At 46.3% G+C, this 143,667-nt stretch overlaps 1 protein-coding gene and 2 long non-coding RNA genes across 14 annotated transcripts; 1 reads left to right on the forward strand and 2 right to left on the reverse strand.

Annotated features, from left to right (window-relative positions):
- Positions 1–38,968: 38,968 nt before the first annotated feature.
- On the forward strand, positions 38,969–116,152 carry KCNJ15 (potassium inwardly rectifying channel subfamily J member 15). 12 transcript variants are annotated; one of them, XR_003971853.1, is made up of 9 exons: positions 38,969–39,283; positions 56,356–56,455; positions 71,429–71,621; positions 78,062–78,230; positions 86,235–89,045; positions 97,604–98,799; positions 101,176–102,054; positions 106,725–107,292; positions 108,119–109,056. XR_003971853.1 is itself a non-coding variant. In XM_030330100.1 (6 exons), exon 6 carries the CDS (start codon positions 112,303–112,305, stop codon positions 113,428–113,430), a length of 1,128 nt encoding a protein of 375 aa, XP_030185960.1. In that variant the 5' UTR covers positions 106,725–107,292; positions 108,119–109,324; positions 109,608–109,708; positions 111,796–111,903; positions 111,994–112,075; positions 112,283–112,302; the 3' UTR covers positions 113,431–116,152. The 12 variants fall into 12 exon arrangements, 10 of the variants coding, with proteins under 10 accessions (XP_032450678.1, XP_030185964.1, XP_030185967.1 ...); XR_003971856.1 differs by lacking the exons at positions 97,604–98,799; positions 101,176–102,054; positions 106,725–107,292; positions 108,119–109,056 and adding an exon at positions 89,640–90,572 and having other exon boundaries at positions 38,978–39,283; XM_030330100.1 differs by lacking the exons at positions 38,969–39,283; positions 56,356–56,455; positions 71,429–71,621; ... (2 more) ...; positions 97,604–98,799; positions 101,176–102,054 and adding exons at positions 109,608–109,708; positions 111,796–111,903; positions 111,994–112,075; positions 112,283–116,152 and having other exon boundaries at positions 108,119–109,324.
- On the reverse strand, positions 49,810–72,658 carry LOC115523848. The gene is made up of 3 exons (XR_003971857.1): positions 71,530–72,658; positions 52,808–52,817; positions 49,810–49,822 (listed from the first exon to the last, which is right to left on the reverse strand). It is a non-coding gene; the product is annotated as an uncharacterized LOC115523848 (long non-coding RNA).
- Positions 116,153–127,082: 10,930 nt separating the features above from the next.
- Positions 127,083–138,833, reverse strand: LOC115523855. Its single transcript, XR_003971860.1, has 3 exons — positions 138,790–138,833; positions 138,601–138,679; positions 127,083–129,669 (listed from the first exon to the last, which is right to left on the reverse strand). It is a non-coding gene; the product is annotated as an uncharacterized LOC115523855 (long non-coding RNA).
- Positions 138,834–143,667: the final 4,834 nt, after the last annotated feature.

Genomic DNA, 143,667 nt, shown 5'->3' on the forward strand with positions numbered 1-143,667 from the left:
CACGGGAAGTCTCGGCACCTTCCTGTCAATCTGTCCGGGCACCTTAAATTACTGTAAAAATAGTAACAACAACAATAAACCGGTGAGGTCATTTTTGGTTGTATTTTCTTTTATATATGCATTGCTCTGAACCCCCCAAACTTTAGAAGTATAAATGCTAAATGCAGATGATAAATCTTGACCCAGATTGGATTTTGGAAAAAAAAAAATTTAGGGAATTAAAACATCCTTCACAGAGGAGAACCAGCACACCTTGGCTTTTTTCCCTTCCTACAGATGTTCGGTATAAGCCGAAAGGAAAATAGAAGGACAGGAAAGATTTTTCCAGACAAAACAGAACAACAGGCAGAATTCCATGTAAAATGCCTGGTTGTTGCAGGCAGCCAAAATCCGCTTGTGAAAAAAATCCACAGACCTAACAAAAATAAGTGATGCTTCATACAGTGTTTGTCAAAGCCCTTGTGATGACTGTGTCCCCGAATGGCCATGCCGAGTGCATTTGATTACCTAGTTTCATACCTTATGCTTTCAGACCAACCTTCCTCAAGTCCTCACTCCAGGAGCATACCAACGGTCTGTTGTTTTGTTTTTCTCAAAGAGAAGCGAACTATTCCTCCTCTAGCTAATGATTTAGGCATTTCCTCTCGAGAAACAAATATGTAAACAAGTGACCGAGCGCTGCACTATTTTTTTGTTTGTAATATAAAAGACTTACCAAGAAGGTGAAGGTCGGTATTTGTAGGTAAATTCTTTTATTGCTAACTTGCTGTTCCTTTACAAGTTCTATTCCTTTTATTAATAGCTCCAGCCGTGTTGGCATCTTCTGCTCTATCTACGCATGATATTTTCCCCAAGAGGCAGTCAAGCACTTGAATATATGTAAGGTAAAGAGGGGTTAAAAGTTTCACAAATATTCATATCACAGAACCAAGCATCTGTTAGCTTCTACAGATACAAGTAAACACATGTACCCATGCAGACACAACTATATCCGGGTGTCTAACCCCTTTCTGGGTACACTTCATTTGTGAAGCGAGTGTGTGTGTGTGTGTGTGTGTGTGTGTGTGTGTATGAGTGTGATATCCTCAAATCAATGAAATGGGCAGTAGTTTTGTATTATGGCAAAACAACACTTTAGAATTACACATGCCCATGATGGATGTCAACGCTCCAGGATAATGGTTTCAAATTTTAACTTTGGAGATTTTAATATATCTGAGCATCCATTTTTCTTTGCAGAGGGAATAATAATTTGTATCTCATAAGGTTTCTAAAGGGATTACACGTGGCTTTCCCTGTCTGAAATTCTTTTTCCCTCCTGCTCGTCCTGCAAGGTTCCTTCCTGTCTTTCAAATGTCACCGTTTTATAAAGCTTGGCCTTCCCTAATTAGCATATAGTAGCCAAGAATGTTAAATTTTTTTATTTCAAATAGTAACTACTAATACTTTTATTCCCTTCTCGTGACATAATCTGGCAAGGACTTCTGTGTTGTCATTCAATTAGAGTTTGTAGATTATTGGCAGGAATTCATTCAAATAATGTTATGTTTCGTGTTTTAGAAAGTAACCATTTGTGATTTCATTAATCAATAAACCAGGAAATATAAATCAATACTTATATTTATTAAGGTAATATGACGAAATAAAATGACCAGCCTTAAACTTTAACGCAAAGACCGTGTGGCCCCTTAATTAAAAATTATAATCTCTTTGACAGACGGCTGAATCAAACAAACCATTAGAAAACTATCTTTAAGTTGTTTTGAATCCATCCCTGGATTTTTGTAGAGGCAAAGAAGTTGCCTGAAATTTTAAGTAAGGGCGATTTTTCTGATCTCAAACAACTATGAAATAATAGAGCAAAGTGCCTTCGGAAAATGAAAATGTGGGCAATAATTTTATTTCCATTGTCTCGAGGGGGTATAGTGTTCTTTCTCCCTCTGCAGCATAACTTAATCAAAAAAATCCTTTTGATGAAATTCCTCAAGTTACCTTAAGGAGGATTTTTTGTGAAATAGATTACAATTTGCAAAGTGAGGACAAGAATCACACTTTCAGCCAGGAATTGCCTTTGAATTGGCTAATCCAATGACGGGAATGTTGACGAGGAAATAGAACACCATTTTTGGCATTGCGATGGGACTATTTCTTATTCTTAGAGCCTCTTAAGTGTTCACTCTCCGACTGACAGCTCCATGTATAATCCCTAATGGTGAGACGGAGAGTTGTGGCCTTTGACAGTGGGGCAGCAGTGACCCCTGCCTTCCCCCGAGGGCTGTCACGAAGAGATCGATGGGGATTGGATTTAGCACTGACCCGGATAAAAGGACACCGTATCACAACAGCAGCCCCCTGGAGAGGGAGGAGACGCCGCGTTTACTGCTGCAGGTGCCAGCAAATGATCTTTCCTCGGTGTGTTCCTTTCTCCACAGTTACACCAAGTAGCTGGGCATATCTGAGCACGTACATTAACTACCTGCTTCCACTGTGGCATAATAAACAATCAGCCTCATCATGTGGGCATCGGTGCCTTTGACTCCTCGAAGGAAGGTGATGTAATAAAGAGAACAACAATGCTGTTCGATGAGGGCTTGCTGTGCTCTCTGCTGGTCACTCCACGTTCGTCAAGAAAATGAGGCTTGGAGAAGTTGGGTAACCTGGCTAGGAGCATGCTGGAATCGAGGGTGCCTGCCTGCCTGCGTGTGTGTGGTGGGGGGGGGAAGTGTGGTTTGTGTGGTGTGGGCCACGTGACCCAGCAGGAAAGCCTTTATCCTCAGAGACCTTGGGAGCTACACCATGCTTTTCCATTCCCCCGGCTTTCCTCCCAGTGCTGTCCCCCACCCAACCTCCAGCCTCTTATCTGAGATTTCTGGAAAGTAGAAGGTGACCAATTCAACAAACAATAGCGTAAAACAACTTGCAGCTGGAGACTCTCCCACAGTTGGAGCTTTCTCCCGGGCTACCCTTTGATCTGTCCCGCTGGCCACCTTCCTTCCCCCTCACCAGTTCTTTGGACACGGCAGGCACACCTGCCCACTACCCAGCCAGCTCCCAAACTGAGGTTCCCCTGCCGACTGACAAACATTTAAGAAGAATTGCGCTTAACTGACAGAGGGGTGCTAAGTTTAAGGCTGCAGTGAGCAGTAATGCACAAGAAGTTTGCTGTCTGATAAAAAGAAGTTGGCTGGCTAGAAAGGACCTGTTGAGGGCCAGAGGACCTATTGAGGGCTCTCTTGTCCTTCATGTGCCATAGGGACATGAGGGGGGCGTTGGAGTCTTCTAGGGTCCCAAGAAGGTCTTTCCGAAAACAGGAAACGTAAGGGGGAAAGCCTGAAATTCCATGAGGTGTGACAGGCGTTGAGCTGCAGCATCAGCAGAGGCAGGTCACCAGTGGGCTGGGGGACCTACCATGGAGCTCGGAGTTTGGACGGGAAGGAAAAGGGAGCTCCTGGCGGACTTGTCACGTTTCTCTCTCTCAGAATGATGGCTCCATAATGATCTCCGGTGGTAGAAACGGAGAGCGGAAACTTCTGAGAGCAGAAGCCACTGGGATCACGCTTCACACAAACTTCTGGAAGGTTGCTCAAGTGGAAGCATCACAAGGGGTTAGAAACTGGGGAGGACTTGGGAGCGTGGCCACCAGCCAGGAGGCGACTGCAATAGATTACGTGGCTAATGATTTAGGCCTGGTCTCAGCCACAGGAGTAAGGGAGTCGGGACAGATCGGAGGGCTGTGCCTGCACAAGGCAGAGCTGGATGGAGGCCCGAATGGAGGAGCAAAAGAAAGCTTACAGAACGGATGATGGCCCCTGGTGAGACTGACCAGGCTGCCCCTCTGGCAGGAAGAGCAGAAGAAGGGTTAAAACGACACATGTCAGGGTTATTTGCCTATGTCCTCCGGAGGCAGGGAGTGTGACTTAGGAAGGTTCAAGCTTTATCATCCAAGACTGGGATCCTGCCGATTTTACAGAGCCCCTGGGGGGCTGGGAATGCTTCAAGGAGGAGCCCCCTCCCCACCCCACCCCCAAGCTAAGTACTCAGTGAAGGTCTGTCATCCGGCTCATGAGCAAGGTCCCCACCCGTGGGTCATGCCAGGGTTATGCTCCACTGACCAACCACATCAGTGTACTCAGGGCTTGATTATTTCATCTCATTTAATCCTCTCCAAACTCTGGGAAAATGTGGCTACCCCATTTTACCGATAAGGATAAAGTCTACAAGAGAAGCAAAGCCATTTTACGTAGCCAGCTCTTAGTTTAGGCTGCTATAACAAATGACCATAGAGTGAGTGGTGTAAACAACAAATATTTATTTGTCATCATTCTGGAGGCTGAAAGTCTGAGACTAGGATGCTAACATAGTCGGATTCTGGGGGAGAACTCTCTTCCTGATTTATACGTGGGGCCTCCTCGCTATGCCGTCACGTGGTAGAGAGAGAGAAGAAGCGAGATCCGTGTTGTGTCTTTTTATAAGAACACTAATTCCATTCACAAGGGTTCCCCTCTCCTGACCTAATTGTCTCCCAAAGGTCCCATCTCCAAATGCCACCACATGCAGGATCAGGGTTGGTGCAGATCCGGGGTGCATAAGCTGAGACCAAATATGGTGCATGGATGGTCTTGGATGAATCAGTTGGCCTGTTTGAGGGCATTTTGACTCAGTACCTGTAAGCAGAATTCTGTAGATAATGTCTTATGACTTCACAAAATTAGACAGCTTTTCATTTACATATTAGGAGAAATTTTTTTCTTGCATAATGATGCATGATCAATGGAACAGCTGGATGTCTACATGCAAGAGAGTAAAGGTGGAACTTTCCCCGGTACTAAACACCAAAATTAGCTCAAAATGCATTCAAGACCTAAATGTAAGTTAAAATTGTAAAACTCTTAGAAAGAAATAAGCCAGTTTTGTAACTTTGAGTCAGGTAATAGTTTTTGAGACACAATACGAAAACACACACACACACACACACACACACACACACACATACACACACACACAGAGACAAGAGAAAAAAGAACAAAACAGATAAATTGGACTTCATCAAAATTAAATATTTTTGTGCTTCAAAGGGCAAAAGCAAGAAAGTGACAGATAACCCACAGAATGGAAGGAAATACTTGCAAATCATATATCTGATAAGAGACTTGCATCCAGAATATACAAAGAAAACTTCCAAGTCAACAGTAGAGCAACACATAGTTCAATTAAAAGTGGACAAAAGATTTGAATAGGCATTTCTGCAAAATAAAAAAAAAATATACAAATTGGAATAAACACCTGAAAACACACTAAGCCTCATTAGTCTTTCAGGAGATGCAAATCAAACCCACCATAAAGTAGTACTTCACATGAAATAGAAGACAGTGACAAGTGTTGACAAGGATATGGTGAAATAGTTAAAAAAAAACCAAATATTTTAAAGTTAAACAACATACTTCTAGAGAACCATGGGTCAGAGAAGAAATGACAAGGGAACTAAGAATATTTAGAACTAAGTAAAAAAATAAAATACACGTATTAAAAATTTCAGGATACAGTTTTTAAAAATCTGAACTACTACCTTAAGATGTTAGAAATGAAAAAAAAAAAAAAGAAACTAACCCCCCCCCAATGGAATAGTAAACATAAAAGAATCAATCAATGAAATAAAAAACTTGGAAAAAAGAAAAAGAATCCCACACCTGGTTGTTTCAGAGAAAAAAAAATCCATGAAATTGATAAACCTCTAATTAAACCCATCCAGAAAAAAGAGAAAACATATACCACACCAATAATGAAATAGAAGCATCATTACAGATCCCACAGCCATTAAAAGGATAAGAAACAGGGGGGCCTGGGGGCCTCAGTCGGTTAAGTGTCAACTTCAGTTCAGGTCATGATCTCATGGCTTGTGAGTTCTAGCCCCACATAAGGCTCTGTGCTGACAGCCTGCTTTAGATTCTGTGTCTCCCTCTCTCTCTCTGCCCCTCCCCGATTCATGTCTCTCTCTATCTCTCAAAAACGAATAAGTAGTAAAAAAAAGGATAAGAAGGAAACATTATGAGCAATTTTACTCCAGTTGCTTCAATAACTTAAATAAAATAAATTATTTGACATAATGTCACTTTGGTTGTATTAAAGAAGGTATTTATTGTTTTTTTTTTAATTTTAGTTACCCAACATGCAGTGTTATATTGATTTCAAGAGTAGAAGTGACTGATATATCACTTACACACAACACCCAGTGCTCATCAAAACAAGTGTCCTCCTTAATACCCATCACTCATCTAGATCATCTCTACCCCCACCCCCACCTCCCTCCATCAGCCCATAGTTTGTTTGCTATCATTAAGAGTCTCTTGTGGTTTGTTTCCCTCTCTTCTCTTCCCCCACCTTCTCATATATTCATTTGTTTTGTTTCTTAAATCCCACGTATGAGTGAAATCATATAGTATTTGTGTTTCTCTGATTGACTTATTTCATTTAGGATAATACATTCTAGCTCCATCCAAGTCATTGAAAATGGCAAGATTTCATTCATTTTTTTTGATGGCTGAGTAGTATTCCATTGTATACACATATTACATCTTCTTTATCCATTCACTAGTTTATGGACATTTGGGCTCTCTCCATAGGTACTGTTGATAATGTTGATGTTGCTGCAAACATTGGGGTGCATGTACCTCTTCCAATCTGTATTTTTGTATCTTTTGGGTAAATACCTAATAGTGCAGTTGCTGGATCATAAGGTAGTTCTATTTTTAGTTTTTTTAGGAACTTCCATACTGTTCTCCAGAGTGGTTGCACCAGTTTACATTCCCACCAACAGTGCAAAAGAGATCCCCTTTCTCCACATCCTCGCTGACACCTGTTTTTTCTTGTGTTGTTAATTGTAGCCATTCTGACAGGTGTGAGGTGGTATCTCCTCATGGTTTTGATTTGTATTTCCCTGATGATAAGTGGTGTCGAGCATCTTTTCATGTATTTATTAGCCATCTGGATGTCTTCTTTGGAAAAGTGTTTACAAAAATACAGCATCATTCTTTGCAAAAACCCTCAACAAAGTAGGGGTATGTGGGACATACCTCAACATCATAAAGTCCATATAGGAAAGACTCATAGGTAATATTATCCCCAATGAGGAAAAACTGAGACTTTCCCCCTATGATCAGTAACAAGACAAAGATGTCCACTGTTACCATTACTATTTAACAGAGCACTGGAAGTCAGCCTCAGCAATCAGACAACAAAAAGAAATAAAAGGCATCCAAATCAGCAAGGAAGGAAGAAGTCAAACTTTCACTATTTGCAGATGACACGATACTCGATGTAGAAAACCTGAAAGACTCCACCAAAAAATTGCTAGAACTGATACACAAATTCAGCAAAGTCACGGGATATAAAATCAATGTGCAGAAATCTGTTGCATTTCTATACACCAATTACAAAGGAGCAGAAAAAGAAATCAAGGAATATATCCCATTTACAACTGCACACAAACAATACGATACCTAGGAATAAAGCTAACTAAAGAAGTGAAAGATCTCTACTCTGGAACCTATAGAATATTTATGAAAGAAATTGGAGAAGACACAAAGAAATGAGAAAGCATTCCATGCTCATGGATAGGAAGAACAAACATTGTTGAAATGTCTATACTACCCAAAGCAATCTACACATTTAACGCAATCCCTATCAAAATATGACCAGAAATTTTCGCAGAACTAGAACAAACAATCCTAAAATTTGTACAGCACTACCAAAGACCCCGAATAGCCAAAGCAATCCTGAAAATTAAAAACATACTGGAGGCACCATGTTTCTGGATTTCAAGCTATATTACAAAGCTGTAGTCATCGAGACAGTATGGTACTAGCACAAAGATAGACACATAGATCAACGGAACAGAATAGGAAACCCAGAAATGGACCCACAACAATGTGGTCAGCCAATCTTTGACAAAGCAGGAAAGAATAGCCAATGGAAAAAAGACAGTCTCTTCAACAAATGGTGCTGGGAACACTGGATGGCAATGTGCAGAAGAATAAAACTGGACCACTTATTTACAGCATACACAAAAATAAATTCAAAATGGATGAGACCCCAAAATGTGAGACAGAAAACCATCAAAATCCTAGAGGACAGCACAGGGAGCAATCTCTTTGAACCTAGGCTGTAGCAACTTCTTATTAGACATGTCTCCAGAGGCAAGAGAAACAAAAGCAAAAATGAACTGTTGGGACCTCATCAAGATAAAAAGCTTCTACGCCACAAAGGAGACAATCAGCAAAACTAAAAGGCAGCCTAGTAATGGGAAAAGATATTTGTAAACAACATGTCTCATAAAGGGTTATGATCCAAAATCTATGAAGAACGTATCAAACTCAACACCCAAAAAACAAATAACCCAGTTAAAAAATGGGCAGAAGACATGCAAAATGTACTTGTTCGTAGGAGATACATGCAGAAATATTTAAGGTGCGACTCATTTTCAAATGGCTCAGCCAAATTTGGACAAGTGGTGAATCTAAGGGCAGGGAATATAAATATTCATTGTGTTCTTCCTTTACTTTTTCCTGTATATTTGAACATTTTCATAATACGAAGTTGGGAAACAGAAACAAGGCACAAAATCTTGTCAGCGGAGAGGCTCTCACTCCAGGTTCGTCATTTGAGACAGGCTGATGACAGGAAGGCCCATGTCATGACCTTTCACCCAGAGAGCAGTGTCACAACCCTCCCTCTGGGTCAGGATAAGGCTTCTCCGTGGTGCTGGAGCCTCCTACAAGATGGACACAGACAGGAAGGACCTAGGTCACTGGAGGCCAGGCTTGCCCTTCCATCAGTAGCAAGGGCCAACAAAAATAGTGAGTAGCTTTCTGTAGATGTGTAGCCACTAACAACAACCCGTAAATGGCCGGGCAGTCAGCATGGGCCTTGCTCTGTAAACAAAGGTCTGACCTACTTAATTCTTCCCAGAGGTCGGAAAAAGAGGCCTTGACTCCCACAGACACGAAACCGTGGCCTAACTGGATACTAATTACTCGTAAGAGCTTTGTTTACCCAAACTTCCCATAACCCAAGTTTGGTAGTTGAAAGGAGGGCATGCCTGAAGAAGCAGAACCAGTGCTAGGAAAATGGCACAGATCTATCCAGTCCTGAAAGTCCTTTTCCAGAAATGATGTCGCTACTTGCGCAAGAAGAAACAATACTCGGTTGATAAACCCCACATTCAGGGGCTGGGAACAGCTTTCTTATGTTCCTAAGGGGCTGTCTATTTGGAATCGGGTAACATTGAAAGTAAGAGTCGTTGGCCATCTCAGGCCAGGTTGGATGAGACCAGAAGTTCCCATATTTTGGAATAGCTCTTTGTGATGAGAGCATCCGTGAAGGACCCAGACTGGGGTGAGTGCCCAACGTTAGGAACCTACAAGAAGAGGCCTGATACCACGAGTCTCCTCTTGGCCTCAGGTCCTGCCTGCCGCTGCACATCCAGCCACCCTCTTCGTCTTGAGGGGACGCTTGAGAGGGAGCGATGGGTGGGATGAGACCCAAAATATCTCTGCAGGATCAATCCAGCTATGATGACCTGTGTGTTCAACAAACGGGGCACCTCAGTGGTTCTATGCTCTCACTGCTGCAGGTGCAGTGGAGAGAAAGACAAAATACACTGCAGCTTTTATGCAGCTCACATTATGGTGCATATGATAAAGTCAAAGTTATTTAAATAAAGACAAGATATGAGGAAGACTTTGGAAAATCTGGGCTCTCATGCCAGCTTTGCAGCTGGCTGGTTGGGGCCTGAGTGAGGAGTCCCCTGACCACTCCCAGGCCTCAAGGTCTCGTCCAGATTTCCAGGAGCAGCCCTTCCAGCCCCATCTTTGAATGAGGGCCGTTTTCCCCTCCATCCCTCTGTCAGCGGATGCCCAGCCTGTAACGCGTTTGGTTAACGATGGAAAGGGGGCCTCCCAGCTTCCCCACTCTGACCATCTTTGGCCTGAAGGACTGGAAACTTTCCTCCAAATGGAGAAAAGTCCCGGTGGCGTGTACATTCATTATCCACACAAGGTTACTGTTCCTTTTGGAAAATGTGTGCATTTTAACAAGTCAGGGCCATTTTTAAGGCAGCCTGTCCTGACATGACGAGTTGCCGCAAGAGGCACAGAGGGACACAGGGCTCTGGGTTTGTGTGGGACACTGTGTGCCACTCGGGTGATACGGCAGCGGACAGGTCTCCTGGGTACCTGTGTCAATAGGGAGGCTCCCTGCGACAACCATCATTTCATCCCTTAGGGGCCTCATGGTGGAAACATGAGTTTAGTTTGTGTATGCTGTAAGAAAGTGGTCGAGTTTCATTCTTTTGCATATTGCTGTCCCGTTTTTTTCAATACTATGTGTTGAAGATACCGTCTTTTCCCCATTGGATATTCTTTCCTGCTTTGTCGCAAATTAATCGACCATATAAATGTGTGTTTCTTTCTGGGCTCCCTGTTCTGTTCCATCGATCTATGTGTCTATTTTTGTACCAGCACCATGTTATTTTGATTACTACACTTTCTAGTTTATCTTGAAATCTGGGATTGTGATACCCCCAGTTTTGTTTTTCTTCTTCAGGATCACTTTGGCTAGTTGGATTTTTTTTTTTTTTTTGGTGGTTCCATACACATTTTTAGGATTCCTTCTTCTAGTTCTGTGAAAAATGCTGTTGGTATTTTGATAGGGATTGCCCTAAATCTGTAGATTGCTTTGGGTAATATGGACGTTTTAATATTTTTTCTCCCAATCCATGAGCGTGGAGTATTTTTCCATTTGCTGGTATCATCTTCAATTTCTTTCCGCAATATTTTATTGTTTTCAGAGTACAGGTCTTTCGCCTCCTTGGTTGAGGGTATTCTGAGGTATTTCATTCTTTTTTGGTGCAACTGTAAATGGGACTCTTTCTTAATTTATCTTTTGCAGAGTTAAGTTTTAACTAGAATTCAAGCTATCATACCTTTTAGGTTTTGCCATCAGAAAAAGTAAAATTTCAGAATGTAGCTGTGCATCGGTGCTAAAGTCCTCCATAGCAACCCGTTCTCTTCCCTCCCCATACCCTCTCCATACCCTCCCCTCCCCATTCCCTCCCTGTCCCTTTTCTCCAAAGTTGAGAGGACTAATGGGGGAGGGTCCCCTGACCCTTCAGCCTGATCTCTGATGGGGACATGTTTTTTTTTAATTTTTTTTTTTCAACATTTATTTATTTTTGGGACAGAGAGAGACAGAGCATGAACGGGGGAGGGGCAGAGAGAGAGGGAGACACAGAATCGGAAACAGGCTCCAGGCTCTGAGCCATCAGCCCAGAGCCCGACGCGGGGCTCGAACTCACGGACCGTGAGATCGTGACCTGGCTGAAGTCGGACGCTTAACCGACTGCGCCACCCAGGCGCCCCTAATGGGGACATGTTTTAAGGCACCTTCTGAGGGCACCAGGGGCCCGGGCAGACGCTTGCCCCATGGGCCAGTAACAATCAAGAGCCTTCTTCTTCACTCAAAGGGGAATGTGGCTGCGGTAACAGAACACAGCAGACCAAGGGGCTTCGAACTGCAGAACTGGATCCTCTCCCTGTTCTCCAGGCCGCAGGGGTGGGGTCAGGGTCCACCCGGGCTGGTCCCTTCTGGAGGCCCCAAGGGAGATCCGTTTGGTGCCTCTGTCCCGCTTCTGGGCTGCTGCTAAGCTGGGCGTTCCTGCAGTCCCTGCCGGTGGCTCGCCTGCCTTCCCCACTGCGGGTCTGGGTCTCCTTCCTGTGCCTGCAAGGACACCGGTCACGTCGGATCGGGGGTCTGCTCTGGCCCCTGTGACCTCATTTCAACTAACTACATCTGCAAAGACCCTATTTCCAAATAAGCTCACGTTCTGAGGTTCCAGGTGGACACGAATTTGGAGGGACACTAATCAAGCCAGCACGGGCACCAAGCACCAACAGGGTATGTCTGTCACCTCGCTCTGCATGTGGCAGCAAGACCCGCCCGTGACCACACGCTGGAGAACAGGACACACGTCTGGAAGGTGGGGAGGCCAAGGCTGGAGAGCAGGTTGCCACGGTGATTGTGTCTGGGGTCCATCACGGCTCCCTAGCTCCCGCCGGGTCCTGTCCCACCCCCCGGGTCTGTCGGTGCACCCTCCACACGGGGCCTGTGGGTGGCCGGCGGCCTTTCCTCCTCACCCGCGAGTCTGGGGTCCATGACGGAGCCTCGGAGCGGCCTCATGGCTCCGGGAGGAGGTAGGAGCGGCCCGTCCTTCTGCGGGGGTGTGCTGCCCGTGAGTCCCGGGCGAGGCAGCCCAGGACTTGTCACCCTACCAACGGACGGAGGACCCTTCAAAGCCTAACCCAGGGCAGTGATTCACACAGCTGCCCGGGGGTTGGCCTTTGGTGCAAAGACAAGAGTTCTGGGGGGTTTATGTCAGCCGGTGGCAGAGCCTTCGGGGGTCAGTACCCCCCCCCCCATCACGTCAGGAGGGTTCCGTGGGCTTTGGCTTTGAGAACCACACCCGGGGATCTCCTGGGCGTCCCCGGCAGGGGTGAGGCGGGAGCAGTCTGGGCCGCGTCTGGGAGCCGGGACACTCTTGCCCGTCTCAGATGCACAACTACTCGTCCCCGTGAGCTTTGTCTCCCTCGGAAAGTCAGCCCGTAGAGCCCGGCATCAGCTCTGCGGGGAGATCTGTCTCCGGCCTCGTCTTTACAAATCTTAACAGACGGGAGACGAGCGGCCTTTCCGTCTCACCCTTTCGGACCCACACGGGCGCCACGGCTCCACGGCTCCGCTGTATTCGGCTCCTCTCCTTCCGGCCTGGGTAGCATTTCGGGGGTCTGAGGACCCGGGCGCCAATCCGGACCTTCTTCCCTTTTCCCTCCAGGCTCCTTGGAGGCGCCCAGCGGAGGACAACTGGGCATGCGCGGTCTATCCGCCCCTTCGGCCGCTCAGGGCGGGCGTGGCCTCGGGTCCGGGTTTCCGAGGCCCCGGAGGAGCCGTCCGTCCGAAAGGCGGGGAGAGGCATTGCTGGGGACAGAATGGCCCGGGTCCTGCCCCTGAGGCCTCCCCCTTCCCCAGAGGCTGACCCAGGAGGGGGAGGGGGTGCCCCCCTGCGCACACAGGAGCTGGGAGCCCCCAGGCCCAGGCGCTGCTCCCAGGAGGAGCCCGCCGTGGGCGGGATGGGTCAGCGGCCAAGGCCGAGCCCTCAACTTGCCGTCCCTGCCGTGGCCCCTGAAGATGTTCGGACGCAGAGGAAAACCACGCCCCCCAGGACCCCCCAGGGAGGGGGCAACTGTAATGGACAGTGGGGGGGGGGGCAGAGGGAAGACGTCCTGCAATCTCAGCAACGGGGAAGCTTGTGACCGTCTTCGAACTTGTCAGGTGTGTGCCCGGGTGTGGCCACCTGAACTGCGAGCCGCCTCACCTTGTCTGTTCTGCTGGACTCTGACTCTGGACAGAGCAGTTCTACTTAAGACGGCATTTGCCGTCAGAATTATTACAAACAATAGGATTCTTTCACATGCAAGTGGCAGAAACTCATCTCAAACTGCTTAGGCCTCACAGGGGACTCAGCTCAGGTCCTTTATGAGACTAAGACAGAGGCTTCAGGAACAGCTGGATCAAGGGTCCAGGTGTCAGGACTCTGGCCCTCTCTGTCTTTTGGCTTCACCGCTTTCTCTGTGATAGCTTGGTTCTCAAACAGAGGATCTCCAAAAGGGACATGATGGCCATTGACACCCCTGGATTACAGGATTCGAGGTGCTTGTGACTTCAGGAAAGGAGTCCCCTAGGGGGACAAGATGGCCGTTGTAGGATAAGAGCCCCGGACAAGGTAAGGGGAACAGTGTATGTGTGCACAGAGTATGCATCCGTTCTGCCTCCTCCTCCTGCCCTCCCAGCTTTGAGCTTCCGGGCTCCGGAAAGCTAACTACACGACTGGCCTGGCTCACCCAGTCCAGGCTGTTTGGTGCCCTGTGTTTTCGCCTGTGCCCTGTCTTCTGCCGGAAACACCCCTCCCCCTTCACTTTTCCCCTCTCCTACCCCACACTCACCTAAAGGTCCTTGGCCCTCCGTGTCGGGTCCCGGCATCGAGAGCACATGGGGGGAGCGCAGGGTCTCAGCTCCCACCACCACCTGATGAGTCACAGCCTTCTGTGACAAGGTCTTCAAGTGATTCAGACGCCCCTTGAAGCACAGAAGCACCATCAGTGACTCCTGCTCATCCGTCAGTGTTCGGCTCAGAGGCCACCTCCTCCAGAGAGCCCTCCTGGCCTGCTCCCTGGCCCCAGCCTGCAACAGGGGCAGTTGGAGAGCCGGGGTGGCCCGGCAACGGGCGCGCAGGCCACCTTCTCCAGCACTTCGCGTCCCCGAGCGTCTGTCTTCTGTGCCCGTGACCCTGCGGAAGGACGCGTATCGTCTGTCGTGGTTCTGCCGGGGTCGGCGCTCCGGAGTCTGAGGGCCCGCTTGGGAATCCTCCCCCTGCACTCAGGCCCCTCCTGTAGCTGTGCTTGGGGTCCCTGTTGTGGGAGCCCCTGGGAGGGGAGACCACCTGCTCGCGAGGGCTTCGGGTGCGGTGGGAGCGTGGTGGGAACCCAGACCGACGTGCCTGCTGCGGACTCCCCTCCTCGGAAAGCTGGCTTCCTGCTGGAACGGTCCGCGCCCTCCTGAGTGTTCAGGGCTCCCCGTAGAGATTCTTCTAAGGGCTCCCCGGGGACATGCGGACAGCCCTCGGGGTTCTCAGGAAAGATGTGAGGCCTTCTTCCTGGCTCTCCTCTGAGCACCCCCAGCTGCTCAGACACAGCCCCAGTCTGTCCTCCCCCATCACCATGATGAGCACCCAGTGCTCCATGCGACCCGTGAGCCCCCTCCCCCTCCCCCACGCCACCTCCCCTGTCCTCACAGCCTCGGAGATCTGCGTAGGACACACATCACACACGTCCCCAGAGGCCACCCTCTCCCTCCAGGCCTACCCCTTCCCCTGGCATCACCCCCCCCACCCCCCGCACCACAGAGAGGTCTGTGCAGTCGCCCTGCCCCCCCATCCCCTTCCCTGTCACCTTTGCCCCAGTTCCCCTGCCCCAGAAGCACAGCCCTCAGGCCTTTATACTCTTGTTCTCTCTGCCTGGAACGTTCTGCCCCCTCCCCTCCCAGGCTACCTCCTGTTAGCTTTACTCTCAGCCTGAATGTCACCTCCGGGTGTGATCTCTGACCCTGGTTAGCCATCACCCTATTGGAACCGTCTACAGAGCAGAGATTACCATCCTTTGTCCCTTTGGTCTTTGTCACCTGGCCTTGCCCCTCCTACAACGTAAGCTCCGGGGTCCACGGGGTCCACGGGCTCACTGGGGTGTCCTTTCCATCACTGCCTCCCATGCACTGGAACACACATCATAGAAGCTGCACAGACATTTACTAAATAAACAGACGTGAACGAAGAAAGTAACACACACACACACACTATGCATCAAATAGAGTCAAGGGTGCTGGTCCTTCTCTGAATTGCGTGTGGACCCTGTCTGCCTGCTCTGTGCCCGAGGCTGACCCCTCTGCCTGCATTCCCAGCCCCCGGGGGGCCATCCCTCTCCAGCAGTCCAAGGGGGACCGGAGGACAGAGGGGACATTTCCCTGTTCCCTCGACAGCCCCCACTGGGCTCAGCTGAGGCCACATCCCTCTCCTCCCTCCGGACCGAGGTGGGACCAGGTTCCCCTGGTGCTGGTGGCTGGGAGCCCGCCTCCTAGGTCCTGCCCTCATCCGTGCTGGAGCTGGGGACTATCTCCTCGCCTCGTCGTCCTCTGCACCCTGGGGGAGAAGTGCTCCTGGCTGGGACCCTGGCTGATACACAGGGCACCTGCTTTCTGGGGATGAGATCAAGGGGTCTTTCCTCTGTTTACACATCGCACACACACGTTTTTGCTTTTCAGTTATTTATTTATCTAAAAACAATTTTTAAAATTTTCAATTCTATTTTTACATTTTCTGGTACTCAAGAAAGAACTAGAAGAGCCTAGATTCTACACATGTGCACGTGTGTGTGCCTGTGTGCATGTGTGTGTGTGTGCGTGCACGGGTGCATGGGAGTGTGTGTTTGCCATCGAGAGAAAACTTTTTTTGACTGCATAAAATTTATAAGTGTTCAACAACAGCATCTTAAAACCACAAAGATTAAGAAAAAAATGACAGAACAAGAAAGAAACAGTTGCAAATTCTTAAGTTTTCCCATCTATAAATTTAGGACTAAACTAATCCTATCAATTTAGGACGAAAATATAAATGTAGGGCTAAAATATAAACGTGGGACTACGCTAATAACAATTTTGTGCAAGTTTGAGTGGGATGTGGTTTACGTTTTTTTCTCGTTGTTTTTAAAACCAAGCAAATGTTATTCATGTAAGTATTAGGTGACTTCTGCAGATTTGTGACCCTAGTCCTAGGGCACAGAAGTGGTCTTGTTTTGGACATTTTTATGTCCGACCTTATTCTATGTCAACCTTAGAGAATGTTTGAAGGACAAGTGGTGTCAGTTTAAATCAAAACGCAATACTTCCATGTTTCTAAAGCGTCTGAGGGGGAAATCATGTATTCGTGAGAACATTCACGCAGCTATATTAATATGACGCCGCGGTAAAGCTATGCTGCTCCCCTAGGAAGACAAGTATAGCACGAGTGTAGTGACAGCAGCATAAGGAAAGCGAGGACGATCAGAGATTCGTCGCAGAAATGCGTGCGGGTGTGCGTGGGGGTGTGGGTGTTCAGGGCCCCGCTGCCCTGAGCTGAGTCAATCCCACAGGCGACCCCGGATCCCTGAGCCCTCACGGTGGGGACCCTGGTGACCCAGGGGACCCCCCTGACCCTTCCCGGCCTCTCTGGGCTGCGGGGGGAGCAACGGGAGCGAAAGGGCCCCTCGGGAAAGGCTGGCAGCTGGACTCCCGGCGGGCCAGCAGCTGCCTGATGTGGTCATTTTCTGCCCTTAGCGCCTCGAGCTTCCTCTTGTTGGACATAGCTGCCGCCCAGCTCTTCTGGGCTCTGTCCCGATGGGAGAGGACCTCCTGGTGACAGTAGCGGGAGTTTCTCTCCAGCTCTGGGCCCACGTCCCGGGCCATCTTCTCGTACAGGTTGCAGATCTCACATATGGAGCTGGTATTTCTGCACACACTGGGAGGTTTCTTCTTGATCTCTAAGCAGACAGAAACATAATAACTTAGAAGGTACCAGTCCACACCTTCCTAATCAAATGATACAAGTTAATAGAAATAATATCGGCACAGGCCAACGTCACTAGCCTCCTGATGTGATGCACTGAAGAGAACACAGCATTTCCTCTGTGGTTCCCCGGCCGGAAGTGCGTAACTGGAATCGGATTACGAAGAAATTCCAGACAGACCTGAGATAGGGGGCATTCGACGGAAGGAACTGGCCCGTATGCTTCAAACCTCTAAAGGTCGTTAAAACCAAGAAAGCCTGAGAAATTGTGTCATAGTCAAGGAAAACTCACCGGACAGGACCACTCAGTGCAGGACATGGTCCTGGGTTCGATCCTGGGCCACAGGAAAGAAACAGTTAGAGGCAATAGCATTTGAGAAGACGAAGAAAATGTGAATGCGAACAGTGGATTAGACAAGCACTGTGTCCAACGTTAGATGCCAGTATCGGTCATCGCACCATCGTGGGGGTGTACTAGGAGGTCTCGGGGAACAGGGGTTACGTGGCTTCAACTTTGTCAAAAGAAAGAGTCTCGTCTCTTCTTGATTCTAGATTTTACCTTCACATAGGGCTCTTTCTCCCCACCTACCTCTCAGAGGCTGCCCCCACCCAGGGAGACCCCACCCCCGCATTGCTGTTTCGGCTTCTTTGTTCTCTATTCCACAGATACGCCCGTCCCGCCCCTGGCTCCCATGGCCTTAGTGTGCCGAACATAGCGCCCGTCGTATGTACAGCTTCTACGCAGGATCCTGAGAAAAGAAAGGTTTGCGCTGCCCTGTTTGTGGGGGCTACGGGATGGCCATGCTGGGTACGTTGGGCAGCCGGCTCCCAGGCTCCCTGTTGCTCACGGAGGACTGTCGCCTGCCGAGTTATTCGGAATCACTGAATTTTTCTGTTCAACCTCATTCTAGCTATTTTGGGTCCAAGATAAGGAAAAGTTAATTACTTGCGTATTTGATCAACTGAGAAAAACGAAACCTCCAGACTGTGTATTTTGAGCCCTGATCCATTAGGACAACTTGCCCAGAGGAACCAAGTGAATGGTTTTCACTGTCAAGTCCACGTAGAAGAAATTCTGGCTGCCTTTCTCGCTGCACTTGTGCAAGGGCCAGAGTTTGTGAGAACAGCAGCGATGAAAACAGTAACTCGGGTGCTTGGTAAGCAGCGAATCGCTTCCAGGCTTGGTCTCGGGAGAGCTTTGCTCTGCGAGACATGGATGGGCAGCTTCCCGTACAGGTGAGGAAACACCCTGGTTGTTTTTCTTCTTGCTCTGGTCCTGTATGCACTTGGTTGGGCCACAGGTACGAATAAGTTGTTCATACCTTTGTTTAAAGCTCTTAACTGCCAGGGTCGCCTGGGTGGCACAGGCTTCAGCTCAGGTCATGATCTCGCGGTTCGTGGGTTCGAGCCCCGCGTCGGGCCCTGTGCTGACAGCTCGGAGCCTGGAGCCTGCTTTGATTCTGTGTCTCCCTCTCTCTCTGCCCCTCCCCTGCTCATGCTCTCTCTTTCAAAAATAAATAAAAATATTGAAAAGTTAAAAAAAAAAGAAAGCTCTTAACTTTCAAAGGACAAAGAAGAATCTTCAGAATTTAATCTTTACGTAAAAGAAAACCAACTCTCTTGCCCAGTTAGCTCCTCTCTTGCCTTGGTCCTTGACTGTTTCCTTTTATTTCTATTTATAAAGCAAATTAACAACAACAACAACAACAACAAGGTAGCAGGATATGTGGAGAATAGCCAGGCTCCAGAACAGCCCTAGGTTGAATCCCCTCTGTCACCTACAAACGTGACTTCAGGTTCTTCCTTTAGTCTCTCGAGCCTCAGTTGACTCACCTGTAATGTCAACTTCAAAGTCAGGTTGAGAAGACCGAAGAAATAATGTGCGTCGTGCAGCAGGCTTGCAGCCTCTCGTGGAGAAAGATGTACCTGGAGGTGGCAGGCTTCCTCTCCACTCTTGGGAGACTCTGCTCTTGAAACAGGGTTGGCCCCAGGCTGCAATGACAGGGCCGATGTTGCTGTGAACTTCAGGCCAGTGAGCAGGTGCTGTGCTCAGCCATCCTGGGGGGAGGTGGGGGCGCAACCCTATGAATCACCTGGGAAGAGAAGGGGTGGGCTGTGATCTAAGTGGTCAAGTCCGCCCAGAAACTCCCCTTCCTTTTTGTGCTTGGGCTCATCCCCTCCAAATGGAAGGGAATCATCTCTGTCAGCGTCCCGCTCTAAAGAATCATTGGAAACAGTCGTTCTAAAAAAGTTTGGAGATGAAAAAAGTTAAGTGGTGACTACCAAAGCATTAGTCACAAATACCAATGAGGAAGCCTGTTTTTGGTACCAAGATCCCTACCTAGGAGGGATTAAACAGCTCTTCCAAAAGTGTGCATTGTACGATTTCATCGCAAGCTGAACGCCAGCAAATCTCAGCATCCGGCCCCACACCAACATCTGAAACATCTTTTCCCTTCATCCCCATCCTCCAAGAATAAACACTCTTCATGGAAATCTCAAGAGGAGGCAAGAAAAGAAGTTGTTTTTCCAACCGATTTTAACCGTCTTTTCTAAAGTAGGAGGCTGTCCCTGGTGTACCTTCCTTATAACAAACGCCTCAGTCAAAGAGGGCCACTGCCGCTTCTTCTAGCAAGTTCCCTGGGTGCAGAGAGTCAGGACGTGGCACCTGGCATGACTAACAGGCACCAGAATCCGGAGGGTTCCCACTAACTCACCAGGCGAGGTCACGTTTTATACCTTGCCAAAGGGAGACGTGCCCTGAACTCTGCAGTCCCGTCCTCCGGTGGGAAACCTTAAAAGAGATCAAACACTGTTATTTTGAAACACCAGAGCAAGTATTTCCAAGATGGTCTCATCAAGTCCCATGGAATTAACATGGCTCACTCTACGACGAGAAAAGCCATGCGTACACGAACGTTCTGCTAGCTAGAGGAGTGTTTGCTGGGAATAATGCAAACAGAGCTGGGGAGCCAGATCGTCGGGGAGCAGGACAGCAGCTCTGGAGGCGGGAAATGATGGTGCCTGGCAATCCGTGTTGCTGCATCCTGAAAACCTCTGCTCCTGGTTTTACCAGGAGCTCATAACATCATGTAGAAAACAGATTTACAGAAGCAGTTAAATAGGAAACTGCATGGAAAATTTGTCAGGGAATTATTTGTTTTTCTGATTATGTAAGTAATATACATGTTCTTAGTGGAAAAGAGGAGAAATGAAAACATGGCATATAGAAGAAAATAAAATCACCCAAAGGACTCAATTCTCAATGACCATTTTCTGATATATATATGTATATATTTTTTTTCTTTTTCTACAAAATTGTGTTTTGCTCTCTATATATTTGTCTTATGCTTTTCCACTTAATTCGATTGTATTCTTATGTTGTACTATCCGAGGGGCTGAATGCCTAGGACACCCATCGCAAACATACTTCTTTGAGACTTAGAGTTTTTTTTCTAAAATATTTATATGAACTTTGCGGCCTACTCTGAAACATATGTATATTTGTTTTCATATAAAATATGCAGGACACAAATATAAAATGTAAGTTTTATTATAGGTAAATAAAATATAAAGTGCAATCTGTTTGGTAAAACATAAAATTATAAAACATATAATATGTAAAAGATATAAAAATGAAATATGCTTCGCTCTACATAAGTGGAAGTGCTGTTCCTTCATACTCTTTGACAGTTTATGTCATTTAAACACTGCTATGGCCCGCACCTCCAAGAAATTTTTTTTGCTTAATTTTAGGTAGCATCTTTAAAATTCTTTTTTAAGTTTAATTATTTATTTTGAGAGAGACAGTGCAAGTGGGGGAGGGGCAGAGACAGAGGGAGAGAGAGAATCCCAAGCAGGCTCTGAGCCATCAGCACAGAGCCCGATGTGAGGCTCGAACTCACGAGATCATAACTTCAGCCAAAGTTAGATGCTGGACTGACTAAGCCACCCAGGCACCCAGGGTAGCATCTTTAAAATACTCTAGGTTACTGGAAAAAACTCACTTGGTAATTTTTGTACATAACACCACCCACCGCACAACACACACACACACACACACACACACACACACACACACACGTGGAAAAATGAATATTCATTGATGGACTCCTTGGCCATAATTTCAAGGCTTGGAGGAAGGGGATTTCCTCAAGAAAAATGAATCTCCAACCCAATTCTAGAGTTGGTCTGAGGTGCCCCTTCGCTACACATAGACTGATCGATTTACAGAAAAAGAAATCAATGGGTCGCAACATTTTAATTAACATTTTTCTCTGCTGAATGTCATGCGGTTTGGGCTTTCACTACTTGCCTGTGAAGAAATGAGTCACCATATGGCAACAGATCAGCCACGAAGGCGTCACTCATGCTTAGCATGGCTGTTTGCTGTCTTCATATCCCCCAGATTGTTACATTATATTGCACATGATAAGGTTACATTCTCTGCAGACACAGGCATGGCTTTTCTACATGGAATTAAATATTTCAGTATTTCATGACTCATTGCACAGAGTGTCATCTCTCCCCACTGTGCCCCCTGATCTGGATGGACAGTCACCATTGTGGGGACCACCTCGTATATTTGGGCATCAGAAAAGCACACAGACTGAAAGATGCAAGAACAACTCCTACCCAGCAACTGACAAATGAGCCCAGCCCAGCAGAGGAACTATTTGAGATGTCCCCATCATCCAACTCACCAAAGCCCAGCGTTCCACAGTTAGACATTCATATCATTGGCTTCAGCCTATTGAGGTTGCATGGCTTACAAAAGTGCTGATGCCACGGAGGTAAAGCCATACACTTTCAGCAGTCATTGCAACAGTGTTTCTCCAGGAAGAGGGATCGAATTGTCTATAACAGTAACCTAGGTGAAGGGAGGGAGAGAAGGGAGCACGGTTAGAGATTTATAGGCTCACCCCCAGAGATGTGATTCTGGAGCTCTTTATATCCTGAAATGAATGCATTATGAATCCTTTCTTGAGAGCAGAGAAGATACTAAATGATCTCTGGGGGTGATTCAGTGACCATCACTAAGGGACAAAGGGGAGCCTGCACAGGGCACCGAACAAGCCCGATTTTTCCTGGAAGGTCATCTATTAAGTGCTTTCTCAGACCGGGTATAATAATGGTGTACCTTGGATAAATACACGATAAAATGACAAAAACAAATATGTGTGCCTTTGTGCCCCGCTCTGTTCATCTAGGAAGGAGTGTACGTGGCACAAATAAAGCACCCCCACTCCTCCCGAGGTTCCGTCCTTCATTCAGGCATGAGCCCCAGCACAGTGGCCGGGACACCAGCTGTTTGTAAGCGGACTCCCAGGGCACATCAGCGGACCTCACCTACTCTGGTGGGGGAGCTACTGGCCTCCGTAACAAAGTGCCCACAAACTGGGTCACTTGAACAGTAAGTTTGCCATCTGAAAGTTCCGGAAGTTAGAGATGAAGCATATCAGAGGGGTTCCTTCTGAGGGCCTCGAAGATCTGCTCCAGGCCTCTTCCCTGGCTTCTGATGGCCTCAGGCATTCCTTGTCCTTGTCCATCTTGTCCTTGCGTCTTCACATTGTCTTACGCTGTCTTCCCTCCTTGGGTCCTGGTCTCTGTGCCCAAATGTCCCCTTTTTATGAGGACATCAGTCGTATTGGATTAGGGACACCATAATGGCCTCATCTTAACTTCATCTTGTGCACCCAAATGACTCGGTGCCCAAGTAAGTTCACATTCATGGGTACTGAGGACCTCAACATCTTTTGGGGACACAATTCAGCCCATAACGCCTCCGTCTTTCTCCCTGGGTCTGTCTCAGCCGTGCCTCCCTGTGCCTTTGGTGGCTGGGGATGGCACCTGGTCCTGCACCTGTGTCTCCTCTTTGTCTTGAGTGGCTGAACAAGCAGTTCTCATCAGTGTCCCCACAGCCCCGTGAAGGATCCCCACAACTCCTTAGCGACTTATGGGGTTCCAGTAAAGGCAGCTTATCCCAACAGGGTCACAAAGAAACTGAAGCTCAACCCGGATGTTTGCAACAAACTAGGAAATCGACAGGCGAGCCCCGGATGGTCTTTCAGGGTCTGATTTCACCAGCTTTCTCCTTAGTGTGACTCTTATTAAATCATTACTTAATAATAATTATATTATTCTTGGGGCGCCTGGGTGGCTCAGTCGGTTGAGCGTCCGACTTTGGCTCAGGTCATGATCTCACGGTCTGTGAGTTCAAGCCCCGCATCGGGCTCTGTGCTGACAGCTCAGAGCCGGGAGCCTGCTTGGGATTCTGTGTCTCCCTCTCTCTCTGCCCCTCCCCCACTCATGCTCTGGCTCTCTCTCAAAAATAAATAAACATTAAAAAAATTTAAAAAAATAATTATATTATTCTTGTGTCTGAGCTTGGAAACAAATTATATCCCTATCTCTGGAGGGATATTTAGATCTTGCCTCTGGGTCTTGTCCGATAAAAGGTTAAAATTCAATTACCAAATGATCAAAGAGTTCACTTTCCCCATAGAACCATCTTAACCTAAGAATATGATACTAGTGACAACAGCAATCATACTTAAGAGGCCATGATTTAATTTTTCTTTTTTTTTTTTTTTCCTTTTTTAAAAACAGATTCAATCTTAGAGCTCTGAACCTCACTTTTCTTGACATCTTTCTCTTTCCCAAATGATTTTCCCCCTGATGATTTTTAGTTGCTAGTAAAGGGAATTTGAGAGTTGTCACTTCACACCCCCTTTTCTGTCTTTAAAGTTAAATTGTATATTGTTGCTGTTGTCATTATTATTGTCATTATTAGCATTCTTACTCATGCACTAAAATAATGGGCTTGATTCCAGCATACACATAATGACCAGTGAGTTTTAATTTAGAATAAGAAATACAAACTCACTGAAAGCAATACAGCTCATAGTTTGTACTCAAAACTAATACTGCTGGCAATGTTAGTCGTCATGTTCACAAGAGAACAATCAGGGGTAAAAATACTGTGCATGAACTCTATTCCTTTCCAAAGAACATTGTCTTTTATAAGCAAAAACGTACAATAACAATAACAGTAATAATAACACTTGTAAGAAATCAATATATCAATAAAGAATGATTGAGTGGGCAGTTTTGTAAAGCCAAAAGGCTACTTTCAGGGACAGAACCCACTGTGTACAGAGAAACTCGATGATAAGACTGTGTCAAAGATGAGGGAGTGATCAACTGGACAGTATCACTGCTAAGCCAGAATCATCATCTGAAAATTGGAGATCACTCTCATGTCTGTGGGTCGGGCAAGGCAGGAATGGGAAATATATAGGTTACATCAAAGTTAAATGGCTTCTTATTTCCTTATGATAGTCAAAACAGGTTTCAAATCCACTGAGAAAAACTGGGTCAGTTAGCACAGGGCGGTGGGGGGGGGGCGGTGGCTGATGGAGTTGAGAATCAAGAGAATCCAAATTTTTATATTTCATAGAATTTTAAATGTTTTTAAGATTTATTTGCTTTTGAGAGACAGAGCATGAGCAGGGGGCGGGCAGAGAGGGAGACACAGAATCCAAAGCAGGCTCCAGGTTCCGAACTGTCAGCACAGAGCCTGATGGGGCGCTCAAACTCACAAACCCCGAGATCATGACCTGAGCCGAAGTTAGAAGCTTAATCGACCGAGCCACCCTGGTGCCCCTTATATTTCATAGAATTTTAATTATTTCTTTAAATGATTTTCCCACATTTTACCATGAGATGTTTTATTTATTTTTTTTTTTATTTTTTTTTTAGGTGTTTGAATTACCATTTTTTTAATTTTTTTTTTATTTTTTTTTATGAAATTTATTGACAAATTGGTTTCCATACAACACCCAGTGCTCATCCCAAAAGGTGCCCTCCTCAATACCCATCACCCACCCTCCCCTCCCTCCCACCCCCCATCAACCCTCAGTTTGTTCTCAGTTTTTAACAGTCTCTTATGCTTTGGCTCTCTCCCACTCTAACCTCTTTTTTTTTTTTTTTCCTTCCCCTCCCCCATGGGTTCCTGTTAAGTTTCTCAGGATCCACATAAGAGTGAAACCATATGGTATCTGTCTTTCTCTGTATGGCTTATTTCACTTAGCATTACACTCTCCAGTTCCATCCACGTTGCTACAAAGGGCCATATTTCATTTTTTCTCATTGCCACATAGTATTCCATCGTGTATATAAACCACAATTTCTTTATCCATTCATCAGTTGATGGACATTTAGGCTCTTTCCATAATTTGGCTATTGTTGAGAGTGCTGCTATGAACATTGGGGTACAAGTGCCCCTATGCATCAGTACTCCTGTATCCCTTGGATAAATTCCTAGCAGTGCTATTGCTGGGTCATAGGGTAGGTCTATTTTTAATTTTCTGAGGAACCTCCACACTGCTTTCCAGAGCGGCTGCACCAATTTGCATTCCCACCAACAGTGCAAGAGGGTTCCCGTTTCTCCACATCCTCTCCAGCATCTATAGTCTCCTGATTTGTTCATTTTGGCCACTCTGCCTGGCGTGAGGTGATACCTGAGTGTGGTTTTGATTTGTATTTCCCTGATAAGGAGCGACGCTGAACATCTTTTCATGTGCCTGTTGGCCATCTGGATGTCTTCTTTAGAGAAGTGTCTATTCATGTTTTCTGCCCATTTCTTCACTGGGTTATTTGTTTTTCGGGTGTGGAGTTTGGTGAGCTCTTTATAGATTTTAGATACTAGCCCTTTGTCCGATATGTCATTTGCAAATATCTTTTCCCATTCCGTTGGTTGCCTTTTAGTTTTGTTGGTTGTTTCCTTTGCTGTGCAGAAGCTTTTTATCTTCATAAGGTCCCAGTAATTCACTTTTGCTTTTAATTCCCTTGCCTTTGGGGATGTGTCGCGTAAGAGATTGCTACGGCTGAGGTCAGAGAGGTCTTTTCCTGCTTTCTCCTCTAAGGTTTTGATGGTTTCCTGTCTCACATTTAGGTCCTTTATCCATTTTGAGTTTATTTTTGTAAATGGTGTGAGAAAGTGGTCTAGTTTCAACCTTCTGCATGTTGCTGTCCAGTTCTCCCAGCACCATTTGTTAAAGAGGCTGTCTTTTTTCCATTGGATGTTCTTTCCTGCTTTGTCAAAGATGAGTTGGCCATACGTTTGTGGGTCTAGTTCTGGGGTTTCTATTCTATTCCATTGGTCTGTGTGTCTGTTTTTGTGCCAATACCATGCTGTCTTGATGATTACAACTTTGTAGTAGAGGCTAAAGTCTGGGATTGTGATGCCTCCTGCTTTGGTCTTCTTCTTCAAAATTCCTTTGGCTATTCGGGGCCTTTTGTGGTTCCATATGAATTTTAGGATTGCTTGTTCTAATTTCGAGAAGAATGCTGGTGCAATTTTGATTGGGATTGCATTGAATGTGTAGATAGCTTTGGGTAGTATTGACATTTTGACAATATTTATTTTTCCAATCCATGAGCAGGGAATGTCTTTCCATTTCTTTAAGTCTTCTTCAATTACCTTCATAAGCTTTCTATAGTTTTCAGCATACAGATCCTTTACATCTTTGGTTAGATTTATTCCTAGGTATTTTATGCTTCTTGGTGCAATTGTGAATGGGATCATTTTCTTTATTTGTCTTTCTGTTGCTTCATTCTTAGTGTATAAGAATGCAACTGATTTCTGGACATTGATTTTGTATCCTGCAACTTTGCTGAATTCATGTATCAGTTCTAGCAGACTTTTGGTGGAGTCTATCGGATTTTCCATGTATAATATCATGTCATCTGCAAAAAGCGAAAGCTTGACTTCATCTTTGCCAATTTTGATGCCTTTGATTTCCTTTTGTTGTCTGATTGCTGATGCTAGAACTTCCAGCACTATGTTAAACAACAGCGGTGAGAGTGGGCATCCCTGTCGTGTTCCTGATCTCAGGGAAAAAGCTCTCAGTTTTTCCCCGTTGAGGATGATGTTAGCTGTGGGCTTTTCATAAATGGCTTTTATGATCTTTAAGTATGTTCCTTCTATCCCGACTTTCTCAAGGGTTTTTATTAAGAAAGGGTGCTGGATTTTGTCAAAGGCCTTTTCTGCATCGATTGACAGGATCATATGGTTCTTCTCTTTTTTTTTGTTAATGTGATGTATCACGTTGATTGATTTGCGAATGTTGAACCAGCCCTGCATCCCAGGAATAAATCCCACTTGATCATGGTGAATAATTCTTTTATATGCTGTTGAATTCGATTTGCTAGTATCTTATTGAGAATTTTTGCATCCATATTCATCAGGGATATTGGCCTGTAGTTCTCTTTTTTTACTGGGTCTCTGTCTGGTTTAGGAATCAAAGTAATACTGGCTTCATAGAATGAGTCTGGAAGTTTTCCTTCCCTTTCTATTTCTTGGAATAGCTTGAGAAGGATAGGTATTATCTCTGCTTTAAACGTCTGGTAGAACTCCCCTGGGAAGCCATCTGGTCCTGGACTCTTATTTGTTGGGAGATTTTTGATAACCGATTCAATTTCTTCGCTGGTTATGGGTCTGTTCAAGCTTTCTATTTCCTCCTGATTGAGTTTTGGAAGAGTGTGGGTGTTCAGGAATGTGTCCATTTCTTCCAGGTTGTCCAATTTGTTGGCATATAATTTTTCATAGTATTCCCTGATAATTGTTTGTATCTCTGAGGGATTGGTTGTAATAATTCCATTTTCATTCATGATGTTATCTACTTGGGCCATCTCCCTTTTCTTTTTGAGAAGCCTGGCTAGAGGTTTGTCAATTTTGTTTATTTTTTCAAAAAACCAACTCTTGGTTTCGTTGATCTGCTCTACAGTTTTTTTAGATTCTATATTGTTTATTTCTGCTCTGATCTTTATTATTTCTCTTCTTCTGCTGGGTTTAGGCTGCCTTTGCTGTTCTGCTTCTATTTCCTTTAGGTGTGCTGTTAGATTTTGTATTTTGGGATTTTTCTTGTTTCTTGAGATAGGCCTGGATTGCAATGTATTTTCCTCTCAGGACTGCCTTCGCTGCGTCCCAAAGCATTTGGATTGTTGTATTTTCATTTTCGTTTGTTTCCATATATTTTTTGATTTCTTCTCTAATTGCCTGGTTGACCCACTCATTTGTTAGTAGGGTGTTCTTTAACCTCCACGCTTTTGGAGGTTTTCCAGACTTTTTCCTGTGGTTGATTTCAAGCTTCATAGCATTGTGGTCTGAAAGTATGCATGGTATAATTTCAATTCTTGTAAACTTATGAAGGGCTGTTTTGTGACCCAGTATATGATCTATCTTGGAGAATGTTCCATGTGCACTCGAGAAGAAAGTATATTCTGTTGCTTTGGGATGCAGAGTTCTAAATATATCTGTCAAGTCCATCTGATCCAATGTCTCATTCAGGGCCCTTGTTTCTTTATTGACTGTGTGTCTAGATGATCTATCCATTTCTGTAAGTGGGGTGTTAAAGTCCCCTGCAATTACCACATTCTTATCAATAAGGTTGCTTCTGTTTATGAGTAATTGTTTTATATACTTGGGGGCTCCGGTATTCGGCGCATAGACATTTATAATTGTTAGCTCTTCCTGATGGATAGACCCTGTAACTATTATATAATGTCCTTCTTCATCTCTTGTTACAGCCTTTAATTTAAAGTCTAGTTTGTCTGATATAAGTATGGCTACTCCAGCTTTCTTTTGGCTTCCAGTAGCATGATAAATAGTTCTCCATCCCCTCACTCTGAATATAAAGGTGTCCTCAGGTCTAAAATGAGTCTCTTGTAGACAGCAAATAGATGGGTCTTGTTTTTTTATCCATTCTGATACCCTATGTCTTTTGGTTGGCGCATTTAATCCGTTTACATTCAGTGTTATTATAGAAAGATACGGGTTTAGAGTCATTGTGATGTCTGTATGTTTTATGCTTGTAGTGATGTCTCTGGTACTTTGTCTCACAGGGTCCCCCTTAGGATCTCTTGTAGGGCTGGTTTAGTGGTGACAAATTCCTTCAGTTTTTGTTTGTTTGGGAAGACCTTTATCTCTCCTTCTATTCTAAATGACAGACTTGCTGGATAAAGGATTCTCGGCTGCATATTTTTGCTGTCTAGCACCCTGAAAATCTCGTGCCAATTCTTTCTGGCCTGCCAAGTTTCAAAAGAGAGATCAGTCACGAGTCTTATAGGTCTCCCTTTATATGTGAGGGCACGTTTACCCCTTGCTGCTTTCAGGATTTTCTCTTTATCCTTGTATTTTGCCAGTTTCACTATGATATGTCGTGCAGAAGATCGATTCAAGTTACGTCTGAAGGGAGTTCTCTGTGCCTCTTGGATTTCAATGCCTTTTTCCTTCCCCAGTTCAGGGAAGTTCTCAGCTATTATTTCTTCAAGTACCCCTTCAGCACCTTTCCCTCTCTCTTCCTCCTCTGGAATACCAATTATGCGTATATTATTTCTTTTTAGTGTATCACTTAGTTCTCTAATTTTCCCCTCATACTCCTGGATTTTTTTATCTCTCTTTTTCTCAGCTTCCTCTTTTTCCATAACTTTATCTTCTAGTTCACCTATTCTCTCCTCTGCCTCTTCCATCCGAGCTGTGGTGGTTTGCATTTTGTTTTGCATTTCCTTTAAAGCGTTTTTCAGCTCCTCGTGACTGTTCCTTAGTCCCTTGATCTCTGTAGCAAGAGATTCTCTGCTGTCCTGTATACTGTTTTCCAGCCCAGCGATTAATTTTATGACTATTATTCTAAATTCACTTTCTGTTATATTATTTAAATCCTTTTTGATCAGCTCATTAGCTGTTGTTATTTCCTGGAGATTCTTCTGAGGGGAATTCTTCCGCTTGGTCATTTTGGATAGTCCCTGGTGTGGTGAGGACCTGCAGGGCACTTCCCCTGTGCTGTGGTGTATAACTGGAGTTGGTGGGCGGGGCCGCAGTCAGTCCTGATGTCTGCCCCCAGCCCACCGCTGGGGCCACAGTCAGACTGGTGTGTGCCTTCTCTTCCCCTCTCCTAGGGGCGGGATTCACTGTGGGGTGGCGTGGCCCGTCCCATGATTTAATTTTTCAAAACTTTGCCGATACCCACCCCCCAAAAAAGAGATCTCCTTGTCACCTCAGAGGAAGCCAAAAGAAATATCATTCTTAGCCCTCACTAGGAGGTGAAATTTCCCACCTATCATAAGGTACCTGATCTACTTCCGGTGACTGTCCCTCTTCACGCCCAGAGATACTGAGCACCCTTCATTCAAAGTTTTTCCCAATGTGACCAGTTGATGAAGCCATTGGCTCCTTCGGCCTCAGGTCAGTACTGGCACCATGATGGACCTCGCCTGGTCCTGCAAAACCACAGCTCAACTCCCGGTAGCCTGAGGAAGGGTGGGGTGTTCTCACTGCTCCAGGGCATTTCTGGAACAGATTTGGTAGCAAGCCATTAAAGCAACAGATATTAGGCTTGGGATTCTAACATGTGACTACGTGGTTACTGTTACCCAAATACTAGGAAACACTGCCCCAGATCAGGGGCGTTAGAGATTTTCTCAAGGGCGCACATTTCAATGTGATCCTCTCCACTCTGGGTGCCCTCTCTTCACTTGAAACACGGAGGTTTACTGGAAAGACTCATTCCCAAGAAGTCATGCCCATTTATTCTGCCTGCGGAGTAACACAGGGCTTCTTGTCCGGACTCCCCGTGTGTGTGTGTGTGTGTGTGTGTGTGTGTGTGTGCATGTGCACCTGTGTGCACATGCCCTGGGGAAGGGGACAGCCCTGGGCACCACCTAAATGTGCCTGCAAACAATGTTCACTTATTGTTCCTTCAGACTCTCTAAATCTTAGAAACAAGCCCCCTGGGCGGGCTTGGGGGAAGCTTGGGGAGAGGGGCCCGAGCTGGGCAGGCAGCCCGAAGGGACGAGGGGGTGAAGAGTCACTGTGTGTGCTGCCTGTGCCTAATGGCATGCTCAGAGTCAAAGCAGGAAGGCAAAATACGTCCTATAAATCCGGGCGCAAGTTGGGGGTCGGGAATGGGAATCTGCACGAAGCAGCATTAGAAGCCCATGATGTTGGAGCATAAAGTCGAGTGATGGTAGGGTGACAGACACCTGGAAGTTGCCATGAAGGGGCCTCAGGCCCACTTGGTTCAAGTTTCCCCTTGTCCTGAGGCAGCCCTCAGCCACCAGCAGTTAGGAAAGGAGGCGTTCCTGCAGGATTTAGGGCCCCGGGCGGGTCTGTGGGTGTTGGAAAGGGCTCCACCCCTGTATTTAGAGTTTCCAAGGTCACTCCCAGTTCTACCTAATCTTGAGATAACTACAGTCCTTTGCCGAGTTCCCTTTTCCTAATCTGAAACCCGGGAAAATAAAATCTCCCCCACGGGAGGGGAGTGGCTCCCTCCTGTCCAAGTTCCTTGCGCAGATGAAGCACATAATTCATTTTCCCTTGAGTTGAGCTTTTATTTGTTGAGCCTTGAGATGACTAGAAGGGTGTACCTTTAAAAAGCCAGGAAGGGGGTGGGGGCCCTGTGCATTTGTGCCTGATTTGAATGTTTCTTGACTTCATAACAGCCTGACAATTTCACATTTCATGCTTGTATACAGACCGTTTTCTGTTTTCACTGAAAATGAATACTTGCTTCTTCTTCTGTTTATGAAATAACATTATAGCAGAACTGGGAAAAGGCAGACATTTCTAAAGACACAGCCCCTGAACCACTTTGTAAAAATCACCGTTTGTGTTGAGATGTATTTCCTCTCAGCGTTATCTTTAATTTTTAAATTATTGATAAATAAATGAATTGATTGAGTGATTTCACAATTTCCTAAGGGGAACTTCCTGAGGAGATCAGATTCAAGATCGGTTTTAAGTTTTTGGGCTACCTGCTCACTTTCTCTTTAGAAATATTGTGCTGATTTGTGGCCCTGTGATCACCGAGGGAGAGTTCAAGTTTTACCACCTTTTTCCTTAACATGAAATAGGTTGTTTAAATCTTTGCTAATTTGGTGGGTAAAAATTGTAACGTAGCTTTTCTTACTTACACTTCTTTGAGTTTTTCGTAATGCTGAGCATATGTGTATTTTGGTGTAAATGCTTTCTTGGGTTCATTTCACAATGATATGATTCTGTTAGTTGTCTATTGCTTCATAACAAATTACCCCCCGAATAGGGACACGAATCGACAAACATTTATTATTTCACAAGTTCTGCGCGCCAGAAATTCCAGGGGCACCTGGGTGGCTCAGCCGGTTGAGCGTCCAACTCTTGATTTTGGCTCAGGTCATGATCTCACGGTTCGTGAGATCGAGCCCCGCATCAGGCTCTGTGCTGACAGTGCGGACAGCCTGCTTGGGCTCCTCTGTCTCTCTCTGTCTCTCTGTCTCTCAAAAATACATAAATAAACATTAAAACCAAAACAAATTCCGGAGAAGCTCGGCTGTTCGGTTCTAGTTCGGATCTTTGTGGAGCTGTGGTCAAGGTGCTGGCCGGCACAGAGGCAGCTGAAGGCACGAGGGGGGGCTGGGCAGTCTGTTCCCACATGCTTCACTCACTCAGCTGTTGGCACGAGGCCTCAGTTCGCTCCCATGTGGGCCTCTTCATACATCCGTTTGCTTGAGTGTCCTCATGATCCGACAGGTGCCTTCGCCCAGAGTGAGGGACCCGAAGTAAGTAAGAAGAAAGCCACAGAGGTGTCTTTCACGACTCACCGTAAGGAGGTCACAGTGTAGTATTTTTGTAAATAAGTTACCAAAATTGACTGAAGAGAAAATGTAAATAGACCCAGAACAATGAAAGAAATGCAATTGATTGTCTCTATGTGAGAAAGGCACATTATCACATGGTTCAGAAAGGGATACTCGTAGTCCATACCACTTTTCCAGAAGAGTAATGGATAGGGTAAGTCTGACCACCTACTCTATGAGGCAAGAACAAAAACAGAAACAAAAAAACACCTGGATAACAAAGCCAGAGAAGTACATGGAAGGAAACGAGAAGGCTCGGATAACTAATAGAAACAGGCGATATTACATATGAAAATCCAAATAAAGTTAGCAAACCAAATAGAACTTACATATAAATATATCATAGTGAAGTAGGATTTATCACAGGACTGTATCAGCGGTTTAGCTTTAGAAACTCTATTATCTCCGGGTGCCTGGGTGGCTCAGTGGGTTAAGCGTTCCACTTTGGCTCAGGTCATGATCTCACGGTTCATGGGTTCGAGCTCTGCTTAGGGCTCTGTGCTGACAACTCTGAGCCTGGAGCCTGCTTCCGACTCTGTGTCTCCCTCTCTCTCTGCCCCTCCACAACCCGCCCCCCCCCCCAGGCACTGCACTGCCTCTCTCTCTCTCTCAAATATAAATAAACATTAAAAAATTAAAAAAAAAAAGAAAATCTATTATCTATTCACCACATTATCAGATTTAGGAAGAAAAACATGATTATTTAATAGATGTAGAAAATTAATTCAACAAAAAATCTAGTGCTCCTTCATAAGAAAATCTACTAATGAAGTTGAAATGATAGGATGTATCTAACAGATATCTGATACTGATCATAAGCAAATATGATACTTCGTAGTGAAATTTCGTAGGCATTTCCTACAAAACCAGGAAGGGTTCTGACTCTTCTGTTCAATATTCCATGGAAGATTTTAGAGAAAATGTATCTCAGCAATCTTGCCGGGGAGAAGACTCCTACAAAAAAGTAAATTATGTCCCTTTACATAGAAAACAAAAATTACAAGAAATAATTAAAAGATTTCATTTATTATTATTATTTTTTTAATGTTTATGTATTTTTGAGAGAGAGACCGAGTGTGAGTGGGGGAGGAATAGAGAGAGAGGGAGACACAGAATCGGAAGCAGGCTCCAGGCTCTGAGCTGTCAACACAGAGCCTGATGCTGGGTTCGAACCCACGAACCATGAGATCATGACCTGAGCTGAAGTTGGACGCTTAACCCACTGAGCCACCCAGGTGCCCCTAAAAGATTTCATTTAAATGAATCAAAATATTCCTTTTACAAGACGGTAAGATTCCCCTGTTTTTTATTATATATATTTCAAATTGTACATATGTACGTCTTTAAGTATACTCCCACACACAGTTGTTCACAGTCCTCATGTCCTGCAAAATCACCATGAACACCAAATTAGCGCATCCTGAGCCATCGCTTCTAGAGAAATACAAGGTGAGTCCCGCAAGCCTCTGGTCGCAATGATGTCATCAGTAGGTGAATGCATAAACTTGTTTCATGTGCATTTCTGTTTAAAGATACATGATTTCATATTTGTTTAGCATATATCATTTCATTAAACATTGACTCATGGCCAACAGCGCCGTAACTCTTATCTGAACCAAGTTTATCTAACTCACATACCCTCCCTGTAAGGCACGTTATGGCCTTCTTGGGCGTAGGAACACCGCGGGCACTTCAGCACCATGCTGGGGGTGGGAGGTACTTTAAACAGTGACGTCGCCCACGAAAAGTACAAAAGTGTGGAAAATGTCACACTAAATAGACTGAAAGAGGGACACTTGTTTATAGTGCAAAAGCTGAGGCAAAAAGGCAGGGTGTTACCCCCCTTAACCTCCCCTGAGAAGATCAAAACCGGACGTCCCAAAATTTTCACCGATTTGTGCATGCGCGTCTGCAAATGACAAAGCATCACCAGTCTAGATTGGGGGTGACAAATACATTTTAGAAAGTAGGAAATTTTACAAATATGGCATCTGTGAATAATGAGGATCAATTCTGTATATATGCATATACATGTGCCTACATATACCTATACATACAAACACAGTATGTATAATATATGTATACGTATAGATAGAATATATGTATGCAGTAAAAGACATCGAAGCATGGAGGCCCTTGTGGAAAAAGTAAAAAACAAACAAGAAACTACCGAAGATGTACACAGGAGTTCTGGGTGGGGACACATGTCATGTTCACAAATGGCAAGACTTCATTTCTCAAAGGTGAGCATTCTCGTGTTGATCTATGAATTTAATCTAATTTCAGACAAAATCCAACCAGGCCTTCTTTTTTTTGTGGAAAATGGCAAGCTGGTCTCTATGTTCCTCTGGGAGAGATCAGGAATTATCAAGACCATTTTATAGAGGAAGGAGGAGAGCAAAAGAGCAGAGGCCAGAAGAGGGAGGGGCGTTAATATTCACTCCACCAGATGGTAAGTAAACAACCTCAACTCAACTAGAGGAGGAGAAATGTCAGAAAGTTACAGGTGAATCCCAGATGAGCAACTTGGAAACCTGAAAATGTAGGGAAAGTTTGTCTACCTTTCCAGATTGTTTAAAATGACAGCTTTGGGGCATCTGGGTGGCTCAGTCGGTTGAGAGTCTGATTTCGGCTCAGGTCATGATCTCACGGTTCGTGGGTTCGAGCCCTGTGCCGGGCTCTGTGCTGACAGCTCGGACCTTGGAACCAGCTTCAGATTCTGTGTCTCCCTCTCTCTCTGCCCCTCCCCTGATTGCACTCTCTCTGTCTCTCAAAAATAAATAAAATTTCAAAAAATTAAAAAATTAAAAAAAAAAATAAAATGACAGCTTTATTGAACTTTATTCACATACCATAAAATTCACCCTTTTAAAGCATATGCTTTTGTGGTTTTTATTACATTCACAGAGTTGTACAGCCATCTGTTGCACTATTTAATTTTAGGACATTTTCATCTCTCTCCCCAAAACTCTGACGCCATCAGCAGTCACTCCCCATCTTCCCCTCCCCTCACCCCCTAGAACAACACGAATCTGCTTTCTGTTCCTCTGGATTTGCCTATTCTGGACATTTCACACAAATGGAACCGTACGTTGTGTAGCTTTTTGTGATTGGCTTCTTCCACTTAGCGTAATGTTCTCCAAGTTCACCCACGTCATGTCATGTAGTGGTGCTGCGTCCGTTTTTAAGACTAAATAATATTCCGTTGCATGAGTAGACCACATTTTATTGATCCATTCATCAATACATCTGGGTTGGTTGGACATTTGGGTTGTTTCCACTTTGGGGCTTTTCTGAACTGGCAACCACCAGTTTGTTCTTTGTGTTTGATTCTGTTTGTGTTTGTGTGGTTGTTTGGTTGGATTCCGCAATAAGTGAAACCCTATGGTATTTGTCTTTCTCTTCTGCTTTAGAAAATTCTCGGTAATTATTTCCTCGAATTTTGCATCTTCCCTATTTTTTCTATTTTCTTTCTGGAACACCTGTAGAACATATGTTACAGTTATTTATCTTCTCACATTTTCCATTTCTTTATGTCTCTGCTGCATTGTTCGTAATTTTCTCATATCTGTCTTCCAGTTCACGAATATTTTCTTCAGCCATATCTCTTCTGTTGTGCTGCCTGCCAATTAAGATTTTAAATTCAGTAATTATATTTTATGTCTCAAAGATATAACTTGTTTTTTAAACGGTTTTTTTTCTGGGGTGTCTGGGGGGCTCAGTTGGTTAACTGTTTGACTGTGGCTCAGGTCATGATCTCATGGCTCATGGATTCAAGCCCCATGTGGAACTTCGTGCGGACAGCGTGGAGCCTACTTTGGATCCTCTGTCTCCCTCTCTCTCTGACCCTCCTGCATTTTTGCTCACTGGTACTCATGCTCTCTCTCTCTCTCTCTCTCTCTGTCTCCCTCCCTTCCTCCCTCTCAAAAATAATAAACATTAAATCTTTTTATTCCTTTTTACTAGCATTTTTAAACCTATATCTTTCATCATTCTAAACACACTCATTTTATATTCTCTTTCAATTGTTTTCTTATATCCCAGGTAATGGAATTCTAATTTCCTATTTACTATGTGCCTGCCGGCCCTCTTGTGGAGTGTATGATGTCCTTGTATATTTTAATTTTTTTTAATGGGAACTAATCTTCATTGGAGTTTGCTTTCTTTTTTCTTTTTTAAAAAAATTTTTTAAAGTTTATTTATTTTTGAGAGAGAGGGAGAGAGAGACAGAGCAGGATCAGGGGAGGGGCAGAGAGAGAGGGAGATACAGAATCCAGAGCAGGCTCCAGACTCTGAGCTGTCAGCACAGAGCCTGACACGGGGCTTGAATCCATGAACTGTGAGATCATGCCCTGAGCCGAAGTTGGATACTCAACCAACTCAGCCATCCAGGTGTCCCTGGAATTTCCTTTCTTTCTGTGTGGTCTGGGTTGTCAGAGTGTTTCTCAAAAGAGGTTTTGATCTTTGTTTATCTCCTAAGATTCCAGAGGGGCACACTGGTTTGGAACACGTTTTATGCTTATTTCTTGCCAGGGAATTCCTGGACAAAGTGGGGGGATGCAAATTGGAACCCTAACTTTGTGATAGGAAAGGGCTATGCTACTGGATTCTTAAGGGTATTTCTACCTTTACACCCAAATCCGGGTGGAAGGAGATAGTTGTAACCCTTGTTGTAACCCTGTACTAACGGGTAGGTGATTTTCTGGTCAGCTTTCAGGATCCGGCCCAATGGGGGGTAGTCTCAGTTCCCACTCTTGCTTTGTCTGGCTCCAGGACCTCAACGTCTATCCCTGTCTGGGTATTGAAACCTTAGCCTCCTACATTTCCAAAACTAAAATCCATTCTACGCCCAACTGCTTTAGCATCAGGTCACATGCTTCTCGTACCTCTACTCACGTCTTCTTCTTTCGTCTTAATGCTATGTAGTGTTTTTAAATATTTGTAGCCCAAGGCTTTTCCGGTTATCCAGACTGTCACAGTGCTGGCCACACACCCTGATATTTTAAGACCCAGATTTAAAAGCTGACCTACGTTATTATCCAAGCTGATCTCAGGGATGTTTCCTTTGATTCGACACTCAGAAGAACTAACATGTTAAAATACGGAACACATCCTCTTCTGAAAAAATACTTCTAAAAATCAAATTAACATCTCGGGGCGCCCAGGTGGTTCAGCCGGTTAAGCGTCGGACTCTTGGTTTCGGCTCAGGTCATGATCTCACAGTTTCATGAGCCCCAGCCCCACATCAGGCTCTGTGCTGACAGCACGGAACCTGCTTCGGATTCTCTCGGGCTCCCTTGCTCTCTGCCCCTCCCCCACTCACACTGTCTCTGTTTCTCTCAGAATAAATAAACTTAAAACAATGAACATCTCAGGTGTCCCTCTTGATGTTTTAAATGATGAATTACGTATTTGTGTCTCCTAAAGCGTTCATCATGGCCGAGACTTTTATTTTCTTGGAAGCTGTGGGTACAGAACCAGGATACTGTGCCCAGCAAATGCAGTTCCACCAACACCCAGTAGATGGCGTAAATACAACCAGGTTCCAGGGAATGGCCTGGTGTGGCACAGAATCAGAAGGAAGAGAAGAACCATTTATCATTAAAAGGAGAGTTTTGACAGAGAGGTGGGGCTGTCTCAAGTTTGAGACGGTCAGGGAAGCTGATACCTTAATCTCTCCCAAACGACATCGGAAAATGTCTGCCAACACGACTCTATTTAATTTTTGTTCAACTTTCTCAAAAGAAAAACAAGAAAAAAGAGAAAAGAAAAGTGATTGTCCAAACAAAAGAAAAGAGGACAAAGACAGGGAGATATCCAAAGTGGGGCAAAGCCTGCGTTTTATGGGACCTTTTCACCAGGTGGTTCTTTCTTTGATGGTAAAACCCTATTTTTTTTTTCTTTGCTCACTTGGGTTGATTAAAAGTGACCCTCCCTCTTTTCCCCCCCAAAATACAAAACATGAGAAACGAAAAACCATGTTCACTGGGTTTTGCCACAGCACGGACTTTCCTTTTCAGAAAAGGAACTTCAGGCCCTACTGAACTGGCAACCCAATGTTGAGGGAGAGAGAGTCCCGCCCTTGGATTGCCCAATGCGCTGGGTTGTGGTAAGACCAAGGCTTGTCCAATTCCTGTCAACTCCAAGGATGTGGAAGAAATTTCGTGTGAGACAAGTGAGTCTGCGGAGATGTTTAAAACCCAGGACCCTGGTGCCTTCACTTAGACGAATCTAAGTTCTCGTTCTACGTCACACTCCACACGTAGTGACAGAGAGCCACACGGCCAGGTGAAAGCGCACACACATCCAGCGTGCACACACACTCTCCGTGGAAGCCTTCCTCATCCTGTCCTTCCCTCAGCACTGGAGTCCGAGACTTCCCAGAGGAACAGAACAGGACCAGTTGGAGTGGTAAGTGTCCAAGCAGAAAAGGGTGCAGAATGGCTTTTCACAACAGGCAGCTTGGTGGCTGGATGCCTCCTGTTCTCCTAACACGTGGCCAAGATCGTCTGGAGTTTTGGAACTAGAGGCTCACAGCAGGAGAGACTGGGCAGAACTTGAAGGTGAGAAGCCCAGGGTAGGATTTAGTCACAGGAGAGGTTAAAAGGTGTTGCCAAATATTCAGATCAGACTGTGAGTGTCAAGGGAAGGACGGGAGCATGACTTTGGTGCTGTCCATTTCTTTGAACTGGTTAGACTGAAAGAAGTAAGCACAGGATAAGGCGAGAAATCCCTATGAAACAAACGAGCTGGGAAATCCTGGCTGTGCTCCCGGCTGATCTGGGGCAACGTGGAAAGGCGGAACGCAATTCTCAGACCACCTCCCACCCCACCCCCCATCTTAACGTCCTTTGTAGATGTTCCAGAGGACTCGGTGGTGGGGGCGGGGCGGGGGGAGGTCTTTCATTAGCATAGGGCTCAGTTATGGAAAGACTACGTGATTTTGCTGTGGAGGGAAAGTCAGCCAATGTGAGACCTCCGGTTTTCATAGCATAAAGTGAGTACATGACAATGGCATTGCTGCTCAGCGGCGAATAATGTGTTTATGAGGATGTGAGCATAAAACCCGGGACGTTTCCCCATCGCATTGGCTCACGGCTTTCCTTGTTTGCTTCTATTGCTGCAACTCTGTGAGAAAGTGACACGTTCCCTTTTCTTGGTGACTGATTCAACACCCTCTTGTCACATTCATCACACTTTTCTCATTTTTTTTTTTTTTTTCTCCAGGGCTCACAGTTCTGCTTCTGGCCTCTCCTGGGGTTTCAAGATAGTTATTTTTCTCATCCGTTCCTTTTTAGCTTTGTGTGAAGCAGCGGTAGAATCGATCACATGCCTTGTGGCGTCCCTTGGAAATCAACTTTCATGTTTTCCGATCACTGGGCTTTTGGTGGCACTCCTTGAATACCGATTGAGAGGTTCCCTTGGCTAAGTTACCAAAAGCAAGTAAATTCAAGTGAAACATTTTAAGTAAAATCTCCACGGAGTCCTGCTTGGTTTTTTTCTTACTCTGCATAGATAGCAATGATATTTATTCTATTACCAATAATAGCATAAAAACAAAGGCATTTCACTTCTCCAGATCTTTTCTTCTTTAAGAAGACTGTCTATTAAATAGGTAGCAAGCGAATTCAACACTTCATTAGACCCTGCTAAATTACAATACCAAGTTAAATAGAGGCACGGTGCGGGCACTAATCTGTGGCAAGTTATAATTTTGCACCTAGACCATTTTCCTACCTGGATGCCCCTGGAGCTCCAGGACAAAAGTTGAAAGTAGCAAAAACATTCTATTCCTTAGTTTTATTGTAAGAAATAAGGGGCAAGTATGTAAGCTTCTATCGGCCTAACGGATTAATAAAAGCTGAAGTGTTGATTTTGTACAATTACTGCTACTAAGCACTGTATACAGTGGTTCAACCGGGAGCTATTTTGCACCCCCAAGGGACATTGGCCAATGCCTGGAGATAGTTTCGGTTGTCGTAACGGGGGGGAAGGGATGCTGCTGTCTTCTAGTGCGTAGAGGCAAAAGATACCGCTAAACATCCTGGGACGCACAGGACAAAGGGACACTCCCCAACAACAAATAATGATTTAGCTCAAAATATCACAAGTGGAAACACTGAAAAACGCTACCATAATGAATGATTCCTCCAAGGAAACCAAAACTCATACTGCACGACTGATTTACATGGATTCGGCTTTTTAGCACCTTTATTGAGGTGTAATTCACATACCAAAAAAATGCACCTCTTTGGAGAGTGTAATTCAATGACTTCTAGTTTGTTCGGGCTTGTGCAATCACCACAATCAAGTTTACACTTTTCTCACCCTCCAAATGTCACATTTTAATCCACTTTAGTCATTTCGCCCCCACCGTCTCCGCCCCCCAAGCCCTCGACAGCCACAGATATGCCTGCTATCTGTATAGAATTGTCCTTACTGTGCGGCTTTCATATCCACGCAATTATACGAGAGGCCACCTTTTGTGCCTGGTTTCTTTCAGCATCATGTTACCAAGGTTCATACATGTTGTAGCATGTATCAATACTTCATCCCTTTTTAGTGACGAATGGTGTGGTGTGTAAATAAACTATATCTCCTTATGCATTCATCAGTAGATGGCATTCAGCTATTTTGAATAGTGTTGCTTGAACATTCACGTACAAGTTTTCGTGGGAACGTATGTTTTCGTTCTCTTGGGCACAGACCCAGGAGTAGAATTACTCGATCATCTACCTCCAAGTTTCCCGTTTCGGGGAACAGCCAAACTGTTTTCCTAGTGCAACCACTTTGCATCACTCCTAGTAATGTATGAGGTTCCAATTTCTCCCTTCCATGTCTTTTTCATTATAATTATCCTCATGGGTGGCAGGTAGCATCTTATTGTGGTTTTGATTTGCATTTCCCTAATGACTAATGACAGCGAGCATCTTTTCAATGTGCTGGTTGACCAGCTGCTTATCTTTGAAGAAATGTCCATTCAGATCAATCAGGAATTTTTTAAAAAAATTTTTTTATTATCAAGTTGTTAAAAAGACTTTATATAGACGCAAGTCCCTGATCAGGTGTATGATTTGCAAATGTTTTCTCCCGTTTTGTGGGTTGGCTTTTCACTCTGTTGCCAGTGTGGTTTACAACTTAAAAGTTTTCAATTTTGATTGGGCTCCAATTCATCTATTTTTTTTCCTTTTATTACTTGTGTTTTTAAAGTCATATCCGTGGCTTTGCCTAACCTTAGGTCTCAAAGGATTGCTTTCATGTTTCCTCTCAGGAGCTGTATAATTTTAGCTCCTACATTTAGCTCTATAGTCTATTGTGAGTTAATTTTTTTGTATAATGTAACGAAGGCATCCAACTTCGTTCTTCCGCAAGCGGGCATCCAGTTGTGCCGGCCTCACTTATTGAGAAGACTTTTCTGTCCCCATTGAATTGCCTTGGCACCCTTGTTGAAATTAATTGATCACAAATGTGAAAGTTTATTTGGGGCCTCAATTCTATTTTATCGATCTGTCTGTCCTTATGCCAGTTCTACATGCTCTTGTTTATTATAGTTTTGTGATAAGTTTGGAAATCAGGAAGCCTGAGCTTCTCAACTTTATTCTTTTTCAACCTTGGTTTAGCTATTTGGATCCTTTGGACTTTCATAGAAACTGACAATTTCTGAAAAACAGCTAGCTGAGCTTTTCTTTTTCATGTTTATTTTTGAGAGAGAGAGAGAGCGCATGAGCAGGGGAGGAGCAGAGAGAGAGGGAGACACAGAGTCGGAAGCAGGCTCCAGGCTCTGAGCTGTCAGCACAGACCCGGATGCGGGGCTCGAACCCATGGACCGCGAGATCATGACCTGAGCCCAAGTCGGACACTTAACTGACTGGGCCCCCCAGTCACCCCCCCAACTGAGATTTTAATAGACATTGCATTGAATCTGTAGATCAGTTTGAAGAATATTGCCATTTTAACAATATTAAGTCTTTCAGTCCACAAACATGAAATGCTTTCTCGTTTATTTTGCTTTCCTTTCATTCCTTTCGACAACTTTTTGTAGTTTTCAGTGTACCGGTCTTACATTACTTTTGTCAAGTTTACTCCCAAACATTTTTGGGATATCGTTATAAATGGAATTGTTTTCCTAATGTCATTTTCAGATTGTTCATTGCTAACATATAGCAAGATAATTGACTTTTTGTAAATTGGTCTCATATCCTGCAATCTTGCCGAACTTGTAATTTTTTAGTGGATTCGTTAGGGTTTCCTATAAATAAGACAATGCCATACGCAAATAGAGATAATTTTCCTTCTTCCTTTATAATCTAGATGGATTTACTTCCTTTTATTTCCCTAATTTCCCAGGCTAGACCTTCCAACATAGTGTTAAATACATGTATCAAGAATGGACATGTTTGGGGTGCCCGGGTGGCTCAGTCGGTTAAGCATCCGATTTCGACTCAGGTCATGATCTCACTGTCCGTGAGTTCAAGCCCCGCCTTGGGCTCTGTGCTGACAGCTCAGAGCCCGGAGCCTGCCTCGGATTCTGCGTCTCCCTCTCTCTCTGTCCATCCCCCACTCATGCTCTGATTCTCTCTCTCTCAAAAATAAATAAACATTTAAAAACATTTTTAAAAAAGAGTGGACATGTTTGTATTGTTCCCCATCTTAGGGAAGAAGCATTCAATCTTTCGTCGTTAAGTATAATGTTGTCTAGATATTTTTGTAGATGTCCTTTACCAGGTTGAAGAGAGTTTATTTTCTTCCTAGTTTGTTGAATATATTTTTTATCATGAATGGGTGTTAGATTTTGTCAAATGCCTTTTCTGTTCTTTTAAAATGATGTGTGGTTTTGTCCTTATTCTATTGATATGGTGTATTACATTAATTGATTGTTGGATGTTAAACCAGCCTTACATTTGGGGGATATATTCAACTTGGTCATAGTGAATAATCCTTTTTATATATTCCTGGATTCAGTTTGCTAGTATTTAGCTGAGGGATTTTTGGGTCTATATTCAGAAAAGATATTGGCCTGTAGTTTGGAGAGTTTTCTTACGATGTATTTGTTTGCTTTTCGTGTCTGTGTGATGTTGGCCTCATCGAATGACCTGAAAATTGTTCCTTCCTTTTCTATTCAAATGCTTTGTGAACAGTTGCTATTAATTTATGTTTAAATGTTTGGTCAAATGTAATCATTGAGTCATCTGGGCCTGGGTTTTTCTTTACAAGAAGTTTTTAAGTTAGTAATTTAATCTTTTTACTTATTACATGTCCTTTCCAATTTTGTTTCTTCTTGAGTCTGTTGTAGTAGTTCCTGTCCTTCTTTTAATTTTTTTTAAAATTTTTATTTGAGAGAGAGAGCGAGAGAGAGCATGGAGAGGGGCAAAGGGAAAGAGAGAGAGAGAGAATCTTAAGCAGACTCCATGCCCGGTACAGAGCCCTGTGTGGGGATTGATCCAATCACCCTGGGATCATGACCTGAGCTGAAATCAAGTCGGATGCTCAACTGATTGAGCCACCGAGGCACCCTCGCGATAGTTTGTGTCTTTCTAAGAACTTGTCCATGTAATGTGTGTCCGTGGCACAGGGCTGTTCATACTAGTCCCTTATTATTCTTTTTTTATTTCTATAGATTAGCAGTGATGACTGCTCTGGTCTTTTATTAATGATTTTAATAACTTGAGTTTCCGATTTTTTTCTTGGTCTAGCCAAAGCTTTGTCAATTTCGTTGATCTTTTCAAGGAATAAACTTTTGATTTAATTAATTTCTTCCATGGTCTTTCTGATCTCTGTTTCATTAATTTCTGCTGAAGTTTTTAATATTTACTCCCTACGATTACTTTAGCTTTAGTTTTCTCTTATTTTTCCAGTGTCTTAAGGTGGAAGTTTGGGTTATTGATTTGAGATCATTTTTCCTTTTTAATGTAGGTGTTTATGGATGTGCATTTCCTTAGAACCATTGCTTTACTTGTATCCTATATGTTTTGATATGTTGTGTTTAGTTGTTATTCATCTCAGAGTATTGCCTAATTTCCTTTGTGATGTATTCTTTGGTTATTTAGGAATGTACTGTGTATTTCCACATATTTGCTAATTTCCCAAACTACTTTTTATTATAGATGTCTAATGTCACTCCATTGTAGTTCAGAGACTATACTTTACATGATTTCAAACCTTTGAAGTTTACTAAGCCTAGCATATGGTCTATCTGGAGAAACGTTCCATGTACACTTGAGAAAAATATCTGTTCTATTGTTGAGTAGAGTGGCTTATAAATGTTTGTTCTTGTTTGTTTGTAGTGTTTTTCAAGTCTTATATCCTTTTAACCTACTTCCTAATTGTTCTATACATTACGGAAAGTGGGATATGGAAGTCTTCAGCTGTTATTGTTGAATTGTCTATTTCTTCTTCGATTCTGTCAGCTTTTTGCTTCATCTGTTTTGGGCCACTGTTGTTAGTTGCCTATATGTTTTCAACTATATTTTTCTGATCAGTTGATGCTTTTCATCATTATAAAATATCCTGTTTATCTCTAGTAACATTTTTTTTGTGGGGGGGGGGGTCTTAAAATCTACCTTGCCTGATATTAGTAGTCTCTTTTCTGGTTGCTGTTAGGATGGGATATCTTTTTCCAGCCTTCTGATTTTCAACCTATTTGTTTTGCCTTGTTTTGTTTTTAGAGAAAGAGAGAGAGGGAGAGAAAGCATGCGTGCATGCACGTGCGTGAGCTGGGGAGGAGCAGAGGGAGAGGGAGAATCTTAAGCAGGCTCCACACCCAGTGCCTGACAGGGGGCTCGATCTCACAACCGTAAGAACATGACCTGAGCCAAAATCAAGAGTCGGACGCTTAACTGACTCAACCACCCAGGCGCCCCATCAACCTATTTGTATCATTGAATCTAAAGTTCGCATCCCGTGGACAGCGTAGAGCTGAATCATGTTTTCTTCTCCGATCTAACAGTTTCTGCCTTTTGATTAGACTGTTTAATCCTTTCACATTTATTATTGTTATTGGTATGGTTGGATGTGTAGCTTCCATTGGACTTTTTGCTTTCTACATATCTCGTGTCACATTTCGTTCCTCTGTTTCTCTTCACTACTTTCCTTTGCATTAAATGCATATTTTTAGCGTAAGACTTTAATTTCTCCAGTGACTTTTTTCCTTTGTTTTTGAGTAATTTTCTTAGGCTTAGTGTAAGTTATTGTCTAGGGTTTATGGTACATGCCTTAACTTATTGAAATCGACTTTAGACATGCTAACTTAATACCAGTGAGATATAGTAACTTTTCTCTTACAAAGCTCCAACCTCTTCCCTTGTTTTGTAATATTATTGTTATACATATTATTTTCTGTATGTTATAAGCCCAACAGTAAATTGCTGTAATTTTGACTTTATATAATTTCATCTGTTTTAAGGAAGCTAAGATCAGAAAGGACAGAGACTATATATCTCAAGGCTTTGTTGTGATCGATTTTTTTTTATGTTTCATTTCTTGTTCGCTACATTTGTTCCTGTAGATTCCAGTTACCATCTGGGTAACCATAGCTTTGTTCCTTTCCACCTCCTTTATGCTATCATGGTCATATATATTACATTCATATACGTTATAAGCCCTGAACCATATTTTGACTAAAAGTTCTACACAATATGGTGTGAAGTGGTTAGTTATTGTAGTCCTGGGTTTCATGTAGACCAAAGAGAAATACGCAAATGAAACGACTTATTTTCAGCAAGATATAACAATGGCAAGCTTAAGGGACATCCTGACTTTGTGATCTCTTTGACAGACTGACTAAGGCTGGGTCTAAAGATCTCTAATTCATGAAAGAGTACTTCACAACTGGGAACTTGTTTTGAACTGGCCAGTGATGCTCTGAAACCCTCACAGCTGCTTCAATGTCTGATTTTCCTGTGGTTATACAGACCCAGCTTGAGTGGTGTCATATTATTATAGAGTTCCTTCTTGCCTATATAAACATTTCAATACATACGAGTTTATGCACAAGGACATCTGCTCTTTTGGAAAGCTGAGTAGTGAGGGACTTGTTTTTGCAATGTTCCATATTTCTGAATTTTAAAATTTGCTCAGCATCCCAAGTCTGACAAGTTCAAGAATGAAATGAAAGGCCAGGCTGGCAACAGAGGTGTTTTCTGACTCATGAATAAGCCATCCAGGTAGAGGCAATACCTGTCGGGCAGGTTGGGTGTGTTACTAGATCACTTTCTCCATGCTTCAGCGGAGGGTGATGTCCAGACACCCACAGAAAGTAGTTTCCTGCTAAAATCAAGAAATGCTGGGAGTTCAGCTGAGAACTTCGCTTTCCCAAAAAATCAATATGGTCAGTGAATGGTTTCAGTAGATTTAACAGGTTTTTGGACACGGAGACTCTAGTTGAGGTCTTGTCTGTCTTTCTTTCTTTCTTTCTTTCTTTCTTTCTTTCTTTCTCTCTTTCTTTCTTTCTTTCTCTTTCTTTCTTTCTTTCTTTCTTTGAATGTTTATTTATTTTTGAAGGAGAGAGAGAGAGAGTGTGTGTGCGAGTGGGGGAAGGGCAGAGAGAGAGGGAGACACAGAATCCGAAGCAGACTCCGGATTCTGAGTTGTCAGCACAGAGCCTGATGCGGGGCTCGAACTCATGAGCCGTGAGATCATAACCTGAGCTGAAACTGGACGCTTAACCAACTGAGCCACCCAGGTGCCCCTGGAGCTTTTCTTGAAGTAGATTAAGAAGTTTCCTCCCTTTTCCTTTTGCCTTTGCTTGTTAGAAAACCTGTCACCAAACTGCTTCAGGTTTTGACTAAACTCTCTCTTCTTTTGCCCAAAGAGATGAGCTGGAATTTGAGCATATTTGTTACTCCTCGAAAAGAAGGTGTAGACGCTCCCACTACAACCCCACACAGGGCTGTGATGGGAGCCCCGTGAGGGGGATTTTTCCTCCTTCTTCTCTCTGACTGTGTGCTCACTCAACAGCATGAATGTTTAGCATTTTGTCTTTGACGTATGGACTATTAAAAATACTAAGATACTGAGTACTTACAACTACTCTAAAAAACCGCTTCAAGTCAGCGTCTGTTGGTCTGTGAAGCCCTCTGGAAGTTGTCTGTTAACTTCTACCGACAACAAAGAGAAATGTGGAGGTAAAATGCTTGGATCTCTGATGAGCTCCAGTCAGAGATGATTTCTCTAGAATAAGTATGTAGTTTTTCTAAACATAGGCCATTTAGACTATGCTCTGTCTCTCTCTCCTCTCTCTCTCTCTCTTTCTCAAAAATAAACATTAAAAAAATTTTTAAATAAAAAATAAAACAAATACCATGTCGTTTCATCAAAGTGCTTGTATGGAAAGGCCACACCATCAGGGGGCCTGCTTCCAGCTCTCCCCACTTTCTACATTATCTTCCAGGTCAGGATGGGACCTCCTGTTCAGCTTACTGAGGGCAGTGATGAGGGTTTTAGCTTTGGTCAGTTGCCTGTACCTGGCTAACACGATTTCCTTCATCATCGCTTGCACTGGCTTCTAGTGTCAATTTATGCAAATAAAATTCTAATTATATTTGAAGAAGCCCGTTGTCATTCCCTTCATGACTTCTTAGCATCCTTGCGCTCACTCCTCCACCAGGTGTTAAGGGAAGGAAGCCTATATTCTCTTCTCTCTGCACATCTAGCACGTTACCAATGAAAGAATCGTGCTCAGTTAACAGTCCCCTTTCTTCCTGACGCGTCGGTTCTCTCAGGCACCTTCGCAGTATGACTTAGATATATGCGTGGCTCCCCACCCAGAACGCTTGGTTCTGAACCTCTCTCCAAATTCTACTGGAGACCAATCTCCAGACCATTTTCCAGCTGTGAAAGCAGGCTCTGTCTGGGAACTTATGTAGGCTCGCTTCTCCCCAAAGGAGTCTGGCCCAGAAAATATCCAGGGACTTCTCTTAGTTGCAGGGACACTGCACTGAGAGTGACTTAGTCCTAGGCGTGTCTCAAGTATTTTGATGTTCACCTGTTCACATCCTGGCACTAAATTCTACTTATGAGGTCAAGACACAACTCAGTCACAGTTCTATACTTGGAACTGTCTTGAGCTAGAAGCAGCGGAATAAATTCGGCTTGTTTTTCAAGCCTCGAGAGACCCAGAAACAGGTGGTGTAGGGATTGGGGGTGGGGGTAACTCACAACGTCGCAGGGACCCAGGTTCCCTCTTTCTTTCTACTCAGTACAGGGTTGAGTCTCCACACCGCAAGGGGGCCGGCTGTTATGCCACCAGCAGGAATAGGGAAAAGGTGAAGGGTGACATTGACACAGCCAGTTAAGTAAACTCTTGTGCTCTTGTGAAGATGTCTTCCAGAGGTGGGGGACCCCTTGCCCAAAATTGAGTTTAGGTGTTGATGCTGATAATACCATAATTGCATCCATCCAGAGGGCATGGAAAGGTTTGCTACCGATATAGTGAGGCTTTATGGGGTGAGCAGGGCGGATCATCCCAAGATGATCCCCAAATATCTTAAGACAGCAGAGAAAGGAGCCTGCCTTGTACTTTATTGAGAGTAGGAGAGGAGACCAGGGGGAGGGTTGCTACATATGGGTCGGAGCTTGTGGGGTCGAAACTTTCCACCACCGGCAAAGGAAGGAGCACCCAGGCTTGGTTCTCAGCTTCCTAGATGTGGGGCAAAAGAGGGAGGGAGGTGGGGCTTACAAGCAGAGATCAGAAATGGAGTCAGACTCAATCACACCGTCTTGTAGTCTCCTGCTTATCTCTCCTAAGCGGCTGAGAAGTGTAGGGTTTAACTGCCACCGAGGAGGCCTGACTGTTCGCGCAGAAAGAGTTCATGCTGGTGAGTTAGGCAAGTCCCAGCCTCTTCCTTCGTACTGTCCTCACTCAGCAACTATTGCAATAGTCCCTCCTGGTGTTCCTCATTTGGACGTGAAAAGTGATCTTGGCTGTCCATCAAGATCAGTGGCGTTCAGACGCTCTGCTCATTTTGGGCAGGTGACCGGGTCCAGCGAACTGTAGCAATGTGAGCTTTCCCAGGGCTCAGAGGATCAACAAGGCGACTCCGAGAAGGGGCTAGCAGCCACCCTTTGGGCCAGAGCAGGACCCACAGTGTGTGCTCGATATAAACACAAGCATGCGAATGCAGGCGTCTTAAAGCTCGATCACGGCGACACCTCTTGTTGTTAATCGCAAAGACAAAACGAACGCACATTATTTAAAAATCAGTCTAATTCTGACTTCCAGGTCGAAGGCTGTAATTCTTTAAACCTGAGGGAGAAGTCCTCTGAAAGATTATTCATAAAAGGAAGAAATTTTTCCCAGTGCAAGGACAAGAGGACAAAAATAGAATAATTAGATAAAAGTATTTTCCAATACTGTATTGTCCAGGGTTTGGCATGGAAAAACAAAAGTGTAGGAGAAGAACGTTTCTCCCTTGGGCTCTCTAAATCTCTTTACCTGTCCTTCCGTTACAAAGCATTTTTGGACTCAGAGCTCACTCCCTCGTTAAAGACAACCCTGCAATTGGAAGGCAGGTCCCTTGGGAAGGTCTGTAAGTTCAAATCCTACCAGTAGGTTGGCAGCCGTGACAATGGACATCTAGGGTGTTTCTGGATGGAGGTGAACTTGCAGAAATAAGCCATTTCCCACTGAACCATAGAAGCTATGGTGCCCGGCTTGCTGATACAAGAGGAAGAGAAGGTCTATCCACATGGCATGGATGGATGGAGAAGGATTCAGAACTCGTTTTTATTTACTTTTTTTTTTGCGCATTTTCAATACTTCAAGGAGCCAGATGTTCCTGGAGGCATGTTCACACTTGCCGCTAAGAATTCAACCAGAAATCTCTTTGATGTCACATTTACATTACAACTTTGATATTTGTAACCAATCCTCAGTTCCCACGAGATTGCTATCTGAACGGCCCAAGGTCACAGAGCCAAGCCAGAAAATACACCAAATTTAATAGCCACCTAGGGCACTTATCCTGCTTCCCCAGAGAACCCATGGGCAACTCACAGGACTCCCTTGTCAGGGAATCTGAACACAGTTCTGAAAAACCTCTTCTGGGTCCTGATTCATTTTAAAGTGCCCCCCGCCCCCCCCCAACCGGCCCCGCCTTTCTTCTTTTGAAGAGCTTCAAACAAAAATAATTTCCACTGTAGCTGGAAAAGTAGAAAAGGTACTTAACTCCAGCCACATTTTTTGGTACCCTATAAAAGCTAAATAAAAAATAGCAGTTCAACAATGGACGAGGTACTGCATAGATGTGCGAGATCTTGGCAGGCTCATGAGCAAACCAAAGATAGGGGAAAAAAAAAAAACCATCAGCTCCTCCAACTTTATCTCAAAATACAAATTAGAGTCACGAGGGAAAGACCAGCACCTCCGCCCAGGGCACAGGAGCATCCCCGGCTTCTCACCTCACCTTGAAATGGGAACAGCAAACATCCTGCGCATCTGCTTTGCTGTGATGGCCCGACAGCAGAAAAAGGACATTTTTGCCACGACTGTATCATTTCATGCAGGAGTTTGGCTCCCGTCTCCTGATCTTGTCAGCAAAATTGACACTGAAGCGTTAGAACAAGAGTCTCGGTTTACATATGCTTTCCTATGAGGTGCAAATTTGCACATACAGGCACCGATTTAACTGCCACCCCCTTGCGGGGCTTCGAGTTCTGGGGTCCATTCCCTAGTCTTTCTGCTCGTTATGAACAACTAGATGCAGCCCTCGGGTTTACTGGTCGTTTCTACCTCCCCTCACCCTTGTAGCTCCAGGGACCACTGTAGTAAAATACACTTTATCGCAGTGATGGCTGTTTCCCGCCCTCTTTTTTGACGACCATCAAGAAATGTAGACTCCCACCACGGCACTGCGGATGGTCAACCTCTTGTGGCCTCTAGACTTTCCAAAGTGGGCAACAAGTTAAAACAACGGGGAGTTCTCAAAGGTCATCGAGACGAGACCGTCTTCAGAGAGCCCGATGGCTGGACTGGAGGCACTCTGTCCAGTTTTCCCGATTGAAAACGGTTAAAAAGTCGCTAGGAAGTTCTGAAAAATCAACCGCGGTTATGATAACAAGTTAAGCATTAGCAAGGAAGTTTTTCTTGAGTGTGAGTCTTGATGCGTGGTCTGGGCTTTGCCAGTAATCTTACACCGGTTGTCTGTTTTCCTTTCAGAGGCGGGTGGGAAGTCGTTCCCCCAATGCATCTGGGTTGTTGAATATCCATTATGTTACAGGGGCCTATTCCTTCTTCCAAAACAATGCTAATTTTTATGGAGTCTAAGTGAAAACAGGAACATTTGCTTTCTTAGGGGTAAAGTTCTTGGAATATGACAAGGAGTGAGTACATTTCTTGACCAAATAGCACTTAACCAGACATTGCTTTCACAATTGACTTCTCTTAAAAGAAAAGAAAAAGATTTATTTTTTTTAATGTTTATTTATTTTTAGAGAAAGAGAGGAGAGAGAGAGAGAGAGAGAGACAGAATCCAAAGCAGGCTTTAGGCTCCAAGCTGTCAGCCCAGAGCCCGACTCGGGGCTCGAACTCACAAACCGTGAGATCATGACCTGAGCCGAAGTCAGACGCCCAACTGACTGAGCCACCCAGGCGCCCCTCCTGGGGCTTAGTTTCTAGAAAGGCCCACCTCCCATGAAAGGCTTCTGTGGTCAACAGGTGGTACCAGCCATCAGTGTATTACTCACAATAAAAGTGGCACGTGGGCATTATTATTGCTGTTGAATCGAATAAACACACCCCCAAATTGCTAATTTGTTCAAATCATTGAAAGACTCTCTGTGATTTACTGGATTCGATGAGGATGCAAATATAATAATAATAAAAAAAAAAAAAAAAGCCGGGAGAGACAGCATCATGGAACATATTGTACCTTATTGTAAAATAAAAATAGCCTTGGACAGCCCGTGGAATGTGTTCTAACAGCCTAATCAGTACTTTACTGTGGTTTTCCTGCCGGTCGGGGAGCCCTGCGTCAGAGACTGGATGCCAAGTGACTGGTTTGCGTTTTGGTGAGACATGTTTTTCTTGCTGAGAATTTTCAGGTCTGCAGTTTCCCTAAGCGCAAGGCAGCTAGGTCACCTTCCTGTGCGCTGGGGCACCGCCTTCGTGCCGGGTGTCTCATCGAAGGCTGGGGTACGGGAGCTCAGGTCACCGGTGGACCCCAGGAACCTACAGCCTCTGTGGCGAGGCCAGCCGGTCACCTCCCTGTCCCTGGCAAACGGCAAGGATGGGGGTGACCCACCGGCATTTCTAACATGTACAAAGGCACTCGCTCTCCAGATCCAGACTCTGTGCTACAAACAGCAAATTCATGACAATGTGGGCCGTTGAGGCAACTACCTAAGTCAATCTGGGCAAAGCGATATGAGATTTTCACCCTCCGTGGATTATCCTAGGGTTTTTTTAGCCTAAACTTTTCAAGAATGACTTGCTCTTTTCTTTCTTTCTTTTTTAATTAAAAAAAAATTTATTTCTTTATGAGAGAGAGAGAGAGAGAGAGAGAGAACAAGTGGGGGAGGGGCAGAGAGAGAGGGAGACCCAGAATCCCAAGCAGGCTCCAGGTTCCGAGCTGTCAGCGCAGAGCCCGACGCGGGGCTCGAGCTCACGGACTGTGAGATCATGACCTGAGCCGAAGTCGGACACTTAACTGAGCCCCCCAGGCACCCCAAAACCGCTTTCTTCTGTCCAGGGAGGGATTATCCTCAACAGATGCAAGAGTACCGGCCGTCGTGGCTGCCTCCCTCCCTGGGCTCTGGGCACCTCTACCTGACGCGGTGCTCCCAGGTCATCTTGTTTTGTTCAGGCAAGACCCAAATGGTGCATTTTTCATGCTCTTTCTTGGTTCTTTACCCAAACAGAAAACATAGTCAGGGAGCCGGGCCTACTGTGGTTATGAGCTTCCCGGATCGACCCAAAGTTGCTTCTAGATACATGCCGTTCCCTCTGCTGCTTCTCTGCTGCTTATTTCTGCCCCACCGACAGCGCTCTGGGGATGCCCGAGCACCAGGGTTTCACGCGGGTCTCCACGCAGAAAAGATCCCGGCCCTGCAAACACACGCACGCACACATACGCACGCGAACATGCGCCCTTTGAGCCAAACCGAACAAACACCCAGGACAAGGAGTTTAAAAACGGAGGCCCGTGCAATATTTGTTATCGATGTCCAAGGAGCTTTGTTTCAAATTCTTACCATGCCCGCAAGCTCTGCAAGGTTTCCTCCCCAGCCTGCCCCACGCCTCGCCTACCGCACTGGCACCCTTGCTCCCCCGCACACCCCCAAACCCTCCCTTCTCCGGCCTCCCCTCTAGGACTCGACCTGCTCGGCCGATTCCCCCCATCTCAGCGCCAGACGAGCCTCTTCAGTGGCACATGCCCGGCTTCCCGGCCACCTCACTGACCCCCATGACCCCCACGACCCCCGTCATGACTCCCATGACCCCCATGACCCCCATGACTGCCCTCCTTGTCTTCTTTACCTCCCGACGAATGAGGCTTTTGTATGTTTACTTAGAAGCTGATGGTGAAGAGGAAAGAAAGTGGGACTGCGCGGAGGGTCTGCTCTGTTTACCGCTGTCTTCCTAGCTGGTAGGAAGGCGCCTGACCCATCGCACTTGGTTCAACCTGGTGAATGTCAAATAAACAAAGTTGTCAAGCCAAATGGTGTGGTGTACAAGGAGGAAACAAATGGTGGAGGTTCGACTCCCTGCCTCTCCACCCGGCGCTGTGACCTCAGCACGGTCTAGAAAGAGAGAAGGACCCAAGCCTGAGAGTCACCGAGCAAGTCTTTATTTAAGTGACAAATGGCCAACAATGGAAATGTGGCTAAAAGATGGGACATAGCTTACGTCTAATTCCGAAGCACTGAACGCCTCTTGCCCTTGTCTGCGCCATCAGTGAGACTTGGGCTAGATTTTTCGGAAGTTAAGATTTTGAATGGGTTTTCAAGCCACAACGTTTGGGGAGTATTTATCTTCTTTCTGACTTTTTCTACTGGGCTGTAATCTTCTGAAGGGCAGGGTTATAAAGTGAGCATCTTTTCATTCTCTTATATTCCCAGGACAAACTTTGCGCTTGGAGCTCGATAATTCCTTATTGGAAAGAACCCCTTTATTTCTGGAGACTTCCTGTACTTTTTGTGGCCAGGAAGTCTGTTTCGAACGATACACTTCATACTGTCTGATCTGCCGAATCGAGGATCGGCAATTTCTTTTTTTCTCAAAAAGACCAGACAGTAAACATTACGCATTTTGCGAGCCATACTTCCTTGTCACAATCCTGTCACACCACCGTTTTAGCATGAAAGTAGCCATAAACAATCTCGTACACAAATGGGCATGGCTGCGTTGCAATAAATCTTTATTTATAAAAACAGGTTGTGGGCCGCATTTGACCTTTGGGCTATAGTTTGCTTTCTCCTGTGCTAGACTATTCTTACCATAAAATAACCATTCCTAAAGTGAACTGTTTGGTTCTCTCGTGTTGAATTGGACGTAAACTATGTGAGATCATTTTCATTTGCATTTCTAGTGTTATTCATTTGTTACTTGAATAAAGACTTGCTCAGTGACTCCCAAGCTTGAGTCCTTCTTTATTCCCTTTTCAGAAGGTATGAAACTTGACCCACTTAAGAAACGTACCGAGGCACTGCCTTCTTTTTTTTTCTTCCTTTTTCTTTTAAATAATACCTCATTTTTGTGACTATCCTGTTGACACAAACTGAACCTGAGACAAAGCTCCTAGCGCTGGCTCACTAAGCTCTTTGTGGTCAAACTGGTTTCTCACCCACCAGACTCCGGGTGAGAGAAAGAGAGGACTGTACCAGATTAGATGTGTTTTGAGGAGGGATCAATATGTAATATACACCAGACTGTACCTCCTTCATTCTCCCTGGGTCTAACAACAGCTAATTCCCATATACAAATTGTACACAAGGGAGGACAAAGGGATGGGCTTTGGTCCCTTAGTTGCGACCCTAAAAATGCCAGGAAAGCAGAGATGCGTTGACGTTCCAGGCTTGGTACAGAAACCCAAACGGAACCGAGCCCTAGGAATTGACCGTGGACCACTGCCTTTCCTCGTCTGGTGGTTACCAAAACCCCTCTGCATAGCTGTGCCTTCCACTTTGCCTCTGTCTGATCTGGAACAGATTGGAGATGGTCTGTAGAACTTTTGACTCCCCAGGCCCCCGGGTCTCCAAGTGCCCCCTCTAAAGAGATCTAAGCCCAGCCAAAAAAAAATCTTTATCTCTGGTTCCACCTCATTCTCACACAACCCAGAGTTCAAAATGACCTCGGGAAGTGGGAGAGAGGGAACTTTTTCTTTTGACTCCTGGAAAAGCTGTGTCTTATCCCAGGCCCTGGGGACAATGGCACCGGTGGCTAATGAGACAGTGGGGATTTGTCTTGTAACCTTTAGGGTATTTAGTCTGCAGAGCTAATGGGAACCAGTAGGTACTCCAGACTGAGAACAGCCTCTTTTCTTCTTAAGAAGAGGTCGTCGAAGTCACCAGAGGGCTGGACTGGGAACAGAGCAAAGGGCCAACCAGGCGCCGTGGACACAACCGAAGGCAGATGACCGCATGGACACGGTGGGTCCAAGATGCTCTTTTCAGGATGGGGAAAGGTACAGCCAGCCCTCTCTGGGGCCACGGAAGGGGTTCTCAGCCTTGGTTTCAAACCCATCATCTCAGGATGGGAAACACAATGTTGACGTCCTGGCCTCACCCCAGATAACTAAATCACAATCCCTTGGCTGTTTACAAAGTTTCTCTGGGTGATTCTAATGTGTAGTTGGGGTTGGGGAACAGCATTTCACTTCATTACTGTCACAGTGCTGAAAACACTATCGGAAGGAAGTTACTAAAGGTTACCAGTCTCCCCACCGGTCCCTCCCTTGAGATCCTCCTCATCTGAAACTAGGCTGTGAGGTCACCTTGTAAATGATTCCACTTATATATTCTTTTCCAAAGATGAAGGAGGGGGCATCTGGGTAGCTCAAGTTGGTTAAGAGCCTGCCTCTTGATTTCAGCTCAGGTCATGATCTCACCGTTCGTGAGTTTGAACCCCATGTTGGTTTCTGCACTGATAGCGTAAAGCCTGTTTGGGATTCTCTCTCTCTCCCTCTCTCTCTCTCTCACAAAGTAAATAAATAAACTTAAAAGATAAGTAAATAGGGGCACCTGGGTGGCTCAGTAGGTTAAGCATCTGACTTCAGCTGAGGTCATGATCTCCGGGTCGGTGGGTTTGAGCCCCGCGTCGGGCTCTGTGCTGATGGCTCGGAGCCTGGAGCCTGCTTCGGATTCTGCATCTCCCTCTCTCTCTGCCCCGTCCCCGCTGGTGCTCTGTCTGTCTGGCTGTCTGTTTCTGTCTCAAAAATAAACCATAAAAAATAAAGAAAATAAAACTTAAAAGATGAAGGATGTCTACAACTAGAAATCAAACGGGACTCCAGTCTGATGTCATGTGTTCAGTTTTGGCCATTTCTGTTCCTCATGGTGTGACCTGTTACTGCAGCTCAGTTAACCCCGAGGTGACCCACATGGGTGGTTGTAAAATACAGTGATTCAGAGTGTGAGCTTTGAAGTGAGACCTGGGTTTGAATCTCTGTGCCTCAAATTACTAGCTCTTTGGTCTTGGGCACGTGACTTAACCTAAAGCTTAGTTTTCTCATCTATAAAGTGGAAAGCTTAGTTTTCTCATCTATAAAGCTTAGTTTTCTCATCTATAAAGTGGAAAGAATAATCCTTATCTCAAAGATTTGTTTGCAGGGGGGGGAGGCAGAGAGAGAGGGAGAGAGAGAATCCTAAGCAGGTTCTGCACCATCAGCACGGAACCTGACACAGAGCTTGAACTCACGAACTGTGAGATCATGACCTGAGCCAAAACCAAGAGACAGATGCTTAACCGACTGAGCCGCCCAGGCACCCCTGATTTGTTAATATGATAGTAAGTGCACTATTAGAATAAATAACTTGATAGATAATAATAATTAAACAAGGCAGTGGATATAAAACACCTAAATCAAATTCCTGCTCCATGGTAAGACTTCAACCAATGATGGTTTTTATCATTAAAACCAAAATGAATGGTGTGTCTGGGCCAGAGTCTCAATTTCTTTTCTCAAGGTGTAATGGTTCAAGAATAAGACTCAAGCCCATGAAGAAACTCTTGATTTTTCTTGAGCAGTGAGCTCACTAAAGTTTTCTTATGTTGCCAAGTACAATCAGATCCAAGGGTATTGGTTACTGTCGGCATACAATGAGGACAAACGTTTGGAGGAAACTTTCTGCAGAATACAAGCCAAAAATAAAAATTCCAGGGCAGCCTTTGATTTTCTTTGAATGCACAGAAACTCATGTGAGGGATGAGGATATTTCCATATTCCCTACTATCTGCTGGAGGTTAAGAGATGACGTATAGTAACCTGAAGGGAGTGTTTCTATAATCTTGGTTGAAATGAGTGTTAATCATTTAGGCAAAGTATGAACATCTCCAGTGCTTGATTTCAATTAAAAAAAAAAAAACAAGTAGAAATATACCACAAAGCAAGTAGAGTTCTAACATAATCTTTAGGAGGTAAATTATGTTTCATGTCGCCCTACCTTGTGACCACAATATTGGCTACCTGGTCAATATGGGGTGTGTGTGTGTGTGTGTGTGTGTGTGTGTAAGGGCCAAGTATTTACCTAGTTGTCTATCAGACTGGTAGAACCAGTCCTACTCCACAAAATTTCTAGAACTTGCTCTTCACGATAGTATAAATGCATGTTTGAGAACCAAACTTGAACCTCGTCTTCCTGACAGGAGACATTTTAAATGGGAGGCTATCCTGACCTTCAATTCAAAGAAAAACGGAAAGTTCCACCCGAAAGTCAGAAAATGAAGGACAGGTGGGTGGATGGATGGGCAGATAGACACATGATAGATTTAATAAAGCCCTGGAATGAAAAGAAATGCCTGTTACCCTGTCCCCCAAAGCTCCCAAGGCCACTCCACACTTAGCCTCCAGGTAGACAGATGGTATCACTGTTGTCAGGTTGGTGACAGAGTTTTTCTTTTAAGTAAATGAGTTTTTTTAATGTTTATTTATTTAGAGAGAGTGGGGGAGGGGCAGAGAGAGAGAGGGTGAGAGAGAGAAACCCAAGCAGGCTCTGTGCTGTCATTACAGAGCCTGACACAGGGTTTGATTCCAAGACCGTGAGATCATGACCTGAGCTGAAATCAAGAGTCGGACCCTCAACCGACTGAGCCACCCAAGTGCCCCCCCCATTTTTTAAAAATGTTTTATTTATTTTTGAGACACAGAGAGAGATAGACCATGAGTGGGGGCGGGGCAGAGAGAGAGGGAGACACAGAATCCGAAGCAGGCTCCAGGCTCTGAGCTGTCAGCACAGAGGCCGACGCGGGGCTCGAACCCACGTACCTTGAGATGACCTGAGCTGAAGTCGGACGCTTAACCGACTGAGCCACCCAGGTGCCCTGAGGTGCCCCTTTTTAAAAAATAAACATAACATCACTATCTGGCATTGGGCATCCTGACATTTGTTCATTACAGGTCCTCAGAAAACAAACCTAAAAAGCAGAAAACAATTTTCAAAACTCAAGGTCCAACGACCCTGTTTGCACATAGCAAAGTCGGCCCCTGCGTCTCCCCTGCGTGTTTCATCCCGTGCCGGTTTCCCCCCAGGCTTCCCCGTGTGCACCAGGAACACACACACACACACACACACACACACAGTTTTTCATGTACCACTGTAGACAAGCTTTCCACTCCTCGCCGCTCCCCTAACAAAACCAGACGGGACCTTGTTGATGCAGGCTTCCCTCTTAACTGAAATTCCATCTCTGGGACGCAGTGAACTGACCAGAGTCGCTGCTTCCACATTTGGCCCCTGCTGACCCCGCCCAAGTGGTTTCCACACCCCCAGGTTTTCACTGTATACTTACCGCTGGTAGGAGCGCGTTGCCTCACCAGGAACCGTGAACCATCAGCGCACTCCACCCCGTATCTCTGTTCGCACACATCACCAAGTTAGTTGTATCTGTATTTGATTCAGTATCAGGCAGAGTCAACACATCAGTAGCAAACAAGAAACCGGAGGGGTGTTTGTGCAACGTCAAATATTGTTTTAGGTTCTATCACCAAGATTGGAGATAGATTGTCAAGCTTGATTTCTGGGAATGCTAATGTCCCATAAAAGTCAAGAAATAATGCTTAACTCAGTGGTATAAACCTTCTAGCTTATCACTGCAATGCAAGGCACTTCAGGAAAACTGGCACGATCAAACTCGTTTCCTAGGAACGAGCTAATTAGGTCCTATTTATTCAAGCAATCTGAACTCTTTGACTACCCAAGTGGTTTTCGATAAAGAAAAAAATAGAGCGATACTCAGAAAACCCTCGGAAGCCCTTAGACCTATGTTGCCGTCCTTGGAAGAAGAAGCAGGACTTCTGGGGAATGAAATCATTGGAGATATTTTAGGCCTGCTCACGGTCTCTGCGTAAGGACCGGTAAAAACAGCAGATCTTGGAGGAATCCAAGTCTCCCACAGTTGAGCTGTCCCACAATTCATTGCAAACACAGACGAAAAGAGCATCTAGGTATTAGAACAGGGCTTTGCATGGGATCATTAGTGGGGGGTGTGGGTTCAGGCAAAACAAGCGAGTGTCCTGTCACAGTGGCCGAGCGCCATGGGCAGGAAGAGTGTCTTGGCACCAGCCCCCTTCCCCACGGAACCCTGCTCGCCGGGGTCCCCTGACAGAGCGCTCGTGGAACCAGACACATCCCTCGCCCTCGTCTAAACTGCGCGAGAACCCGGGAGATAAATTTCCTTCCTTTAGTTCACTAGTGCACAAACCAGCTCAGAGGATTCAGTGAACTTCCCCCCGGTCATGCAGTCAGTACATTCTAGAATCAACTCCATGCCTGTCTGAGACTAAACCTATACGTTCCCCCCCCCCCCCCCCCGCCCCGTCCCCGTTCCAGCATACTGTTTTGCCAGAAAGAAATCATATCACAGTTCAGCATTCCGAGGCAAGGATTACATTTTGGGTTCATTTTTTTTTTTTTTTCTCTGTTGGTCTCCACACTACGGAGCGAGAGCTGACGGGTGAGATAAGATATACCATTAAACAATTTGAAAAGCAAAACATGACGCTGTTTGCCCAAGAGATCGCTGCGAGTCTAAGCTGATAACCCGAGGGTTCCTGTTGGTGCACATGCTCCACTGGGGGATAAGGGCTATTTATTGACTGATAAACCGTAATGCCGTGCCTTTGGAATCACCGCCGCCTAGTAAGTACACACAGATTTCAGAAGGGAAGTGAGCGAAGGCAAGTGTTCAGTGATCAGCAGAAATTCGACAATGGGAGTAGGGTGACAACTTACAAGTTGTTAGTCAACGCTCGCTCCGGACGGGGGTGACCACAGTGGTGAACCAAAGCAGTTGGGACACAACAGATGATGGAGATAGAAAACGTTGGGGCACCTGGGTGGCTCAGTAGGTTAAGCGTCCAACTTTGGCTCAGGTCACGATCTCACAGCTCGTGGGTTCGAGCCCCGCGTCGGGCTCTGTGCTGACAGCTCGGAACCTGGAGCCTGCTTCGGATTCATTCTGTGTCTCCCCCTCTCTCTGCCCCTCCCCTGCTTGCACTCTGTCTGTCTCTCTCTCTAAAAAAAAAAATAAATAAATATGAAAGAAATTAAAAATAATAATAAGGAAAAAAAGAAAAAAAAAAAAGAAAATGTCCTCCAGCACGTGGCCAAAAATAAATACACAAAGGGGGAGTAACCCGAGGGATATTTCTTAGTGGGGGAGTAAAGCCAATCCAGTCACGCCGTTTCCAGCCTGGCTACGTGCTGTCAGCCACCGAGGGAGTTGAAGGAGGCACAGCCTGGCTTTCAGGAGCCCAAGCTTGCCTCGGAATTCTCCAGATCCTCTTATTCGGGCTGGATCGTCAAGGAGAACAAAGAAAGAAAAAGGCCTCCTTTTACTGGCATTCTTTATCATCTCTTTGCCCTGCTGATGACTCGGCAGCGTCTACAAGTGCCCTTGATAAGGGGAAATGCCGTGCGAGGACGAGAGTGGCCATGGACAGTCTTCCCCTTGAGCCCATTTTTCGTTTGACACATGTGTGTACCTTTGGGTAGATTGGCGCAAGGCAGTGTTTCCCTAAGCAGTGTGGACCCTCTGCCTTAGGTTGACAAGGAACAGAAGGGGTTTACGGCTGATATTTTAAGAGTGCCTGGTACCCTCTTTCTGCACTCCTGCTCTGTCTTCGGTGTGAAGTCCTTTAGAGTTTATGACAACTTGGCTGGGATCTTTCACTTTGCACAATTTAGCCAAATTGCATCACTCAGTTTTTCCACAATAGCTAGAATATTTGGCCACAGGCACAATCCCGCAATGGGAAAGATCCAAAAGCAAAAACCCCAGTTGTTTACCCAATTTTGCTAATAATAAATGTCTGAAATGAGTCCTAGGTGCATTTACGTCCTGTAGAAATAGGGGTACTGATGGAGAATCAGGATGTTTTATGACATTCTTCCGTGTGGCTGTCGGAGATAGGAGCTATATGGGCTCATAGGGAAGCGATTCAGGATGCTACAAAAGAAAGAGTTACAGCCTAATCATTTCAATAACTGGTAAATCGAAATAAAAAGAGCCGGAAAACATGCAATGCGCCCCCAGTGGGCTGTGCCAGAGGCCAGGGGCTGAACTTGGGAGAAGTGGACAAGAGGCTCTGTGTATGTTCAGGAACCAAAACCTCAGGGCAACAAGTGTCAGAACAAACGAGGCCCGTAGGGAGGGAGGGGACCGTTTGATGCGATGTGCTGATGAAGGTCCACATCACCAGATGGAGTCACACACCTTGCTTGCCCTTTGATATTTCCAGCCTAAAAAGAAAGATGCCCCATTGAGTTGGTGATTTATTTTATTTTATTTTATTTTAGAGCGTAAGTATGCAAGGAGGGGAGAGAGTCAGAGGCAGAGAGAGAGAGAGAGAGAAGAAAGAGAGAGAGAGAGAGAAGGAAGGAGAAACAGGGAGAGAGAATCCCAAGCAGGCATAACGCTCAGCATAGAGCCCAATGTGGGACTCAGTCCCGCAACCCTGGGATCATGACCTGAGCCAAAATCAAGAGTCGGACGCTCCACTGACTGAACCACCCAGGCACTCCGACTTGGTGACTTTTTATCACTAACCAAGGAGCAAACACTAAAATATTCACTGCTTTTGTCTTCCCCAAGTGATCACTGAAATTATTCAGGGTGATAATACCATTTTCTGTACGACTCTATTTTAAATATTCTAAATGTAAATCTTGGATTCTCCAACACAGACTCAGTCTACTGGGTGCAAAATACTGCATTTGTCCATCTGGTAGAGATAGGGTCCGTGGCCACCGATAGTTCACTGTCTGGCCTAGCCTATTACCTATACAGCTGGTTCAAGATTAAACAGTAAGATGGCAACAGAAGATGTGAGTCGATGCCTGTAACACGTTGCCGGGATCAGTGATATGGCCGGGCTCTGAAAGGAAGGTGGCATCCCATTGGTTGCAATGACCTGGAAATGGGAACTCTACCCTGTGGATGTTGCTTTCCTGCTTCCCAGCCCACACTGTCAACACTGAAAAACAGACAATACCATCTACCTTTCATTGATGGGACTCGCCACCATTCACCTAGTAAGAGTGGATGTCAGGTGAACAGGAAACAAATTGTGCGTATTTAACATGAGATATAAGGTGGCACCAACACTAGCTAAAGCAACAAAGTCCGACTTGAAAAAGGCAAGGGGAAACTGGATCACCATTGGGTTCACGTCAGTGGTGCTTCGTACGTCACCGACACTCGAGCCGTGCTGCAGGTGGGGACCTGGAATCAACAACTAGCTCCAGCAGAGGTTTAAAGGAAGGTGTCCACCCCCCACGAAGAGTGGTGATCATTTCTGTGTCTAACTTTTTAAGCATACATTTTCCCACTTGACAAAATTGTATCATACAAATGCCCTAGCAAAGGTCTGTTTGGTGCTAAAAAATCAGGATAGCATGCCTATGCTAACACTTTTATTTCCAAATTAAGTTTTGAAAATTTAGCAGTTGACTACAAAGATCTAAGGGATTTTCTGGGACACGAGACTGCCAGGGTCAAAACAGGGAGAATCATGGGAAAACCAGAAGATGGTTCCTTACCCTCCAGAGGAATAACTCGGAGGTTCATTGCTGTTAAGAAACTTTTGAATTTTGGGGTAATCTCTGTGCCATCCCATTATAATTTTGTAAATTTATTCTGAGTGTGTGTGTGTGAGAGAGAGAGAGAGGGGGGGGGGAGAGAGAATCCCAAACAGGCTCCTCATTGGCAGTGCAGAGCTCGACGTGAGGCTCGAACTCACAAACTGTGAGATCTTGACGTGAGTCGAAACTAAGAGTCATACACTTAACCAAATGAACTACCCAGGTGCCCCTTTTTCTGAACAGGGCACATGATTTACTAGTCCAGGGGCTGTGTCCTATGGGATGGTTTAAAAACCAATAGATGAGGGGCGCCTGGGTGGCGCAGTCGGTTGGGCGTCCGACTTCAGCCAGGTCACGATCTCGCGGTCCGGGAGTTCGAGCCCCGCGTCGGGCTCTGGGCTGATGGCTCAGAGCCTGGAGCCTGTTTCCGATTCTGTGTCTGCCTCTCTCTCTGCCCCTCCCCCGTTCATGCTCTGTCTCTCTCTGTCCCCAAAATAAATAAGCGTTGAAAAAAAAAAATTTTAAAAACCAATAGATGAAATCAAGTTCAAGAACAGATGACCTTGTAAGTAATTCAGTGAGGGCCGTTCACCCGTTCTGTGCAAGGGATCATCCTTCACAGTGTTCAGGTGTAACTGGCCTTGTGACAAAAGTTGGGCGAGCTTACCTATGAGGCCAGCTTTTCTATTAGGTTTATAGAAATACCGTTACTTCACCTTACCTACTCTTTCAGTTGGTAGCCCCTAGGCCTTGAGTAGTTGGCTTGTTTAGCTCCTTTTCAGAATTTGCTGCTGTTGATAATTTCGAAAATTCTCTCAGGTCCTTCATGGAACACAAAACAGCCACACTCCTCACCCTAAATGATGCCCTCAAACTTGGCGTGTTTGATCATGATTGTTTTCAACAGAAGAGGCCCAAACATGTATTTATCTGTTTCCCCATCGGTCTCAACCTCAATCAAGAAAAAAAAAAATGGAGTGGCTTGTGAGTTCTGGGTTGAGGCAAGCTGGCGGCAAGAAGTTAATGCAACAGGGATCTTGTTTGGACCATACGCCATGTTATGGGAAGGAGGAACAAAGAGAGAGAGAACGCTAGAACTGGTCACAATCCTTGAAAGGCAACACGATACTGTTCTGAGAGACCCCTGTAGTCTACAGAGATGTTGAACGTATTGTCAACGATCAGTCACTGAAACTCCAAAAGCGAGGGGCGAGCTCTGGGGATGCGGGCTGGTGCCTGCTTCCACATTGAGTTCGATGCCTGGGGACGCCATTTTATTTCTAGGCTGATCTGGTGTAGTATCCACTGGGAGAGCCTCCTCCGAAGGCTTGAGCCTTTGGAGAAATTATTCTTATTGTTCTATTAACACTTTATCAGCTTCAAGCTCCAAGCCCATCAGGCAAATCTGGGGAGAGAATGAGTCCAATAGCTTGTCCTCGTGTCCTGACAGCCTCACACTGAGACCCACAGCTCTTTTTACACCAATTCGAGCTTTGACATGGGTTTCTGCCATTCGAATAAATTATATGGGTACAAACATGTGTAAAAGTAAGGACTAACATAGTACAGCTCAGGGTATGAGAAGCTACAGTGGGATGTTGGTGTAGATCCTGGGTTTCAGGCTCTGTGGACACTGTGAAGGAAACTCCCCGGTCTTTGGAGTCTAACTCAAAATATCAAGAAACTGGACAGAATGACCTGTAGGCTCCCTCGAGCTGTGACTAAGCCTTGCTGATTCTTCTCCTTGCTTCCTTTCTGGGACATAACCATCAGTAAGTGATTCCCTCTCCCTCAGAGCCACTCCAGGGAGAGATGTCCGGTGGGAGAGGCAGGACGGCAAAAGTGGGAGATGAGGTGTTTACATGAACGGGATGGCTTGGAGAGCTGGCGAGATGCCCTGACAAAATGGCGTTCTTGGGGGTTTGGGGCAAGCTCACTTCTGCTTGGTGACTGGAATGTCTAAATGGAAGGCAGAAATGATAGAGAACAAATATGAGCTTTGATCTCTTCGTTACAAAGTTAATATTCATAAAATGTAAACATTAATAAATAAAAATGTGGCCTTTATTTTTTTTTAAGTTTATTTATTTTGAGAGAGAGGAAGTGGGGGAAGGGCAGAGAGGGAGAGAGAGAGAATCCCAAGCAGGCTCTGCGCGGTCAGCACAGAGCCCGATGTGGGGCTCAAACTCATGAATTGAGAGATCATGACCTGAGCTGAAGTCAGATGCTTAACCAATGGAGCCACCCAGGCGCCCCAGCCTCTATGTTCTTCTGGTGTTACTAACAGAAGGGCACCTTTCAGGCTCTTGAGGTTCATGCTAAGGCCAGTGTGACCTATATACTTTCGTACTTAATGAAATACCCTTAATGGTTCTATAGCTGGATCCATTTTTGTTTTTGTGATTCTTGCCATCAAAACAAGATCCCGTAAGGCTCAGGTTAGAGCCACCTTGGCGAGTTGCCCCACAGGTGAGATCGCTTGGCTCTTCCCATGTTCACCATCATTTGTTCTATTTATTTTTTCTATAATGCCTACAGCCCTTCAGTATCCCTGTCTATGAAAAACTTACCAGTTGAACTCGACCGTCCCCTCCTCTGGAAGCCTACCTTCAAACTCCCAGGGCACAGTCCATTGCCCTTCCTATGGGCTTCTAGAATATTTTGGTCATGTAGCATTTATCACCCAGTTTATAGTCAGCTACTTCCCGATCTTGCACTCTCCTCCAGGCCTGGGACCGTGGGGTCGTTGTCACCCAGCAAAGAGAAGACACCCAGTTCAGTTATTAATCAAATTAAATTGACACGGCCTCAATAGCAAAGTGTTCCATTGGTGCTAGGCCCTGCTGGGATCTGCCTGGCACTTTGAGGAACTGACCATGTGTGTCTGAAGGGAAATTCCAAATCTTAGTGCTGACATCCCCAATTTTATTTTGATTGGGAAATTGATGTAGCAGAGGAGGGGGGTGACGGATGCTGAGGGGGTGAGGGTCCACCGTAAGGGGGGGGCCTGTACCAGTGGAAGGGATCACTTCCAGCATTCACAGGATGAGCCCATGCCCCTGGTGGCCTTCCCAGATCCCCTCGGACCTCCTTCCCTGCTTCTCAGTGTGAATATTTCATCCCCGTCCACCACCTCCTTAAGGCCACCCTTGGCCACTTCCTGGCAGAGGCAGAAAGCCAGAGCACCGGGGAGGTTGGATGTCCCGCCAGCCCTTCTCTTAGTGATAGTGGCCGGGGCAAGAGCAGGAAAGTCCAGATCCCTTCTCTACGATGCTACTTTCACTCCAGAACCCTCTCCAGATTCAGGCCTGAGCCTAAAATTGTCCCCTTCCTTAACTTCATCCCTCCCCTGCCTGCCTCCCTTTCTCTCCGTCAGAGCGATTCCAGGAGCACTTGAATAAATCTCAAGTGCATCCTTGTTGCAACACCTGCTTCTAGAAAGCCACTCCCAGACGAGTTCAGCTCTGTGGCTTCCTGGGGCAAGCCTCCCATTGACAAGGTCACAGGCAAGCAGCGCCCCAGCTCTGGTCTGCAGAGTCTTGTGAGGATTGAAACGGACATTCTTCATTCCCCACGGCTCACCTACATTCGGGGGCAGGAGGAGTGCTCTACAGGCCTCCGGGACAGGAGCTGTGGGAGCAAATGAGGCACCCGGCCACATCCTGCTGAGCCTGTGCAGGGGCTTGGAGCTGTGGGGTCATAGGCAGCTTCCAGGAAGTTTTAACATAACACTGACCTAACACTCCATCAACAGTCCCATATCTGAAGCAACTTAAATAGATCTGCTCAAAGGTAAAAATGTACTTTTTTCCTCTTAAAACACTTAAGGTGTTTGAGAGAATGAAGGTTTTTTTATGTCTCCATTTAAGCCAAGATGAGAATTGGAAGCATGACAGCATTTTCTTTTTTTTGGAAATTATTCTTGGGAAGTGGCTCTCCTGAAAGGCCTAGGTCTTGTGAGCTTTTCTGTCCAGTTTTAAGACATCATTTTAGAACTTTGGATAAAAATGTAGACTTTAGATGTGTACTCTATTCAAATTTGACACATGTAAGAGTCTTGCTTTCAATTAATCAGGAAGGAAGGAAGGAGGGAGCAAGGGAAGGAGGGAGGGAGGGAAGGAAGGAAGGAAGGAAGGAAGGAAGGAAGGAAAGAAGGGAGAAAGAAAGATTTACTGAATACTCATTCATGTTTATTTTTTATTTTAAGCTAATAGACTAATAACATTAACCCTCTTCAATTATAAGATGATATGCTATGTGTTTTGAAGAAATCTGATCGTAGATTCCAGACCCTCCTCTCTAGAAGTGGCTTGTAAAGCAGATTTCATTCACTGGATAGGAGAGAGATTGGGTGACACAAAATGTTTTCGGTCAAGATTAATAATTTACCCTGGTTTTCTCACTTAGCATCCGAAATAATTAGCTCATTCGGTTATCAAAACATGCTAAGGAAAGTCTGTCCCCGTGGGACCGAAATCTCATATAGATACTTTTCTAGAACTTTCCTACTCACCTCTCCACACTTTGCCTTGCATTTTTAATGCCTCGCCACCTTTTGTTTACCTACAACCTCAGCACCTAATTGTCTTAACCTCTAAATTATTTCATGTATTCACACTATTTTGAGCTCATTTTCTTCTTTCATCACGTTTAAGAGTGTGTCATGAATGAACATGAGCTCTACTTTGTATGGCCCTGCAAGAACGAAAGCCGGAATACTAGGCTGTGATTATCATTCATGTAGTGTATGACTACATATTCATGTAGTATATTCAAAGGAATCGACACATGCATATGTATGCCCACCATAGACTAATTTGAGAAAAATGTAGCCTAATGAAAAATGCATGGGCTGAGAGAGAGAACTGTTTTGAGCCTCACCTCTGACCCCCTTCCAGCTCTATGATTCTGAGCAAATCACTTAACCTCTCTGGCTCCCTCGCCCTTCAATGCAACTAATCGTGCCTTTTTAGCCTGAGTATCAAATTGATAACATCCCTGAAAGATCCTGAGAATAAGTTGAGAACGAGTATTCAAATGTTAGTTTATTAATTAAAGCAGAGACTGGAAATATTCATCAAAAAGTAAGAAAATAATTAAATTTCAATTGTAACAAACTGTAGTGTCCGTTTACAAATCTACATGACAATTGATTATTTTAGGGACTCCGATGTGCCAGGGGCACGCAGCGAACAAGACTGGTGCGGTTGAGTCTAAATGAAACCAGCGAGAAACGATAAAGAACCAGCACAATTCAGGCAGTGCTCAGGGACATGCAGAGTAAAAGGGAGACCTAGGAAGCGAGTTGGGTTGGGGTCCCATGAGATGAGGGGCCCAGCCCCCCCGAGCAGGTGCCATTGGGCTGAGTCCTGAATGGGGTCAATTGGGTAAATGCAGATCTGATGGAGAACCTTCTGGGCTGGTAGGGCAGCCTGTGCCCATCACCTGAGGTAGGATATAGACAGACCTTGAAGTTGGGTTTCCCCTTTCTTGTTATTCTCCACCTCTGTGTTTACCTGTTGTATTTTTTTTAATTTTTTAATGTTTATTTGAGAGAGAGAAAGAGAGAGAGAGAGAGAGAGAGCATGAGCAGGGGAGGGACAGAGAGAGAGAGACACAGAATCGGAAGCAGGCTCCAGGCTCTGAGCTGTCAGCACAGAGCCCAATGCAGGGCTCGAACCCACGAACCGTGAGATCATGACCCGAGCTGAAGTCGGACGTTCAACTGACTGAGCCACCCAGGTGCCCCTACCTGTTTTATATGGGGCTTCCTTACGAGCCTCCTATGGTGTCCGTCTGATTCTACGATCTGGAGTAAGATCACCAGCTGGAAGGTGTCTGCACCTTCCGTGTTGTCTTCATCCTCTCAAGCCCTGAGCCCCCGGGGAGCCCAGCATCTTCTCGGAGGGGCCACCATACTCTCGTGGGCAGAAGAGGAAGCCCTTGCTTCCCGGGAAGGAGAAGGGCAAAAGGGAAGGGTGCACTGTTCCCCCTGGGGAACCGGAAAAAAGGGAATGATTTACGCCAGTCCTTGGAGTCAAGGGAGGGGGTGGGACAAAATAGGGACTTTCAGACATCCCCCCTTAAAAAGGAGAATAACCCCTCACCCCTTCCTGCCCCCATTGAGTTCCGGCCGCCTGGAAAGCCACAGCGGTGCCCAGCGTGCAGCCGAGGGGATAATGCACAGCAGCGCGGACCCCAAAAATCAGGGGAGGGGACGTATCATTTGCTTCCAACAAGTCACTCAGCATAAAGCAGCCGCAGAGCCCTGAGCCCTCCGAGGTGCCTGCACAGGGTGGGTGTGAGGGTGCCGTCGTCGCCTTTGTGACAGACGGCCTTCGCTTCCCTTGGCCTTGCCTTTGGGCCCATGCAGGAGGTCTCACTGGGGCAGGCGCCTGTGGGAAAGTCATCGCCTCGGAGTTTGCCGGGGCCCCTGTGCACTCTGGCCACGGGGCGCCTGGAGACCCGCACAGGCCTCGGACGGGCCTCCCCTGGATGGGTCATGGCCGCAAGAAATGGCTTGGTAGAGGGCGGACTTACCGCTGTGCCCCAGAAACAAACTCTGCCTCCATTTCCAGAGACTGAGGCTTCCCCCTTAGCCTTCTGCTTCGAGGACGGAAGTCTTAAAGGCGCCAGACTCTGCACACAAACGCCGGAAGCCAGATTCCAACAGGGAACCTCAACCCCAGCTTCCGCGACCCAGAAGAACCCGATTTTACCCATATCCGTCCAACTTCTTTATGCTGATCAGAGAACACAGAGGCTGTAGGAAAAATCAACATGGCCGTAAGGGGATCGAGCGGAAAGCACACAGTTTTTCTCGGTGATATTTTGCTTTTATGTATATAGTCACCATGTGAGTCATCGGTACAGGTTCCCTCTGCTTTTCCCAAGAGGCAGGAGTTTCTGTTAACATTCAGCTGCAGTGGGGACAGGGTGAGGAGGAGGGAACAGGAGGTATAGGGGAGCTGGCTAGAAGAGAGCGGCTGGTTATTTATTTATGGTTTATTCAGGCAAAAGGGCCTAAAAACAGGCTTTGAGTGGCCCGAGTTTCCTCAACGGCTAAATGGCCCTTTTCTTGGAAAGGACATCAGCTTTCTCTCCTACAGGTGTTCAGGGACCTCAGGGCTGGTGTCCACTAGAATGTTTTGCTGGTCTGTAGGTTTCCTTAAGGCACACTGCTGACATCATGGAGCCCTCTCTCCCTCTCCCTCTCTCTCTCTCCCTCTCTCTCCCTCCCCCCCACCCCCCCCCCGCCCTCCTCCCTCCAGGTCCCTCCTCCCTCCGCTCAATCTCTCCCAATCTCTTTCCTCCTCTCTTCAGTTCCTTCAGGTAAATCCTCCTGAAACTTGTACCAACTAGTTTTTGACTGACAGCGAGCAGCGAGAGACTTTTCTTCACTCTGAGAGAACCAACCCAAACACCGATCTTTCCCAAGGCGACCTGTATCACCAGGACCATTTCTTTGCCAGGTCACCGCCTGCCTTCTAGCCAGGAGCCCGGGGCATCCCTGCAGGTAAGAGGTACGCGCCTCGGTCAATACCGGAGCCCTCAGCCGGCTGCAGGGTTTTCTGGAAAACTTTACTCCAAGGCAATGAAGGGGGTTGGTGAGTCTCTTAAAACTCACTTAAATCATTCAAAACTTCCTAGCTTATCTGGGGGTGATTTACAAGTGCCGTTTGCATGTGGAAAGCGGGTTTTTACTTAATGATGGGGCAAAAAGAAAAAAAAAAAGCCCTTTATTCCTGCCTGGGAAACCATATCCAGATGTGGTCTTGTTTGCTGTGGGTGTAAGTGATCTAGGTGGAGGGACGGAATGACTCCGGCTTCTCCTTGCTAGTGTTTTCTCTCACGGTGTCTGTCGGAGCGGGTTTGGTACTGATTTGCAGGGTTGAGATAGTTCTTGGGTCGTTCTCTGGCCGTGGGCTTCCTTTGTCCGGGGAGAAGTCAGGGTGGGCTGCCGTAAGGCGAAACCTCACCGGAATAGTTTAAAATCTGTTACCTATCCTCATGAGAGAGAGAGAGAGGGAGAGAGAGGGAGAAAGTTACGTAAGTTTTCCACGGTAGGTAAACAATTCTGGCTTCGGACACATTAGGAACCCTGTTCACAACCCGGCGGGGGAAGGCGTCTGCCTTAGAACCCGTGTGTGATTTCCTGTGAGTTCCCGCTGCTCTCAGCTGAGCAGTGTCACTCGGTGTGGAATTTCCACGCTGCTCCCGTGAAACCGCTGTTGTATCTCCTGCCTGCACTTCCGCGTGGCGTCGCCTGGAGGATATGAGAACCTGCCGTCCGAGGTGGTGTTTCTTGACCCCCCTCGCCGCGGGTCGGGAAACTGACCCCACAACGCGATGTTCAGCTGGACAGAGTCCAAGACCCGAATCGTGTGCCCCGCTCGATTCACACGTGCGTGGGTTTATTTCTTCCGAGCGGAAAATAGTTTAATCTTTGTTTTGTTTCGTGTGTGTGTGTGTGTGTGTGTTTTACCTAAAGGAAGCGTTTTGAAAAAAAAGAAAATGACAAAGGATTTGTCAAGTCCTTTCTTTGAAACCTCAGAACCCCGCTCACACTCATGCACAGTCGACTGCCATCCCAGATCTTACCCTATGGGTCCTGTCTTTGTAAATGTTTACACACCTGTGTAACCAACAGCCATAGCCTGAGGTGACGGATTCTCTCGACTTAAACTTGTCCTAAGGATCCAAAGGAGAGAGTCAAATGCGGCCACCACTCGTGTTCAATTCAAACACCAGCCGCTGGTGGAAAGTATCAGGACGCTGGCCGTGCAAGTCAGCACTTACCTCACGCAGGGCTCCCTCCTCCGCTCTTCCTTCCCGGGGCTTTTTTGGCTTGTTTTTGTTTTGGTTTTTGTTTTGAGCAGTTTTCCTTCTTTTCTAGCTGCAAATGTAATCGATGAGCATGTGAGGAGCCACCCAGAGGTAACACGGCAAGTTTCCCCTAAAGGTTGCAAATTAGAAGACTTTAACCAGACCGGGGTCATCCGTATCCCAGAAATGCTCATCAAATAACGGAGCTGGCGGGTCTTCACCGAGTTAAATCAACGCATAAATCGTTGGGGGTTTGCAGGAATAGACTAGGTTGAATGTTGTGATTCTGGAAGCTTAAGGAAAACACATTTTTAAAAAGCCCTCCCACCCTCTTACCACTCCTTCCTCCACCAGCAGTTGTGGTCATTTTACGGAAAGTGCTGTTTCCCCGATTTCCTCTCATCACACTTCAAGCCAGTGCAGACGGCCCGTGTTTGCAGGGAAGGAGAGCGAGACCCCAGGCTTCCCACGCCAGCGGCCGTGACAGCCAGTAAAATCGGGTCTGCGGGTTTCTTCACACAGGGCTCAGCACACCCCGGCTCTGCCCTGGCGTGCAGGAGATCTCCAAAGGGCTGCGCTTTCTTGTTTCGGTGTGTGTGTGTGTGTGTGTGTGTGTAATTATATACCTGAAAGACAGCAACATGCTCAGCACAAGAAAACCCACCCATGTGGGGCAGCGGCTGCACAGAGGCAAACCTTTTCAGACCTAATCAGTGAACGTCAAACACTTGAAATTGCCTTTCCTGCCGCACCCCCTCCCCGGATAGAGACACGGAGTCATCCGCTGACTTCCTCGCATGCCTCGCGTCAGAGTCCTGAGCTGCTCGTGGACTGGATTTGCCTGCTGGCCGCATCAGAACCTTAGAAGCGACACAAGCAGTCCACAGACAGAGCCGTAAGCATGATAGGGCACAAACGACTATCCCCTGTTCAAGGCATATAAACCTCCCTAATCATTTCCTGCAGTCTTTAATATATAGGTGATTCAGCTACTGTCTTTTCGCAAGTTTTTTAAAATTTTTTTTAAATGTTACTTTAGAGAGAGAGAGAGAGAGACAACGTGCAAGCAGGAGAGGGGCAGAGAGAGAGAGGGAGACACACACTCTGAAGCAGGTTCCAGGCCCCAAGCTGTCAGCACAGAGCCTGACGCGGGGCTCGAACTCACGGACCGTGAGATCATGACCCGAGCCGAAGTCGGACGCTCAGCCGACTGAGCCACCCACGCGCCCCTCCCCACTCCCCCTGCCCGCGGAAATTTTATTAAGCGCCTCACACTGGACAAAATCGGGTATCTCCAAATGTGTTTGAATTCGTCCTTCAAGTCAAAGTAGCTCGACTTCAAAAATAATTAGGAAGCTATGGCGAGAGTCAATGTTAGTGTGGATGCTTGCAAAGAAGAAGGTGTTGCGTATTCATGGACAGATGCAAGGGGCATATCAGACTGAGGTTATTATCCATCCTTCGGTTTCCTCTGCCCTTCGCCTCCGTGTCATGGATCCACCTTGACCGCGGGGCTGTGGGGGCAGCTGGAGAGTGGGGTGCGGCAGCCCTGGGTGGTGGGATAGCCTTGCTCTGTGCCCCTCAAGGATGCAGTGCCCGGGAAGCAGACAGCTCTGACCCAGCACGCCTGGCCCTCTGCTGCCGTTCAGGTAGCTTTCCCCCGTCGCTCCTTTTACAGGCAGGTGAAGGGAACCGTGTGGCCAGAAGTGAGCAGTTCTAGAAATGCCAAGCCTTCCCTCAACTAAAGGACAAGAGGACATCCTGCTTCCCCACCTTGACTGGGAGGGTTGAGAGCAGAGAAGGAAGGAAATAATTTATAATCTAAAAAATATGTTCTGGGGGGAAAAAAGTTTTATCTTGTAAGTGTTACTTTGTTGAGATGAAAGGGGGGGAAATGAGCAAAATCCACATTCCTGCGTAAAACAAGGCAAGAAACTGGAATCTGACAAATGTCACAAAATGTTCTGTGGGTTTAATGCAGACAGTGGTGAGGGCTTCTCCGCTCAGCAGGGTGCAGCTGGAGTCCACGTGGAAATGCTGACCACATTCCCAGGGCATTTTAGCCCAAAACGCTTCTCCTAAAGAAAGGTCATCAGAGCTCGTGAGGGGTCTGTGTACCTGTGTTCCCTTCAGAGGGCAGGACGCCTTAACAGGTGGAAAGATCGGTAAACCCATAGTCAGCACCATCCAATTTGACTCTAGAAGGTCACATACAGCCTGATTCCAGAATACAGTCTGTGGTTCTAGACCTAAAATTCTAGAGCACAAAATGCCAGGTGTTTTAGTCATGATACGGTCATGAACCAGGGATGCCTGATCATGCTCACAGCATCAGACGGGCGGGACACGAGAAGGACAAGGTGTTGATATTTGATACAAACACACACATGTCCGCAGGAAGCAATTGGCAATTACAGTGGAAAAGCACGCCTGTGCTGCCTGGGGGCTGAGGCCAGGAGGAAATGTTGCAAAGATTTAGCAACAGTTTCGTTTCGTTCTTTCCCACCACTCGGTGGCTCAAATTCAGAGCAATCTGGATACGTGTTGATCCACAGTAAAAGGAGAAGTAAGCAGTTCCTTGGGGGGTGGGGGCTGTGGCGCTGGCCAAGAGCCAGTGTGCCCGCCCTGGCCGCTGACCAACCCCCATCAACCCCCAGGGTCTGGGTTCTCAACCTGACCATGCCCCTGGGATCACAGATCAGCATGGGGCCGATGGGGGACACAGGGGACGCCTCTGAGTTGGGATCCAGTTCTCAGGCTGTTTGGAGGACCCAGGTAGTCAGATTTGGGTTTCAATCCACATTGTATTTCAGCTGAAGTTGCTTCCTAGCGTCGGGCTGATGACTATGAAATTCTTGTGTGTTTTCTCGAGTACCGGCACCAGAGGCTCATCAAGGTCATATGGAGCTTGAAGAATATTCAATGTCGGGGCGCTCTTTAAGGAAAAACGTGACTAGAAAACTAGGTACAAAGGTTCGGCACAAGTGAGGCATCTTGAAGCTAATGTCATTACCTTCAGGATAAATCCACCCTATCGTACATAATAAAGGCCTGATACTTAGTATCTCTGAGGGATCGGTTGCATTCGCTTATGTAAATTTTAACTGCTGGCTGCCCTCTAAGTAACTGGAAAAAGATAAGCGAAAATACCATCGTGCTTACGCATATCTAATGATCGGTGATATATGGAAAATTGATCCAGGCAATGTGTAGAATGTTCCTCCTGTCACTGGCGGGTTGCCGTGAAATGTAGATCCTTGTGCCGTGGCCAAACCTTTAGGCCATAATTAGGCCCAAGGGCAAGCTGCTATCAAAATGCTGCTTTTCCTACAGCAGAGGGTGTGGGCGCCGAAATTCATGCTGTGCTCACGTCAAAACTCAAAGAATACCATGCTAGTCGTGAGCCTAGGACCTAGCATGATATTAAAGGCATCAAGAGTGTGCCTGTCGGGGCGCCTGGGTGGCTCGGTCGGTTAAGCGTCTGACTCTTGATTTTGGCTCAGGTCACGATCACACAGTTTGTGAGTCCAAGCCCCGCAGGGGGCTCTGTCCTGACAGCATGAGCCTGCTTGGGATTCACTCCCTCTACCTCTCTCTCTACCCCAACCCCACTCGTGCTCTTGCTTTCCCTTTCTCTGTCTCTCTAAATAAATAAATAAATAAACTTAAAATTAAAAAAAAAAGGTGCTTCTCTTCAAACAGGCTGGGGGGTGTCCCTCCCGAAATGGCCATGAAATGTCCCCGTGTCCGGCAAGGGAAAGCCTCTTCCCTCGGTTTCTGTTAATGCTGTTCCCGGTTCTGCCAGAAGTTAACAGTGCCATTTCTCCGTATGAATGCTTGCAAAACCCATGCCTACCAGGCAGATAACGCTCCCACTCAGCGATGTTTGTGCCTGCAAATGTTGGCGCATCCGTATCTTGTTCTATCCTACTCCGCTGTGCCAAAGAATACAAGATCAGCTTTCTCACTTCCTGAGGTGCCCTGTATTCCTACCTTTGGAGAACACGTTGGAAAACTTTATCCTTTGTTTTGAAGCACCTCGACCTTTGACATCATCTGTACTCTTCCTAAAAACGCCCTCCCCACATACCCGCCAGGAACTGAAGGAAATGGACAAGCCTTGGAGCGCCTGGTTCCTTTGTCTAGAATTCTTTAAATGCTAAAGAATGAGAATCTGCCCTGTCTTCTTTATATCTTCAAAAGTCCATGGAAGGGATCTTTATATAACAAACTGTGAGCGACATGATGCACACACATATCAGTGCAGGTCACAAACGCCACATGGGTGTGTATTTAGCCCACACATTAATAATGAAACTGCAGGTGTAGACAGAGTATTCCAATGCTAACAACATACAGTGGGGCTTTATTTTCGACACCTTGTCTTGTTTCATAAGTTTCAAATCCATCATTTCCACCCGAGGTCCGTATTAAAGATGAAACATCCCCTCAAATTGCCCTCTAAACAGTGTCAAAAAAAAAAAAAAAGTGCCATCATAGGGATGTTGGTCTTAACAACAGTCTTTAACAAAGGAGTTGGGTGTTAGGTCGCATGATTCGATTCTTATCAATACGAATGCGGGGATGATCTGATCAAGAAATGCTCAGGGTTCTAGTTCCTGATACCACAACCCACCTGGCCCCTATGGGCAGAACTGGCTTGTCCCAGGCAGGCCAGAGCTGCAGCAGGAGGTAAGAGGGGGGCAGTGAGGGTGCCACTCCAGGGCCTCCAGGACTCGATCTCCTGGGAACTGGGGGAGACCACCTGGTCGTTGGCCCTGTACTTCCCGGCTCCGGCTTCTGGGGCAAGAGCGGTTCTCCCAGCCCAAAGGCAGGAGGGCATATCCTGAACCTCAGTCAAGCCAGACAGTAAAGCATCGTCCGTCCTGGGAAGTTCTGTGGCAAGCAGAGTCCTGAAGAGGGTTCCACATGACTCTCGCCCCGCAAAAAATAAGGTTTGTGCTTAGATAGGAAGCTACCGCGGTCTATAGGCCCCCCTTGGAACTCCACAGTCACCGTCAGCGTCCTAAAGCTCTGAGGAGTCCTGTGGCAGAGCCAGGCTTTAACTGGGAGTCACGTGTTGTACGACCATGTTGTACGACCTGCCTCCCACCTCCTGCTTCCTTATAGCTATCGTTCGCTCCTCCAATGAATATGTCATCCGGCCGCACTGGGGCCACCTCTGCAGACTACCGTTGGCGTGGGATGGCGAGGTGTCATTCGCTCCAAGAACATGTTACAGTGTTCGTGTTCTTCCTGGCTCTGAGTTATACCTTCGGGACCTGCGTCATCCCTACAGGTGACTGGCCGGCCTTTGGGACCGCGAACTGGCTACAGATAGCTCCCAAGAATGTGTTTACTTTTTGCCTCTTTGTTTCTATCTATCTATCTCCATCTTATTCCCTAAGGATTTAAGTGAGTTTCCAAAGACACTCACAGCCCCTCGCGTAAAATGTAACATTACATAAAAAGTCGATGCGAAGGGAAAATAGGAGTACGCCTCAGAGAGGTAGTTAGAGGAAATCACTTGCTCACTTTATATGAGTTTTGAGGGGCACAGAGAGAGGAAGACAGAGGATCCCAAACTCACAAACCGTGAGATCATGACCGGAGCCGCAACCAAGAGTCAGATGCTCACCTGATCGACCTGATTTGGCCCCGAGTTTTATCTGCTTTTTGAAAACCGCAAACTGAACGTAGGCAGGCCCACGGTGGCAGAATCTCGTTGGGGGCCTCAGAATTAACTGTGAGTTTTGAATACACTTTGTGTCTGAAACTGGGAATCAATCAGGCCCTTGCAGTGTTGAGTTTTGCAGGCATCGCTTTTTATGATTCTTTTGAAAGATAACGTCTATTCTGGCTCTTCAGATCTTTCTTTTTAAAATCAGGGTCTATAATTTAATTGTCACTATGTGTATAATTTGCTTGTCCATAAGTGAGGTGATAAATGTTCTCCACCGGTTTAGACTCGGGTCTGGCACCATTGCCAGGAGGCCACCTATGACCGGCCACGCCTGGGCTAGGAACCCTCTGTAGACGTCCCTCCGCCTCCCGGACGAGCTGGCTCACCCCACTCAACCCTACGTGACAAGGCGACCTGTGTGTCTGTCTCACCTGCCGACTAGTTGTAAGCTCTGGGACAATGGAGACTTACCTGATGCTTTCTCGGCGCTCCCAGAGCTCGGTCCGGACCATTCCTTGGGCGATCCTCATTGAGTCAACAGGCATTGACACGAAGGTGGGATTTTTGCTATAATTACATCCTCACCCGAACCGTGGCCTGCATTTACGCCGACAGAGAACTTTTTATCCAAAGTGTTTTAAAATAGCATGTATCTGAAAACTACTACCTGGTGCCTTTTTTTCCCTCGGGGAACGTTTCGACGTGATAGACCGGCTGCTAGAAGTGCTTAAATGGGGCAGCACGCACCTACCACAAAGTAGCTGAATAAACCCCATGCGGGGAAAGCGAGCAGCACGCAGGGTATTTTGGAAAGAAGGACACTGAAATAAAACCCCATGGCTTTGGCATGGGAGTGTGCACTGAAAGTTGGATCCTGGGGATGAAAACAAGGGAGAGAAAGAAAGAGGAGGAAGTGGCTGCCATCCCAGGAGGCAGAAGGGGATTTGACCCAGGGTGCGGCCAATCCAGGGGGCAAGGCCCAGGCATCACGTCGTCTCTAGTCTCCGTCAAGTGCTATGTTTAGTTAAGGCCTGTGTTGGTGTACCTGTGGTAGTCAGGGTATTTGGCTCTCAGTGTGTTTTAAATTTGAAGTCAAAGAGAGTTTTCTAAGATTTCTCCATTTTGAGGATGAAATATTACAGGACTAAACCTTAGAAGAGCCTCTTTGCTGTGATTGCAATCAGATGCATCTCACTCCGACTGGAAGCAGCCTATGCCAGTGCATGGCATTTTGGAGTGTGAGGCTGTGTGAGGGTATGTATATTGAAAAAAATAAATTTTGCAGGGGCACCTGGGTAGCTCAGTTGGCTAAGCATCTGGCTTCGGCTCAGGTCACGATCTCGCGGTCCGTGAGTTCGAGCCCCGCGTCGGGCTCTGTGCTGACAGCTCGGAGCCCGGAGCCTGCTTCGGATTCTGTGTCTCCCTCTCTCTCTACCCCTCTCCCTCCCTCCCAGACTCTCTCTCTCTCTCTCTCTCTCTCTGTGTCTCTCAAAACTAAACATGAAAAAAATTAAAAATAAATTTTATAATGATGGATATTGGCCTGTCCAGCCCAGCCTCCTGGGAATGTTCTCTAAACTTCGCTTTTTTGCAGCACGCTTTGTTTAATTTTCGATAGCTGAAGAAATGGTCTGTGAGGCACTAGCCCAAAGTTGGTGGGAATGTATACTGAATGAGTTTGTAATCAACTCCTATTAGGAGTTTGGAGAGTTGGGCTCCGGCCCCAAGCCCCTTCGCCCAGTGCGTGTGTGCTGCTGGCCAGCTGGGCAGGAGGCTGGGTGGTCGCGGGAGAAGACGCAGTCCTTGATCACAGGGATCCCCCCAGTCGGCTTCTGTGATGATGTACGGGTGGGAACAGAAGAGAAGAAATAGTAGAAACCACTCGTGCAGCAGAATGTCTGTGGCGTCAGGCAGAACAGAATCGCACAAGGAGCCAGGCTAGCGGTCGGGGATAGTCAAGAGAGAAGACCAGATCTGTTTGGGACGGTCGGGAAAGGCCTTGGGGAATCTGAGAGAGCGTAGGCGAGTGGACAGGACTTTGAAAGTCAGGATGGGAGGAGCCATCAGAGCGAGCAGAATGGCAGGTGCACCAGGGAGGAGCGGGGTGGGGGTGGGGAGTGATGGCAACGGTCAAGGCGATGCTGAGAGCTCACTAAAGACAACTTGGTTCTAGGTCCACCTTAATCCTCACGACAACTGTCTATCCTACCTGGCGGGCTTTGCTATCAGCCTTGTTTTCGAGAGGAGGAAAACAGGGTGCAGAGGGTATGGAGCTTGCTTCAGAAGGGGTGAAGTCAGCTCTGATGCAAGGTCATTGACCTCTAGAGGCCAGGGCCTTAAGCACCAAGCCTCTGGAGATGAGACTCAGGGGCAGGCGGGTTGCCAAGGACTGTCTGGGGTCCGGTTTGGTAAGCAGTGAGGGGTCACCGAAAGCTTTGGTTTTGGGGGTTCTGAGCTGCACTCTAGGGATATCAGGCTCGGCATGCAGGCCACGTGACTTGCCTGAATGGGGTGTTGAGAGGCCAGTAGAAAGCCTGAAGGCCTGGGGCCCGGCGTGGTAATAGAAGGGGAAAGGGAGGCACTGGCAGGGTCCATTAGAAGGGCTCGCACTACATCAGTCAGGGGGGAAGGATTTCACAGGTGGCAGAACGAGGATGCCGTTGTTGGGACCAAACACCGGGAGGAGTAACTGCATTTGGGGAAGATAAATAATATGATTTCTGTTTGGGACAAGTCAGTTCTGGGCACTTCTCTAGGAGGGGCGTCCCAGGGAAAGACAGAGTTGTTCTCAGAGGAGGTGCTGTCGGTCAGCAACAGTTAACGTAACGGAACCAGGCGTGGTCAAGAGCGTCAGGTAGAGGACACGAGACGTGCTATAAAGAGCAGTACAGGAGGGTGAGCGTAGGACCTTGGGGACCATAACCAGTGGGGGGCGGGGGCGGACGCAGACGAGAGGAAAAGCCCACCGCACGGGAAGAGAATGAAAGAGAAGGACTCAGCAGAGAAGCAGACGGAAGACCAAAGTAGCAAAAGACGGTAGGAACGTTCTGGAGATGCTCTTACTGATACCGCCTTGACTCATTTATCAGAGCGGGCAGGAAGCGGGTCTGGAAGTTGAGGGGAAGAAGCAGCAGGTGGTCTGACAACGCCAACAAGACAAGGTGGTGGAGAGGGCTCGGTAGCCTCTTCCCAACTCACACTCCAGGTAAAAGCTCAGAGGACCGAGAGACTATTGCGGCTGGCAAATCTGAGTCCTCAGGAGCACAGGATGGCCCCTTCTGAGCCTGTCGATGGCGAAAGTCTCTTCTCTTCCAGTGTGCGTTCTAAGGGTGGCGAGCCCGGTCCTTCTCCTCCTGAAAAGTCAACCAAGTGATCCAATAAATCGACCTCTATCACGATTGTAAACGTATAGGTTTCGTGGGGAGGGGCACTGACATGTGCTCCTGAAGGAAGTTTCCAGCAACTCAGGCTCCTTCGTACCTGGATAGATACCTGGTTTTTGCAAGTTATGAGCTTCAGTCTTCCTGAGACGCCCTGGAAAAGCGACAAGCCCATGCTTGAATGTGTTTCCAGTAAAAAGGGAAAGATAATGCAGTGTCCAAATTTGCTAATTACTGCAATGATTAAAGCAAGACTTTTCAAGTTTATTCTTTCTTAAGATCGGCGACCTTGTGAACACAAGCAGGATCTGACAAAGACAGTCATAACGAGGGAGAGAGAACGAGCAAGCAATGCCAGTTCCCTCAGAACAATTAGCTGCTGTTGGCACTGAACCTACAGCTTGAAGTTTATTTTGCGGGGAATACCTTCTGGGTGTTTGGTGCCGTGCTGTGATTAAACAAAACTTCAGCAAAACACAAAGTGCAGTATTATAGCCCTTTTGAAAAATGCACACGTGGATTCAAAGAGTGGAAGCCTTAATTTTTCTCAGCAAAACTCAAATGAGTAATATTTCAGAAACTTCTGGAAAGGAGAATATACATATGTGATAAGAATTCTTGAAGCCTTAAAGAAACAAAAGATGAGAGAGAAAAAGCCCCTGGCAGGTAATGGTGGAAGCTTGACAAAAAGAAGTTCACTCTGTTAAGAAAGAGGCAAGGGGCACCTGGGTGGCTCAGTCGGTTGAGCGGCCGACTTCGGCTCAGGTCGTGATCTCCCGGTTTGTGAGTTCGAGCCCCGCGTCGGGCTCTGTGCTGACAGCTCGGAGCCTGGAGCCTCCTTCGGATTCTGTGTCTCCCTCTCTCTCTGCCCCTCCCCCGCTCACGCTCTGTCTCTCTCTCTCTCTCTCTCTGTCAAAAATAAATACACATTAAAAACAAATTTTTCAAAAAGAAAGAGGCAGGATGCTCTCACGACGAGAGACTTTGGATTCTGGAAGCAGACATTCCGGATGTGAAATCCAAGTGTGTGAACTCCCAGCCACGGAGCCCTAGGGGAACGTGCACTGGTGTTACGAGCCCCGGTGTCTTCGCATATTTGGGGCACACGGGAAGCCATCAAACAACAGAGACTGGTTCCTTCTGTCTCCACCTCAGGGCCCCACTTCCCCAACAGATTCTTCAGCACCCCCTTCCGCCCAGCCCGAGGTGAGCACACTTCCTTAAGATGGCTGGCAAGAAGAAGGGTAGTGAAAGGAGGTGAAAACCCTGGGCTGGAGCCCCCACCTCCGGGCCGCGTGAGCCTCTGCCTCGTCCCCAACTTCCCTGTTTCTCATCCGTGAACTTGGAGGAATGCCTGCCATAGAGACACCAGGGAGTCAGAGAAGACGCTTTGGACGAACGTGTCAGGGAAGGCTCTTCTGTCTTCTAGGCATCAGTAGATAGAACCACTCTCAAAATGACCCACGTGAGCTGACTTTCCTCCCCGAGGACCTAATTCCCTTTTTATATGGTTCTGTTTTCCTGACTTTGTAAAGGAGCCCAGAATTCCAGAGGCTAGGTCACCACTCTCACAAAATCTTCAACCAGATTTTTTTTTTTTATTATTGTTCTTTTACTTATAAAAGGGATCATGCCCCTGTAGCTACTCAAACTGTGATGAACAAGATTTTAGACTTGGCAGAAGCCCGTTGACGGGGTTGTTCTCAAGGCAGATTGAATCAGAAATTACCCTTGTAATTATTTTTTTGACATCCTTCATTTTTTTTTTTTTTTGCTGTTAAAAACACGCAGAAACATTAAAAAGGTAACTTTCTCCTAGGTTTTAGAAGAAGAGGAGAGTGACAAAGAGAAATACTATGAACTTGGCGTACAAATGAGCCATGCTCTGGAATTTGGGCGGGTCTAGGAAAAAGTACAGACTTCAGTGGAAAACATACATGGGTGTGTGAGAAATCCCTGTAAACTATAAATTGAGTACATACTGCACAGCCTGGTCGGGAAAGAAACCACAGTGCTCTCTAAAATCAGGGAAAAGGAGACAGAGAGGAAGGTTGGCACCGAAGTACCAGGTGTCCCTAGGACTTGGGGACGTGTGCGGTTGGCAGCCGTCTTACCCAGATTTCTGGAATCGGACGGTCACGAGCGCAGACCAGGGCATCCGTTAGCCGACCTGCTTATCGCCAACGCTGTCACTTGACCTCCATTTCCCAAGCTCCCCTCCTCACCCAGGCCCTCTGTTCAGTTGCTCTGCATTCAACCTCACCTTGTTGGCTTTGCCGGTGTGGCCTCTTTCCCCAAGGCCGCCGTTCTTTCCTTACGCTTCCGGTCTTGTTATCCGCCTTCAACACCCTCCCTTCAAGGCCCACGAGGCTCAGTTGTCCCTTCCACAGGGGCCTCATCACTTCTGGACTCCCTGAATTTCCTTCTCTCTGGGCTGAACCCAACCCAGAATGTCTCTGGGCAATGAAGCCCTTTTCATATGTTGGGTCCCCGAGTGGCTGTTTGTTGGGCACAGGTGCTGCCTCCCACCCCAATCAGATGACAAGCCCCTGATGGCTGGGGGCCTCTCGCCCTTGACCGAGTGACAGCCAGCCATGCTTCTCAGGGTCCTGCTTTGCACCCTGTGTTGGGTGCATTCGGCTGGCTGTTTGTGATCCTAATGCGAGGTGAGCCTTACTATCTCCCTTATTTATTTATTTATTTATTTATTTATTTATTTATTTAGAGAGTGTGAGCAGGGGAGAGGGGCAAAGGAAAAGAGAGAGACTTTTCAGCAGGCTCTACATTAAGCACAGAGTCAAACACAGGGCTCGATCCCATGACCCTGGGACCGTGACCTGAGCCAAAATCAAGAGTCTGACACTCTACTGACTGAGCCACCCAGGCGCCCCTTTTTTGAAAGGAGGAATCTGACAATCAGGGAGACTGAATACTTGTCCAAGGTCACTTTCCCAAGTACTTTCCACAGGGCATCTCCCTTTGTCCTCGGGATGAGTCCCTCCTGAGCTTGGCACAAGCTTCCAGACTTTAAGGGCCTCCCCTCTCCCCCCACTGTCATATCAGAAGACCTGACATTTGAACCCAAGTCTGTCTGGCTCCAACCCCATATTTTTTCACTATTTCATGTTGCATCTCTATCACCAAAATGCTCGAGACAAAGCTGAGCATGGAATAATATTGACTGAATATGTGATGATTCATCCGATTTGGTCAAAAACTGTAAATTGGACCAGGGTGTGTGTGGGGGGTGGGGAGAGAGACAGAGAGAGAGACAGAGAGAGAGAAGACAGGTTGATCACAGGAAAACAATCCCTGCTGCCCCTAAACTGTTGACATTTGTTAATAGTTCCTTCCCTGAACACTGTCATTCCCAGGGATGGTCCTATAAAGAATGTTCTGAGGACTGAGCTGAACACCATGTCAGTATTTTCTAGTCAGGAAGCAGTGAGCCTGTGCACTAGAATGCTTCCCCGATACAACTATCCACAACCTGGCTGCAGGCCTGGTCGTTATTATTCCGGGCAGGTACTCCACATTCTGTCCAGAGGTCATTATGGGAACAGACTGGCAGAGAAGAAACATCTGGAGAAATGCATATGGAGGTCATCGAAAATGATGGCACATGAGAGCCATCCAAAGTCACGGGAAATTTCTAGTGTGTTCTCATTTGTTTACAATAATTCTCCACCACAAGGGGCTGCTTGGTAGCTTGGTGTTTTAACGTTTATTTATTTTTGAGAGAGAGAGAGAGAGAGATTGGGGGAGGGGCAGGGAGTGAGGGAGACACAGACTCTGAAGCAGGCTCCAGGCTCTGAGCTGTCAGCACAGAGCCCGACGCGGGGCTCGAACTCACAAACCACAAGATCAGGACCTGAGCCGAAGTCAGACGCTTAACTGACTGAGGTGCCCCAGTAGCTTGGTGTCTTGAAAACCAACCACGCAACCTGTGACCGAGCACCGCGATCGGGCCCGTGACCGAGAGTGTGAGGCCCACGACAGCTTTGAGAGTGATTGAAATGTGATTCTTGATCAGATAACCTCCCAAGGCTCCAGAGGCCCGTGGGAGAGAATCCAGGCCAGAGGGAGAATTGCTAGCGTCCCCAGCACCCATGAAGCATGAGAAAATGCTGTGCCTCCTTGCAGGCGGTCGTTCTGCTTGGCAGTTTCTATTGTCAAACAGCATATAAAAGAATCTGGAGCCAGGGCAGATACAAGTACCTTTTTTTTCTTTTTTTGCGAGGGGGCTGTCGTTCACCCATAAAACCCAAAGTCCCGGGCTGGAATTTCTCGTGGGCCAAAGGCTCTGCTGTTCATCCACCATGGAAGTGGGTGAGGAAGGCTCCATTACCCAGCTTTGGCCATCCCGTGAGCATGCCGCCCAAGGTTGGACTGCACACCCCGTCCCAGGTCCTTCCTGCAGAGCCGGGCCCCCTGGTCACTGCCCCAGATCTCCAGGACCTTCGGTTGAGCTGGGTCCCAGCACCTGGACTCAAGGTAAGGCCCCCAGAGTGGTTCCCGCTGGCCACCCAGGGTGCCACGGAGGGAAGGGAAAAATAAAACATCCAAACCTCAAAAGACTAGGGAATTTCTGGAAGGTCCAACCAAAATGATTCATCGTGACCTCAGGCATGATTTTTTTTCCCCCTACTCTCCACTCTTTTCCATTTCAACTAATATGTATCTTACTGATTTGAAGAAAACTCCCGTGTTTGAAACTTCTAGTGCTTAAATGTGGGTAGGCACTACGCTATGGGACTGCAAATAAAAGACAGTATTTAACCTCGTGAGGAAAAAGAGTGATGAATACTTGTACCCTATGCTGTAGAGACTGAAGCCCCAGTTTATTTTCCTGAACGAAGGCTTTGGGTATACAACTATCAGTAAAGAACAGGCATGCTTCTAAAAATAGCAGTTAGCTCTTAATTCAGATTAAATTCACAAATAAATAACTTGCAGCATTAGCACTGATGTTTGAGCCTTAAAGACCTTGATTTCAATGGCAAGGTGTCTAACAAATGCAGCTGTTTGAACAAGCACATACGGAGGCTTACTTCTTCCAATATCGTGTATTGTATTATCCACAAACCGCATGGCTTGTGAAGAGGGGGAAGGTATTTAAAATATTAAGTGATGATAGCTAGCTAGTAGTCTAGTTATCCTTACTGACTGTCCGATTGATAGCATTTTACCTTGGGCTTTTAGGATCTGCTTCAGGCCTGGTTAACTCTAAGTCACAATTTTTGGGAGTGAGAAAGATCCTACATAGACTGCTGTAAGTTCATCTTAGCTCTGAGAGATGACTCATATGTGTATAACTCTATTTCATATACCTACCTATTCATTCTAATATTTGGAAAGCTTCTTCCCTTCCCTTCCTTTCCATTCCTTCCTTTTCTTTCTTTCCTTCCTTCCTTCCTTCCTTCCTTCCTTCCTTCCTTCCTTCTTTCCTTCCTTGGCGTCTTTTAACCAGTGTCTCCCCCTTTTCCCCGATATTGACAAATCAATTTCCCCAGCTTGCAAATAACTAGAACCCCTTGGTCTCTAAGAATTTTCTTGTCAGTCTGTTCCAATGTCCTATCGACAACTTGTCAATTACCCGTGACACCTGAGATTTCTCCCAGCAGAACTTAGGCTGTGTATGTTCACAGGGCGATTAATCTTTAAAACCACGATGGTCCTGGAGACCAAGGGCCTAGTCAGCCCAGAGCCGTCTTAGCTGTGCAGCTGACACCGAGAGTCACACATTCAATGTACACGTTAAAGAAGTAAACCGAGTTTCAGATTTTCGCGTTTTCTCTGCTGTTCACCGGCTGCCCATGCCGGAGAGAGCTTGGAGGCCATTTCGCCCAACCCTTTCATTTTACAGATGAGGAAAACAGGCCTAATTGATAGCTGGCGATACTAAATTATAGCCCTTCTAAAACTCAATAGCAGAGTTAGTAGGCTTCTTAATGTGCTCAATTACCGTATGGATTCCACGAGCCGATGAGCGCGCCGTGACCTTGAGAATTTACATTCTGCGGGTTTTCGATGTTTATGTTTCTACCGTGGTATTTGTAATCCCAAGTCCCGGTCACCTTTTACCAATGAGGCCTCGCCGGTCCCCGGCTCCGGGCACCTCTCCTCTTCTGTACTCGGCCGGGGCTCCCAGGTACTCAGCATCGACATCTGCGAAGTCATAGCAGGTGTAGCCAAGAGACCGGGTCCTGCGGCTGTTTAGACTCCTTCCTCTCTCGTCTCGTCTCCTGGCTTCTCGAGAGCTAGCTCCAGTTTCTTCCACATCTTTCCACCCTGCTCACATTTCCCCAAAGGACCACACTTAGTCCGTTCCCTGGACCAAGGGCACAGTTCAGCAGCGTTCATCTTCTACTGCTCAGTATTTTCCCACAACGTTTCCTACCTTCCTTCCCCTCCCCCTCAGCTGGAACAGAAGCTTCGTGAGAACAAGCATCTGCTTGTACCGTGGTGTCCCCAGTGTTTGAGAGAGTCCGGAAAATAGTAGGTGCTCAATAAGTACATGAGCAGTGGGTATAACCTTTCCGCTTTCCCTTCTTTCTTAGGGAAACAGGGGTCCCCCCCTCCTTTCCAGGACCCACCCCTGGGAGCAGCAGTGCCTCCTGTCCACCCTCAAATCTTCAACTCCTAGATCATGTCCTACTTCCTGAAACCTCATTTCCCTGGTTGTCCACTCTGATGAACTACACGGTTGCCCAACCCTCTGGCTGCTCTTGCCCAGCTGCATTGCCGAAAAGTCCTCCAGTCCTCCCCAGTGCGGCCCGCCTCCTAGCTTCAGGCCTCAGCTTCCTTCTGCCGTTGGTATTTTTCCTTGGTACAGATCTCGTTGACTCATGCGGTTCACGTCTGCTCCCGGGCGGCGATTCCCAAATCTTCACCACCAGCCCCAAATTCACTTCCTAGAGAAGAACGCTTCAAAGCAAACGAGGAGAGCCAATCTCACGGCGTTGCCTTCAATACTCTGTCTTTCAAGCCTTCTTCTTCATCCAGGGACAAAGCAGCTCCTGTTCCCCTGCCACCACCTCACATCTAACAGGTGTGTGAGTGTTACCTGTTGGTAAGCCAAGGTGGTGATGCCCTGGAGTTCGTGTATTGCTTTATTTTTATTGCATTAACGGCATCTTATCTCATCTCTATCTACTCTCTTCATCTCAATCTGTCTTGCTACATGAGCCTGGCTTCTTTTTACCTGTCGACAGGTCAAACTCTCCGGCTTTAAAGCTCTTTAAAATCTATTTCCACTTGAGCTTTTAATCCATCCTCATATTTAATCTCTTAAGGCACCACAGTGATTCTCAACCATCAGGACACATTAGAAGCAAACGGGATATTTTGAAAAAGTACCGAAACTCAGGCTCCTAATGATATGTCTCTCCTTTCCTCCCCCCGATGAGAGATTCTGATTCAGCTGATGTGTGGAGAAGCCAAGGGATTAAGACATTTAAAAACTTCTCCATATGTTTCTTATATGCAGCCACAGTTGGAATTATTGATATAACCTATGGTCCAATCAAATGAACCTACTCAAGAAAGTATTTTGCCACCACATCATCCTTTTTTTTTTTTTTTTTTTTGCCTGGGAAGTTCCCCTCACAGACAATTCCCTTTCTCCTATTTCCTCTTCCTACAGAAAATGCACAAAGACTTCTGTGATTCTTCCAGTTGGAAAGAATCGATCCTTTCTTGGACGTTTTCCCTATGTTTCTATATAGTACGTTCGTTCACGTCAGCTGGGAAGACACTGTTACATCAGGACAATACAGAGCATTAGAATAAGACACAGTCCTTGTATTTATGCAGCTTGCAGACTTGTGGGATGGGAGAAACACATGAACCAATAAACATCATAAGTTGTATTATAGGAGTTTTACATGTCCCTAAGAGTTAGCCGGAAAGGATCCTACTCTGCCTGGTGTTATAACAATTCATGTATATGTCATCTCCTCTATTAGATGGTAAAACTTGAGGACCAGGACCAGGCATAAGACCGTATTTTTCTTATAATGGTGTAAAATACTTGCTGAATAAGTGAGTGAGTGAGTGAGTGAGTGAGTGAGTGAATGATATATTGGTGATTAGGAGACACTGAGGAATACTCACAGCTTCTAGGAAATAATGACCCAGAGCGAGGGGTTGTCCCACTGGAGTTTGAAGGCCATGGCACCATTTTTAATCCTAGGCTATGTGTGGTGTTAGTTTTCCTCAATCATTCATTGCATATTTTACGAAATGGTAATAGAAATAGCATTAGAAACTAGGTCCCATTTCTCACGACTGAGAAGGCGGTGATGGGCTGCTCAAAATAAGGCTTAGCCCCTTTGATTTTAGTAAGTAAATCCTGGGAATCAAATGCGATGGTTTGATGGATGGAGGGAAGGACTGGAGGGCGAGGGGAGAGATTGGAAGAAACGCCTACCCGCCGTGTGGATTCATGAGCCTTCCCTCCTTTCCTTCTGACCTTAACCATGATCTTCCAGTGAAATCCTTGGGATTTTGAAAGATGTTGTCGAGAAAGCTGCGAAAAAGGCCACAAGTGAATAAAAACAAATAGGATTCTGCCACAGTTTCCAGGCTGATTTTGTGTATGTGTGTGTACGGGGAGCGGGGTAAACAAGGAAGGAAACAAAGCACATGCGAACGTAATTAGACTTCTTTAGTGGAAAGCTCCGATGCTTCAAGCAACTACAGGTATGATTAATCATTCCCGAAAAAAGCAAGCCATCCTTGGGGAGAAGAGCCGTATCTGAACATCTGTGTATGTACTCTTTGAGGACATCAGTGAATCACCAAGTAAGGGTCATCAACGGAGGAAGCTCCCAGCTTCCGGGAGCGTCTGAGTCAGGACAGACCAAAGGAAGCATTCCTTAACCCGGTGAACTGTAGCACAGTGGAAACTCACTTCTCGCAGAGATAGGACAATACGTGACTGTAAGTCCCTTCAAAGAAAGAATTTAGAAAGCTTCACATGTAATGATAAGTATGTTGAAACCATTCATATGTTTTAGGCCATGTCTTTGACCTTCATTCATCCTTTAATTTATGGATTGGTTATTAATCTATTGACTCATTTAGAGTCCTGAGGGTGAGTCATCAAAAGTTTTTTTTTTGGAGCACCTACTATATGCCAGGGACTGTGTTTCTGTGGCTACAGAGATGAACATGGCCCAATCCCTGCTCTCAGAGAACTCACCTTCCAGAAGGGGAGACAGATACATTCAGAGAAAGTCATGATACTGAAGTGAGTGTACTATACTATAGCGGTAAAGGAGAGGCAGGTCTTAAACGAACCTGCGGTGGGAGGAGTTAGCAGGGGAATCACGGGGTTTCGGCTGGGGGATCTGTGCTCACATGGGCCTTTCAGGCAGTGGACACACTGGGAGCAAAGGCAGGTAGAAAGATGTGGGGCAGCACGCGGTGTGCGGAGAAGTGCATTTCGCCATCACTGAAGCGTGGACGATGGAGTGAACGTCCAGAGATGTGCCCAAAATGGCAGCCAGGGGGTCTCACCTAGAAAACTCGGACATTGGGTAAAAAGTTTAGACTTTATATCACGTAAGACATGAAAACCAGGTTGAGGGCTGACTCAGGGGACGGACATAAACACGTCATCATTTTTGGAAGGGAGAGTGGCTCTAAAGGGGAGTCAGAGTAAAGAGAGGCCGAAAGGAGGTCAGGGACAGTGAGCAGGGTAGAGCCTTGAAAGGGCAGAGAAGCAGGGGATGGAAACAAGACTTAGCTGCAGGCAGAACCGAAGACGATGTGTTGTAATTGTAAAGGAAGTGGGGAGAGAGAGGCGGACGGGCATCAGGCTTGGGTGGCGGCGGAGTCACTCATAGAAAGAAAGAAGAGAGGCATCGCAGCAGCTTCCGGCAGGTGCAGGGAAGCACCATGACCCTGCAGGGAACACTGGCTTCATAGGCATGGTCCCCCCTGAGTCTTTCGGCAGTGAGAGGACCGAGGCAAAGTACTCTCCCTCCGCTTCGCTCATCAATACACCAATATATGGGAGCATTCATTTTGAGACCCATGGCTGCTTTCCTCGGCACCGGAAGACTCCAAAATGCCTCTGCTTCCGTTCATTCACCCATTCATTCATTCATTCATAAACATTAAGGGCCTGTCGGAACCTCGATGTTGGCACACGCAACATAAGGTATGAGAGCTTATGTTCCAACAGGAGGCAACGGAGGGTGGTGCACGAGCTAGAATTTGAGTCAGACCAGGATCTAAACATCGTCACCACTACTGGCCAGTTGTGTGGCCTCAGGCGAACTGTCTGACTCATCCAAGCCCCTTATTTTCACCAGAGTTTTGCCAGAGTGACTCTGAAGTTTGGAGTTCAGGAACACGAGCTGTCAACACAGTTCTGGCCACGCGTATGCTCTCGGCTAATGGCTGTTGTTAATCTGATCATTGTTACTGCAATTAGATATTCAGAAGTCCACCAACAGTTCCACCACACTGAGATAAATATTCCGAGAGACAGAAGCACAGGGACAAGGGGGCAGGTAGGGAAAGCGCCTAACCTGTGAGAACAAGGGAAGCACATCCCTAGAATGAGCAAGGTCTCAAAGGTAGACAGGAGGAAGTGGGTGAAGAAGGGGAGAGAGCTTTCTAGTAGATGGCCTGGCATGTTTGAAGGTATCGAATCAGTCAACAGAGGACCAACCCATTTGGGCAACCGTGAGTCATTCGGCATGGCTTGCACAGGCCGCGGAAAAGCTGGCACCAAGGCAGGGGTAGGAGGGGCGGCTCCTAAAGGACTCACACGCCGTGGTCATAAGGTCAAGGGATCAGGCCTTGGTTTGTAGATAACCGGGGCCGCTGAGCTGGGCGCCGGAGGAGAGATTTCAGGAGATCGGCAAGGCTGCACCGTGGGGAATGCCTCACACGGATGGCCACTGGGGACAGGCACCCGGTTATGAGCCTCCTGGGGTCACCGAAGAAAGAAAGTATGTGCCTCTAAGCCAAGGCAGTGGGGCTGAGAAGGGGAGGGGCAGCTTCAAGGGGATATTGATGTAAACCAGGGTTCCTCGAGGCTGTGTGATGCAAGACATTCTTCTCAGCTGAACCTTTTGTCCTCACCATCCGAAGACAGTAATTTGGCCTTTCTTGTTCCATGAGGTTTATTTACCTACGATCAAACAGAAACAAGAGATGGCATGCAGGAAAGACAAAAGGCCATTGCCCAACGTTTGCAGCTAGGGTCTGGCTCCCAATTCCACCCTCTGAAACCGGGATCTCTTGACTGAAACCAGGGCTGAAGACAGATCCAAGATAGAACATTAAGAATTGGCCAACCAGATGTCATTTGGGGGCCAACTCATGTCAAACGGCCAATGGAATGGCCCTTTAGGGCTTCTCCTTCGTCCACGCCACTGTCCTCGCTAATCCTGAACACGTGATCTCAGGCACTGAGTCTGAATCCTGTGGGTTGCATTGTGTTTGTGTGGGACGTGGGCCTAGATTCGGAGGAAGCACTGTTCCAATTCAATCACACAGTCACTTTTCCGCAGGGAATGGAAATACTTGGATACCAGCCCCGCAGCCGAGAAGACACAGATATTTGAAAATTCACGCGAACGTGAATGGCCGGGTAGACTCTGTGAATTAAGAGAATCGTTGTGTCAATATCGTGTGCGTCTGTGCACGTGTGTTTTCACTCACAAATCTTCACTGAGCGCTACAGATGTGGGTGGGTTCTTTTTCTCCTCTTCCTTTGGACAAAGAACGTTTGCAACCCACTGACTTTCAACACCAGCCTCCCATCAGGGTGAGGGTGCACGGAGGTAGCCGTTCCTAGTCAGAAACTTCCGACTGAGCTTTCTGAGCTTTCCGACGGGAGCCTGGATGATCAGGAGTGGTCAAAACGTTGGTTTCTAGCTCTGCTTCTCGTAAAGGAGAACCAACACTGGAAAAGAATTATTAAACACGGGACTGACGTGTGATGCTGCGCGGTGATTTATAAGCAGGGTTTAAAAAAAAAAGGAAGTCAGCTAGCGACCTTGAACTTTCTCCCAGAGGTAAAGCTTTCTTCTCCGTAGAGTTCTGCGAGCGAAATCAGCTGGTGACGGCCACCATGGGAGAGAAAAGGGTCACCGAAACCGTTTCAGATTGCTCTGTGTTCTGTGTTGTGTAGTTCCGATGAGGAACTCGGGTTGCAAAATGCTGATTGCAAACCAAAGCTAGTGGCCGGCCTCGTCACCGGGAGCCTGGTGGAAATGCACGTTCTCAGACCTCAGCACACAGCTTCTGAATCAGAATCTGCATTTTAACAGGATCCCCAGGACATCTGTCTGCACATGAAGGTTTCATAAGCACTCGTCCACAGCATCGGATTCTGGGTGCCTGAGGGGCTCAGTCTTGAGGTTATGAGCGTCCAACTTCGGTTTAGCTCATGATCTCCTGCTTTCTGAGTTCAAGCCCCGCATCGGGCTCTTTTCTGTCAGCACAGAACCCACTTTGGGTCCTCTGTCTCCCTCTCTCTCTGTCTCTCTGTGTCTCTCTCTCAAGAATAAATAAACAGGAAAAAATAATAATAGAGCACTGGATTCAAAAATGTACAGTCCCCCACCCCCACTGCATACACACACACACACACACACACACACATACACGAACACTTTGGACTTACAGGCACAACACATACGCTTTTGTACATATATGTACTAATATATTATGCACATTTTTTAAAATGCACAACATATAAACAAACGTTGAAAACAATAAAGTACAAACTCAGTTTGAATACTTCAATTCTGTCCTTGCTCTTGGATTCCTGAGGCGCAAAACGTCAGAGACCCCTGCTCTGAGAACTCAAACAGAGAGCTAGCACTCAAAGGTGTCTTAAACCTTCAACCTCTGATGGCCAGTGTGCAGAACAGGAAACACATAGAAAGAAATTGGTTAGGCTCAACTGAATATATTTATGCCCTCATGTTTGTCAATTTTATCAGCGTGAGAAACCTAAGACCCATTTTCTCTTTAAGGCAGGATCTTGTAGGCTATTCTTTGAGCTATGACTCAAGTCTAAATCTTCACTGGTAGTTCAGTGATTCAAGGTCACTGGCATATTTGTACCCTCTTCTCTCTGACATGCCAGGCCTTGGACTGGCCTCCCCTCTGACCCAGAACATCAGACGACATATCTTTAAATGAGCTTCAGCAGATACTAAGTCTGGACAGCCGGGAGTTCACTTCCATGATATCTTCGGGCACCCCACTCTTCCTCCAACTTTACGTCCCTGCCATGCGGCAGTCCTTGTGTTGGCCTTGGGGTTAAAAGTTAAATGAAACACCCACGGAGTGCCTAGGTGGCTCAGTCGGTTGAGCGTCCGATCTCGGCTCAGATCACGATCTCACGGTTCTTGAGTTCGAGCCCCGCGTCGGGCTCTGTGCTGATGGCTCACAGCCCGGAGCCTGATTCTGATTCTGTGTCTCCCTCTCTCTCTGCCCCTTCCCCACTCATGCTCTGTCTCTCTGTCTCTCTGTCTCGCTCTCAAAATATAAATAAACAACAAATAAAAAAAAAAGTTAAATGCAACACCCCCTCGCCGAGCCTGGTTTAAGGAGAAAGAGGGGTCCCAAACACAACAGTACAGCCACACGTAAGTGTTACTGTGAGGTGTGAACGACTTACAAAAGGCAGCAGAAAGGAATAAGGGGAACTCTCCCTGGAAGCTGAAGGAGGTGGCGTTCGAGCTGGGCTTTGAGGGATGAATAGGAGTTTGCCAGACATAGGGCACAGGAAAGGAATTCAGGGTAAAGGGACCCGCCCGAACAAAGGCGTGGGGCAGGAAACCTGTTGGGTGGAATGCAAACTCTTCCCAGTCGATTAAATGAGGCCCGAAGCTGATGTGAAATAATAGGCCTGGACACTTGCTGAACACTGGGTCCTCGGGTGGTACAGTCTAAACGTCTCTGAAAGTAAATTATTTCGTATGGTTTGGCCACCACAGCATGTGGAAAGTTTCTCGGTAGGGCACGGTGAGCACTTCTCATTTACAGTAAAACCTGGAATGTTTGGGAATGGTCTGTACTAGGGAAATTGAATTTTCAGATTCACTCCATAAAATGGAAAGTCTGGTTGACAAACGCTCCTAATGTTGTTCTCCTTTGAAGAGATAACTGCTATTAACACGTTAGATGCATTTCCATTTTAATCTTACCTAGCGAGGGAGACACGGAGCAAACACACTGCATGTCCAGCTTTATCAGCTTCCTGTTTTCAACGGGACACGTTTAGTGTTTTGCCATGGTTTTCAAAGACTGCACACTGTTTTAGCCTATACATATTTTACACACGTAAAATCGTTTCTTTCTTTTTGGTGATGCGGCTCGATCTGAATGTTTCAATATTGTGACTAATGCAGAAGACATTCTTGGACCTAATCCCAATTCGCACTTCATATTAATTCTTAGACATAAAGTCACTGGGTCAAAGAGTAGAAATAAAGAGTTTAAAAAACAAATTTAATGTTTATTTATTTTGGAAGGAGTGAGAGACAGAGCACGAGCAGGGGAGGGGCAGAGAGTGAGGGAGACACAGAATCCGAAGCGGGCTCCAGGCTCTGAGCCACCAGCACAGAGCCCGACGAGGGGCTCGAACGCACAAGCCGTGAGGTCATGACCTGAGCCAAAGTCGGAGGCTTAACCGAGCCACCCAGGCGCCCCTAAATAAAGATTTTAAACTTTGGGTGTAACTTTGTCAGTTTCCACCAGAAAAAGCCACGGCGAGTGACCTGTCTGAAGCTGTCTATGAAGCCATTCATCTCTGCATGGGCGACAAGATGGGCTGTTGACGTGTCTCTAAAAATCTGTGACGACTTTTCTTGGACCAGTGGCTTCTAGGTCTCATTTGCCAATGCCTCCAACTCTGCCAGTCCCCAGGGCTGCCCAAGGCTCAGACGGGGACTGCTTCTCCCACACTCCGTGTCCGGGAGAATCTCATCCACTTACACGTTTCAAATTCCATTTGCAGGATGAAACATTAAAGGCATCCCTCCTGCCCAGCCCTCTCTTGTGAACATCAGCCCAGACCCCAGGTCTCACCTCTGCTGAGGTCTGTCCTGCCCATACCCCGGAGCGCTCCCCCAGACCTCACCCCTGCAGGGGCTGGGTCACCAGGGGTGAGCTCTGCACACATATACCATCCAAGTGTTTGAACGGCACTGGTGTCTGAGAATCTATGAATGATCTTTAAATTCCGGTGGAAGATCCAGCCTCCTCTGAATATGTTCATTTTAACACCACCCCCCCCCCAGCCCATCCCCCTTATCTTCATGCCCGGAGGTCAGGAGTCATTTTGGAGACCTCACCTGCTCCCTGCCCCCCACCTGTTACAAGTGCCTATTGACCCTGTCTGGAAGAGGTAACTCAGAGCCCCCCGCTCCTCTCAGTCGGCTGACGCTGTCCTTGTCCACGCACCGGTATTTATAGCTTGGATTACCGAAAGCACCAGCTCTCCAGCCTTCCAGCATCTATGCTAGCCTCTTCCAACCGATTCTGCATGTTGCGGCAAACACGGTGACTTTGAAAGCCGGAGTGCTCCTCTCTTCCTTGACTGAAACCCTGAGATGCTTCTCGTTCCCCTAGGATGAAGGCGATGTCCTCAAGGAGCCCCCAAGCCCTGCGAGGTGTGGCTCGGCCCCGAGCTCCTGCCTGACTCTGCTCCACTCCCCTACTCCCTGGAAGGTGCAAGCTCCGTGCCACCCGGGGCCTTTACAGACACCGTGTGTCCCTCTGGCCAGAACGCTCCTCTCACTCCAGGCCCGCCTACCTACCTGCCGAGGGCTCCTCAGTCTTTATGTCTCCACCTTAACGCCAGGGAAGCCTTCCCGGGACCCCAGACTAGGATGTATGACACAGCCCGGGTTCGATTCTCCCATCCGTTCCTGAATTTCTCCCTAAGGCTTCCCACAAATACCTTTAAACCTTCCTCTCCTGGTTTATCTAATCCCTCCCTTCCCTGCTCTACCATCAACTGCCTGAAAGCAAGAACCGTGCTGGTCTCGGATTCCCTGCTGGATCTCCGGCACCCGGTGCCGAGCCTAGCACATAACAGGTGCTCGGTGATCTCTTGGCGTTCAGATGAAGGAACGAGTAATGAAATCCCTTCAGACTTTCCACCTTTAAAATGTTTTTGAAGTGTATGTCTCTAAAGGTTGCTGTTTGCGGGGGTGGGGGGGGAGCAATGGTTTTTTATTCATTGACAAGAACTTGCTATAATCAAAGTAAGAACCCTCCGCTGTCGTCTGTGTGAACCAGAATTTCCTTTTGGTACGTCCTATTCCGTACATTTTGTTTATTGCAAGCACCTAATGATAATAGCTCTTATATAATAATTAGTGTGAGCAGGCAGCACGCTATGGTGCTTTATGTACTACAACCTCACACGGCCCCATCATGTGTAAGAATTTTCAGTGTCACCATTCCGCACATGAGAAACTGAGCCCAGAGGGGTTAAGTAAGCTGTCGAAAGTCACACAGCTACTATTAACGGAAGCAGGACCCTGTACTCTTAACCTTTATGCTGTTTATGAAGAAAGGCTTTTTTTTTTTTTTTTTTTTTTTAAGCCCAGAGGAGGTAATGTTCAACCTGGCTTTTAAAGAACAGGTGGAAATTAACCCGAGAAGGGGAGAATGAGAACCTTCAGGAAGGAGTGGCAGGCGGGAGACAGGAGCCCCGAGGGCACTGAACTCGGGGGAAGAGGCCACGATGCACCCAGGCCACATCCTGAAGGGAAGAAAGGTGAAGTGAGAGCAGAGCTGGAGTCTTTAGTTTTGCAAAGGTGAGCAAGACTTATCCTGGCAGCCGAAGGGAGGAATTATAAAGAGGAGTGTTGTCAGAACAGCCACTCTGTGGATGAGTAAGCTTTCTTTCTTCCTGGCAAGGGTGATGATGAAATCATGGTAACATAAAGTTGCATGTGCCCGAATAGTAGATTTACTGTAAAAATCCAGCTTCACAATTCTGGGAAATGCAATGTGTCAGGCTCTGAAGACAGGGGCTCCTGTGTGTTTCTGAGCTGTCATTTCCCCCTTTGTTTCCTCGTCAGAAGATACCGTAGGGTGGCTTCCTAGTAAGGGGTGAGGGGGGTGTCTCCCCACGGGGACCGTCACACGAATCGTTCCGGTCGCTGCCAACCCCGCGCCGTGCGGTGATGTCCCGCCGGATAAGGAATGGACTGTGCTTCTGGTTGTTCGGTATCCCAGCTACTCTTCTAGAAGAGGCAAATCCCGTTACAGGGGACAGGGGCGTCCCTGGGGAAATCAGTCGGGGAGGATTTAATACATTGGCTTGATTTCTGCGACAGGACCAGCACGTGGGGCCTCATGCACAGCAGGGTTTAAACCCAGGTCCATGGAGTCTGGGGAGGCTAGGGGTAGAGTGTCCATGGCCTAGACTGGGGCGGGGGAGGGACGGTTCACCCTCAATCACCTGTAAGCAAAATGTATACTTTTTTTGCAACCCTTCTACCCCCAACTGGGATTCGGTCACAGGGGGAATCGTAGGATTTCCGCTTTACGTACAGTTGTTTCCAAGATCCGAAACGCCATTTCTGCTCACTGCACTTTCAAAACATTAGCGCTTATTAATTAATGCTTGAAAAAGAAGCCCAATTTTGTTTTTGTAAATGCTTTAATGAGTGCCTTTTACTGTCACCGGTGTCATTTGTAATCATATTTCTTTTTTTTCTTAATGTTTATTTATTTCTTTTTTGAGAGTGAGAGAGGGAACAAGCTTGGGAGGGGCGGAGAAAGAGAGAAAGAGAGAGAGAATCCCAAGCAGGCTCTGTGCTGTCAGAGTCAAGCCCGACATGAGGCTCAGGTTGATGAAATGTGAGATCATGACCTGAGCCGAAAGCAAGAGTCAGGCGTTTAACTGACCGAGCCACCCAGGCGCCCCCGTAATCATATTTCTTTCATTTTCATCTGCGTAAACCCATTCTGAGAAGGCAGTTTGACCACCAGGATCCTAACGCGGAAGTGGTTAAGGACCCCCGAGCTAAAAGATGAAAACAGACCGGCTAGCTAGACTTTCTGATACTTTCTGGTGAACCAGGCATGAAATGACCCCACTCTCTGCCATCCTACAATGGTCACATTAGTCAACAGGGTTCCCAGGACTGGCTGCGCTTCTAAGAATGTCGTCTGCGCAGTAAACTTGTCTTTACATTTTTTGACCTTCTGAGCTACCCGCGAGCATACATTTGTTCTTCCCTAGAGACGCCAGATTCAGAAAATAAAAATATAGGTCTCTTGGGGCGCCTGGGTGGCTCAGTCGGTTGAGTATCTGCCTTCAGCTCTGATCTTGATCTCACGGTCTGTGAGTTCGAGCCCCGTGTCAGGCTCTGTGCTGGCGGCTCGGAGCCGGGAGCCTGCTTCGGATTCTGGGTCTTTCTCTCTCTGCCCCTCCCCGGCTCGTGCTCTGTCTCTCTCTCTCTCTCAAAAATAAACGTTAACTTAAAAAAAAAAAATATGTCTCCTTTGTACTATATCTATATAGTACATATTTATGGATTTCAGATAAACAACAAATAATTTTAGTGTAAGTATATGTCAAATATTGCATGGGACATAGTTATAGTCGAAAATCATTGGTGGTCTGCCTGAAATTCATTTTTGACCGGGAATCTCCTATCCTACCTGGCAACCCCTAAAATCACCAAAATTGGGCTGCTGGTCCTCGAGCTAATTAACTATAGATGGTTAGAAAGTGTCTTCTTATACTGTTTGCTGATGGAGATCAGTTAACTGCCAGGGGTCTCAGGCTTCGACTGGATGGAAAGGGATTTTGAAGTTGGAGATTTTCTTGTTATCACTCAGTCACCATAAGCTGCTATGTTTTCAACTTTGCAACAGGCAGACAGCTCAGAAATACGACCATTCCTTCAAGTCATTTGACCACAATCCAAGAATTTGGGTATAAACTGTGTTCCCCTGAGAGCCTGTGATATCCAGTTTCTCTATCAGAGAAACGTGGTCAAAGTTTAAGCCGACAGTGAGACTGAATTTCAAAATCTTTTGACACTGATCCCATCGTTAAGTAACTAGGTTCCAAATCAAGCAAAAGCCCTAATTTCCTTTGTCTGGGACGAGATTCCAATTATGATGATGGTGTGCGTGGAAAACAACAAGGAGAAGAATTCCACTCTTGTGTCCAGGTGAATCACCCCCCGGGCCATTAATCATCAATTGATAGAGACCAACAATTCCAAATTTATTCTAAACAGAAGAAAAAGTAGTCAGCGTGCAGCCGGAAAAACAAGGCAGCCTGAAATCGGTATGTAGATTTACAACGTGAGACGCTTTTTTATATCTCTATGCCTTCATTATAGTAAAAATATTACATGTGTGAGGCGAGGAAAATGGGAGGGGTTAAAGGTGGTGGATCCAGAGTCTGAGGGAGTGAGAGACTCGTTAAGGGGCAAACCAACGTGAAATTTTGCAAACTATGTAATGACGCATTGTAACAACAACGAGGTGCTCTGCGAACAGTGCTGAGATGAAGGTTACGGAAAACGAACCGGCCTGGCTGGCTTCCCATTTTTTTTTTCCTTCCACTTTTAATGCTCCAGCCATGCTCAGCTTGAGTTTTATTAAACAGAATACGCCAGATAAAAGATTTGTTTCTCTACGAGTACTGTCTGCAAAAGCAGACGCGTTCATTCTAATGTGTTCCAGGTTACGGTCAGACAAACCCAAACGCTCTGCATTCTATTCTCTTTGGCTAAAATCTGAAGGGGACCCTGTTGAGCCGCCTTCTCTGTGTTATGTTTGAGCTCATCCAGACAAGAATAGTGAGAATCCCCGAGTTAAAGAAACCTCTTCCCCGAAGAGAAAACCGGGGGCAGTGCGTTAGGGAGGCTAACGCAGTACAATTCGTCTTGGTTGGTTGTTTTTTTTTTCCCCCCAGACATAAATTTTCCTGTTTTACCAGTCATTCCACAACAATGCACATCCAAGCCATGCTGTGATTAGAGGGGAGCGTATGCCTATTACCCAAGTTCTTCACATGTCGGAGCACGGAGAGACGAACGGTGGTAAACCAAAGGAAATTTCCATTTGCTTTTTAGCTGCTGCACTCTCTTACTCTATAGGAAAGTTAGCTGTTATTAAGTAATAACGTTCAGCTAAGTTGGTCACTTGTAACAACAGACAGATGTATAATGTTTTATTTAGGTTAGCCAGCTCTTTCACAAATAAAGGGCTGGAAATTAAACTGTCTTTGCAAAAATATTCTGCAAATGATACCTCTGCCTTATTCCAGTGCTCAGATTCTTTGCCATGGAAAATGGAAAATGAGTCTCCTGTTGAACCCTGTGTCTGTTTAAACTTGTTTTTGCCGAGCAGAGAAAGGTTGATGTTCTATGGAATGAAAAAAATTAAAAAAAGAATCTGCATTGAGGGGTAAAGTGTATAACTATGCAAACCACATTTAGAGATGGAAAAGGATTTTTTTTTAGTACTTATGGAATTTGAAACAATAATAATGGAATGGAAACATAGGGAAAAGGCTAAGTATTTGACCACAGCGGCAAATTGGATCATTAGACACTCACATGCAATGCAAAATGCAGGATTTGTCTTTGAAGGAGTACTTGTTGCTTTTCCAATGGATAATAGGGCACAAGAAAGACCTCGTCAACCCACCAAGCCATTGCTGACAAGCTCTGGCCATATGATCCTTTGGGAAGTTGGATTCTTCTTAAGACCCAGGTTTTGGGGGCAGCGCCTGAGAGATTGGGATTCAGCAGCTGAAGTGTGAAACTTAATTGACATTTCATTTATTTTTTATTTTTTTATTAAATATAATTTATTGTCAGATTGGTTTCCATACAACACCCAGTGCTCATCCCAATAGGTGCCCTCCTCAATGCCCATCACCCACTTTCCCCTCCCCCCCACCCCCAACAACCCTTAGTTTGTTCTCAGGATTGAAGTCTCTTAAGGTTTGCTTCCCTCCCTCTCTGTTTATAACTTTTTTCCCCCCTCTTCCCTTCCCCCATGGTTCTGTTAAGTTTCTCAGGATCCACATAAGAGTGAAAACATATGGTATCTGTTTTTCCCGGCCTGACTGATTTCACTTAGCATAACACCCTCCGGTTCCATCCCGCGTTGCTACAAATGGCCGGATTTCATTCTTTCTCGTTGCCAAGTAGTATTCCATTGTGTATATGAACCACAATTCCTTTATCCATTCGTCGCTTAATTGATATTTCAAATGAACTTCCAAGTGATACTGATGCTGCAGCTTTTGGGGGGGGGGTGCGGATTCACCCTCTTCTACGGTACCGGTCTTCAGTGTCCATTGAGGTGAACAGCGCATCGCAAGAGATCTCATGGCAACGCAGACACCTGCCTGTAAGATGGATGGACAGGCACAAAGCCTTGCTTGCTTCCATCCTGTTTTCCCCCAGATACGAAGTGTAGGGTTTAAACTGAGTCCGCACTCCTCGGACTGTGCTAGAAATGCCGGGCATAGCTCAGCAGGACTTCTCAGACCCTGTAATACACAAACATGAGGGGTCCGTCTCCAGTGGGTAGAGATTGTGAGCTGTTTGGCTGTTTGGTAGGCAAAACTTCCCCCTCGTTATCTGAGCACAAATCCCTTTATTTGTGGCACGCCTGCACCACACGCTTGGGGGAAGGCTTAACAAAAGACTGCTAAGAACTTTCAGCTCCGACTCTTTCAACCATAGAGTCTAGGTTCCCTCCTTAGGCCCACGACATTCTTGGCCCACGAACAGAATGACACCCACCATTCGGGGAAGAGACTTTGGGGAAACTTTCAATCAGTTGCTTTCCTTTTCCCCCAGATTCTCATTCCCACCCCTCCCCCAAGACAATGTACCTGAACTTCCGTCCCCTGGGACCCTTCTCCCGGTGATTGAAAACTCCACTGGGCAGCTACCATAATTGCATATTTAACCCCACTAACTTTCTCTTCGTTCTTACACCAAAGGGCCCATTCCTTTGTTTGAAAGCAACGAACGTTTGAGACAACCCAATTTATGTGCTTGGGAATTTCCTACATATTTTATGCCATTCATTAGGCTGTGCATAGTGTAGGTCACGCTCTCAAAGCGTAGTCTCAAGAGGAGTGGGGCCAGCATCACCTGGCAACTTATTAGAAATGCAGATTCTCAGGTTCCACTCTAGACCCGCTGAATCAGGAGCTTGGGGTGGGACGCAGCCATGTTTCCAGACCTCTGGGTGATCTGAGGCCCTCGGGAGCTAGAGACGTCATGGCGTAGAGACGAGAGGCTTGGAGCACAGGCTCAAGCAAACCACGTGCTGTATCCCAGTTTCCTAACCTGGAACCCTCAGATAATAGCAGTCCCTCTTTCAGAATCAATGACAGAGTTCAAATTAATATGTGACACCTCTATACGGCCTGACAGGGTATCAGCAATAAATCAACCATAGCTATGTATTCTGTAATGGATGCTCACATGTAGTGAGCAGAAACTTCCATTATGCTCCATGAATGTTCATCATGAGTAGAGATGCTCTTTGTGAGTTGAATTTGATGACCGAGGGCCACAGTGGCCACGTGAGAACATAGCTCTGGAGACAGGTCTAGTTTGCCAACGAGGTCCGCCATGAATGAACTCTGTGAACACGTGTCAATTACTTCAACTAAGCTTCGTTTCCTCCTTTAGAAAATCAAGAAAATACTTTCTTCATGAGGGAAAGGGAAGGATTGGATACGATACTGTCTGTCATTGCTTTGGAAGGTTCCTGGTTCCTTTTAAGTAGTCCCTTTCCCAAATGAAAGCTGTCTGTAATGATAACGTGTGTCTCTCATCACAGATTATTCAAAGCCTCATGAGGCTTTGAAGAACAAAGAGGCGGCCACAAAATGAGCAGCGGGCAAAAGTTTATTAGAATGTAAGATCAGAAAGGAGAATAGTAGGAAAGCTCTCTTTACAGAGAGGCGACATTCGAAAGTGTGTGAGGGCTAGAGGCCAGGGTCCTTGTTTTGTAAGGTTCTGGTCAGCCCTCCCCCCGTTCTTCCCCCTGGTTCCTTCTCAGATTCTTCCCTCATTGGCCTGATAGCTCTAGGTGCTGGGGTGTCCGTTCCTGATTGGCTCTCATTGTACGAGGGGTGGTCTGTGGCCATACTTAGGTCTTTGGTCAAATTCCTGAGGGAAACCTGAGGGGGAGTAGGTGGGGTCTGTTCCATTCTTAAGAGGAACCTTACTCCTGAGGGGGCTTGCTGTGGTCAGACACTCCCAGCATTGTTCCAAAACAGGTGTTTTTCCCCGGGGACCTCGGGTCCTAGTCTTTCCCTCTCGGCCTACTGAATCCCGTCTCCTCCTGTCATACTAAGACACAAAAACTTACACTAGCTGTGTCCCTGTGGTCAGGCTTTCACTAGACTTTGCTTCAGTAACAATCAGTTCCAAGAATCCCGTGGCTTAGGCTACAAGAGATTTTTTTCTCACCCTTGTTGCAAGTTAGCCTTGGCTCAGCTGTAGCTGTAGCTCAGCCACTGGTGTCTCCCTTCTCCGATTCTCCAGAAGAAGGAGCAGTCCCATCCGAGACCCACCAGAGACCCTGCCAGGAATCCGTTGGCTGCCTCTGTTCGGGCAGGAGTTACTGAGGCTCACACTCCATTGGCTAGTGCAGTCACATGACCGCATCTGACACAAAAGGATGGAAACGGAGTCTCCATTTCCTACTCCCAGGGACAGACCCAGGGAAAGATTCGTTCTCGACGGACCCAGCCGAAAGGGACAGCACATAACTGGAAGCCACAATCAGCTACAACAACCAGTAGTCAACCACAGCTTTGTCGGTTAGGATCCAAGTTCTTATCCTCAAAATATAGATCGAGACAGAGGAAACTCGGTGCAAATTTCCCATAGTCTCAACCGCCACTGCCCTTCAGATCCTTCAGATTCTTATGGAGGAGAAAGACCAATCGTTCTTCCTAATCGTGCTCAGTTCTCAAGGGCCTGAGGGGAAAAATGGGCTTGCAGAATGAAGAGTCATTTCCCCGGCAGATAAGAACCAAAGAGCCACCCGTTGGGATCTGCTGGGAGTCAACTTTGTCCACCTTCTTCTTTCTCGGTAGACATGTCCATTGCTGAGACCACCTGGGAAAAGCCATGTGTGTCCTCAGCTGACATGGATGGAGTTGAGAACGGCGAGTCCTAGGCTGCTTTGGAGAGCGGGGAGGAATATGGCATGAGGCCAAAGCCAAAGGTCCCAGCACATGAATTTGAGTGGCCACAGTCACAGGATCCAAAGAGAGGATAGCCAAGCCTCACTGATTTTATTTTCAATTATTTTTAAACCTTTTGAGTTCAGTGAACCCCAAGCACATTCTTGTCGAGCATGTCTTTTTCTACTTACTAGTTAAAACCGTGGTTCCTTAAAGTGAAATTTAATCCAGGTATTTTGGATTCATAGTGAGGAGACAGATCATCCAAGAAATGTTTTGTTGGAAATATTTGATATCCAAGAAAGCTTTCAAAGCAACTTTTCCTATAAACAGGAACCTGTTTTGATAGAACTTAAGGTCAGATCCCCTTAAATCGCGGTTTTCGTCTGGAAATCCGAAGTTATGGTTTGATTTGGGGCCCATTCCCCTTGAAGGTATGCGACATCCCTTGAGTTGTGGTTGAGGGATCCCTGCTGCCTCCCTGTTTTGTTATCAGCTGCTTTTCTGTGGCTGAAAATCAGCTCTTTTTCTGCCCACCAGGGAATACAGAATGAAGTATCAGGACGGACAAATTGAAAACTCTCAAAGTTGGACTCAACGGAGTGCTAAGTTTTTAGAAGGAATCAGCGGTGGGCTACGTAGGAGGGGGAAAATCATTCCTTCATGCTTTAAAAAATCAGTACTTATCACCGGCCCACGAGGTGGATGGCACTCATCTACGAGCACGGTGGAGACTGGACATCTCTGGAAACTAACAACCTGATGTTCTCCGCGCCTGTGTGCAAGTGTTATTTTAGAACGTTCAGGGAGAGTGAGGGGATAAGGGTCTTCATCAAGGAGGGAAAAGCCCATCGCTCTCATTCCACCCGCATATCGCAGTGTGGTCGCTTTCAACTGTGCGCTCCTGGAACACCAGCGTCACCTGGGAGATTGTTGGATGCGCACATGCTCGGGCTCCATCCCAAAGCTACTGAAACCGGAAACTCTGACCCCTCCAGGTGATTCTGACGCAGCTAAAGCTGGAGCACTTTCGTCAAGGTGGCAGAGAGGGCAGGCACGGGAGCTTCACAGGGGCACTACTGCCTCATGTCAGCTGTTGGGAACTTGGGTGAGTCGCTCAACCTCTTTGTGCCTCAGTTTCCTCCTCGTGGGACTAATGACGGCACCTGCCTCGTGGGCTTGGTGTGACGGTTAAGTACACGCGTGGAAAACACTGAGAACGATGGCTGGCACGTGGCTCCGTACTGTTATCTATGTTGATGATGATGTCTGTAATTTATCTGCAACTTTATTTTATTATTGCCCTTGTTATTATTCATCTGGATCTTTCCCACGTTGGGCCACTTCTAACTCTATTCGGACTCTCTTCGTGCTTATTACATGCATACCTATTTCTCCTACTTGGTGGGTGGCTTTCTGGTCATTTATAGACTGACTTCTCTCTGATAGGACAGAGTGTTCCAGCTAACTGTGGCTGATTTCTTTGATCACCCATTCTTTTTTTTTTTTTTTAATTTTTTTTTCAACGTTTATTTTTTTGGGGGGACAGAGAGAGACAGAGCATGAACAGGGAAGGGGCAGAGAGAGAGGGAGACACAGAATCCGAAACAGGCTCCGGGCTCTGAGCCGTCAGCCCAGACCCGACGCGGGGCTCGAACCCACAGACCGCGAGATCATGACCTGAGCCAAAGTCAGGCTTAACCGACCGAGCCACCCAGGCGCCCCTGATCACCCATTCTTATAAGACCCGCTTTCTCTGCTGGCACTTTCTCCTCTCTGAGGAGGTGATGGGAACTCCCTCTAGTTTTCTCCATTCTCACTGTTTCGTCCTCAAGGCTGGAAGTGTAGTTCGTCATATCACTAAATACCTTTTTCAATGTGCCCGCTGGCTAGTTCTGTCTCAAAAAATATGTTTTTCTTTCCTTTATCTCCAGAACACAAACGCTACACACCATAAGCAATAAATGACTTCATTCCATGTGTGCGTTATTGGCTTGAAGTAGAGAGGGATGTTGACCTCTCCGTTCAGTAGTTTCAAGGACTACACTTTAGTAAAGATATCACCCTGCTAAGATTGCGTTCCCAGCCCACATGTCGGAACAAGATAACGAAAACCGGAGAAATATACACAATTTCCAGAGACTAAAGAAGACTCTAATGGTTTGTATGGAATATTGCCTGTTTGTGGGATGAGAAGAGGGGACGTTAGGGGAGCATATCTTGTATCACTCTTTCCATCCTTAGCTTTTGGAAACCGCTGTTGTTTCTTAACGCGTCAGAAGTGAAGCCAGGTAGATTGCAGAACCACTAGGGGAAAAATACCTAAGGCCGTGACATAAAATTATGTGGAATGAGTGTGTGTCTGGACCCCGAAGTCAGTTTCGAGGACGACGTCTGCTGCAGAATACAATGCTGTCAGTTGGGCGCCCATGATGAAACGCGAATGGTGAAGCATACGGGTCAGATGGATGGGTGCAAAGGAGGAGACGCAGGATCTTCACAGATGACGGTTACGGGTGACAATAGGGGCAGTGATGCAGAGAGCGTAGTGAGAATCGAGTGTGCAAGGGGCCGTACGGGTCGGTAACCGGGGCCACTGACGTGAGGACAGGGTACGTCTGGTAACTGTTCACAGTACCCGGCGGCCCAGAGAGGAAGTGGGAGGCATACGGGCACCCCTGCGTGTGAGACGGACAGAAAGGTGGGGAGGTCTGCAGACAGCTACCTTCGGAAGAAGCAATCCAGAAGAGAAGGATGCAAAAGAGCCTTTCGAAGTGCGAACAGGTTACGTTACACTTTGGAGGTTGAAGGGGCACGTGTGGTGTATGGACAAGGGCTCCGGTCTAGTTTTTAAAGGCTTTGGACTTTGTTCTTTCTCCGCCGTGAGCCAGCTGTGTGATGAAGACCAGTCGCTCTGACCTCCCGGGTCGGTCTCCTCGTTTGAAAAATGTGTGTCAGACGCTTTGGGTTTGACAATCTTTTCAGCTCTGATGTTCTGTGACTCAACAGTAATAATGCATTTCCACAGGCGGTAAAAATATTCTAGACTCTTCCCTTCCAGTGCTCGGTGTTTACTTCCTCTGCACTTCCCCTTCCTGCCTCCCTGTTTGCTGGTCAGTTGAGAGTGGGCCTCAATGGGGGTGAGTTAACCCACTCTTTCCAGGGTGTTTTACTATTGAGCTCCCTCCACAGGGTGGGAATTCTGTAGGAAGGGCTGTGGTTGGGCCTTCGGTTTAATTCTTAAACCACTCCTTCGGCCTTTGGTCTACTCTGGGCACCTTGCCAGAATACCAGGGATTGGAAGGTGAACGCTAGGGCCCTAGCCCTGGGGCGGTGGGGGGGGGGGTATGGTTAAGGGTCAGTCTCACCGGGTCAGTCTCTTTGTAAACACCTGTGAACGCCACGCGTCCCTCTCTCTTTCAGGCAGAAGCAGCATCCCCTGGTAGCCAGGTGGGCGAAGGGGAGCGAGCACCTTCCACCTGCCTCGAAGAAGACGCCTTCTGACCTGCTGAGGGAGTGACCAGGTAGTAAACAGTCTGGGGGCACGGGGTGTTGAGAGGGAGGGAAAACGCGTTTACCCCGTGAGTGCGGCCCCCCCCAGCTGCTCTTTCCCACAGAGAGGTGCTGAACCCAAGACCCCCCCCTCCCCCAGAGGCCGTCGGTCGCGTTCCCCCTTTTAAGACCACCGATCTCGGATAGCTCTTGGTGTCGTCACCTCCAACACTAGATGGGCGGCAATGCAACAGAAGAGAGCTTTCCGCAGAAAGAGGGAAAAGATCCAGCTCATCCCAAGCCTGGCCCGTTGCCCCTTTTAAGGAGAGGTTAAAACAGAAGCTTCATGGCACTGCCTTCACGTACACAGGGCCAACTTCTCCAGAATCTGGCAGACAGCTGAGCTTGAGCTTGGAGCGCCGCTCATGCCCGCAGGACACTCGGGTGTCACTCACTCTTGAAAACTTAAGCCTCTATTTTTATTCCAGTGGATGGAATGGCATGCACTTTCCCCTGGCAGTCTCTCTCTCTCTCTCTCTCTCTCTCTCTCTCTCTCTCCCTTTTGAAAGCGCACGGGGTGCATGTGTCTACTTGCACATAAGCTGCGTTTGTCTTACTGGTGCTCGTGTTTTGAGCGTGGCTATGCCTTCCGGCATGGCAGCATGGCGTTTTGTTTCCAAACTTTCGTTGGGGCCACTTTCCTCTTAGTTGACTGAGAAATGCCGCTGAGGGGCTGATAAAGCCGAAGCTCATCCTGTGTTTTCCTTCTAAATCGATCTCCACATACGAGGAAGAGGCTGCAGCAAGAACAAGACATTCTGAATAGCTTAGGGCCCTTCTCTGCAGTGAAAATGAAAAGTAGCTTTCCTTCCCAAGGGGGGGGGGGAGGAAAAAAAAAGCATTTCGAGGGCCGCTCTGGAAGTGACACGCTCTTCATGAAACAGGAAAATTAAAAAGTGCAACCACTTACTGAATGCCCAACAAGTGTTAGCTGCTAATGGATGGTTTCACTTTCCTTGAAGGGGTTTGCCCAGGAGATTGCTTCCAAAACTTCTATGGAGACAGTGCTGCTCTAACAGCAAAGATTCCTGCATGAATCACAGACCACTGTATTCAGTTCCTTTTTAGACAGGGGGAGGGTTCCTTTATCCTCCAAATACCGGTGAGGTGGGAAAAACCCGTGCCGACCAGGTGGTGTTCTCCCGTACTCCCTCACATCTTTTTCAAGGAAGGTAGGGGTGATTTATTCCCGTCACCAGGCAGGTAGTACAAGATGCCGTGTGGCCTCACACCCAGCCTGTTCCTGTCTGTTGATGCAGAGGGGAGCGTTCCCTGGGACTTAGCGCGGGAGCCTGACGTGTCTTCTAGGTGGGACTGTTCTGCCACGGCGTCGGATGCCTGTCCTTGCTTACTTGTTGTTTAATTTTTGAAAAGAGGTTCCTATGATGGTTCTAGTTGGTTCTAAAGGAGGAATGCAGAAATTTGGGGCCATACCTAAATGTCATATCTAACGTGGGATTTTACAGCATTTTCCCAAGAATAACCAGCGTATCGACCGAGCTATTAAGAAAGTGTAATTATTCATTATGTGGTGGGTGTTGGTTGTTTGATAACTTAATGCTTTCCCATGTAATCAAGAAGTAGGAGAGGTGGCTCAGTCGGTTGAGCGTCTGACTTCAGCTCAGGTCACGATCTCGCGGTCCGTGAGTTCGAGCCCCGCGTCGGGCTCTGGGCTGATGGCCCAGAGCCTGGAGCCTGCTTCCGATTCTGTGTCTCCCTCTCTCTCTGCCCCTCCCCCGTTCATGCTCTGTCTCTCTCTGTCCCAAAAATAAATAAACGTTAAAAAAAATAAACGTTAAAAAAAAGAAAAAAGAAATAGGAGAGGTGATAGATTATAGATTATTCACTGGGTGGGGGTGGGGGTGGGGGTAGTGAATTTCTGTTGCAGAGAATGCCGCACGAAAGGGTAAGTTTTTAAAAAGTTTATTGATATTACCCAAGTTTTAAAAATATGGAGTAATATTCTCCACTGCTGCATCAACACTGTCTTATAGATGGTATGTTTTAGTTATATCAGTACTGACCCTCTGCTCAGTCAACTTATTTTTAAATTTTCCAGAATCGGAAATCTGTGGTAGCTGAGTATACACAAACATTCGTCATACTCTGTGGGGTAGACACATGTGTGTGTCATTTCACAACGAGAAGCTCAGCGTCGTTTTTGAGGGTGAGGCTTCGTTTTGGCAAACTTTCTGGTCATTATCTCATTTAACCATCACACAAACTCTGAGGAGTAGGTTGTGTTCCCATTTTACAGATTAGGGAGCTGAGATCCAGAGAGACTGCATAGCGTGTCCCAGGTCACACAGCAAATAAATTGGAGTCAGCATTTAGCCCAGGTTTGCTTATCTCCAGATTCCATGCCCCTCACTCCACCCTACTGCCTTCCTCCAGAACTAGCAGACTAGTCTTGCCTTCCAAATTCTCCTTTCTTATATACGTCCGTATATATTCCTACATATTTCACCTGATTATCCTGTGTCTGTTTTCTGGGTGTCCTACCACCCGTGACAGTAATGGAACATCTTTCTTCGTCATCTCCTTAGGTGGTCCCAAGAGCCTGACAATGGACGCCGTTCACCTCAGCGTGTCCAGTGCTCCCCTTGTGAGGCAGCCTTCAGGAGGTGGACTCAAGACCAACAGGCCCCGAGTCATGTCCAAGAGTGGGCACAGCAATGTGCGAATTGACAAAGTGGATGGCATATACTTACTGTACCTTCAAGACTTGTGGACCACCGTCATCGACATGAAGTGGAGATACAAGCTCACCCTGTTTGCCGCCACGTTCGTGATGACGTGGTTCCTTTTTGGAGTGATCTACTACGCCATCGCGTTCATTCATGGGGACTTAGAGCCGAGCGAGGACGTTTCGAATCACACCCCCTGCATCATGAAGGTGGACTCTCTCACTGGGGCGTTTCTCTTTTCCCTGGAATCCCAGACGACCATTGGCTACGGAGTCCGTTCCATCACGGAGGAATGCCCTCATGCCATTTTCCTGTTGGTCGCTCAGCTGGTCATCACAACCTTGATTGAGATCTTCATCACAGGCACCTTTCTGGCCAAGATTGCCAGACCCAAAAAGCGGGCGGAGACCATCAAGTTCAGCCACTGCGCGGTCATCACCAAGCAGAACGGGAAGCTGTGTTTGGTGATCCAGGTGGCCAACATGAGGAAGAGCCTCCTGATCCAATGCCAGCTCTCTGGCAAGCTCCTGCAGACCCATGTCACCAAGGAGGGGGAGCGGATCCTGCTCAACCAAGCCACCGTCAAATTCCACGTGGACTCCTCTTCGGAGAGCCCCTTCCTCATTTTGCCCATGACATTCTACCACGTGCTGGATGAGACGAGCCCCCTGAGAGACCTCACGCCCCAAAACCTGAAGGAAAAGGAGTTTGAGCTCGTCGTCCTCCTCAATGCCACCGTGGAATCCACCAGCGCGGTCTGCCAGAGCCGCACGTCTTATATCCCAGAGGAGATCTACTGGGGCTTTGAATTTGTGCCTGTAGTTTCTCTCTCCAAGAACGGAAAGTACGTGGCTGATTTCAGTCAGTTCGAACAGATCCGAAAGAGCCCAGATTGCACCTTTTACTGTGCGGATTCTGAGAAGCAGAAACTTGAGGAGAAGTACAGGCAGGAGGAGCAGAGGGAAAGGGAGCTGAGAACTCTTTTGTTACAACAGAGCAACGTCTGATGTCAGTGAACGCCCCGGGTTGAACCCTGGGAGCCCTTTCTGTGTCCGAGCTCCCTTAGAATGCAGAGGTCACCGTGAAAACGTGAAGGTGTGGATTCACCCTAAAAAGCTGCACACACATACAAAATCACCCCCCGTCCCTTCGTCCCTTGGATCTAGTGCCTAAGCAATCATCGCCACGTTTGAGGAGTTCCTTTTCCAATGCTTTGTCTGCAGCGAACTCTCAAAATTCGTATTTCCTAAAATGGGGCTACATTTTCACAAACTTGGTGTAGGGCAATTGAAATAATGTCCTGCCGGGTGGACAGATAGTTAGCAATGCTGGTATTGAAAGGAAGTGCATTTCTATACAGGATATCAGCCATCATATAAGGTATTTATTCAAAACAATTATCAAAGACGTTATGGCCGAGAGTTGAAATGTGGTTCGGTATTCCTTTATACCATTGCTTTAAAGCACCCTCTTCTTTTCAAGGAGAGAAAATGCTATATATACAATGGAAGCTACTGATAATACATAAAAAGGGGCAAGGGACTCTGTGCTCACAAAAATCATAGTTCCGTTTTTGCCTTTCTTCGTTGGATTGAATTGTAGGAGTGAAATTGATCAAACCAGGGGTAAACAGTTGAGAAAACATACACAAATGGACTTGATGCTATTAATTTTTGGTCGGAATGTACTGCTATTTTCTATTCAACACCAGCAACATCAGCACCATCTGGGAGCTTATTAGCAATATAGGCTCTCAGGCCCCATCCGGACTTAGAGAATCAGAGGCTGTCCCTTAACAAGACCTCCAAGTGATTTGTATACAAACGGAAGTCTGAAAAATGTCCACTCTGAAAGTTTTCAAGGGAACTTTCTGAAGCCACGGGACCCCATGGGTCCCAAACCCATTTGGCCCCCGGACCCGTCCTTCTTTCTTCAGCTTGTTATCATGGGCCAATATTTTTGTCAGCCCTCTCCTTCCTCATCTGCAAAGGAAGTGCCATTGATATTCCAAGATTGAAAAAGTTACTTGAGAGGAACGGCTGTCATGCTAAAGCACATGCTTGTTGACTCTATTTAGCACAAAAGAAAATGAAGCCACATTACAATCAGAAACTTGCTCAGATGTTGAAGTCCACAGGGTTGGATGGGGCCATGAAGAACACAAGGGGTGAGGATAATGAATTCGTATACAGATGACTCCTTGGGGCATGAACTTTGGTAATCTTATAATGTGTAAAGAATGCCCCCAGCATTTAAATAAATCTCATGCAACTGCGTCTTACAGGGGTAACATTTTGCTCTTGGCAGAATCTAGGGGCCAGGAACCACATTTCTTTGGGGCAAAGAATATACGTGGGGCCGGGACTAGCTAAATGTGCCACAGGTGAATTCTCATTTCATTCAAACTGGGGTCAGTTTGTGTATTCACTCAAGAAGAATGTGACTGTAAGCGGGGAGGCACTGTGTAGACATACACATGAGCCCACATATATGTACACACATGGACGCACGCACGCACGCACACACATCCTGGCTTTTCAAGCATAATTGTGGAAACGATCAATGAAAGATGTTTGTATCATTGCAAACATGTTGAGAGCCAGTCCTCAACAAATATGCTCATAGATGTTTTATTCTATAAAGATGGGGACACTGGGGCTTAGAAGAAAAAGGGAAAGCAATCTGGATTCGGGTTACCGGGGAAATGATGACACGGATTACAGCAAATCCGGCCCTATCTTCAGGCTACCACATTTTCAAATGTCCTTCCACGTAAGAGAAGATGTGGCTCACACATCTGACTGGGGGCTGAACACTTAATGCAGATGTAAGAATAACGGGGGTAAAGTTAGTGATAGAGGGGGTTTAAAGAACAATCTCAATGTACAAGAGGCTTTTCTTTTATTATTCAGGAATTGTTTTTTCTCTTTCTGTTGATAATTTAATGGCAGATTGTTTTAGATCTTTATTCTCTTAATGAAATTGCATATACAGACATTAGCCCTTTTAGTTATTTTATGGTTTTTTTTAATTGTATATTGTGGTGTAATCGACAGGAAAATAATGCCACGGGCATGTTTACAGGTTTTCTATTGCACTATTAAATTCTCTTCATGGTATTTACATCAGTGCTAATTTAAATGTGATTAAGGTGAAGAATCCTGCATACTTGCGTAGTATTTGGTATATTGATGGAGCATGAGATGGAGAAATCTTTTGTATGTCCATTGAGCTTATCTATTTCAGCCAAATCTGGAAGACTTGGTCATCTGATCTTTGGCACTACCCGAAGCAGCATCCCCAAAGCCAATACTGGTTCAAGTCGATAAATCATATAGTAATACGATATTTTGTAAATAGTTCTATACTTATATCTGGTTGAAACTTAGCATTTTCCAAGCACACTTACTTATTATTACTTGGTGCACAGCACTCTGGTGTTAACAAACTAACCAAAGATGTAGGTGGCAAACTTATTTGATTATATCTGGACGGTCTTTTGACTGAAACAGATTCATGCTCAACACCCAACTGAGAAGAAATCGAGCTAATGCAACGTTTTTGACCCAAAAAGCCTTCTGCGTTTTGGAACATTTCCAATGCATCAGGCCTTCTCGGTGAGACCATTCCAAACTGTCACGTTCCCTTTGAAAAATCACAAAGCCAATAGCGGCAAATCAGTGTAATCTGATTTATTTCGGTAAGAAAATATATTGTACTTGCTTGGTACCTGGTAGCCAATGGTCCCAGACAGCAGAGCCGAGATTCACTCACTGACGCTCCTCAGAAGCCACTTTTGGAGACGGGGTAGAGACACACATTGGTTTGCTTTCCCATTCAGGGGGAAATCACAGCACCAGATGAGACTCCAGAAATCTAAAATAACTGGCTAAAAGTGAAAAATGCCATGAATAAGGGGATCAGGTATTGAGATGAAATTAAACGATGATTCATTTGCTTTTTCTTTAAATTTTCAATTTTAATTGATGGCGATTTTGATGCCATTAAATGCAAATTAAGAAATATTAAAAAAGTGACACTTCTACTCCTGTATTATTCTTTTGTCCTTGCCTGGATCCTTTGAACTTATGTCATCTGGAGAAAGAAGGAAAGAGAGACAAAAAACATAGAAGACCCTAGGTCTTTGCTTTGGTAGCTCAGTCAAAGGTCATCATCCTCAGGCTTGGGTTTGTCACTGTGGTCAAAGTGTTGACATTTGACCGTGTGGTTGACAGTCTTGGTTTTCACTCTTGTCAGACTTTTTTCTTTGCCTGTTAAATATTTGAAACATGTATTTTGAATGCAGGTTATTTTATCAGAGTTTTCTGGGATGGTGTTTTTTAAAATGAAACGCTAGCATTTCGAGTCTCGATTTCCATGTTCTGTGGTGCGCACTTGAATTGCAGCATTTGACTCTGGATACAGTCAAGATGCACTTCATTTTCTTCCTCCTGGAAGACACACTTGAAAGACTAAAGTTTGACATCTCACACTCCTCCTTGATTATTTGCATTTAACGCTCTGTGAACTTCAGTTTATCTTGAATCAGAATCCGTTGCCCACCCCAACTTGGGCCTGCGGGCAGTGATTTTCCTAGCCTTTAAGAGACACTGATGAATGAAGTCCAACTCTTTCCTGAAGCTTTCCACTAAATACTTACTGAAGAAGAAACAGAAGGCGGAAATGAGGTGTTAGCCACTTGACTTCATCTTCCTCCTCTGTCAGTTCTGCTGAGCTCAGTTTGCTTTCCACTTAATTTGTGCTTCACTGGCTGTTTTTCATCTTTGCTATCTACTCTATCAAGTCAACTTATTCTGTGGGTTAAAAAGAATTGATTCGGGAGGCACCTGGGTGGCTCAGTCAGTTGAGCATCTGACTTCGGCTCAGGTCATGATCTCACAGTTTGTGAGTTCAAACCCTGCATCAGGCTCCATGCTGACATCTTGGAGCCTGGAGCCTGTTTCAGGTTCTCGTCTCCTCTCTCTCTGCCCCCTCCCTTGCTCACGCTCTGTCTCTGTTTCTCTCTCTCAAAAATAAACATTAAACTTTTTTTTTTAATAATTGATTCAAATTAGTAATTTGTGAACATTTAGATGGCCAATATTTGGGAACAGGAATTTTTATTTTTCTGTTGGCATTTGCTGGTGTATAAAAAATAGAAGACTGGGATGCCTGGGGGACTCAGTTAAGCGTCTGACCCTCGGTTTCAGCTTAGGTCATGATCTCACGGTTTTATGAGTTCAAGCCCCACGTCGCACTCTGTGCTGGCAGTGTGGCGACTGCTTGGGACTCTCTCTCCCTCGCTCTTTACCCCTCCCCCACTCATGCTGTCTCTTTCTGTCTCAAAATAAATAAATAAAACTTTAAAAAAAATAGAAGACCAAGGAACAGCTGATAATTGCAGTTGATAGCTAATTCCTAATTAAATTACAATAATTGATTGTGGAAGTCAATGGACATAATTGATATAGGAGTACAAAAGCCAAAGATATCGTATGGATAGGTAAATGCCATAGAACTCTGAGTAGTAATAATCATACCAGAGTGAGGAATGCTAGGCATGCTGTGTCTACAGAACATGTCTTGTATTTAATGATTTTTTTTTGTCCTACATCCTGCATGGACTCTATTAAGATGCTCTAAGTGTTCAGGGGCACCTGGGTAGCTCAGTCACTTAAGCATCTGACCCTTGATTTCCATTCAGGTCATGATCTCAAAGTACATGCGTTGAAGCCCCAAATGCGGCTCTGTGCTGACAGCCCAGAGCCCGCTTGGGATTCTCTCCATCCCTCTCTGTCTGCCCTCCCTCACTCATGCTCTCTCTCTCTTTCTCTCAAAATAAATAAATAAATAAATAAATAATAACTTTTAAAAAAGATGCTCTAAGTGTCCTGTATTCACTTTTTTCCAAAAAACTTACAAAATCACACAACCAATTAGAGAAACATTTCAAATTCAACTGGATGTCTTGCATATTTATTTGCTAAATTTGACAGTCCTGCAGAGAGTATTCACATAATCCCAAACTATGCCCATCTCTAGAAGGGCCCTTCACTTAGAAGCTACGGTTTTCATACAGCAGGCAGTAAAGAAAGGGAGTGTTCCAGAAAGGTATTCTCCTGGCTTGCCCCCTTAGTAAGAGTACATTTCAGCAAAACACAAAGGGTCAGTGATACATTCCGTGTGGCGCAGAACAGCATGTTCTTCGAGGCTATCAAGGAAGGGCCTAGGATGATGGCTTCAAAGTCCTCTGCCACATGGTGAACAGGAATCCTAATTCCCAAGCCCGTGTCAGAGAATCAGACCTATGGTTAGGGTGGATTCTCAACAAGCACTGGGGGGGGGGGGGGATGCGGAGGAGGGGAGGCAAAGCCAAAGACACGGAAGTCGGCATCAAAGTCCATCGCCAAGCTTTTTCTCAGCAGGCCCACCTGATGATGGTCTTCACTCACCATGGTCTCCTCTTCATTCAAGGCCAAACCGTGTCTAGCATCCAGGCACACCCACACCCTGAGGACACCCAATTTCATCCCTCAAAAATATTCAAGTAAAGGTAGAACCCGCCCGGAGTTAGACTCAAAGGGGGCGCCTGGGTGGCTCAGTTGGTTAAGCATCTGACCTCGGCTCAGATCATGATGTCATGGTTCATGAGCTTGAGCTCCGCGTCGGGCTCTGTGCTGACAGCTCGGAGCCTGGAGCCTGCTTCGGATTCTGTGTCTCCCTCTCTCTCTGCCGCTCCCCTATTCGCTCTATGTCTTTCAAAAATAAATAAAACGTTAAAAAAATTTTTAAATATTAGACTCGAAGGAAGCGACTACAATTGATTAAAGGGTACTTATCGTCTAAAAAAAAAAATCAGAAGTTGTTGACTCTGAACTAAGAAATGTGACCCCTTAGCTTGTAACTACTATTATTGTGATATTGCAAATGTCCTTAATATAATGGAAAAAGTAAAAAGCTTCCAAGAAGGTGATTGGGAAGTTCAAAGGAAGGATTTTTTAAAAATTCACTGTAATTTAACTTTATTCTTTCATCTTTAATCAAATCTTAATATTAAGGATGTTGTATGAAATCAAATCACTACAGGAAGTATGACTGTATCAGGGACTTTTTACAAAAACAAACTTCCAGATCGCAAGAGGAAGCTGTGTTTGTGTGCGGACACAGAGTATTAAATAGCAGTTGGGACAGGAAGACAGGATAACAGCCAACTTGGATCTATTTTGGAAGAATTATTTCTGTAGGGTGTCATGGAATTATAAGTTACAAAAAGTGTGTTTCACTCTGGTAAACAGACAGCTCCATTCCAAAAGGACCCATTCCAAGACACCACTTAATCAAATTCACGAGAATGTTATGGAGAGCAAAAATCCCCAATGACCTGCGGATTTTACAAGCAAACAGTCCCACGACTCATAAACCCTGACCGTGTGTGCGAAGCAAAATTTTGATCAGGCCTCAGTGTCCTGCTACATGCAGCGTTACGTCTGACTGCTGCACCGTGTCACAGGACGCCTGTCCTTGCTTGTCAGTGACTTTGGAGCCGCTCTCGTGCTTGGATTTGCCTAAACAGCATCGTGACTCCCAAGATCCCAATCGATCCCAAGATCGGGTTGCTACTGGTGGGTGTTAATATAGGTATACTATGTGACCACCAAGCCCAATCAACCTCTGACCGATCAGTAATTGTTCTTGGCATACGTCCCTTTATGTTCTAAAAAGCCACACACCTATGTGTCGAGCCATTTCTTGCTTTCGTAAGTATCTCCTCCTCTTCCTGTTTACGTGTGGAATCCCTCTCGTCTGTGAGACAATAGCAAATCCAATAAGGCTAATTTTATAGTCTTGAGCTTTTTAAAAAATTATTTTTATTTCATTGGAATGGAAACAGCGTTACAGGAGTGCTCTGATGGAGAGGGACCTAGTATTCCCCTGGAGAGCTCAGCGGCTGCTACCAATGATAGTAACTACAATAATTTGGGAGTCGGTCCTAAGACCTTGTTAAGATGTTGTTATCTGCCAGGGCCTGAAAGAATGTATTTTTCTTCCTTTTTACTCAAAGAAAAGAAGATGAAGGGTCTGTCTCATCTCTTTCTTTTGCCTTGATGCTCTAGTGATCATTTCGTTTTCACCAATGATTAAAGATCAAGTAACTGTTTAACAATATCCTTTCTGCACCTCAACCCTTACCAAAGTCCCTTATGTTTCGTTGCTCTTCTGCTTTGATGGATTAAAAGAAAGAAAACACGTAGTTACATAACCCTTAAAGGCACAACGATTTAAAGTCCACACGGCAGAGACGTGCACGGAAGCCATCTTCCTGGAAGTGCCTTGCTGGGGAAACCACGCACACGTACAACGAAGGAACAGATGCGGTCCTAAGCCTGCGACAGGTGTCTCTTTTGGAACCTTCCCTTGTGGACTTTTGGCTCCTTCACTGCCACATTCTTGGTGGTGGCAAGACTGTTCGTTGCGTGAGAATGTGACTTAGAAATTAAAAAAAGACTAGCGCATATAGTAAGAAGTCAACTTTGAGAAGGCTGTTTGGGAAAGAAAACAAAATGTTTTCCAGAAAGCGCACAGTATTTTGGAACACAGTAATGAGGCTCGGGAGAAGGAAATATTTTATTAATTTTAATTTGCGCTGATACGTATTTTTTTTCCTAACCCTTTGTCTCAAGAATCTCCTTGTCTTTGTGGGATCACCTTGGCCCAGAACCGAGCTATCCGTGTCCAAGCCATAAGATAGTTTTGCCTTCACCACACCACATCCCTGGGGCGGTGAAGATAGACATTTGTCACAGCAGCACGGGAAGCCTTGCTCCTGGGCTGAAAACAAGGCCTCCTGGCAGCTGTGATCTCTCTTCTCAAAAATCCTTGCTTTCGGTAACCTGCCTTCAAAACTGTCAGGCCAACAAGTTTAATGGTTTAATTTTCCGGGCAAAAGTCCACATTCTTCTCAGGAGATTTGTATTCTTTTGAAATTTTCCCCCCAAATTTTCTATATCTTTGCTTGGATTTAACAGTTCCATCGCAGGACTCAGCGCGTAGTATATTTGAGTGTCCCAAAGGTCTTTTCACCAGTCTCAGGGGCCACCGTCTGTATTTCTTGGTTTGCCTCTACTGAGTCTGTCACAAACTCTTGCCCTTGGCAGGTACACCTTCCTATAAACTCTGTTTACGTGTGATTTAAAGATCTACCACAGGGGCGCCTGGGTGGCTCATTCTGTTAAGCGTCCAGCTTCAGCTCAGGTGGTGATCTCGCGGTTCACGAGTTCGAGCCCCGCATCGGGCTCTGTGCTGACAGCTCAGAGCCTGGAGCCTGCTTGGGATTCTGTGTCTCCCTCTCTCTCTGACCCTCCCCCATTCATGCTCTGTCTCTCTTTCCTTCAAAAATAAATAAACATTAAAAAAATTTTAAAAGGATCTTCCACACGTCTGCTGCAACTACGGCCTCACAGTGTTACAGCAACACAGAATAATGCATGTTTTTCTTTACCCACCCCCACCATGAATATGGCTGACCTACTATGTTGCCCGCATGCTGCTTCTGCTCGTACAACCACACACATACATGCCTCAGGACTTCTGGCCACACCTTGAATTTGCAGAGAAGAAACCATCCTACACTCGTAGGGCTCTGAATACTTCAACAACTTTGAACATTTAATAGCGTGCTGCAGACCTGGGGAAGGAGGTAGCACGTGTCTGGTTACCTGTACTTTCCAGAAGACTCGACGGTTCACTGAGGTTCAGTGTCTCACCCTGTGTGACCTCGCAGGCCAGCACAGTAACCTATACTTTTCCTTTTTGCTCCTAAATTTACAGCATGGAATGTCATTATGGAGCTGATTTCTATGTGACCTAGGTCAACATGGGATCATCCAGGGCGCGCATGAGGCTGGGAGTCTGGGTGAATTCCATGATGGCCCTAACATGTTGCAAGGGGCCTATGATTCAGGAGCTGAGCACCCGGGATAAGGATCTAGAAGGCAGAAATGACATTCAGCAATCATCCTGGAAGGAAAGGGCAGAGCGGTACGAATGCCCCTTGCCAAGACAGAAGCAGAATCCACACCGCTGCTGCTCATCTAAGTAGGGACCAGCAGTCAACCGAAGAAGAGATGTGGGGGGCGGCCAGGATCAAGAAATCCTGGAAGAAGGTTGTGGTAACCCAGCAAATCTACCTTGTTTGGTTCAAAGTTCCTTACATGCATTATGGCCGCATCGTATCTCCTTAACACAGGTAAACATTGTTAGGATTCCCCATTTTACAGAAGACAAAACCGAGGCTCAGAGGAATTAAGGAACTTGTCCAAAGTTACACAGCCAGTAAGTGACAGAGCCAGGAGCAAAACCCAGGACGGACCCAAGTGAAAGTCTGTCTTCTTCCCCGGGCTCTAGCCTGCATCCCGGGTGGGCGTCCGAAGGAGCGTAAGGGATTTAGTGGTTGATGTTCTCGGAGCAAACAAAGCTGCATTTGCTTGGCCCTCAAGTGTTTTTGCCAAGAGAAAACACAAGCATGGTTGAGTTGCTGTGTCACCACAGACCTGGCCCATGAATGCAAAATTAATGCTGAGCCACAGCAGCACAAATATGGATTTTGCCTGAGTGTTGCCCGCTGGGGATGGGGCGGTACATTTCCTACTGATTGTTTGGCTGGGCTCTGAAGACATGAGTCGTAAGGATTGATACTGGGAACTTCAGTGAAACTCTCAGGTAGGCGATCACTTCAAGGTCTTGGCCAGTCAAGCAAAAGGCAAAGAGAGTTTTGTAGAGAGAAGCAAACACCACAGAATCAGCAGAACTCTCTGGAACCGGATACTAAGTTTATGGGGCCTATTGAGGACAAGCGAGTGGTCCCTGCACCCTGCTGTGATAGTGACCAGGGACGGAGTGGAAGTGATCAAGACCCAGCCACCAAGAAAAGCTAGAAACACGGACAAAGGTCACAAGGGAATCTCTGGAAGCTGACGGTGGAAGGCGGTTCTGATGGATGGGTCCCGACACCATTTCATGGGCAAATGGGAGGCAAGGGCAGTATGAATCCACAACAGAGGATGAGATCAAAGAGGTGAAGTTTCGGGAGTAGGCCTCCAGTCCTAGGGAGTCCAAATCAGAAGCAGAGCCCTGTCCCTAGGAGGGAGTCAGTGGAGAAGAAAAGCAAGGCAAATCTTATTTCTAGAGGAAAAAAAAAAAAAAAAACAACAACCCTGAGGTTGGAACTCCACCACAAAGAGGCTGGCTAAGGTAGGAATGGAACCGGGCAAAATATCGTGGCTTCCTCCCTGGAAAGAAGGGTTCGCAGTGAGCAGGGCCTAAGTCGAGGTGGACTTGGTGAGGACCCAATGGCCCGTTGCCTCTTTCCTTTCCCTGAGTAGGAGTCAGAGCTGGAAATCAGAGCTTCTGCCTCAGGGCTCCCTAAGCAAAGCTTAGGAGGCCAGGAGGCAAGCACACCCTTCTAGACATGGTGTGTCGTTTCTTGAAAGAAAACGTGGTTCCTCGCTTCGCTTAATATTTACTCAGCCTAGCCAGACACTTTAATAAACACGTGATTACCAAGCCACATCCTCTGGAGTTCTGTGATTGCCACGTTAGTGTGTGTCTTTCCCTTTTAAGCACACATGTCGTGTTGAATTAGGGACCACGTAATGAGCTCATCTTGATTTGATTACTTTGGTAAAAACCTTATTTTCAAATAAGGTCACATTCTGAGCTTCCAAGAGTTAGGACCTCCACGTAGCTTTTTGACAGGACAATTCACCCTACAACTATTCTTTCCTACCTTCTTCATTGCCAGCTTGTGCACACTCAACCCTCCTCCTATCCTTCTTCTTGGAAGAGGTAAAGCCTCCCTTCAGTAATAGTGACTGTCCTGAATTTCCCAGTCCTGCAGAATGGACAGACAAAGCAGACCTCTAGCAGATGTTCCCTTGTGATTTGGGAATCTATGGCAGGGGACACTCCTAGACGCTCCTTCTGAGAGGGTTTCTGGTTCTCAGTGCAGAGAACCAAGAGTCTTCTTCCTGGGAATTCTCTCCATTGCTTCATACAAAGGAAGGCTTTTTTGACACTGGTTTTCAAATGGTCAGATGCTAGCTGTAGTCATATTAATCATATACTGGGTTTACATAACATAAGTTAATCATATACTGGGCTCCCCATCATCCCAACTGCTATCACAAAGAGCTTGCTGATTTCCCAAGACTTGGAAGTACTTGACATGTAGGTGCATTTCATAATTCTGTGTCTGTCATTTTTGGCGTTTTGTGTCTCCTACTACAAAGGTTAGGAAAAACTCTTCTTTTAATCAAGGCATGCTTCATGAAGGAGGTTCTGCAAGGACTGCCCTTTAGATGCTGAGGGACGCCTGCTGGGTTCCCACACTTGCATCATTTTGCTGAATCTGGTGGCATCACATGTTTATGAGAATGAGGCTCTTGTATATTGTTTTCATCCCCAAGTCGTCTCTCCCCCAGCACTGGAAACCTGAGACCCAACCTTGCTTCTCCCACCTTCCCTCCACCAGCATGTAATCCATTGCCAGTCCCTGCCCGCAGGACCCCTGACGGGGCTCCCATTCTGCTCCTCTGCTCTTCACTTGGGCTGCCATTGTCCCTTATCTGGTTTTTCTGAAAAGTTTCACACTGACTGTACTGTCTCTAGTCTTCTTCCCTTCCAATCCACCCCTCATGATGTGCCCAGAGTGGTTGTCTAGAACTGATGACATTAAGATCTGGTGGGATTATGCCCTCACACCAAACCTGACTCTTCAAAAAGGCCAAGTGTCCTAACATGGCATTGATGGCTTTCTGAGATCTGGTTCCTGATAACCTTCTCCCTCGTCATCCCTGTGCTTTGGGTTCTATCTTCAAACATCCTGAAACATTTGCAAATCCCTGAATGCTTCTCCAGCCTCTAGGCTTTGGGTTATGCTTCCCCCTCCGTCTGGGATTTCCCTGGCCAAGTCCTGCTAGGTCTGCTGACAGCTTTGTACAAATGGCTTTCTTGAAAATATCTATGATATCTCAGATGAGGGCTCCTGACCACGCTATTGACTTCCCATAAGGCATAGTTCTCACCTCTCAGAGGCTTCCCTGACGCATGACTGAGCTTGCAACGCCTCTAGATAACAGTCCACAACTTCCCAGCTGTATCTCCAGAGCCAGGCCTTGCAAATGAGCAGTTCCCATCCTTGGTTCACTTCTGTAACTGACTCAACACTGGTTCTTCTGATAAAACTAGGTGGGGTGTGAGGTAAGATAGTGAGACATTTGCCTCGGGTACTAAATGTAAGGGGTGCTAAAAAGCCAAGTAATCAAGACAAATATTTTGAAGCAGTGTTTTTTAAAATTAAAAATCAATGCAAGAAATCCATGATGGACAAACTCTCAAAAGTTTAAATAAAGATATAGGATCAATAAGAATGCTCAAAGGAAAATCTATAACTTCAGGTCTTTATTTTAGAGAAGAAAAGCCTAAAATCAGTGATTTAAGCTCCAGCCTCAAGAAGTGAGAAAAAGAATAAATGCAAGGAAGGAAATATCAAAAACAAGATAGAAATCGATGAAATAAAAAAATACACAAACAATAGTTCTGCTTGAGGTAACAATTTTAAGCTCCTACAGATAGAAGCTATATAGCTTCTGGGAAAAAATGCATAAAATCAACTTCCCAAGGATTCTACAGAGTGAACAGGAGCAAGTAAGCTCTTAAGAAGCATTGAAACTCACAGGAAGCAGCAAGCATGGGGGACGCTCCCTTCTCTGTAGCTTTGCCCTAAGGCAATTGCAGTCGTGGTGTCATAAGTCAACTAAAACTCCAATGAAAAGTCACCATTATTCTGGCTCTGGAGAAAAGGGAAGGTGCCCGGGACAACCAGGGTTACTGGAGGGTGGCAAAAATCTAAGAAAGGAGGGAACATGGAGTGGGAATCCCTAATTCTGTGCATAAACTCTAGAAAAATCTGTGGGTGACCACTGAACCGTTCACACACAGGACAGACTGCAAAGTCCAAACTGAGAATACAGGCACTGCATACACACAGGTGAGATCAAGTTGGAAGTTTAACCCTAACCAAGTTATTGCCCGTTAAAAGAAAAAACATAAGCACACTTCATAAGAAGAACATAGAATTCGGAGTCTCTACTATATGCCCTTGACAATATTCAGGATACAGTCCAAAATTAAACAACATATGAAGAATCAGAAAAACGTGACCTAGACTCAAGAGAAAAGACAATTAACAGAGGTTGACCCTGAGATGACAGTCGTTAAAACTGCTCGATGAGGTAGAGAAAATACAATGGTGATGGATGAAAAAATAAAGAAATCTCACTAGTGATATAGAATACGTAATTGTATATAAGCCAATCTGAAATTTTGGAACTGAAAAAATAAAATATCCGAAATAACAAATTTGCTAATGGGTTCAATAGCGGAATGGAAGTGAAAGGGGAAAGGATGGGTCAACTTGAATATAAATCAGTAGAATTATCTAAACTAAAGAACAGAGAGAAAAAAGTTAACGTAGGCCAGGGAACTGTGGGATAATGTGAAATGCCTAATGTACCAGCAAGCAGAGACCCAGTCATTGCATTTTAGTCATTACCCAAATAAAATGAAAATGTATATCCACTCAAAGACACACATCATTGCTAATAGCAGCTTTATTTGTAATAGCCAGAAAATCCGTGAACAGCCTAAATGTTCATCAATGGGTGAGTGGGTAACAAAATGTGATCTACCTATATAATGGCATACAAGAGAAATCAATGATCTACTGATGAAGACGATATCGTTGGATCTCAAAGTCATGTTGTAATGAGCAAACGAAACCACATAAAGAGAATACATACTGATTTATGCCCTATCAAATTCTAAAACATTCCAAATAATCTATATTAACAGAAAACTAATCCGACGCTAACCAGCCTGGTCAAGGATGGAGAAACAGAAAGTAAACGGGCATGAAGAAACTCTTGGGGGCGGTGGACATGTTCAGAATTTTTGTTTTGGTGACGGTGCATAGTCTGTCTACCTCAAAACTAAGTCCTAGAGATCTGCCGTATGACCTAGTATATGTAACTAACAGTACACCATCATAACATTTAACATCTACAATATGTTAAGAGTTTAGATCTCATGTTAAGTGATCTTACAAAAAAAGAAAACTCCATGAAATAGAACATCGGGAAACTTTTTGAAATAATGCATATGTTTAGAACTTTGGTCGTGGTGATGGAATCATGGGTATGTGCACACGTCCAACCTCACAAAGATGTACGCATGTAATAGGTTCTGTTTCTGTACGTCAATTATACCTCAACAAGCTAAACGCGCGCGTGCGCACACACACACACACACACACACACACCCAGGACGATTTAAATGAATGCAGTTATCGTATCTTAATTTTACCACAATAAATCAGATTAAAGAATTGGTGTTTATGCTAACCACTAGGGAGCTAGTTAAAATGAAAGTTCTGGTTCTCTAGACTTGGGATGGGTCCCAAGATTCTGCGTTTGTCACAAGCTCCCGGCAGATGCCCAAGCTGCTAGCCCAAGTTCCACACTTAGGGAGCCTGGGACCACAGGACTTAATCTAGAGAAGATGTAGCAGAGGCGAACTTTATAGCCTCCTGGCGTGTGTGATTAACATCACCTCTCCCATTCTTAGAGAGCTGTGGTGTGTCCCACAACTTCTCCTATACAGTCTTATCAACCTGTGAGACTCTAATGGCAATAACAATCCCATCTGGCATTTACGAAGCACATCCTAAGTGTTGGATACTGTTCTCAGAGCTGTACAGGAATTCACCCGTTTAATCCTCAATGCCAAGGCAGGTACTATTATTATCCTATAACAGGAAACGTCAAAACCAAAGCACAGAGAGTCTAAAGGACTTGCCCAAGATCATTAGCCGATGCCCAGAAGAGGCAGACTCAGCCCTAGTCATCGCCCCCGTGACATTGTGCTCTGCGTCGTCTCAGAAGAATGATCATCTCCCAAGTGTGACAGGTTCTGGCCTGAAAGAAAGTCAGAGCTGCTGACCTGTGTGAAGAACCTTCCCACTTTGTCATTCTTTACGGAGAGCGTTATTGTTTCAACATCAAATATTTATTGAGCACTTGCCGTGTGTCGGGCTTTATCCACAAGATGGCGGCAATCTTGCCACATTCTCCCGGAGTTATGGCATCCATTGGCAGTCTGCTTGTTGAACAGTTTGCTGAGGATGCCAACCGCATTCCTTACCCTCCTTCCGTTCTCCTGGTTTTGGTGTTGTGTCAGAGCAGAATTTGTGCCACCCTTTTCCCTAGTGTCTCCTCGTAACAGAGCCCAGCCTGTGGGAGGGCCATGATATGAGCCTCTGGGGACTTGGGCTACCCTTTTGATCCCTGCTATCAAGGGAATGGAGTGTTGATCAGATCTCCCTGCTGTAATGGAGCTCCCAAGTGAGATAGAAGGCAGGGAAACCTCTGGAATTTCTTCCTGGTGACCCCTCAAACAGTTACATCCAGTCAGTTTCTAGGGCCGGAGCTGACACCCTGGGCTCATTACCCATCCTCCGAGAAGTCTCATGATTGTAAATGTTGAAAACCTCCTATTTTCCTGTTGTCTCAATATCCCCACAAGTAGGCTGCAAGCACCCCACCCCAACAACCAGGTGCAGCGGGGTGATAAGGCTGGCCCCTGCCGCAAGTTCCCCTCCTTGCCCTCTTGGACCATGACCTAGTGACATTCAAATGCACCGGTAAAATCCCCGCATGTTTTTGCTGGTCTACTCCGCCCGACTTCACTAAAGGCCCTTGCCTGTGGTGTCACCCCCTCTTGGCTCCCTGCCCGCCTGGTGGAGCCCACCCCCTGGGTGTTCCGCCCAGGTGGCTGCTGCGTGCTGAGCCACGCCAGGCCTCCCTCCTCCAGGACCTGCAAGTATAATCAATCCCGTTTACTTTCATATGCCTCTCTGTTGTGTTATTCTGTGTCCACCCAGATCCATCACCAAAGAAACCTGTCTTAAGTAACGTAACTATTCCATACAATACGCGGTTATCTCTCCCGGACTGAGGGTAAGAGGGTTCCAGGTCCCGGGGTGAGCCTCTAGCTCATCTAGCAGCAAAGCTTGCGGAAGTTGGGAGCTGAGCACGGCGTCCAAGGACATCTGTGTGATGCATTGACCGCGTCTAGGACAGCACGGGAGCCTTTCAGGACAGCCGGAAGGAGGAGTTTCCTGAAGGGCGAGGCTGTTGATGATAAGAACGGATTAGCAAGTTACTCCAAACTGTAGATCTTCCCTGAGGAAGGGACCCGGACTACTGACCTCTCCAAGCCCTCAGGGATCTAGAAGTCTACCTCAGAGAGTTTCGAGCGTGTCAGGATTTTGTGGGTTCCACAGAGCGGAACATCAGCCGCCAGAGAAGCTGATCCAAGGGGACGTTGGCCAGGCCCACCTCCCAGCTGAGGACGCGGCTTAAAAACAGCCTGGGCAGCTTCCTGGTAGTCTCGTCGCTCTTACAGAACAGTTATTTTGGTGAGCTGAGTGTAAATGAACGAGAAACACACGGATTTAATTTCCCTTGAAATTAGGGATGGGTGAGCCCAGCCACAGTTTGGAATTACTGAATGTCTCAAACTGTTTTGCTCAAGTGCTTTGGGTTCAGAAAAACCAAACCCGTGGTTCTGCACAGCCTGTTTCCCCTCATCTGAGTGAGGCTTCTCGTATTTTAAAGAGGATCTGATCTGTATGTTTCAACTTCTTCACACCGCACTCACCAAGATGTTCAGTAAGATTTCTCGGAAGCCTGAGAAATACGTTGTAGCTTTCATTTTCAAACACCTTCCGCAGGAAAAGGAAACAGTGGAGAAGTTTGGGAAAACGCTATGCCAGGAAATGTGGGTTCGGGTTAAAGTTCACACTTTCGGGCCGTTCTAGGACCCAGAATCACACGCCTATTCGGTACACGGTCATAACGTGCTAAAGGAGTGTATCCAAACTGCCTTGGAAAGTGCAGGGGAAGGTGGGTAAGTTCAATGAGGGTAAGCTCTGGGGAGGCCGGAAAGTGTGGTGTTGGATTTCAGCTGTCAGGCTGCGTATCCCTCGCAGCCGTAATAGAACGGAGCAGAACTAAGGCATCCTAACGTCACCCATCCGCATGGATCTCCACCATTCTCCAGGAAGCTCTTTGTTTTATAAGACATGGGATAAAGGGGCTGCTTATGGGCTGCTTTGGGGCCGATGGATGACCAGAGGTGGTGAGAGAACTGTGTCTCAGGAGGTAGGCGTAGAGAAGGAGGAATGCAGCGCCCCCTTTTTTTCAGAGATGTGGCGCCAACCAAAGACTCACAGGCGAGTTCTAGAGAGCTCTTTTCGCCTGAAGCTCAGCTTGAGGTTCCAGAAGACCGAGTAAGACACAAAGGGGAGAGAGGCAATTGTCTCCCTTCTTATGGAACAGTCTGTCTGCCTTCTGTGGGAAGCACAGTAACTCACCAAACCCTAATGGACCCACCTCTGTTTATAGTGGTACGGGGCCGATCATGAAGTCCTGGACGCCGCCCAGCAAAAGAAAGGAAGGAAATAGCAGATTCCTTGGGTACCTGATAAAGTTGGTCTCAGGTGCCTGGGGGATGCCAATTTGTGGTGGGGACCTTATACAGGAAACAATAAAAGTAACTGACAAAATCCAGAGAATCAGAGAACAAGGTTTCTTCTGGTTACCACGTCCCCATTTCAATATCCAAGCTGGGGTCTGAAGACCAAAAACAGATTGCATACCTCTTTAAAACTGTATTTGTTCTGGCTTTGAAATTAGAAGACCCCAACAGGGCCACGTGGCAGTGACAATAGCAGCCGTCAACGTCCTTGGACTCCCCAACATGTCTCAGTCTCCTTTATAGCGGAGTTGAGGACACGTGACTGGTTCTGGCCAACAGAGTACCATTATGAATGATGTATATCCTTTTCTGACCAAGGCTGTTAATTCATCTGTCCCTTCCTTCTCTTTGCTCAGGGATCTGGGACCGCAGATGGCTTAGGCACACTGGACTTCTTGCAAAGGAGGACGAAGCCTTGATTCTGAGAAGTTACTGGGATTTGTGGGCGGGAGAAGCTTGTTTGTTATGGTGGCTGGTGTTAGCTACCCTGACACAAGCTGTAACTTTTGAGTTTCTGACTTAAGATGCGTCATTACGATGCCCTGATGTTAATAAAACTGGTGATGTCACGCCAGAGTCTCAGAAGTTTTCGAAAATGCACTGGTGCCTTCTATTAGTTTTCTCGTGTCGCATAACAAATCACCTTGAGAGGGGGAGGTTTATAGCAACAAGAGTTTATGACCTCAACGTGTTTGACGGTCAGGAATGTGGGAGTGGCTTAGTTCCGTGGTTCTGACTCCAAGGGTCTCATGCGGTTGGGGGCAAGGTAGTGGCAGAAACGGCAATCACGCGAAGGCTCATTTGGGCCTGGAGAAGATGCCGTTGATGGGAGCACTCCAGTTTTCACCAGTTATTGGCTGCAGTTCTCACTCGCTCACCACGCGGGCCTCTGCAGAGTGACCCGCATGGCGCGGAGGCTGGCGTCTTCCAGGGAGAGTGATCCAAGAGGGAAAGCAAGCAAGAAGCCACGATGCCTTCACTTGCTCTGCCTCTGACGTGGCCCTCTGTCACTTGTGGTTCGTTTCCCTGCTCACAAGCAGTGAGTCACTAAGTCCAGGCCACACTCAAGAAGAGGGGAATAAGCGTGGCATTTTCAGGAGAGTGTCAAAGAATCGGTGAACATATTTTAGACCACACACACCCCGTCACTTGCGAACAAAGCCAATGGGGATGGAGCCATGGGTTTTACATAAGGTTGCAGGGGAAGGGCTTCAATGAGCCATCACAGATCAGGCTCATGGAGCGTAATGGTGTGACGACTTCTTCCTTGCTGTATTTCCTGGTCTCGTGAGGAAAGCAAGGGAGCTGAAGCCATTCGAGTCAAACTAAGTAGACCGGGCCCTCACCTGAAGCTGCCTACTGAGACGCCAAGGTGAGCACAGAGGCCTTGCTGGTCATTGGCTCCTGTGAATTACAAGCTGCCGTTGGCATGATTCTCACGAAGCAGGGGCCCTGGCCGTGTAGACAGGTAGAGGGGCAGCATCCCTCTGACATAACTACCACCGCCAACCTTCCCGGTTTGCCTGGTGGGGTACAGCCTGCCGCTTGCTGGTCCAAACTCTGGGAGTCCGCGTGGGAGGAAGAGGATAGGATAGATAGAATAGGAGGAAAGGCTTCCTTCTGCACAAAACATGGCGGGCAGGTGAAGCTGGCCTTGGCTTAAGCCAAATGGCAGGAAATAGCACCAACACTGGAAATACTAGCTCCGTCTTCCACCTTTCCTCCTATATCCACAGGGTCTATGGAAGTATGCCTTACGTAGTGAGCACTTTGTTGAATATACTTTTGTTCATTGAATGGCACAGCACTCATCCTGGAAGAGAATGTTCTACGTCTGTTAGGTTGCTGGTGTCAGACACTTCATCATCCTGGGCAAACTGGTTGCAGGCTTGCACGCTGGGGAAAAGGTGGTGAGTGCCTACGTAGGGATCACATTGGGATTTAATCCACTTCTGTTGTGGCCCGTCCTTGGCTGAGCCCACTGTGGGATCTGCACCCAAAGTTGGGGCAAAGGCCAGAGATGAAGGCACAGTCCAGCCACACCTTCTCAGGCTGGTGGCGTTTCAGCAGCCAGATACCATACTCTGCTTCGGCAGCCATAGAAAGCAGCCACTGGAGACAGCTGGTGAGTGTGGTCAAGCTGGCTGTGCTCCATTAGTCTGCCAGGCCCTGGGAGCTACTGGCAGCCACAAGAAGGGGCTATCTCTTTAGATCCCCCCGCCCCCCACCAGATTAGGCACTAACGTCAGGCTCTGGGACCATTTCAGCACTCCTTCTGAGCTGTCATCAGTGAGATTGTGAAGTCCTCCAGCCTCAAGGGACAAGAGTGGAGTTTGGTGCCCTCCCTCTAGAAACAGACAGACAAAGAGCCAGGGAAAAATGAACTTCCTTCTCATCTGGGGACGGGTAGCCCTCGTGGTTAGAGTGTGAGACACCAAACTGACGAAGAAAGACATCCCAATTAGAGTTACAGTTTTATTTTAGCTTGAAAAAGACACTATTTGTTTGTTTGTTTGTTTGTTTGAATATCAAGAGGAGAAAAAAACAGAGTGTGATGTCACAGAAGCCAAGGTCACTGTCAACAGTCTCAAATGCCACTGGAAAGCCAAGAAAATGAGGGTCAAACAGCTTCCATTGACTTCACTCTCTTGGAACTCACTGATGATCCCCGGAGAACGGTTTTGGTAAAGTAAATAATAGGTGAGGTGGGTTGAATAGAAAGTTAAGATTAGGAAATGAAACCAATGAGTGTAGATACTTTCAAGAAGTTAGTGCTATAAAGAAGACCGGAGAAAGCTGAACAGGTGAGAATTGGACAGGTTGTTGAGGGAAGATTTTGTTTTATTTGTTTGTTTGCTTGCTTATAATTTCTTTTCCTTTTTTCCTTATGTAAATGTGTATGTGTGTAAAGCCAGTATTTTGAATATGATTTAAAATGTCTATGTCTGTTTTCAATCAACTGAGTTTTGTTTTGTTTTATACTTTTTGAATTTCTTCACCTGTTTCTCACACTCTATACTCTGTTTCTGCCTCTGGAAACCACCAGTCTGTTCTCTATATCTATGAGTTTGTTCTTTGTTTTGATTTGGTTTGTTTTGAAGAGTTCTACATCTGAGAGATATCGTCAAGTCTCTGTGTTTCCCTCTCTAACTTATTTCAGTTAACGTAATGTCCTTAATGTTCCTCCAAAGGACACACAGTCTGAAAGTGAAAGAATGGGAAAAGATTTTCCATGCAAATGGAAACCAAAAGAAAGCTGAATAGACTACAATGATTTTAAAATAAAGCTTGTAATAAGAGATGAAGGTTAGGTGTTACACAGTGATAAAGGGGTCAATCGAACACCAGTGTGTAACATTTATAAATATTTATGCACTCAACATAGGATCACTTAAATATATAAAACGAGTAATATAACAGACCTAAAGAAGGAAACTGACAGCAATACAATAATAATAATAACAATAATAATCGGGGACTTTAATACCCCACTTACATCAATGTAGACATCATCCAAACAGAAAAGCAATAAGGAAACATGGCCTTAAATGCACACTAGACCAGATGGACTTAACAGATATATACAGAACGTTCCACCCAAAAGCAACAGAATACATATCCTTCTCAAGTGCACACAGGACATACTCCAGGATAGATCAGATGTTCGGCCACAAGATAAGTCTTAATAAATTTAAGAGGATTGAAATCACATCAAACATCTTTTCTGCCAACAACGATATGAAACCAGAAATTAATTACACAAAGAAAACTTGAAAAATCACAAATAGGTAGAGATGAAACCACGTGCTACCCAACAACAAAGGGTCAAAGAAGAATTCAAAAAGGAAATCGAAAAATACCTCGACGCAAGTGAAAATGGAAACATAACATACTAGAATTTGTTAGATGCAGCAAAAGCAGTTCTGAGAGGGAAGCTCATAGAAACAAGAAAAGTCTCAAATAAGCAACCTAATTTTATACCTCAAGGAACTAGAAAAAGAAGAATAAATGAAGCCCAAAGTTAGTAGAAGGAAGTAAATAACGACGATAAGAGCAGAAGAAAATGAAATAGAGACTAAAAAGACAAGAGAGAAGAGTGTTTGTGTGTGTGTGTGTGTGTGTGTGTGTGTGTGTTTAATAGTTTCTCCCTGTTCCTTTTTTTCTTGCTTTCTTCATTTGTGGTTTGATGACTTTCTTTAATGGTATTCTTATATTCCTTTCTCTCTATGTTCTGTATATTTACTATAGATTTTGGCTTTGTGGTTACCATGAGGCTTACGTGGAAGCAACTATTAACAGACCTAAAGGAAGAAATTGACCATAGCGGGGACTTTCATACCCCACCTTCATCAGTGGATAAGGCTCGAGGATGTGATTGGCTTCCTTGAATAATTCTGTGGGCTGGCGGATGACTGAATGAAACCTACTACTCGCAGATAAGCAAGAATTGCATCTGGTCCACTTGATAAGAAATATTACCTGCTTAGGAGGACCCTATCAGCAGGAACAGAATGGAGGAATGATGAGGCATTGGGCCATTTGGGGCTCTCCTGATTTGAACTGATTTTTTAAATGTTTATTTTATTTTTGAGGGAAAGACAGAGACAGACCGCGAGCAGGGGAGGGGCAGAGAGAGAAGGAGACACAGAATCCGAAGCAGGATCCAGGCTCCGAGCCATCAGCCCAGAGCCCGACGCGGGGCTCGAACCCACAAGCCATGAGATCAAGCCCGATGCGAGGCTTGAATCCACAAGCCGTGAGATCACGACCTGAGCCAAAGTTGGACACTTTAACCAATTGAGCCACCCAGGCGCCCCTGAACAGATTTAAGGCAGCACATGACATTAAGCCTTAATTTTAGGCCTTATGCCACACACACTTCAAGTAGCTTCATCATCAAAACACTCCTACAAAATATCACCATTTTACAGACGGTGGATCCGAAACTTAGCAAAGTGTCCAGCGTTAGCCAGCTGGTAAGCAGGTGAGCTGGCGTTCAAATCTGTTTGTTAATCCCAGAGCCTGACCCCATAAACCATTGCTTCCAGGGCAGATGTAATCGTCCACCTTAGGAATGGACTGGGAGAGGGGACGAGAAAGAAAGAAAGAAGAAAGAAAGAAAGAAAGAAAGAAGAAAGAAAGAAAGAAGAAAGAAAGAAGAGAGAGAAAGAAAGAAAGAAAGAAAGAAAGAACATAAGCAAATACACCACATGCTACCCTCCCCCAAAAGCCATAAAGCTCCATTTAAACACAGTCTCTTCCTCTGCTCACCCACGATTTGACTTTTCCAGTCCCACACAACCTTCCCCAAGGCAGCTGGGTTAATAATACAGCCCCACTGACCGTTAGCAGCCAGACTCTACTTCAGATGTGCAACCTGGTACTTTAATCACTGGCCCCTGAAATGCATGCCTACAAGCCCAACTGCTCCGGACGCACTTCTGATTATACTGCCCTGGGGAAGAGAAATCGTCCAAGCAGATCAACCAGCTCCCAGGTGTTGCAAAGTCCCAAGCCAAAGATTGCCCCGAATTAGTCACCCTTCTGCACATGCATGTTGGGCATGCCAACGGGCTTGGATTTCTAGAATAAATTCCTTAGCATTGAAAGGGATCTTAAATCTCATCCAATCCGGCCCCTTCGTTGCCCAGTTAAAGAAATAAAGCTTGAGTGGTATCCTCAAGGCCACAAACTGAGTCAGGGCAGGACCTGCTTGAATCCCTTTCTTAGACCCTTTACTGACCCCCTCCTCCTGTGAGCTCTCCCGCTATAGAGGTCAAAGAAGGCAGTTGCGCTCTTTTTCGAAGTCCCTTGCGGTTAGGGTGACCATTCGACGCAGACGTATCACGAGGGAATCTGCCGAGGGAATCCGGGAGAGAATTTTCCTCCCTGATAGAAGAAAAGAGGGAAGCAAAGAGAACTCTTTCCCTTCCCTGCTCACCTGTCTGGGGCTGAATTGTGCCCACCCCCCAAATTCTTATGCTGTAGTCCTACCCACCCACCCCACCCCCCTCCTACCATGGAAGGTGACAGCATTTGGAGGTATAGTCTTTAAAGTGGTAATCGAGTTAAAATGAGGACATTAGGGTGGCCCTAGACTAATATGACTGCTGTCCTTCTAAGAGGAGATTAGGACGCAGACACACACAAAGAGAAGATGATATGAGACGTAGAGAAGGGAACATGATGAGCCAAGGAGAGAAGACTCAGCAGAAACCTACCTGCCTGCTGACCTCTTGATCTCAGACCTCCAGCCCCTGAGTTGTGAGACCGTAAGTTTCTGTTGCTTAAGCGCCCCCCGCCCCGTCCCCCAGTCTGCGGAACTTTGCCATGGCAGCCGAAGGATGCTATACCCCAACCCCTGCCCCCTGGCTCCTATAAGAGCCCTTGAGGACACGATGCTCGAAGCCAGAGGAAGTGTCTTTCAACCATGAGGAGACTCTCAGAGCTGTGACACAGCAACCTGGCCCGAAGCTCTGCGTTTCTGAAAGTCCCCAGCCACGGATGTGCTGCTGGGGCACAGGCTACCTTTGGGCAGTAAGGCTGTAAGGCCCTCTTGGTCGGTGCCCTATTTGTTCAGCCTTCCGGCTCGCGGATCTGCTCTAACGTCATGCCCAGACTTCAATATGCTCGTGAGGTGTCATTCCTGGAGTTGGACTGTCCTGACATCTCAAGCAGGATCGCCGTCACACCTCAACTCCTACACCAAGCTCGTGACTTGCACTCTGCTTCCCTGGGTCCGGGGGTTACCATTATCAATCACAACGTCACCCTCAAGCTTTCATGCTTTAGTCAAGTCCCGGAGAGCTTGATTTACGAGACAGAGTATTTGGATGGAGGCAACGTGGGGTCTATGGAGATTAGTTCAAAGTAGGGTACAGGGGTTCATGAAGCCACCGGGGGCCTCCCAGCAGGACCTTGGTCCTAGGATAGTCTATGTTATGTTATTGAGTCCCTGGGCCTGGAATCAATCGGGCCCTTTGTTCTAGCTGTGTCCTAACCCTGCCACGTGCTCAAAGCCTAAGCAGTCAGCTCACCAGGCTGCCTGCACCTCTGTCACCTGCCTGTGCCAGCCACCCCCTTCCCGCCCCTCCCTCCCTCCCACGAAGGAGCCGGCTGCCCGCTGAGAGCTCCGCCCCCCTTCACATACCAGCCTCACCCTTCGGGTGCCTCTTGTGACTCGCTTCCTTTCCTCACATCCCTGCCCCTCCTCCCTCCCGCTCTCCAGTCCCGAGCTTTCGCGCACCGGGCGCTCAAAGTCATCTTCTGCCTCCTAGGTTGTGCGGTGAATTCCTCTCCCAGCCTCTCTTAGTGCCTTTCACAGGCCTCTGGCTTAGACTATGCCCAAAGCCACGGTCGCTCCTTGTTTAAAACGTGTTTCTTTCCTCCCACGACCTGAGATCCTGAGGGCAGGAACTACCATTCATCTTTCTTCCACCCAAGCTTCTTTGGGGCCCTACCCTGTCCAACCGCCTCCCCAGGCACCCATGCAGCCCCAGAGGCCAGTGGGCACAGGCACTCACCTGTGTCGGGGATTTGTTCTTACTCGTTTCTTTGCTTTCGCCAACCTTCTGATCCCAGCAGCCGGAAGCTGTGATGTGACTAAGTAAAATGTGAAATCTCAGATTTATTAATCACTTCCAAGGTGCTGCACTCCCTGATAAGGATTTAATACACCCGTTTTATTAATTCTGATGACAGCTCTTATATACCTTGTATATAGGGTGTATGCTGTTTGTGTTCATGGTTCCCCGCTTTACAAATGCAGCACTGGAGTCTCAGGGTGGGTGATGGGAACATGGGAAGATCGCACAAGATCACACAGTCAGGAAGCGGTGACGCCAGAAGTCCAGAAAGAGAGCTCAAGGAAATTCCAGCCCAATCCCGATTCTTTGCTGCCTTCTCGTTTCCACTGGCAGACAGGTTGGTGTGAAAGTGGGGGTTCCTTGTTCAAAGAGAGTGGACGACTGAAATCTCTGAGCTCAGTCTCCTCCTCCCTTCTCTCTGCCAAACTTTGGGTTTGCACTGCAGGATCCATGAGTCAATGTCAGCCTTCCATGAGCCCTGGCTTTCAAATAGCCCTGGCAGGGAACACTCAGTCAGGGAACACTTTCCCATACTTGGAGGTCTTTACGTATGTAAATCTCATGCAGGCTCTTGTCCTAAGGTTGTGGTTTAGGTGTCTAATTGCGACTGTATTCAGATGATGTGTGTAGCATAAAATGTGCTTGAGCTCAGGACCCAGCTAGAGTAACGAGGGCCAAAAGTGAAGTCCCAGGTCATGTGCTCACACTGTGTGGGGGGCTACAGGCAGGTGCCAGGCAGACAGGAGGTTAGGCCCACCACCCAGCTCAGCCTCAGGGGCAAGTCCATACCAGGGGTTTGCCTGGAGTGGTCTCCTACATAACACAGATGGTTCTGGAGACCAAGTCCCCCCGGGGGGCCCCAGGTGGCTCCAGGAGTTCTAGAATCTGTGACTCTGCACCCCACTTTGAACTGACTCTCCATGGTGCCCCAAGTGTCTACCTCGCCATAAGTCCAGCTACCTGTGACTTGGGTAAGCCAGGGACCACAGGCAGTAGGCCAAGTTTTGCAACGCCCTTGGTGTATACAGGGCAGCACTTCTCAGAATTTTCTGAGTACCTCCAGCTATAAAGGACAACCCAGGACTGGAGGGATAGCTTGGAGTAGCCCCATAATGATCATGGAATGTCTTTGAAGTCTTGTATTTATCTTAATAATTGATGGGAGTTTTATGTCCCACTCCATAATATACTGATGTCTATTTTATATTAAATATAGAATTAGAGATTGCCCAGACCTTCAAAAAAATGTGCCCTGTGGTTTCGCGTTGCCTCAGTTGAGGGCTCTGTGCCCTGGGAGTAAAAATGCTCCCATTTGAAAGCAGGCTAATCTAAGACATTAACCTCATTGACTATTCCAGAACCCTGGCTCACTCTTGGGAAAACCACAGGCAGCCAGGGCCCGAACTTAAGCAACATGCACATATGGTGAAACCAACCAGAGGGGAAAATTTCCAGGAGATATTTGCACATGAGCAATCATTTATTTTTTAGACATACATATATGTTGCAAGTATGGGCTCACCTTTCTTGTCCACAGGATCCCAGCCAAACCCACTATCTGGGTACTTCTAGAATGTTTGATCCACAAATCAGGAATCGCAAACAAAAGCAGTGCCATCTATCCTACACAGCGCCCACCCAGAAGCTACTGGCCTGGAAGACAGTGGAATGGTCTCCTAAAGTTGAGCCGCTGACGTACAGATGACACGTGGCAGGGATAGGGTGCCATCATGCAGGATGTGGTACACCAACTAATGACCGTCCTATGGTGCTCTGTCTGAAACAGGTCCAACATCTGAGTCTGGGAACCAGAGGTTGGGAGTCAAATGGCCCTGCTCCCACCATCACTGCCGATGAGCCATTTAAGGAATTTGCACTTTGAAGTCCGTATGGTTTGAAGATTTCTGGGTCTAGAGGTCCGAGTTCCCAGAGTTGGGAAATGCTTCACAGGGGATATGAAGAACCTCGCTGAAACTTAAGCTACGGCTGCCATCAAGTAACGTCAGGCTCCTTATGCCGAGGGACGAGCAGGCAAAGAAAGGGGGTGTCATACTGCCAAGGGTAAGTCCTGATCTTTAAGAAATGATAGGCTGCTGCTACACAGCGGGCATAGAAAAAAAAGGCTTGGCACTTGGGTAACAAAGTAGGGCATCTCTCAGTGCTCGTCCTCTCAGTTCCAATGATAAAAGAACAGAAACCATGACCTAAATGGATATGGTACACAGGGACTCAGATTCGTCAGAGATGAGAATCTGGGTCATTCTATCAGGCGATCTGTCTACACCAGCAGAGCTGTAGCCGAGGAGGAGGGAATCTAGACCGGGCAGTGGATAAGGGGGGACAACACGTGTCAGTTCAATGATAGCCATTATCAGCCTCTCCCTCTGCTCACTGGTGTCTTCCTCACTTCCTTAGATGTAGATTTCCTCCAGAACACTCTCCAGTCAGCTTCTCCATCCAGCTCTCTGAGCGGTTCCAAAGTACGTATGCTAACATGGTACGCTTTCCTAAGATTTATCTGAGAGCGAATCTTCATTTGAAGAGTCTTTCCCCCTGTAAAAATTAGTGTCCCTCACCCACTTCACATATTACTGTGGCTCATTGCCCTCAGCTGAAATACAGCTATGGCATCATAGAAAAGGAATATTTCAATGATTAAACGAACACCATTGAGCCATAGGGCTTCCTGTCTTTCCCTGTCTGATATTTCTGTTAATGGTGAAGTGTGTATTAGAAATGGCATATTTTGACTTATATTGTGATATTCTGAATACAGAACAGCCAAAGCAGTTCGGGTCATCGTCACTTGTTCTTAGATGTAAGCAGAACACTTTGTGGAATGAGCAAATTCTTCAAGCTACATTACATAAAATGTGCAGAGAAAATTTTTATGAGATTCCTGTTACAGTTGGTGGGCTTTCTTTAATAAAATAGTTAAAACTTATTAAGCCACATAACATGTATTCTAATCATAATCAATCATCATCTTACTTCACCTTATAGAATATTGTGCATTTGTCTTATTTATTGCCAAGAACTAGACTTGCTGAAACTTGTGATGAAAACCATTTAGGTGCTAACTTACAAATACACACCAGGGTGGACAGATTTTTCATCCTTCCTTTAAGGTGTATGTGAACATTGTGAAGTGTAGCTACAAATAGGAAAAAATAATGCCATTCATACCTGCCATGTTTTCAAGCGATTGGTAAAGAAGAAAGAAAGAAAGAAAGAAAGAAAGAAAGAAAGAAAGAAGAAAGAAAGAAAAAAGAAAGAAAGAAGAAAGAAAGAAAGAAAGAAAGAGAAAGAAAGCAAGCTAAACCACATAATAGATATCCCTCCACATGGGGTGGGGAAGAAATGTCACCTCCCCCACAACATGACAGTCATACATTCTAGATTTTCGGAGTAATCCCAAATTCTACTCTTTTGATCTATTATCCTTAGAAGCCCGTGTAGTGCAGTGAGATAACTTGTCCTCTTTGGGAAAAGGGTATGGAACACATAGTCCTTATAGTAGCCACGCACCTTCTCTTCCAGCCTACAGAGCCTTGAAGCACAGAGGTTGTTGCGTCCTTGGCTCCCCGGCCAGGTGTTCCTGGCTGGCCTTTCCCCAGCAGTTCCCAGCAGACCTGGTTCCTGGAAGTCATGCCTGTGTTTCGCTTCCAGGCCTATCTTTGCCCAGAGTTTCAAATTCCCCACCACAAACCTCTGTTCTTTCTCCCCAAGGACCCTCATCAGTTTTTGGAAAGGAGGGTTTCCCTTGCCCACTCCCGGTGCTTTAAGTCACAGCCAGCATCTTTGCCAGGGGGCCACCGGCCCACCCTGCTAACTAACCAACAACTCTGTTTTTGCTTCTGAGGAAAAGTGCCTCCCTCATGTGATCGTCAGAACCCAGCCAGAGGACGCATGAGGGCAGAGCCTGGACCAAGGGCCAAAGGCAACAAGCCCAAGCTGAGAACCGAGACATGAAGTCATCAACAGTCACTGCTGCTCCAAACACACCCTACGGTAGAGCCCGAGGTGACCATGGAGTGGCCAAGAGTCCCCATTCCCTTGATATAGCAAGGTCAAGAGTCCCAGCCTTGGAGAGGTCAATAGGCTTAGATGGCCACATCTGGTGTTCAGTCTTGACCCTTGCATCTTGACCCTTGACGTTGTACAAGTATTAAGCGTGACAGGTCTTACGCTCGGATCTCCCATGTTCTCCACCAAAAGGTTTCAAGCTTGGTAGCTTTCAGAAAAGTGCACCCCATCGTTTGTGGCATCCGTGTCTTCAATTAACTGCTATCTGCGGAATGATGCGTTAGCTCGGTGAGGGCAGGGACGTCCCTCTCCTTCATGATCTTATCCCCAATGCCTAGGTCACAGCTGCCCTGGCAGAAATCTTCAGCTCCTTATTACCAGGGTTGTGTCTCCCAATCTGCTACTCACTGACCACCTCACTCTTTCTTACCCACCTGTACGACACGGGTTGGATCTCTTTCATTACCTTACTTCCCCAGTTGACCTCCAGATGCCATCAGGAGTATATGGACAGGTTCAGCCCGGGAGTCCCTGAGCTGGTAGGGAGGGAACAGTTCCTCTGCAACCACCTTCTCAAACTCTTTTTCATTTTGCCGCCTCAAACTCCGTCCCTTCCCCCGGATGATCAGAAAATAGAAACAGACTTTACGTTTAAAAGGGTCTCTGTTGGGGCGCCTGGGTGGCGCAGTCGGTTGGGCGTCCGACTTCAGCCAGGTCACGATCTCGCGGTCCGGGAGTTCGAGCCCCGCGTCGGGCTCTGGGCTGATGGCTCAGAGCCTGGAGCCTGTTTCCGATTCTGTGTCTCCCTCTCTCTCTGCCCCTCCCCCGTTCATGCTCTGTCTCTCTCTGTCCCAAAAATAAATAAACGTTGAAAAAAAAAAATTTAAAAAAAAAAATAAAATAAAAGGGTCTCTGTGAAGCACCAGGCCACCTGCTGAGATATTACATTCTCATCAAGATATTTAGAATCGCATTTAT

Source organism: Lynx canadensis, chromosome C2, assembly GCF_007474595.2.
Source record: "Lynx canadensis isolate LIC74 chromosome C2, mLynCan4.pri.v2, whole genome shotgun sequence".
NCBI classification, from domain to species: Eukaryota; Metazoa; Chordata; class Mammalia; order Carnivora; family Felidae; genus Lynx; species Lynx canadensis.

What these genes read in the sequence shown, in the direction of transcription:
- KCNJ15 (XM_032594787.1), top strand. Translation starts at nt 112,303, where the DNA reads ATGGACGCCGTTCACCTCAGCGTGTCCAGTGCTCCCCTTGTGAGGCAG.